The following is a 127353-nucleotide window of genomic DNA, read 5'->3' as shown; positions in this document are numbered from 1 at the left end:
CATATTAGCCCGGTTCTGTCAACCTTGCACTGGTTACCTATAAAGCATCGCATAAATTTTAAAATCTTGCTTATTACCTATAAAGCCTTGCATGGTTTAGCTCCTCACTACTTGAGAGAACTTCTTACGTATTACAGTCCATCACGTGCACTACGCTCTCAGGCGTCAGGTCAGTTGGTAATACCTAGAATTTCAAAATCAAGTGCAGGCGGCAGATCCTTTTCCTATCTAGCGCCTAAACTTTGGAACAGTCTTCCCTGCAATGTCCGGGAGGCGGACACACTCTGTCAGTTTAAATCTAGACTAAAGACGCATCTTTTTAATCTTGCATACACTAGATTATCATAATATATGTATTTCAAAGATCTAGGCTGCACTAGTTAGATCAACCGGAACCAGGGACACTTCCAATAACAACTGATGCATTTGTTGCATCAAAGAGTGCAGAACAGTACTCTACTCTCAGCCAGTCTTGTCTCATTGTTCCAAGGTTACAAGAGCGGAGCGGGCAGGGCGCAATCCATTCCTAGACCTGACAAATGCTGGACGAAGGAAGTGACGTCCCTACAAAACTTCAGCCACTATTAGATTATTAATGATAATTTTAAATCAAATTTTTTTTTTATTTTCGCCTTGTTGTGCAAGCACTGTTGAGCTTGTGCAGAGGCTGCAGTTTTTGCCAGAGGGGAACTGGAATCCCCTGGTTAGGCCTGGTTTCCCTCCGAGGTTTTTTTTCTCCTCCAATGGAGTTTTGGGTTCCTCGCCACCGTTTGCATACTGTTTTGCACTGTTTTGCCTGGCCGGGGGGGCTGCTAGAATTTGATAGTCTTATTTAATTAACTCTGCATATAGTAATTTATTGTGTGTCTGATATTTGACCTGTGTTTTGAATTCCATAACCTTTTATGTTTTACTTATAGTCATTTTTTTCTTGTACAGCTGCTTTGTAACAATGAAAATTGTAAAAAGCGCTATATAAATAAAGCTGACTTGACTTGACTTGACTAACAAACCCCCAAGTCAAGTCCCCTTCTAAATGCTTTCTGATGACAAGTTTGCAACTTTTTTCCTTGAGAAGATAAATAATTTCAGAATGGCAGTCAGCAAAGCACTCAGATCAGTCTGACTTTATTACAACAATCTAAGAAATTAGTAAAGTTTGATCAGAAAACTTTGGCATCTTAAGTCCTCAACATGTAACCCGGACACACTCCCCACACACTTTTTCAAAAAAGTGTTTAACTGTTTAGAAGCAGATCTTTTAAAAATAGTAAATACGTTATTTCTCTCAGGAACTTTCCCAGAGTCCCTAAAAACTGCATTTGTCAAGCCTTTACTAAAATAAGAGCAATCTAGGCAAAAACTTACTGTCTAACTACAGACCAACAAATCTTCCTTCATAGGCCAGATCATTGAAAAGGTTGTCTTCAATCAGCTGAACAAATTCCTAAACTCAAATGGCAATCTGGACAATTATCAGTCTGGTTTCCGTCAGCATCACAGCACAGAAAAAGTAAATGATATTCGATTAAATTCTGATTCAGGCAAGATATCCATACACACACTGCATCATTTGCACTACAGAACTGTGTACTGGTACTGCGATAACTCATCTACTGCACTGTAACTTTAATAACTGCATTGACTCATCTACTGCACTGTAATTGTAATAACTGCATCTATTAACTTTATGAGAAAATGCTTTGTCTTTGAGATTAAAACGCCTTATCAATTTGGGATTTTCATTAGTTGTCAGTTATAATCATCACAATTAAAATAAATAAACATTTGAAATATATCAGTCTGCGTGTAATGAATTCATATAATTTACAAGTTTCACTTTTTTAATGGAAATAGTGAAATGCATCAACTTTTTGATGATATTCTAATGATATGACCAGCACCTATGGTTTCCGTAAGCCTGCCATCTAGTGGTAGTTCTTATTTTTTGCACGGTTGCGCTTGAATCTGCAGTTCCCTATCAAAAGCTACTCTCGATGCTGCGTTTCAAACGCTATGGGAGAACGTCTTTGTTCGACCGGTTGTGAAGCACGTGTGTCAAACACGCCAAAAATTCTTTTGGCTTTAAATAACCTTGGCAGGTAATTTGATTAATTACACCATCACCTGCAGGTTATAAATACGCGCGGCGTGAACGCGTCTTCAGGTTATTTTGTCTTCAAGGACCGCATTGTATGCATGTGTGCGCGTGAAGTGCAAAACAAAAACAAAAGGTACCATGACGAACTGGACAGACATGAATTCTGTTTTGAGTGTTTGGGGGTTGATCATGCCACCATGGGACTGGAGGGACAGTGCGAACTCTGTGATGTGTTCGACATTCAGGTTCTCCGTGCTCGGCGTTCTTTCTTTAAGAGCGACCGAGCCGCCTCTCCCCCGAGCTGGGGTTTGCGGTTCAATCTAGCCGAGGCACGGGAGACGGAAGCCGTTTCTCCCGTGCACTCGCCGAGCCGCGACGTCCTCGCGTCCGCTTCTGAAGCGTGCCCCGGCACTTCTTCGGATCGGGCGGAGGACGAGGCATCTCTTGTTTCTGCGGGCTCGGAGAGTGCCGCCTCGGGGCGTTCCTCTCGCGACGCAAAAGCGTTAGATGAGCTGCTCGGGGCGGTGACGAATGCAGTCGACCGTCTAAAGCTCGACTGGCCGCAGGAACAAGAGAGTCCCAAACACTCAAAATTAGACGACAGATATCTGTCGGGTGGCCAAGGGGAGGAGCCCAAAAGTCGGCCTCTCCCATTTTTTGAGGATCTCCACGCCAAGATTTCTCGGTCATGGCAGAGACCTCATTCCTCCCGTGTTTTCGTGCCGTCAACGTCGATTTATTCGACTAGTGTCGGCGCGAAATCATGAGGGTACACGATGGTGCCCCCTGTGGAAGAGACACTGGCAAGTTATCTCTCCCCTGGGACATCGTCATCCTTGAAAAAGCCTTCTCTCCCTACCAAGCCTTGCAGGGTTACATCTGCGCTGGTGGGGAAGGCTTTTCAGGCAGCCGGTCAGGCTGGTGCTGCCCTGCACACCAAGGCGGTTCTGCAGGCATACCAGGCTGACCTGCTGCATGACGTGAGCACTGACGGGGTGATAGATGAAACAGCGTTCTCAGAACTACGCCGGGCCACAGATTTGTCTGTCCGTGCGACCAAGCAGACGGCCCGTGCCATCGGCCGTTCTATGGCTGCGTTGGTAACCACGGAGAGAGACCTGTGGTTGAACCTCACGGGCATCAGGGAACGGGACCGTGCGTTCCTCCTTGATGCCCCGATCTCGCCTTCTGGAATGTTTGGTGATGCGGTTAATACCGTAGTCACCAGGTTCCGGGAGTCAAGAAGCCACGAGGAGGCTTTCGTGAGGTATCTCCCCTGTCGTGCTCAAGCGTCTGGAGTGTCGGCCACCCATTCCGGACCAGTTCCCCAGTCCCGGCCAGGCACACAGTTTCGGGTGGGGCCGGTCTACCTGAGATCTTCAGGCATAGTGTGGCAAATCGCACCCCCCCTCAAAGAGGAAGGGGAGCGGCCCACCGTGCCCCTCAGGCCACCTCGGGGAGGCCGGACATGAGGCAGTCCATCTCCTCCTCTAAAAAGAAGAGATCCTGAGATGAGTGTGCCCGGGACTGTGGGGGTGTGCCCCCCCAGGGAGGGGTGCTCAAAATTCCAAGAGAAATTAGAGGCTCCTCTTCGGCACCCTCACAGGGCCGCTTTGCAATCTCCGCCGCCACCGGCGTTTCGGGGATTGGCGGTCTCAAAAAGGCTAAATGTTCGGTCGTCTCCTGCCATGATTCAGGACGCCGAACATCTGGCATCCCCCCAACTAGAGGAGGTGTCAACACTGATACCCCTTTTAGAGAAGCTGGCAGCGTGGAAACTACTGCCAGGTATCTCTCCATGGGTAGAAAGAACTATTGCCAAAGGCTACAGAATTCAATTTGCATATCGTCCTCCGCATTTCAACTCCACTTCCGTCCAACCGGAGCGAGCACATCTGTTGACACAAGAGTTACAAGCTCTGCTGTACAAAGGGGCCATAGAACGTGTTCCCCTATCAGACAGAATGTCAGGCTATTACAGCCGGTATTTTCTAGTTCCCAAGAAGGATGGGGGGTTGCGTCCAATTCTAGATCTTCGCGGAATGAACAGCTACCTAAAGACACACAAGTTCAAAATGTTGACAATCAAGATGATTGTGTCTCAAATTCAGTGTCACGACTGGTTCGTGACGATCGATCTCAGAGACGCATACTTTCATATAGAGATCTTGCCACAACACAGGAGATTCCTGAGGTTCGCTTTCGGGGGCGAAGCTTACCAGTATCGGGTTCTTCCATTCGGCCTAGCCTTGTCACCCCGCACATACACAAAGTGCATGGATGCAGTTCTGGCTCCTCTGCGACTCCAGGGCATCCGCATTTTGAATTCCATAGATGACTGGCTGATTTAATGCTCAGTCTCGGGAGCTAGCGCTTCGACATCGGGATGTCGTCCTAGTTCATCTCGAGACTCTCGGGTTAAGACTCAATGTCAAAAAGAGCGTTCTTTTCCCTACACAGAATACAACGTATCTGGGGGTTATATGGGACTCGATCGCAATGCAGGCACAACTGTCACCTGCACGTGTTGAATCCATTCAGAGCACCCTGAGGAGCATCAGGTTAGGCCAGAGAGTGACAAATCATCGCTTTCAAAGAGTTCTAGGTCTCATGGCGGCGGCTTCCACAGTAATACCTATGTGCCTCCTGCATATGAGACCGTTTCAGTTGTGGCTCAGAGCCAGGGGGTTTCATCCAAGGGCCAACCCCCAGAGGCAAATAAGGGTCACGCGCCAGGGGCTTCGCACCCTTTCTATGTGGTTCAGACCTCGGTTTCTGACTCTAGGTCCCACTCTCGGTCCGGGTTGTCATCGCAGGATGTTAACGACAGACGCTTCCCTCACAGGTTGTGGTGCGGTTTTAGATGGCCGTCCAGCCCAAGGGATCTGGAGAGGTCATCTTCTCGATTGGCACATCAATTGTCTCGAAATGATGGCTGTATTTCTGGCCCTGAAATACTTCCTCCGGCAGTAACGAGGCTACCATGTCCTAGTGCGGGTGGACAACACTTCAGTAGTCTCGTACATAAATCACCAGGGTGGGCTGCGGTCGCGCCACCTGAACAAATTGGCCCAGCAGATCCTGCCCTGGGCAGAGGGCAAATTCCTGTCCCTCAGAGCGATTCACATCCCGGGGCAAGATGGATGAGTGTGGGAGCAGACTTTCTGTCCAGACAAGCTGTGACGAACGGGGAATGGAAACTCCACTCCGAGATAGTGAGACAAATCTGGGAAAGATTTTACGAAGCAGAGGTGGACCTCTTTGCTACACAGGAGACAGCACAATGTCCCCCTTACTTCTCTCTGAGTCATCCAGCTCCCCTGGGTCTGGACGCTATGGCCCACACGTGGCCCAGACTGCGTCTTTACGCATATCCTCCGATAGCTCTGCTCCCGGGAGTCCTAGCGAAGGTCCGTCAACAGGGGTATCGCCTGTTATTGATAGCTCCCCGTTGGCCAACCAGAATTTGGTTTTCAGACCTAATATCCCTCCTCGACGACACGCCATGGGCGATCCCAGTCAGGAGAGATCTTTTGTCTCAGGCACAGGGGACGGTGTTTCATCCCCATCCCGAGCTGTGGAACCTCCATGTCTGGCCCCTGAAGCGTACCAGCTGAGAGTTTCAGGGCTTCCGCCTGATGTAATAGAGACTATTTTAAGTGCTAGGGCTCCCTCCACTAGAAGGAGCTATATCCCTTAGATGGAGCGTTTTTGAAAGATGGTGCATGGTACACCATGCAGACCCAATTCACTGCCAGATTGTTTCAGTGCTGGAGTTTCTGCAAGAGAAACTGTCCTCAGGGACAAGCCCCGGTACTCTCAGGGTTTATGTGGCCGCTATTTCGGCTTGCCATGCCCTGATTGGTGGGGTTTCTGTGGGAAAACACCCATTAGTCGCCCGCTTTATTCGTGGAGCGAGGCGGCTAATGCCTCCTTCTAGACGGACTGTTCCGTCATGGGACTTAGCAATAGTGCTCGAGGGTCTGGTTAGCGCCCCTTTTGAACCAATGGAGTCAGCACCTATCAGGCTTCTGACCTTTAAGATGGTTTTTCTAAGGGCAATCACCTCTCTTAAGAGAATTGGAGATTTGCAGGCGCTCTCGACCTCGCCGTCCTGCTTAATATTTGCCCCTGGGATGGTCAAAGCTATTCTGCATCCTCACCCGAGTTATCTGCCTAAAGTTACGTTCTCCACCGTGCATCCGGTTGTTCTTGAGGCCTTCTGTCCTCCGCCGTTCACGACGTCGGAGCAGGAACGATTACACCTACTGTGTCTAGTACGTGCTCTTCAGAATCACATCCACCGCACTAGCCAGTGGCGTAAATCAGAGCAGCTTTTCATATGTTATGGGAGCCGCAACAAAGGGGCGGCTGCCACCAGGCAAACAATGTCACATTGGGTAAGGGATGCTATTGCTCTGGCCAATGAGGCGCGCGGTCAAACTTCACCTCTGGGTATCAGAGCTCATTCAACAAGGGGTGTTTCATCTTCTATGGCCTTAGCAAGTGGTGTCCCCTTGCAGCAAGTGTGTGATGCGGCGGGCTGGTCCTCTCCGCACACATTTGTCAGATTTTATAGTCTGGATGTCCACGCTACTCCAGGCTCACAAGTCCTGGAGTCTACATCCCAGAGTCACGTCTGAGGCCTCCTCTTGGCTTGTGCACACATACCACACAACCTTGGGGGGTCCAGACACCTCCAGTGCGGCGGCGTTGGTATTCTCATTCCCATAGCGTTTGAAACGCAGCATCGAGAGTAGCTTTTGATAGGGAACGTCTCGGGTTACTTGGCTGTAACCCTGTTCCCTGAAAAAGCTGGAACGAGATGCTGCGCCTCAATGCCGCACTGTAGGAGTGCGGTTCCAATTTCAGACAAAATTGGAACCTGAAGACGCGTTCGCGCCACGCGTATTTATAACCTGCAGGTGATGGTGTAATTAATCAAATTACCTGCAGAGGTTATTTAAAGCCAAAATAATTTTTGGCGTGTTTGACACACGTGCTTCACAACCGGTCGAACAACGACGTTCTCCCATAGTGTTTCAAACGCTGCATCTTGTTCCCGCTTTTTCAGGGAACAGGGTTACAGCCAAGTAACCCGAGACGTTGCGTGTGTCATGACTCTGGGTCTGCTGTGTCCGTTTTCTGCCTGTGTGACTTTGTTTTGTTTCATGTCGAACACGTGGGGAATTGTTTGACAGTTTTTCGCGTGTGTTTGTCTGCGTCACTCGCCCTGCCCTCGTGTCTCCCTCACTGGTATTCCCTCACGTTTTTGATCACCCTGACACCTGTAGCGAGTTCGCCAGCGCGTTCCGCTCACGGGGCGCGCTGCGCAGCTGTTACTTATTGCGACTGTGATAGGTTTCCTCATTTATTCCCTCGTGTGCTTGTTCTTTGTCAGTCCGTTGTATGTTCACATAGTACTGCTGTAGTTGACTCCTTGTCTTGTCTTGTCATTCGTCTAGCATCTAGCATCTAGCATTTTTTTTCCTGTTCTAGATTTATTTTCTTGTTTTTTCCCCTGCTTGTTTAGTAATCCCCTAGTTCAGTCTCTTTTGGTTTCCTGTTATTTTTATTGTCCTCCTCTGCCCACTAGTTTCCCGCCGGCGCTCCAGTTTTCCCTGCATCTGTTCCTCCACCTGCCTCTGCCTCACGTCAGATCTGCCTCTAGAGCTGCATCCACAGCCGCCGTCTAGATCCCGGGTTCTCCGGGTGTGACATTCTCTCTACCTCTAGAGCTGCGTCCACAGCCGCCATCTAGATCCCGGGTCCTCCGGGTGTGACATCCTCTCAGGCTGCAGACGCTTGCGTTCTGGGGTCATCGGAAGTTTCTCCCTTTGGGGTTATTTTGTGGACTCTCCCTTCGGGGTTATTTTGTGGACTCTCCCTTCTGGGTTTTTTTGTGGAGTCTTAATAAACATCCTTACCACCGCACTTGGGTCTCTGTCTGTTCATCCATCATGACAGCGTGTGTGTGGATTGTCCAATGCAAAACCGCGTAAAGAAAGTCTCAAAATCCAAATGAACCGAACAGGATAAATGGACGCGCGTTGCCGGATACACAAATGCACAACTTCTCATTGGTATGCGCAAAATCAATATACATGAACACAAAATAAAACATTGCAATCACAAATCTGCCCATTTGTACAAATCGCTTCGTGTTTATTCAAATCTAAATTTCACAGAATCAAATCATAAGGCATTTGTTTGTGAATCGTAAAATACAAATGAAACGTGTATCACGTTCACGGATGACTGTGCGTGCATTTGTTAATCATTTTGAGTCGAAATTCATCCCATAGTCTCTCCTCAACCACCACCAGTGTGCATCCCTCTGGATGATGTGACGGCAGCCACAGCACAACTGTGCCAGTGTGTTCACCACACGCCAGATATACTGTATGTGCAGATTAAAGATATAAAGCCAATTCAGTGGAAAGGGGATTTTTATGAGGCCGTTATTGACAAAGGCCAGTGGAGGGGAATCTGCCTCAGACTTTTTCTCTTTTAAGTAATGTAATAGATAGCTCTCTTTCTCTCCTCCCCAGTCATGACCTACATACCCAAACTTACTCCAGCTTTAATAATCTTCCCAACCTCTCCTGATGAATGCTCTCATCTCACTATACATGAGTAAGATGACAACCAAACTGAAAACGTTAAATGTAAATTTGCTGCTCAGTTGTTTCTGTAAGCAAATGTCTTCCCGGTGACAGAAGAGACATCTTGTGGCTCAATTATATTAGTGCAGGGAATTGAAATTGCTTTTATTAAAGTTGCTTTTCACATGTTACACCAACAGATTTTGTTGTTAGATTATTAAGAAATCATCTGCATGTCAGAAGTTCGAAAGAAAATAATTATATAGCAGTGCAGGACTGTATCTAGACTCAAGAGTCTGTAAAATCAGTGATTTTGCACACAGACTGTTCGGGTACTTTAATAAGTACTGGAAATATCCTTACCTGAGCTCTTGATGTTGAGGATCAGTACCTTTGCCATCTCAAATATCGGTAATGTACTATTTGTTTTAACTGTTTGATACCACCTACTTACTACTTGCATTTTTTTCTCAGTTAAGTGTCTCAGGTGTGGAGTGTCTTGGTTATGTTATTATAGTTTTCTTGTTTTGAAATGTAGCATATTCTTAAAGGAATTGTTAATTTTCAACGTACATTTTCATGATAATTTACTCACCCCTGTTGTCATCCAAGATGTTTTTTTTTTCTTTAGTCGAAAAGAAGAAAAGTTTTTGATGAAAACATTGGGGGATTATTCTCCATATAGTGGACTTCAATGGACTCCAAACGGTTGAACGGACTGCCCAGCCTCAATTTACACCAAAGGCAGTTGACCGACATTTAGGAGATCAAAATTACAGTTTCAGTGCAGCTTCAAAGGGCTTTAAATGATACCAGACGATGAATAAGGTTATCTAGCAAAACGATGGGTCATTTTTTAAAAACTACAAATGTCTATTCTATAAACACAAATGCTGGCCTTGCTCTGTTCTGCAAAGTGCGCTCATGACTTCACGTAATATGTTATTAAGTTAAAAATGTTACGCTTGACGTTGGTAGAGCAGGCCCAAAAAATCCATCTCGTCTTCTCCTCCAAGTTCAAAATCGTCCGACATTTTTACCTTTACCTTGTAAACGCGTTTTTTAACTTAGTATTTGCTTGTCAACTTGTAAACACCGACTATGTACGCCTACGTCAAGTCAAGTCAGCTTTATTTATTTAAAAGGTTATGCAAGTCAAAACACAGGTCAAATATCAGAAACACTATAAATTCCTATATGCAGTGTTAATTAAATAAAACTATAGAATTATATGTCAAGCGTGACCTTTTCAACGTAATTACGTATAACGTGAAGTTGTGAGCGCGCTTTGCAGAACAGAGCAAGGCGAGCATTTGTGATAATAAAGCATATACATTTTTATTTTGTTTAGAAAATGACCGATCGTTTCACTAGATAAGACCCTTATTCATCTTCTGGTATCGTTTAAAGCCATTTAAAGCTGCACTAAAACTGTAATTTTGACCTTCAACCGTTTGGAGTCCATTGAAGTCCACTTAGAATAATCCTGGAATGTTTTCATCAAAAACCTTCATTTGCTTTCGACTAAAGAAAAAAATACATTAACATCTTGGATGACAACAGGGGTGAGGAAATTATCATGAAAATGTGTTTTGAAAGTGAACAATTCCTTTAACCATCAGCTATGCAGTGAATATGCAGTGTGCTTCAGTATATGCCTCGCAACACTCAAAGAAGGCAGAACTCTGTCTAGGAGGAGATGAGAGAAAAAAGCCATCATTAATGGATGAATGATGCAAAGGTATTTACAAATTTACCTGCATTTAGAAAAAATGTAAAATGAGTTTAGCTGTGAACCCTGGATGACATGAGTTCAATTAGAATGCATTTGGAGTTTGAGCGGTGAAGGGCTGGATGAATTTACTAAGGAAAAAAGTCACTCTCCCTTACCTTCTCTGGATCTGTTCCACATTGGTGGAACGATCTACCTGCTTCTACAAGATCAGCAGACTCTGTTGCCATCTTTAAAAAACGCCAGGAAACGCATCTCTTCCATCAACACGTCGTAGATTGATTTAACCTAATTCTTTTCCCTTTCTTCTTATTCTAAAAAAACAACAACTCACTATTCTTAGCTTTGTATACTGTGCTAGGCTTTAATTGACTAGTTTTTGATGGACTTATGTATTTTGTTGCCTATGTTGTTATAATTGCTTCCAATGTTTCCTCATCTGTAAATTGCTTTGGATAAAAGCATCTGCTAAATGACTAAATGTAAATGTAAATGAATTATCATTGCCAATACGTAGACTGGCTGCTCATATGGGTAATTCTACAGAAATGCTGTCCTATATTAAAAAACAGTTTTCAAATCTTACTTGTTTACTAAGATCCTTCTATCATTTAAGTAAGCTTAATGTATTAAACCATCATTTATTGGGTACTTTCAATTGGGAGATGGGTGTCCCAAACCCCAAAATTTCAACATATGAATCTTTCCATTGTTGTTGGAAATTTGACAAGCGTTGGACAAAGGAGCCACTAAAACTATGATAGAAATATATTCAAGTTGCACACAGATGAATGATATGGCCAAGTTTTACACTGGTTAGGTTTGTGTACAGTGGGGGAGGGAGGGACTTGATACGCGCACAACATTACAATGTTTTTAACAATAAAATAATAATAACAATAATAAATAATATTTAATAATAAATAATATTGTAACAATAATAACAATAATAAATAATTTAACAACAAATTTAACAATTCAGTGATATTAAATATAATGAAATGAAACACTGGAAAAGTGGAAAAACTGCACAACGGCAGGGGCAGCCAAAAACAAACACTGATTTTAACACAATCTAAAGAAAAGCACTAATTTTCTACATAAAGCCAAGTCTTAGCCAGTGTTTCTAGACAACTCATCTTTGTAAGTTAGTTATGTACAGTAAGACGTTCTCTCTTCGGCCACCAGATGTCCGCGTTGATCTGTAGAATACGTCTTTGATACAGGACTCTTGTGTTCATCAGCAGGGGGAGCACGAGCGGTCTGTGCTTATATTGTGGATCAAAATCGTTAAAGCAGTCAGCCGGTCACAATCGTGTAGACTTCAGGAGACACACAGATGCATGTTTACAGTGATCTGAGAGCGCACGAGGAGCAGGGATGGCAGGGGGACGCAGGGGACTGGTGGCCCCTCAGAACACTTTCCTGGAGAATATAGTTCGCCGCTCCAACGGTGAGAGAAAGCCTTTCATCATTGCTTTACTGGTGCATTATTCTGCAACATTATGAGAAATGTGCCTATTGTGTTATGCCTAGCCTGTCAATGTATGCACGTGTATGTATACGTTTCACACTGTGTAGGCCTATTTACTCAAGATGCAGAAAGTCCGAAACGTTCCTCTGCTTTAACTTAATATGTTTTCTTTTAATTTTTCAGTCTGGACGTTTTCTCATAGACAGACAGGTGATGTTTTGAACATCCATGATTCTTATCGTGCCGTTTATGTTGTTGTTTGCATTGACATCTGTAGTTTAGGATTAGATCCGTAGATGTGATGTATCTTATCCCATAGTTCATTTTGTTGGCGTCATTGTGTTTGTGTTCTGTGTTATCGAAGTTCTTTAAATCAAAGGAATTCATGGGATGCTTCAACACTCGAGCAAAACTTTTATTAATGCAGAAATGAATTCTGCGAAGACGATTTCCATATGGTTGAATAATAAAATAATGTTTTTCTCGCGAAATCCTAGATGTGTAGATCCCAAATGGGCCTTTTACTTAACATTTGACATTGAATCTTTTTCTAACTCTTAGGTCTTTTCCTTCATCGCAATTGAGATATGACATCTCTGATCTGTACATTTGTAAATTCTCAGTCAGCATAGAGATTTGCATACATGACATTGATTTCCCAAATAGTTTTTCCACGTCTTACTTGTTCAAGTTAACACACTTGCCATGTCTCTTTCCCTATACACTGAAAGGCAGAAAGTAATAGTTTTGTAAATATTTGATGAGACATTTATGATTGGTTAATGCATGATTTAAAGTGTCCTAGAATGTGCAGTAAGGACCGTGTGTCCACCAAATCGTTCCACGGGGTGTCAGAAGGCATCACGCATGTCTGTAGACTATTCCCTGTATACTTACAGGTCTGTAGCCAGCCAGTTGAAAGGGGAGGTTCTTTTTTTCAAAAAGTGGACCCTTTTGCATTTTTTTCCCTCCTTTTGTATTTAATTATGAGGTTCAAATACTTGACCTTTTGTGGACTCATTTGTGCTGGATTAGCTTGTCTGCTGGTATCTTAACAAACACGCTTTTTGATGCACCTAAAATATTTATTGCATTGTTGTCAAATTGCTTCCTCATGTAACACTTTTGTCAGTCCATACACAGTTCATAAGTTTAAAGACCACACTAACAACAGAATAGATTTAATGAACTTTACTGAAATATTAATAATACTTCTTCTCATCATCATTTCTTGACTCTCTGTCAATGCCTCTTTGATATGTTTTATTATTATAATCACGCTACGTTTATATGGCTATTATATTGTAGACCAGGGGTCCCCAAACTTTTTTTCTGCGAGGGCCACATAATTCTCCCTGTCTTTAATGGGGGGCCGGGTCGGTTTGTAACAGAAAATGACATGGGCCAGAGGTACTACTTGAATTATTGTGGAGATTTAATTTTGATTTGAAATGTATTTATTATGCCTCCTAATGGTATAATAGTTTATTAATAGTTTATAGTTTAGTGCTACTCAAATTCAAAACATTTTCTTATGCATATTAATAAACCTTTCTCTTTCCCAACCGCTTGGCCATTTTGTCGTCTCTTTTTTTCCGATGGTTCGCGCGTCAGTTTTATCGCAATGGTACATTATGAATTTAACAAATTATTAGGCTATGTGAGTAACTTAGAGAAATTTGGGTCTGAAAGCCAATATTCTGACGCTCGCTCACGGCCCTACTAGAGCAAGCTCCTGATTGGTTAACGCTGCGTGAATGTTCGGCAAAGTTCAGATTTTTCAACTCGCTCGAATCGTGCGAACGCTCAATTCGCGTCATTAGCGTGAATCGCGACGCAAGTAGGTCATCGCATCTTTGCATTGTCTTAACATGTTAATCACTCTCACTTAACGCTTCATTCGCGTTTGGTGTGAACACACTATAAAGCATTGTTCAGAGGGCCGGTCCAAATCTGTGGGCGGGCCACATTCATATATATATATATAACCCCTCCCCCGCATCATTCAGAGGCGATGGTTGCTTTGAAAAGTGTAGTGCGAGAACTCTCTCTGTCTGCGCACACACACACGCGTCCTGCAATAATAATCATATTATTTTGAAACAGCAACCCAGAAATTTGTCACAAGCATTGATTAAAACAATGATGACAATAATCGCATGAAAAAAACAACTTAAATTCTTGACCTTTGGCAGTGAGGGGGGTTCGTTCGAACCACCCGAACCCCCCCTGCCTACGGGCTTGACTTAGTGTCCATGAGATACAGTCAAAGAAAAGATGGAGCGATCAGAATTAACAACTAAAGAATAACCATCCAACCTCGTAAATTCGCTGACAAAAAATTACCTGACCCAACAGTTTTTGTGTGATAAAGTACGATCTGATGGATGGAATAGTTCTTCTCAAAGGCAAGGGCATTGCGTGAGCTGTTTATTATTAATTGTATCAGAGATAACAGAGATTGATTTTGTTGTTACGGGACCTGTATACCTTTGCCGATACATCATTCGATCAATCACAATATCCAGTATCTAACAGATGTCTCATTATTTCCTGGCAGACACCAATTTCGTTTTGGGTAATGCCCAGATTGTGGATTGGCCTATTGTCTACAGCAATGATGGATTCTGCAAGCTGTCTGGTTACCATCGTGCTGAAGTCATGCAGAAGAGCAGCACTTGCAGGTTCTTTCCTCATTTACCGTCTTATGACTGAACAAAACATTGAGGCATTTACATTAGATTCAATCTGAAACCTAATGGAGACTCACAGCTTGTGATTGTTTCACAACATCTGAAATGTTCCTGAAAACGTGGCGATTTTTGGGACATTTATTTAAGAAAGGTCTGCTTTTCTCTCTTGCTGGTGTTGCCCGCATGGATAGATTATTAAAGAGAATAGAGATTCTGTCTCTGTGTTTAAGATGTTGACGTTTATAAATGCATCTCCTTCTCGTTCTTCTAGCTTCATGTATGGAGAACTTACTGACAAAGAAGCCTGCGAGAAAGTCCATCAGACCTTTGAGAACTATGAGATAAACTCTTTTGAAATACTCATGTACAAGAAGAACCGTAAGTTGGCTGTTTGAAATGAAAACAAGAGCCTATGTTTAGCATGTTTACTTTGAAATGTTGTTGTTGCAGGGATGCCAGTGTGGTTCTTCGTCAAAATTGCTCCAATCCGAAATGAACAGGACAAGGTTGTGCTGTTTCTGTGTACCTTCAGTGACATCACAGCGTTCAAGCAGCCTATTGAAGATGATTCATCTAAAGGTCTGACATGACACACTATCAACCTAGATACAGGTTCAGTTTATGTTGCAGATTTCATCTCGGGTGTTATCACCCGACTTAAAACAAGTTACTTATAGTATGAAAGGTTTGACTACATTGTGAATACTGCAGTCTAACTCTTTAACACAGCATACAATAAGAACACAAATGTTCACTAAAGCCTTGTTTAATCAAGCAAATGAATTAGGTGGTGGTTATTGTGTGGTGGGCAGTGATACACACAATTCTGCATCAAGCCCTTACATTTTCCATTATATTTAACCATACTCTATAATGATTCATATGTTTTTTCTTTATCTGTTATATTTCTTAAGGCTGGGGTAAGTTTGCTCGCCTGACACGAGCATTGACAAGCAGCCGTGGCGTTTTACAGCAACTTGCTCCAGCTGTCCACAAGGGCGAGAATGTCCACAAGCATTCCCGTCTGGCTGAGGTAAGTGTGTGTGTGTGTGTGTGTGTGCGTGTGTGTGTGTGTGTGTGTGTGCGTGTGTGTGTGTGTGTGTGTTCAAGCAGCTTCATCCGACGAACACCACTTACATTTATCCCTAAGCACCTTTGGCCATGATTGTGTGCCTCAATCCCAGAATCCCCTCTGCTGTGCTAAGATAAATTTCTTACTGTTCGTGCATCACTCTCCATGTGAACATCACCTTAGGCTTATGAAATCTGAAGCTGTGTGAAATCCTATTGTAAGATTTCCATGACAGCTTCCAAACCTCTGTGAGCACACCCTGAGAAACATTCTGAGATCACATTACTCAACACGCATAGCATAGCAGTCATACACTAACTTAATGAGATGCCTAATTCTTATGAATTTGTACAATCTAATTAGTATGTTTTAAAAAAAAAAAGCATTTTAGGTAGTGAGAAAATAAGAAATGTCTGACCCTATCTGCGAGTCTTAAAATGAATGTGTGCGTGTTCTGCTTTTATTGTCATTACTCTTGCTCAGACATTCATGATTTGATGTGTTTTACCCATCAGGTATTGCAGCTGGGCTCTGACTTTCTCCCGCAGTATAAACAAGAGGCTCCTAAAACACCTCCCCACATTATTCTGCACTACTGTACCTTCAAAACCACCTGGGACTGGGTGATCCTCATCCTCACCTTCTACACGGCCATCATGGTGCCCTACAACGTGTCCTTCAAGACCAAGCAGAACAACGTCACCTGGCTGGTGGTGGACAGCATTGTGGATGTCATCTTTCTGGTGGATATTGTGCTGAATTTCCACACCACTTTTGTGGGACCTGCTGGAGAGGTCATCTCAGACCCAAAGCTCATCCGCATGAACTATGTGAAGACATGGTTCGTCATAGACCTCCTGTCCTGTCTTCCTTATGACGTCATCAACGCCTTTGAGAATGTCGACGAGGTGAGTTTACTCCTGAGCCCTCATCCTGAGGAAAATGTTATAAAAAGACACATTCTCGTTTACAACCGGCTGTTGGGCTGTCTGAATGACCAGTATCTAGTACACAGCAGAATTGCTTTACAGCTGAATGGAGCTCAGTGTTAGATCCATACAAAAAATTTAAAGCTATTTTGACTTGACAAGTCATCTTTACCCGTTTTTCATTTCATTTCATGGGAGTATACGCATAAGATGAAAGGATCTCATTTGTAATATGTCTTCTATTGTATTTTAAGGGGTCCTATTTTTCCTAATAAATCTTTATTATGTTTATGTTGTGCTAAACAAAAGGTGCTCATGTTTTCGATTTTGAAAGAATGCTTTATATATAAAATTTTAATATATAACAGTATTTCACCTGTGTTTTACACCGTCATCTCGATTCTCAGAAAACAGGCTGTTGAGTTTCTGGTTGAAGTCCCTCCTTCCAAAACGCTCTGACTGGTGAAGCTGAGCCATTTTTTTGTGATTGGTTTACCACTTAGAGTGTGTGTTGAAATGTCCCGCCCATTACCCTGTCTGTTCATTGTAGTCTTTAAAAAGTCATTTCTGTTAAAGAAAATATCTTCTTTTTCTGTGCACTTTGCGACTTTGTAGATGTTGTTTATGCTCAAACAGCCTAGTACTACCCACTAACTAAATTAAAAGCAGTGAAATTCCATCAGACCTTCCCTTTAATGTATATTTTGGATATCAGCCAAAAGAATGTTGTGATAAATAATTAGCTTATGTGAAGTGTAGCCGATCCAGACGAATCATACGATCTGTAAATGTAAAGGGCTGTAAAGCCCCTGTGCTGTTTGAGAAATGGCCGTGTCAGTCTAGATCTTTCTGCTGAAATTGCATTATCGTCTAACGGTCACTCTTTATGGCTTTGCAGCACTGAAACAGCGTTTTGGTGATTGATTTTATCCCAGTATGTCAGGTATTTCCCTCTGGACCATGAATGAAAGTGAAAGATATCGCTTCATCATTCTTTATAGAAAGGAAGCATTCCCTGAACACACACCTTTGTGCTTTTCACTCTACAACAAATATTAAGTCCTTCTGTCATTGTTTTATAATTCCATGTACATTGAAACCCCTCAGATATCATCATCTCAGATGGATAATACGTCCCGCAGCCATCATTACCAGCGTTGTGTTTCAAACTCGCTCAAGCATTCAGCTTTATTAACAGATTGTGGTGCACCGCAGGGTTCAAGCGACTGTTTTGTCATCGATGAGTGTAGCAAGCATGGGTTTTATAATGAAAACCTTTTTTAAGTCATCTGTGAATGCAACAGACAGATTTCTGTGCGCCTGGGGCGTGCAAGGTTAATGGGCACATACTGTATGTGCAGTGTCTTACTGTATGTAAGCCTACAGGACATCTGAATCTGTGAGCCAAAAGCAGCAGCTACTACATTTCTTATCACACTCAATGTCATATAAAGGTCATGCTCATTACAGGCACAGTTGTGCTGTCCAGCCAAGTGACAGAAACCCGCTGCGTCATGTCATGTGTGTTCCCCTGCACAGACACCGCAGTCCAAATAAGCCAATATAGCATAATAATATGTGTTTGAGTGGAACAAGCTGCATATTGTCTTAATGCTGGAATAAGAGTCTGTCAAATCCCCAGTGATCTCAGGCTACTTAAAGGGAAAGTTCACCCAAAAATTCGAATTATTTTATCATTTACTCAGCATCATGTAATTTCATAATATTTTGAAGAATGTTGATAACCAAACAACACTGAAGCCCATTGCCTTCCATTGTGATGAGACATTTCTCAAAATATCTTATTTTGTGTTAAACAGAGGAAGGAGCCACATACAGGTTTATAAATAAATGATAACTTAGGTTTTATTTTTATGTGAAATATCCCTTTAAGACTTAAATGTTGAGTAAATGGTGACCAAGACATAAAGGGTGAAGGTCAGAAACAATGGCAGATAGTGACAGTCCATTTTAATTTCATGTTGACTTTCCCACTGAATCTTCACAAGACCTGTAAGATGGTGTCCTTGGTTTTGGCAAAGACGTTAATACTTCAGTAGGAGGTGAAAATTCAAAGCCATATTTTTTCTGGGGCTGTCAGGTTGCTGTGCCGTAGCCTGCAGTGAAGCAGAATATTATAATGCTCATAGTCAACACCCTTTCCCTGCTACTGTACCCACAGAACAAAGCCCGGCCAGTGGTTCTGTTGTAAGGCCAAATTTGTTGTGTTGTTTAATAACCATCCACCCACTTGCTACTGACATTTGTAAGCCCAGCTGTTGACAAGTCGCATGTTATTATATTATTACTTTACAAAAATATAATCAAATGTCCTAATATCCTGAGAATCCCGAGAAAGTACATTTTGTGAGTGTGAGTTAGACATACAGTATACTGCTTTATGCAACATATCAAAACCATGTTTTTGCTTTTGTAATCGTTTCATTTTGACATTTGCTCAAGGGCGACGGAAGCACAAAAATATGGGTTGGCTTCAGTGTTTAGTGAGAAAAACGTGTGACTCGTGGTTTTAACGCTACTATTGATTTTCACATCACATATCAGACCATACAGGCATTTATTTTCATACAAATTAAGAAAATATTCGAAAATGTCTTACAGGTGTTTAATAATATGGTATGGTAAGTTTAGGAGTAGTAGGGAGGTCTTTATGGGCCCAATTAGTTGGCATCCTTATTATCATTTCAATACATTTGATCATTTGCAATCTATTATTAATGTATAATGTACAAAAATATTTTGTTTACCTTTCTGTGTCAAAGAGGAATGGAGTTTAATCAGGGTGGCCATGTACAAGAAATATTTCCAGCCCGATGACCCTTCAAAACATGTCCAAAAGAAATGAAAACTAGGTGTCAAATCAAACTTTACAACTTTGGTTTTGTTGTCCTTATGTTGAATGTCAGCTCTATGCAGACGATACAGTAATAAGCCAAGGTGGCTGCACTTTAAATGAACAAATGGAAAGGATCTATATGGCACCATGTGATCACCACCTACATAAATTAAATGTCAAGAAAACTTATTTCGTTGTTTTTCTAACAGAAAACTAAAATAAAAATGTGGGTTCTTAATGAAGAAATAGAGGAGGTAAATAAATTCAAATTTGACATAAAAAATAATGAATTTAAATTGTTTTAAACTTATTAAACATTTCATTACAGCAGAGGCAGCTCCTAATGATTCTTTACCATATTTCATATTGTATCACAGTTTGGTCCCAAGCTAGTGCGTATATGTATAATGCATTAAAAAAGTAGTTTTAATACCTTGTAATTCACCTTATAATGTATTGTGAATTATTGTACAACTTACTACAGTTTATACATTATAACACTTATCAATTCATTGTTACACTTAATATTTTTATTTTGGTTATAATTTAACAACATATTACATTATGAACAATTATAATGCATGGTCATATTATTTAATAATCCTTAATAATGCATCATATATAAAGGCTTGAAGTACCCGAAAGTCTTTGAAAATTGAAATTGAAATGGGCTCTAAAAAGCCAAATCAACGTCATCACTGTCCTATTTTAAAGAAAAGACATATGCTGTCATGGTTCTGCCTCATCGTGTCATTTCTTTCTTGGTCTTGTGGCAGGATCATGCCAGAGCCTCGTGTTCTGTGTGGAAAGGGACATGTTATTGTTGGTTCTAACGTAGCATTAGCTCTCCCCGGTCTTGTCTGTCCCCGCCCCTCTCGTTTCCTCATTTAGCTTTTCTTCAGTGTTTCATTCCCGAACCTGTCCCTTGTTAATTATCCTTTGTTAGTTCCCATATTTAATGCCCTTGTGTCTGCTGTCCTGTGGTCCTTAATTTTTGCTCTAGTTTGGCCTTGCCTTTTTCAAATTGATATAGTCTTTTACTAGTCATTTATGTCATCAGGATTGGAAGTATTCATAGAATTCTAGGGCTTGCGTTTGCTTTGGTATATTTTTGTTTTGGATTGATTTGTTAAATTAGATTATATATCAGACAGTTAATTAGTTGTATTTGATTCTCTTTTAGAAAAGCCTTTCTAGGCACTTGAGATGCAAATGAACGCTTGCTATAATCTCTATCTGCAATACATTTTTTTTTGTCATTGACTGGACTGGAATGTCTATTGTATTGCACCTATTCAAATAAACTTATAAATAAGTTTCTATTGCCATAGCTACTTATCTAAATGGTTTCCTAGGTATTGTATTTTTTGTTCTGTTGAACTCAAAAGATGTTTTGAGAGATCTAGCAAAGCAAACCACCTTTATACTACCATATTGGTAGACTATGGTAGTCAATGATGCCCCAGAATTTTCAGTTGCTAACATTCTCCCAAATATCTTTGTGTTTAACTGAACAAAGAAATGTATACAGGCTTGGAACAACTAGAGGGTGATTCATGACAGAGTTACAATTTTTGTCCATCTAAAAAAGATCCCATGTGCTCGAGGGCACACAGAAATGAAAAAAAAAACGTGGAAAAACGTACTCGGTTACTTACGTAACCTCGGTTCCCTGAGATACGGGAACGAGTACTGCGTAGCAGGACGCTATGGGGAAAACTCCTTTTCTCCGATGACTGAAGCAATTCAATAGCGCAGGGAAAACTGCACGGTGATTGGTTGGAAAAAAGTAAAACTTTAAACCGAAAAACTTTAAACAGAATGGGCGGGGCTTATGGCTATATAAGCAGACGCATCGCCGTAGAGTCCTCAGGTTACTTCGACTGAAGCGACGACAATGCAGCTCGTAGCACGGCAAGGAACGCAGTACTCGTTCCCGTATCTCAGGGAACCGAGGTTACGTTAGTAACCGAGTACGTTCCCTATCGATACTTCACTCGTACTGCGTAGCAGGACGCTATGGGGAACCAGTATAATCACGCCGTGCTACAGATGGAACGAAAACACAGATAGTCTCGGAGCCTTGGCTCGGAGATGGGGTAGAACAGGGAATCCCTGAGAAGGCGGAGAAGGCCAAGCTAGTAGGTGACCTAGTCCGGTTAATCGTCCCAATTATTAGGCGCTGGTGTGGCTATAGAGCCAGGGCTCAGCGGCCTAATCCAAAGCAGAAAGGACCCGGGCCTGAAGGGCCGGGACGTCCAGACTGTAGAATCTTGTAAAAGTGGACGGCGAAGCCCAGCAAGCCGCCGCACAGATATCCTCTATAGAGACACTGCTAGACCATTCCCAGGAAGAGGCAATGCCTCTAGTAGAATGGGCTCTAACTCTCGTGGGACATTGAAGGCCCAAGGAAGAGTACGCCAGCGATATAGCCTTGACTATCCATTTTGATAGTCTATGTTTCGAGACCGAAGACCCTCTGGTGCAGTCACCGAAGCACACAAAGAGCTGTTCCGACCGTCTGAATGGGGCGGCGCGCTCAATGTAGATTTTTAGGTTAAGCTCTGGGTCCCGCTCGGAGGAGGGGAGAGCAGAGAGCGTAATAACCTGCGCTCTGAACGGAGTAGAGAGCACCTTAGGTACATAGCCATGCCTTGGTTTGAGGACGACCCTGGTGTCGTTAGGCCCAAATTCAAGACAGGATGGGCTCACAGAGAGAGCCTGTAGGTCGCCCACACGCTTCACCGATGCTAAAGCGAGAAGCAGAGCGGTCTTGAGCGTTAAGGAACGGAGGTCCACAGATAGCAGAGGCTCAAAGGGAGGGCTCTTTAGGACCGTGGGCAGATCCCAAGTGGGAACTGAAAGAGGGCGAGGGGGGTGTAGCCGCCTGGAGCCCTTCAAGAAACGAACGATGAGGTCGTTTTGCCCACTCCTTTTCCTTCGATGTGGGTATGTGAGGCTGAATAGCTGCCACATAGACTTTGAGCGTGGAAGGGGCACGGCCGTTATCCAACAACTCTTGCAAGAATGACAGTATCAGCGATATGTCATAGGACACCGGGTCAGCGCCGCGTGGTGTACACCAGGAGGCGAAGACAGACCATTTGAGGGCATAGAGACGTCTAGTGGACGGGGCTCTAGCCTGGGATATGGTGTTCAGGACGCTCTCGGGGAGGTCCGTAGGCTCCCGTCGAGAGGCCAAAAGTGTAGAGCCCACAGCTCTGGCTGGGGGTGCCATATCGTGTTCCCTGCCTGAGAGAGAAGGTCCCACCTCAGGGGAATGGGCCACGGGGCTGCTACTAGCAGCTGAGAGAGATCTGCGACCCAAGGCTGGTTTGTCCACAGAGGGGCTACCAATAGCACTCGGTGCGCTTGATCCCTGATTCTCCTGATCGTCTGCTGTAAGAGCGCGATAAGGGAAAAGCATAGAGGAGCCGGTTGGGCCAAGTGTGGGCCAAGGCGTCCCTGACCTTCGAAAAGTACGTTGGGCAATGAGTATTGTCTTCTGAGGCGAAAAGGTCGACTTCTGCCTTGCCGAAGATTTGCCAGATTCGCTGAACCGACATGGGGTGGAGCGTCCATTCGTCCTAAGGAATGTTGCTCCGGGATAGCATATCTGCCCCCCGGTTCAGTCTGCCTGGAACGTGAGTTGCCCTCAGTGAGCGCAGATTGGACTGGGCCCATTCCAAGAGGCGTAATACCAGGGAAAAAAGGCGTCTTGAGGAGAGGCCTCCCTGGTGATTTATGTAAGATACCACCGTCATGCTGTCTGATCGGACTAAGACGTGGCGATCCTTTAGCACCGGCAGGAAGTAGCGAAGAGCCAACCATACTGCCTGCATTTCCAGGTAGTTGATGTGGAGGCTTCTTTCCTGGTTCGACCAGAGGCCGAAGGCAGGTTCGCCGTCGCACAGAGCCCCCCAACCCGTGTTGGAGGCATCTGTCGTGACCACTTTCCGGCTGGACGTGGAGCCCAGGGGGACCCTGCTCTAGCCAAAGGGGATCTTTCCACGAGGCTAGGGTGGTTACGCAGGCTTGGTTCACCAAAACACGTAGACGTCCAAGACGCCAAGCGTGTGGAGGAACTCTGGACTTCAGCCAGTTCTGGAGGGGGCGCATCCGGAGGATGCCCAGACTCAGCACCTGAGATGCAGAGGCCATAAGGCCCAGCATTTTCTGAAAAACCCTGAGGGGGCGTGAAACCCCGGGTGTGAATGAGGCCGCAAGCCGTCGAATAGCCAGAACTCGTTCTGGCGACATTCTGGCGATCATGCATTTTGAGTCGAAGGCTGCCCCCAGGAACGATATAAGTTGGCTGGGGGACAGTGCACCCTTGGCAAGATTGATCCTGAGTCCCAGGCATTCTATATGGCTGAGGAGGAGGGATCTGTGGGACCGTAGCTCGTCCTCCGACTGGGCTAGAACAAGCCAGTCGTCGAGGTAGTTCACAATGCGGATTCCCTTCTGTCTGAGAGGGGAAAGAGACGCATCCATGCACTTTGTGAAAGTGCGCGGAGCTAGAGAGAGTCCAAATGGAAGGACCATGTACTGATATGCAACCCCCTCGTAGGCGAATCTCAAGAATCGTCTGTGACGGGGGGCTATCTGAATGTGGAAGTATGCGTCTTCCAGGTCCAGAGAGAAGAACCAGTCCTCTGGGCGTATTTGCGAGAGGATCTGCTTCATCGTGATCATTCTGAAGCGCCGTTTCATAAGGGCGCGATTCAGATGTCTGAGATCGAGGATGGGGCAGAGACTGCCGTCCTTCTTCGGTACGAGGAAGTATCGGCTGTAGAAGCCTGACTCGATTTGGTATGGAGAAACCATTTCTATGGCTCCTTTGTCCAGTAAGTTCCTCAACTCCGTGTGCAGAACGTGTGAATTTGAGTTCTGTACTCGGGTGGGGATGACCCCGCGGAAGTGCGGAGGTCGACAAACAAACTGGAGTGAATACCCTTGTGATATAATATCCAGAACCCAATCTGACACACCGGGGATGGCTCGCCAGGCCTTGGCCCGGGTGGCAAGGGGTTGGGTGCAATGGGGAGGTACGCCGCCTTTTGGGGGCTTGGCTCCCAAGGACAATGGAAGAGGAAGATTTTTTTGACAATGTATGTGTTTTATTAAACATTTTGAATGCGAGGGTCGAGGTGGTTTAGAGGGATGAGATGCCTTTGCCCTCCATCCGATGGCGGTGGGCGGACACAGATGTGCGGCCTCGGACTCATCGAGGGGGGGCAGTTTCTCATACCCTTTTTCCACGGAGGTGAGAGCGGAGGAGGAAGAAGGTCTAAGACGGCGGCGTGCAGGAAGACCCCACACGAGTGACAGGGACAACGCAGCATTTGTAGCGCAGTGAAAACTGCACGAAAACACCGCAGAAATATGCTCTTTAGAAATTTCTCTTTTAGCGTCGCCGGATAGCGGCAGGGAAAAGACCGTGCTGAGAAGCGAAACCGCTCGCTAGCGAAGCCGCCAACAGAATCCGCCAGAAGCGAAGCCGCTGAAGCGAGGCCGCTGAGCAGGAGGTCGAATCCGCTGCAGGTGCTCTCTCGACGGCGAAGCAGTCAGTCTCGGGAAGCGAAGATCAAGTCGTCGCTGAAGGAGAAGAGATCTGAGGACTCTACGGCGATGCGTCTGCTTATATAGCCATAAGCCCCGCCCTTTCTGGCGGGTGCCATCGCCATTGGTCCGGCAGCTCCGCTACGATTGGTTTAAAGTTTTACTATTTTCAAACCAATCACTGTGCAGTTTTCACTGCACTATTGAATTGCTTCAGTCATCTGAGAAAAGGAGTTTTTGCCCATAGCGTCCTGCTACGCAGTACGAGTGAAGTATCGATAGGGAACTTAATTTATCTTTATTAAATCTTAATTTATATGGACTCCCAATGAGTCCAGGGAAAACAATTTAATGAAGCAACAGCATGTAAATCAAGGCTCTAGCAAAAATGTGTTTCATTTATTAAGCATACCTCAAGTGGAATGGATTTGGCTGATGCCGCTTTGCGCTGAATGAGAGACGCTAAAAGTAAGATCACTGAAAATATCATTGGTCGTAGAAAGTAAGTGGGTCATGTCCCACCCACATACATTGGTTCCGACACATGCATTTGCTCATATAGTAATCATATTTATATGCACAGTGTGTAATACAGCATGACAGATTTGATTGAAGATCTTTTTTGTGCTATTCTTAGAGATTAGTCTTAAAGGCCTAGTTTACGGCACTGGTCTGATAAATGCTTGAATGATTTTCTAACCCGTTCTCGTTTACTTCTTGTAGGGTATTAGCAGCCTCTTTAGTTCCCTGAAGGTCGTCCGTCTGTTGCGACTAGGACGTGTGGCCCGTAAACTGGACCACTACATAGAATATGGGGCAGCAGTGCTGGTCTTGCTAGTTTGTGTCTTCGGACTGGCCGCCCACTGGCTGGCCTGCATTTGGTACAGTATCGGAGACTATGAGGTCATAGACGAAGAAGTCAACATGGTCCGTACGGATAGCTGGCTGTATATTCTGGGAGAAGCCGTCGGTTCGCCGTATCGCTTCAACGCCAGCGGCACGGGAAAGTGGGAGGGGGGACCCGGCAAAGACTCAGTCTACATCACGTCACTGTACTTCACCATGACCAGTCTGACCAGTATTGGCTTTGGGAACATCGCGCCCACCACTGATGGAGAGAAGATCTTCGCTGTGGCCATGATGATGATTGGCTGTGAGTAAAAATTATTTCATTTCTGCTGAAGCTATAGCTGTACGACAACATGATTCTGTTGCGTAAGACATGGCTACATAACACATAATCCAAAAATGATTGACAGATCAATTACAGTAAATCTCAGTCTTCTCTATGAACATCAGTCAGTAAGTCATCTTCATGCTGTCACTTACCGTACATTATAGAGAAACCCTGTTGAATTGTAAAGGTGTTTTTTTGCAAAGATGAAGAACAAATTGTTAGTGCGATCTAGATTAAATTAAGGCACAATTTTCTGTGGTCTGGAAAATGTGAAGATGCACAGACAGCAAAAGTGAATGGGCAATACATTCTGATGAGTTAAAAAGCAGACGGGGAGTTGACCCATGACTAAAGCGGCATCATTTATTTGTATTTTTGAAGTACATACACTCACCTAAATGATTATTAGAAACACAATACTAATACTGTGTTTGGCCCCCTTTCGCCTTCAGAACTGCCTTAATTCTACATGGCATTGATTCAACAAGGTGCTGAAACATTTAGAAATGTTGGCCCATATTGATAGGATAGCATCTTGCAGTCGATGGAGATTTGTGGGATGCACATCCAGGGCACGAAGCTCCCGTTCTACCACATCCCAAAGATGCTCTATTGGGTTGAGATCTGGTGACTGTGGGGGCCATTTTAGTAGGGATGCTTCCATCCGATATTTGTATTGGGTATCGGCATCGATACCCGATCTGACATAAAATTTGTGCTAGACGATGTAAAAGTTCATGGAGACACCGGCTCTTAAACTCTCTCGTGGCTGTGCTTTGCGCCACGTGTGACATCATACGCTAGCAACGTGCTCTGTACGTAGTGCACGTGAACAAGTGACCATATAGCAGCGAACAGCATGGAGCGAGCCAAAATATCTGTCATTTGGAGTTATTTTACAACAGCTACGCCAACAAGTTCCAAGTAAATGTTCCGAGGGGTGATGATAAAGCTTCTAAATACAATACTACTAATTTAATCAAGCATTTACAGAGATGTCATCCTCAAAAGCACGCAGAGTTCAATAAGCTAAAGAAACTAAAACGAGACGGTACGAAGCAGCTAACCTTGGCGGAGACAACGTAAAGAATTCAGAAATGTCCATCTGGTAGTGTGAAAGCAGTGAAAATCACTGAAAGCATACTGAATTTCATTGTTATGGATGGGCAACAGCTATCCGTTGTTGCGAATAATGGCTTCAGACTCCTCATAAACCACTTGGAGCGCGGTACGACACGTTGAAGCGTAAATATTTATCTGAGACGGCTCTACCTGAACTGTACCGAAAAGTCTGCAAACACATATCCGAAAAAATGTAAGATTTATAGTGAATTATGCAACAGATATCTGGAGCTGCGACGTGTCCCCTGTGTCGCTTTTAAGTTTAACCGAACACTGGTTGGATGCCATATTAAATGCAACAAACATGTGCAGTTTTACCAAGCTAGGGAAGCTAGTGTTTATTTATCTGTTTCTGTGTTGGATGTTACATTTTATTTTCACTAAACTTTAGTTAAGTGGACATTGCTTTAGTGACAAAAGCATTAAAAAGATCTGATTCATGTTATTTTGAATATCTAAAGCAGTAAAGCTATTACTTTATTGTTTATTGCGAATTGATTTCTAAATTATTTTTGCACTTTCTTAAAAATTATTAAGAGATTTTGTTTCCATTTATTTATACCCATTTATCAAGCTAGTGAAGCTGTTGTTTTATTCAGATGCTTAATTTGCACTTTGTCCAAAGATAGTGAACACTTTTGTTTTATTTTTCATTTGTTTTGCTGGTTTAATAAACTATTTACTAAATTTGTGAATCATTAGACCCGTTAACGTTAGACCCGAGTCCGACCCGACCCATCGTATATTTTTTTTAAACCCGACTAGACCTATATGTAAACATTATCAATGAAAATGAAATTGATATGGCAATGGAAACGTTGATCCTCTTGTTTTGCTCTGGCAAATTGCGCAAACTCAGGCTAAATAGCCTACGCAAAACAGTATAAAGACACAGCTTAATCCAGTTTCCTGATTTATCCCCTGCACCAATCTTTTTTTCTCGCAAGAGGAGAGTTGGTAACTACACGCACACACACACGAGCGACGCGCTGTTATTGTACAGGATAGTTCGGGTCTTCCTCGGGTCAATTCAGCAAAAAACATTTTTACTTCATATTACCCGAGACCCGAACAACCTAATAATATACCCGACCCGAGTCCGAAGCTCCCGTGAATCTTTAAGACCCGAACTCGCTCGGGTCTCGGGCCGGACCTCGGGTTTTCGGATCTAAGTGGACCCGTGAAGACCTCTACCTCTGACCTTTAGCTGATGCCTTGATGATACAAGGCATTTTCGCCCACAGGCCCGCCGCATACTGAATGTTTTTCCCTTTTCACACCATTCTTTGTAAACCCTAGAAATGGTTGTGCGTGAAAATCCCAGTAACTGAGCAGATTGTGAAATACTACCAAAAACCATGCCACGCTCAAAATTGCTTAAATCACCTTTCTTTCCCATTCTGACATTCAGTTTGGAGTTCAGGAGATTGTCTTGACCAGGACCACACCCCTAAATGCATTGAAGCAACTGCATCACCATGTGATTGGTTGATTAGATAATTGCATTAATGAGAAATTGAACAGGTGTTCCTAATAATCCTTTAGGTGAACGTATGTTAGACGTGGTTATTTTTCATATCTTTTAAATAACTGTTTTCCTTTAGGCTTAACCTGTACAGAACCTAAACTATTTGCATTATTTTCAACAACCAGTGTAACTTAAATTTGGTTTATATTTGTATTGCATATTTTTTCTCTTAAAGAGAAACAAAATGCATTCTCATCTTCTTTATCGGAGTCACATAGGCAACAGGCAAAGTAGGGAAGCTCACACATCCTTGACCCTGCTACTTTTCCAGTTCCTCCTGGGGATTCTAAGGGGTTGATATGTGAGATATCTCGCTGTGTCCTGGGTCTGCCACAGGCTTTCTTGCCAGTTAAATATTACCAGTTCATTACCTCTGTGTGGCATCTTACCACCTCAACTGTGTCCTCTGAGTGACCCCCCAGATTTCTTAACTTCACACCCTGTCAGGGCCAGATAAAAAAAATCCTTTCACCTGATTGCATCTGCAATTCTGTTCATTCGATCACTACCCACAGCTCATGACCATACAGTAGATGAGGGTCAGAATGTAGATTAACTAGTAAATTGGCAACCCTAGGCTTTAGTTTTCTTTTTACTGCATTACTGCTGCCACTGCACCAACTCAACCTGCCCTCACTCAGGAACAATATCATATCATACTTAAACTCCTCCATATGGTGAGGCAACTCGCTCCCTAGCTGAAGTTACCCTTTCTAAAATGGTGGCTGGTGTCTGAGACACGCTCACCCGGTAAATCTGCTTTCCTCTCAATGTGCGTTTTCTGGACCTGTGTGGGTGTGTGCGCGTGGAGGGGGTCTATTCTGAGTCGTGAGTGATGTGCTTGGCTGCCTGAGGGTGACGGTGATATGAAGTGTCATCAGAGGGGGGGGTTCTGACACTAAAGCTTTTATACATCAGGCACTGATTCAGTCTGACACTACTGTCACATACACATTGGACGTGTGCTTCTATTGTGTTCTTATGTACAACTTTATTCTGTTTTTGCCTTAAAGCGATACTTTATACAAAAAATGAAAATTCTCACATTTATTCACTCTTATGTCTTTTCAAACGTGAAGAGCACTTCCTGCATTGTGACTTCATTTGTATTAGTAGTCACATTTCCCCTCAAATAAAAACAATCAGTTCTACATGTAATACTGTGATTCCCAGTAAAGTAAATATGTGATGATATTACAAAACAGGCTTCATTCTTTTTTGCATTTTTCTTGAGTGTATTTGTGTGATAAGGGATTGTTGGCTTCTGTAAGTCAGGGGTGTCCAAAGTCAGGCCCGCGGGCCAATCACGGCTCTGGGATTAATTTTAAACTTTTATTTAAGGCGCCTGCAACACAATTCATGCAAGTTTTACAATGTCAACAGAAGGTTGCAGCACTAGATTTTAGGGCCAAATAGTGAGAGCCCAAGTGAGTGACAGTCGACCCGTTAGGATGCCACAATGGCTACGTCAAAAAAAGTTGATAAGGAGTGCCGTTGATTTAATGAGCGCTGGAAAGCTGAGTATTCTTTTACAGAGAGTCGTAATAATTGCTTTTGCCTAATATGCAATGAGACCGTATCGGTTATGAAATAAAATAACGTGAGGAGGCACTACGAGACAAAGCATGAAAAGGGTCATGCGATGAAAGAACTGTCGGACCCTAAGTGAATGAAATTGACATTAACAAACACCTGAATGCATTAAATATCAACCTTCACGGAAAAAAGACGCAGTGGTGAGTCAACTGTATTCTCACATCAAGGCGTTTGCAAATAAACTTTTCAAAAGACACCTGTCACAGAGTGAAATCAACTCTTCACATTTCCCTGCACTCAAAGAAGTAATGGACTGTTTCCCAGAAGAAACAAGTGGGCAAATTGGGAAGTATGCAGAGGTGATCTAAGCCCTCTTTGCTGAGTTTAACTGGCGTTTAAAAGATTTTACCATAAAGGAGAAAGATATGCATCTCTTCGCGTCTCCTTTTTCCGTGGATCCCGATGATGCTCCGCATGAACTGCAACTAGAGCTCATTGACTTGACAAGTTGCGCTTCTGTCATGCGCAACTCTCGCAAATAAACTATTATCGGCAACTAAACAAAGAGAAATTCGCCAAACTGCAAACACTTGCCAAGAGAATGTTGAGCCTTTTTAGGTCCATGTACATTTGTGAACAGACTTTCTCTGCTATGAACCAGTTTGAGGTCCAGAATAACTGATGCCCATCTGCCAGACGTTTTGTGGGTTGCGACAACTGCTGTCTAGCCAGATCTCACAAATGTGCTGCAGTGCAGTTTTTTGGTTCAGTTTATGAGGTGATGTTTGTTACAGTGTTACCTGTTTACTGAATACTAAAAATGTCTTATTTTCTAATGTCACTGAGCTGGAGCTATACATTTTCATCTGTATATTTCATCCATATTTTACATTAATGCAGTTTACATAATTGTTTAAAACAGTTGATATTTTGTTGAGTTTGGAGGTAATTGTTACAATCTACAATAATTTATTCATTTTTTACTTGTGACAATTCGTTGAGATATAACTTTCTATACGTTCTATCCATATTTTTATACTAAATCAGTTTGTTATTGATTAAATCCTGATGTTTATAGGCTTATCATCCCTCGATTGGGGTGTTGAATTAGCAAATGAGTGTTAAAATGTGACCTAAAATGTAAACCTTTTACTGCTACAGTGTCACACTTCGTTTGAGCTATACTTTTCATCCATACATTTTCGTCCATATTTTGTAAAATTTATTTTACGCTAGAACCGGTTACACTAAGTTAGAATACTCTCACGGTTGTTATTAAGAGTTTTATAGCATGTATTTGGTGGTGTTTCTTCGCCAATAATAATTTTTTATATATTGTTGATTAGGTCTAACTGCCATACTTGTCAAATTTTTAGCCTTCATTTATTAGAAAATCCAGAGTGCTTTTACATTCATTGCAAAATGTTTACTTACACAGACTCTTAACATATAGCCTAAAGAAGTATGCCTATAATGTCATGATTCTGCCGCATCATGTCATGTTTCTCTTGGTTAAGTGGCAGGATCATGACAGAATCTCATGTTTTGTGTGGAGAGAAGCAATTATTGTTCTTATGGCCTTCCATACTCTCTCTCCTGTCTCGTCTTTGTTCCCATCCTCTCGTTACCCTCGTTATTGATTAATGCCCTTCACCTGTTTCCCTCTTGATTTGCGCCCTTATTTAATGCCCTTGTGTCTTCTGTCTTGTGCTGGTTCATTGTGGTTGTGTGGTGAGTCCATGTGTCTTGTCAAGTCTAGTTCAGTGTATTTGTAGTTCTTGTTTTGAGTTTATGTTAAGTCTTTGTGTAGTTAGTCTTAGTCATGTTATTGTATCCATGTTTTGTGCTGTTACCCCCTCGTGGGTCTTTGTTTTATTATTTATTAAATTATCTGTTAACCCCTTACCCGCTGTCTGCGCTTGGGTCCTCTCTCTGTGTCTCACCACGAGAATCATGACATATAATATTCGTTAATGCCGCCAACCACAGAACTAAACAGACCATAATGTTATTGCTCTTTCGTGGCTCAGGAGATTTGATGTAGTTCTTTATTGTGTCATTTGAGGATCAGCTTAGTCTTTACTCAGGAGTGTGATTACTCAGGAGCAATAAAAAGAGAATCAAATGAGTGTCATTGTTGAAACACATAAAGAGTACGGAGGTGTAAAATAAATGAAGGCAAACTGTGGAGGTAATATAATCTGGATTTGATTTTGGATGAGAAATGTTTGAGATCATATTGAGATCTTCAATAATAGAGAATTTTGATTTGCAGACTTACAAATCTGGGCTCACTTAGAGGCTTTGAGAACCCTTGAAACTATAAGCACATAAGCAAAGTTTTCCTTTTTTGTTATTCATTAATTCTCATTGATGTCTAGGACTAAAAACTGAGATTTTAAAGAGATCTTAATTTTATTTTTATTTCTTGTGTGTTAGCACTTCACTGGTCCTTACTTGTAGGTGTTTGTTTTGTTGATGTTGACATCAGCTTTTACTGTTACTAGACATTCTGCTTGAGTTTGATGCTTTATAAACCTATACTGCAACTTTACCCTGATTTATACTTCTAATCTTCATTATAAAATCACAGCAGCATGAGGCATTCGTTCTGTTTGTGTGTTGTCTGACTGTGGAGAGAGGGAAAGAGCTCCTCATTCTTCTGTTTGTCTTTGGGTTTTCTTCATCTCTTGTTTCTTGTGAGACCCGTTTGAAGCTTGATACACTTCATTGAGAACAGAGCATTAAAGTGATCATTCTTTCACGAGCGTCTTCTGAGTGGACCTGGGACACTCTTTGCGTTCTTTAGTCATCAAGCATGCGACAGATTGAGTTTTTATGGTTTACGCTGTGTCCTGTGCTGTAGCTCAACATTCCTGCAAAATTGTCAGGTTTATTTATATAGCGTTTTTTACAATTTCCATTGTTACAAAGCAGCTGTACAAGAAAACATTGACTATAAGTAAAACATAAAAGGTTATGGAAGTCAAAACACAGGTCAAATATCAGACACACAATAAATTCCTATATGCAGTGTTAATTAAATAAGACTATCAAATTCTAGCAGCCCCCCCGGCCAGGCAAACGGTGGTGAGGAACCCAAAACTCCATTGGAGAAGAAAAAACCTCAGAGGGAAACCAGGCCTAACCAGGGGCTTGCAGTTCCCCTCTGGCAAAAACTGCAGCCTCTGCACAAGCTTGACAGTGCTTGCACAACAAGGCAAAATAAAAAAGTTAGATTTAAAATTATCATTACAAAACTTCAGCCACTATTAGATTATTAGAGTCGCAACGTCCTTCGTCCAGCATTTGTCAGGTCTGGGAATGGATTGCGCCCTGCCCGCTCCGGTAACCTTGGACTGCATCCTGCCCGCTCTGGTAACCTTGGAACAATGAGACAAGACTGGCTGAGAGTAGAGTACTGTTCTGCACTCTTTGATGCAACAAAGGCATCAGTTGTTATTGGAAGTGTCCCTGGTTCCGGTTGATCTAACTAGTGCAGCCAAGATCTTTGAAATATATATATTATGATAGTGTAGTGTATGCAAGATTAAAAAGATGCGTCTTTAGTCTAGATTTAAACTGACAGTGTGTCTGCCTCCCGGACAGTGCAGGGAAGACTAAGTCAAGTCTAGTCAGCTTTATTTATATAGCGCTTTTTAAAATTTTCATTGTTACAAAGCAGCTGTACAAGAAAACATTGACTATAAATAAAACATAAAAGGTTATGGAAGTCAAAACACAGGTCAAATATCAGACACACAATAAATTTCTATATGCAGAGTTAATTAAATAAGACTATCAAATTCTAGCAGCCCCCCCGGCCAGGCAAACAGTGCAAAACAGTATGCAAACGGTGGCGAGGAACCCAAAACTCCATTGGAGGAGAAAAAAACCTCAGAGGGAAACCAGGCCTAACCAGGGGATTCCAGTTCCCCTCTGGCATAAACTGCAGCCTCTGCACAAGCTCGACAGTGCTTGCACAACAAGGCAAAATAAAAAACAAAGTTAGATTTAAAATTATCATTAATAATCTAATAGCGACTGAAGTTTTGTAGAGTCGCCACGTCCTTCGTCCAGCATTTGTCAGGTCTGGGAATGGATTGCGCCCTGCCCGCTCCGGTAACCTTGGACTGCATCCTGCCCGCTCTGGTAACCTTGGAACAATGAGACAAGACTGGCTGAGAGTAGAGTACTGTTCTGCACTCTTTGATGCAACAAATGCATCAGTTGTTATTGGAAGTGTCCCTGGTTCCGGTTGATCTAACTAGTGCAGCCTAGATCTTTGAAATATATATATTATGATAGTCTAGTGTATGCAAGATTAAAAAGATGCGTCTTTAGTCTAGATTTAAACTGACAGTGTGTCTGCCTCCCGGACATTGCAGGGAAGACTGTTCCAAAGTTTAGGCGCTAGATAGGAAAAGGATCTGCCGCCTGCACTTGATTTTGAAATTCTAGGTATTACCAACGATTTATTTTTGGTTAATTTAGCCACTTTATCAACTAAAACCTAGGGTTATGCTGGTTTTCTTATATAAGTGATGAAAGGTAGGCGGATCTAGACGTTTTTAGGGCTTTCCTGTATTTTTTTTAATACTATCCTTCCAGGCAGTACGAAATACCTCTAATTGAGTTTTCTTAAAGTTTTTTTCGATTTCATTTTTCGATAATGAAAATGATCCGAAATGTCTTCGCTCTGCTGAAGGATTTTTACGTCGCCCACGTTTATACCGTAAAACAATATTAAAGGTCCTGACAAATGTTGACTAATGCCCATGGAGTTAAGAGTGTCTTTAAAAGCCATTCCTAAAGCATCTGTATCATTATCTACATGAATGTTAAAGTCAACAACAACAAGGACTCTGTCTGCAGCCAGTACTAGTTCTGATAAGAACCCACCAAATTCTTTAATAAAATCTGTGTGGTGCCCTGAAGGCCTATATACAATAGACAGAATACATTTTAAAGATGTTTTGTCCTTAGTATTAGGTATTGATGCATCAAGTACCATGACTTCAAAAGAATTGTATTTAGGATTAGACTTCTGAGAAATGCTAAAAGAGTTACGGTAAAGTGCAGCAACACCTCCCTGTCAGACAGAGCATGTCTATTTTATGATCTGTTATCATATCATTAACAAAAAGTGCTTTATTAGAGAGAGATCTAATATTTAGCAATCCGAGTCATAACAGTTGATATTCCATACTGAGAAGCAAATGCACTTTTTTTCATTTCAATTGAGTTGTCAGTCAAGTGAAATTTTAACTTGTGACAAGTTTGGATCACTAGGATTTTACTTTTGACTAAACCCTTTTTGAACATAGAAACACATGAGGTCTTATGTACTGTATCTCATAAATATTACAGCAGAGTGGCAGTATTCATATGTTAAACAAACATTTATCAGAGACAACAGGCATGTGCACAGCTTCTGCATGAGAGGGAGAGAGAGACTGTGGAGACACTGGATTATACAGTTTAATGACAGCGCTGCTCTTGAGGACATTAAATAAGAATCTGAGTGAGCATGACCCTTATATGTGTAAAAAAAGAGCACCCTTCAGCCATCCGCTGTACAACTGTAATGTTTAAACGATCTTTTAAAAGTCAGTCACGAAAGATTTCCATATGTTTCTCAGAAAGTCCACCAATGCAATCCACAAAACAAACTCTCTGTATCTTCCAGTTTCACTTTTACAGGGCTGAGAAAGTTACTTTTCAAATGTATTCCATTAAAGATTACAAAATACATACTTTAAAAATTAATCTATAACATATTTCGTTAGATTGCACAAATTTTGTAACTTAATCTAAATACTTTAGAATACTTTGGAATAATAATAAGGTTCGTAACACAAAGGGATCACCAAACGGAGGACTTAAACAACATCAGTTTTACATCATTAGACATTTATAGTGCAATGTTCTAAGAAAGAAGTCAGAACTGTGAGACAAAAAGTTGCAATTACCAAAAAATTCCTTAAACAAGAAACTCACAAACATCTTGCACAAAACATGAGAACAGTCGTTGATCAGACGATAAATATTCAAGGGTTTTAGGTGGCAGTTTGTCTTGTGGAGTATACGTTAAATTCTATTTTGTGAAATATCTTATTCAGGACTGTACTAAATGAAATCAACATGTAATTTCTATGAATTCAGATCCTTCTTTTGATAAATTTATTCCAATTTTGCATATTCAGCAAGGGGTATGAAACTTATTAGCAGAACTGTAGTTTAGGATGCTTTTGCAGATTCAGGAATCGCTGATTGCTCTTTATATGACTTGCCTGTTACAGTTTATATTAATGTTTAAATGAAACAAAGGACTTTAACATTTCAAGTAATCGAAAAAATATTGTCACATGAAACTGTAATTTGATTTCACCTATATAAAAGCAACTGTAATGAAATACAATTACTCAAATTTTGTATTTGAAATCAAACAAGTTACATGCACTGTAAACGTTAAACCTTTGACCAAGTATAAATATTGGCTCATTCAACTTTTAAAGTTTTACCACAGTAACTCATAATGTTAGTCTGTGATGTGCATGGCCCTACGTGCCCGTATGTACTCCCCGCAATGTCTGGGCGCACTCCTGATGAGATGGCACATGGTCTCCTGTGAAATCTCCTCTCAGACCTGGATCAGAGCATCAGTGAGCTCCTGGGCAGTCTATGGTGCTACTTAATGGCTTTGGATAGATGAGATCCCAGAGGTTCTCAACTGGTTTTTGGTCTGGGAAACGTGAGGGGCCAGTCATTGTCATTAATGCCTTCATCATGCAGAAACCGCCTAGAGACCTTATGGCCACATTAGGTTGGGTATTATCATGCACCAGGAGGGCTCTGCACTGCACCAGCATAAGATCTGACAATAGAGTTGAGGATTTCATCCCAATTCTTCATAGCACGTGGAGGTCCCTCTGAGAATGGTCCTCCCCAGACCAGCCTTGTTGTTGCCTCTCCAGTGTACCTGTTGTCACTTTTATTTGCACCAAAATAAGTGAAAATGGTTCACAATCACATATGCTTCCTTACCGGGTTGATTGATAGTCCTGAGGGTTAACTGACTTGGTGTTGCGCTGTGATGATCAGGTGTTCCCTTCATTTTTTTGAGCAGTGTACATTTGTTGAGGCAATGAAAACAAAGATCCATTGGGATCAAGTGATTGGTGACAGTTATCATTGTGCTGGTATTAAAATAATTGCTCAGGAGTGTGTTAATAATGTGTGTGATCCCACGTGTGAGATTTAAACAGTGGTACAAAAACCCTACGTGAACTAATAGAAAACACAAAAAGAAAATTGCTGATGTGAGGGATACATTTGTTTTTTAAGTTGGTCCAAAGTTTCACTCTTTTCAGTGTGTTTTTCGTTACTTCCCAACCCTGCACTTTTAACACACAATAAGTCAGACAGATTACAGAAGATATTGTGCTGTAGTGTACAGAAGTGAACATTTTGGAATTTCCTTTTTTAAAGCCGGTGGTGGTTTCACCATGACTGCTGACTTTCATTTCCACAGGCTGAAAATGAAGAACAAAACTGTATTGAGACATGAACTGTCTGAGTCCTTTTTTACAGAAATAGATGTCCTTTGCCCTACAGGTCCTTAAATTACAAGCTATATAGGCTGCTGTAAACTGAATTATTTTTGTCCTCTATCCTGCTTGAAGTTTATCAGTTGCTAGAAATCATTCAAATGTGATTTTTGTTTAGAAAATATTTGCTTGGAAGTTTAAAAATCAAAGTTTGACATTTTCAATTGAACATTAGTTTCTATTCACTGTAATAATTATCAACAACAGTACATTAAAAGAGCAAACAAGCAGGCTGTAACACATAGAAACCAGGCAGAAAGAGGATCCAAGTGCAGTAGAGGATTTAATAAACACAAAACAAAGTACATTAAAATAAAAGAAAGAAACAACGTGAAAAAGTAATCCAAACATAAATGAACCAAAGCACAGACACAAAGACTGACAAATGACAAGTGAAACAAAAGGGCTTATAAAGCAGCGGCAATGCAGCGGCAAGAGTGGTCTTCAATGAACCGAAGAGAGCACATGTCACTCTTCTCTTCATTAAGTTACACTTGATCCCTGTAGTCGCTCGCATCAAATTGAAGACTCTGCACCTGGCCTACAAGACCACAACTGGTTTGGAACCCCCTTATCTTCACTCGCAAATGCAGATGTATGTAGCCGCCAGATCCCTACTCTCTGCAAATGAACAACTCTTTTCTACTCTTAAAAAAAAGAAAATAATTGCTCTGTATACTGTGGTGGACTATATGAGACGGCACTTATGCTTTTTGTTGTCCTTATGCTGTTCCAATTTTTTCTATTGTTTACCTCATCTGTAAGTCGCTATGGATAAAAGCGTCTTCTAAATGTGAATGTATATAGACAGAACACTGGGAGCAAATCAATATGGAACCAGAGAAAAAAATATATAACGGACTACACAGGAAACTTAAAATGAGTCCACATCAGACGGCAAAACACAGACCGGATGATGACAAAGCCATTGTCCACTTTAACCATATAGATGAGACTACAGGTGTCATGTTCAATGCTAGAATAAACGTTCTCTGTTAGGTACACTGTTACGGGGAAAACCCGTTATTGTACGGTATATTTCTGTTTTACCATTCAACAGAAAAATATTTTTCATTTTCTTTTTTAAATACGGTCAACAATTGTACAGTTACAGAACAAGACAACACATAAGAAAAGTGGGAAAAACAATTGTATATATATCCTTATATCCAATCATTTTACAGGAAAAAATATTTTACGGTATATTTCTGTTTTTACAGTTTGCAGAAAATTTGCATTTAATATATATATATATATATTTTTTTTTTTTTTAATTTAAATATATTATAAATCACTTTACAGACCTGTATTATCTGTAACGCAAGCAAAACTGAGATTGATCAGTATGACTTTGGGTAGAGAGGAAAGCCTCAGATGGTGATGGGCTGAATAAAAAGTGCTGACTGGAAAGCAATAGCCTGAGATGTAAGTGATCCAGCAGAGGCCAGCCGTAATTCAGTCGTTTCACAGGAGGAGCGTGAGGAGAGTTCTCAGAAATTGCTTTTATTCAGAATTACTAATGTCATGGCCAGTGAAATTGTAGTAGCGGACAGAGGTATAAACTAATGAGCATTTCTTGAAATCATTTCTTACTCACCTACACTGATATAACTTCTCTCAGGATCTCACGGTATGAGCCACATGTTAGTCCCGACCCACAGTTTGAGAAGCCCTGCAGGTCAGGTCATCTAAATTTAGTTTGGTTGATAGGTGTAGGACTGCTGTGAGCATCTTCAACTGCATTACACACACACACACACACACATATGAAGCTTTAACCTCTCTGGAGTTGAGCATTTTAGCTTCATTACAGCAATCAATAATATGACCTACATGACACACTAATGAACCTGTAGAAGACATCAGCAGCTTCGGGCCGTATAGCGGGATGGGGGTTTGGGATTTGAGCTTCTTGTTGTAAGGTCAGAGGTTCACAGGGTTGCAGAGCAAGCAGGCGTCTGGTTTCTCACATGACAAAATGTGGTGTGTGTCCTTGAGGCAGACGTGTTTGATGTCTACAAAGCCAGTATTTACACCTTAATGGATCTGATATTCTCACAATAACAACTTTATTAAATCTGATTTCACTTGCTGACCTAAACAAAACTGATACCTCATTGTTATTTATAAGCCAACACCCCGAAAAATGCTGGTCAGGTTCAACATATGGATGGATCAGATATAGATATTTCTCTAGAAATCTTCTTTTGCTGTTGAACTGTATGCAAAGTGTGACATTTCTGTGCATATGACACTACATTACACCTTTTCCCCTTTCCTGTAGCTCAGGGCATAGAGCATGGCACTAGCAATGCCAAGGTCGTGGGTTCGATCCCAGGGGATTGCACATACTTAGAAACAAATGTATAGTATACTGCAATTTAAGTTGCTTTGGAAAAAAGCGTCTTCCAAATGTATAAATTTAAATGTAACCTTTTCCAAATGATAAATCTCAGAAGGGATTTTTTTGTTTTTCCCACAATTGGAGACAGACGTCATAATGTTCATCTGAGCAGTAGCCATAAGGCATAAATGAGATATGACTGCAATCTCCAATGGAATTCATTCTGTCAGTGCATATTATTTTCAGTTTGAATTGGAATACAGGACTGAAATCAAAAGTGTGTTTTTTTATTCTTTTAGCTCTCCTTTACGCTACCATTTTTGGTAATGTGACCACCATCTTCCAGCAAATGTACGCCAATACCAACCGCTACCACGAGATGTTGAATAGCGTGAGGGACTTTCTGAAGCTCTACCAGGTTCCCAAGGGCCTCAGCGAGAGAGTGATGGACTATATCGTCTCCACTTGGTCCATGTCCAGAGGCATTGATACAGATAAGGTACCTGACAGATTCACATAAGCCACAGGTTCCAGTCTTAACCCAGTGAGTTCATCATCATCAGTTATTTTAGCTTATTAATATGCCATAATAATGTCCTTCACATGATTAATTTACGTGAGGTTTTCCACATAATCTTAAAAGTATTTCGATTGTTTTTCTAATTATTTTCTTCTGCAGGTGTTGCAGATTTGTCCCAAGGACATGCGAGCGGACATCTGCGTCCATCTCAACAGGAAGGTGTTCAAGGAACATCCAGCTTTCCGACTGGCCAGCGACGGGTGTTTGCGAGCTCTTGCTATGGAGTTTCAGACCATCCATAGCGCTCCGGGCGACCTGATCTATCACGCAGGTGAAAGTGTGGACAGCCTCTGCTTTGTGGTGTCAGGCTCCTTAGAGGTCATTCAAGACGATGAAGTTGTTGCCATTTTGGGTAAGTGTACAGTAGTTACTTTCTTGAGTTGATTTCCCAAAAAATAGGTCACACTTCAGTATAGGGGGCAATTCTCGCTATTAACAAATAACTACGACTTTTCCCCAAAAGATCTTAATTTGTTGCTCATTAATAGTTAGTAAGGTAGTTGTTAGGTTTGGGTATGAGGTAGGATTAGGGATGTAGAGTATGGTCATGCAGAATAAGTACTAATAAACAGCCAACATGCCAATAATAGGCGTGCTAATAAAAACTACTTAATAGTGAGAATTGTCCCCTATACTGAAGGTTTACCAAGAATTGCTTGTATACTGTATGTAAAAAAGTACACTCTAAACTCTCTACATTTAAAGCAAATTGTGATATTTCTGCACCTTTGCCCTGTTAATCTTTTAAAAACCTTTTTTGTTTTTATGTATATGCTGTTGTAACATTGTGCATAAGATGTTAGTCTCATTTATATGCATGAGCTGATTTAGCACTCTTAGCTTGAACAGATTAATTATTAAGTGCAGATTGAGTTTAAGTCATTTATGGAAAAGGCTGTAAGGAATACTGATGAAATGTCTCCACTCTCTTTCTCTCAGGGAAGGGTGATGTGTTTGGGGACGTGTTCTGGAAGGAGGTGAATTTAGCTCAGGCCTGTGCCAACGTTCGTGCACTGACCTACTGTGATCTTCATATCATCAAACGTGACGCCTTACAAAAGGTTCTGGAGTTCTACACGGCCTTCGCCGGACACTTCTCTAGAAACCTGGTGCTCACCTACAACCTGAGGAAACGGGTGGGTAACATACTATCAGGCTGTTTTACATGAACACAAAAACTTGTCACTATAATACCGTGTTTATAAGGTGAGAGGTGTTCACTTTCCTGTTTTGAACTACCAAATGAGAGATGTCCCTTATTCACAATGAGTAGAAGAACCTAACATTATGCATAACCTAAGTTAACATTTATCTGGCACTTTTATCCAGAGCAACACAGTGCATCAAAGATTTCATCATCACTATGTGTGCTCTTTGAGAATCGAATCAGCCTTTGCACTGCTAACACAGTTCACTACCAATTGAGCTACAGGAACAGTACTGTTCAACCCACTTACCCACTGCAAAGCATAACGTTAAACCTAACCTTAAAATCTGATTGGCTGTCTAGAATGTGGGATTCAACAATATCTAAATCATCTACATTGCATCCGTGGAGGCGGGGCTGGTGCCGAACAGGACTCATTTAAATTCATGTCTCATCTCACGCTGTAAGCACTTTTTACAGCGCAGCGATTTTGAAGCCATCTGAGGTCTTAAGATCTATGAGTTCAACAATCTTCTCACAAACACACACACCATAGAGTCCATTACTCGTAGAGTAAATTTAGGTCTCAGAACACAGAATGCTACGGTATGACTATGGTTTGACACCCTCAGGCAATAGATTATAATCTGTTAATATGTGCGCTAACACGTGTCATCTATCTGCCAGTATATACACCTAGAGGTTTAACAATATCCACCTTTTTCTTGTCTCACATTTACATTTAGTCATTTAGCAGATGCTTTTATCCAAAGCGACTATGAAGAATTCAGGGAGCAATAAGTGATATGTCATAAAAGACCAATAGTACGATAGGTGCTAATACAAAGTCTCCATGGAGGGCGCCATTACCACGAGTGACTTCCTGTTTGATGCTTCTCACTTTCGTTTTGTATTTGTTACTATGTTAGAGGACATTTCTGTTGATGGTTAAAAGTAAAGTTTCTCAAATAATTTTTTGCGGTTAAAAGCTGTCACAACAGCCACAGAAAGCTCAGAAAACCTAACAAATGTGTAAAATACTAATAAGTAAATAAAATGTAAAGACAGCTCAGTCTAAGCTCTGACTATGACTTTCGTTATTTACTTCATTGTTATTTAAGTACATCACTATTAACACAAGAAGCATACATCCAGGGCTAAGTGACTTAATTTCATGATATAATAAATTATTATAAAGTTTAATATTACAGTTGCGCTGTATTCAAACATAACATATGTATTTACATTGGATGACAGAGGAAAAACACACTATTTAAACGTATGTTGTATGTAATGTATGTATTTAAGTGTATGTTTGGCCAAGTCAGCATTGTAGCTCTATAAATAAAGGCACGTCAACAACACAGATGTCAGTATCTGTCACGACCGGGGGGGTGACAGAGAGATGAAGTACCCAATTGCAGGCAGCGGAAGGTGGTGGGGAAAATTAAGACTTTATTTACAAAACACAAAACAAACACCCACGATGGGGAAAAACACTGACAAGACTAAAATGTGAAACAACGTCAAAAACACAAGAAGATAACCAGACCAGGCAGGGAACACTCGGAACAGGGCAGTTACACGAAAGACAGGCAGTAAGAAAACTCACAAGAGATAGCACGACAGACAAGGTAGTATGCACAATGAACGGGCACAGGACAATAGACATTAAATAGGGAGACTAACAAAGGAGATAACAATGGGCAGGTGTGGGTAACGAGACGAATTGGAAAGAGGGAATGGATAGACTAGGAACAAGAGGGGCGGGGCCAAAGACAAGACCGGAGAGAACGCATATTATGTCCAAGACAATAAAAATAATAAACATGGTAGGGGGTGGTGGTACAACAAAGTTCATGGGGGGAAGTTCAAAAGTCTTGGGGCTAGTTGGGGAAGTCTGACTGACGACTGGCATGCCCGCAGAACCGGACAGGGTGCCAAACTGGAGGCCAGGCTGGGTGCCCACCGAGTCACCGGCTGGAATGTCGGCTGGCTCATCGACTGGTCGACAGGACTGGACGCCTGTGGCTGGGCAGGACTGGATGTCGGCTGGTATGCTGACTGCTTGACAGGACTGGGCGCCTGCAGCTCGACTTGACTGGGTACTGACTGTAAAGCCGGCTAGACAGGACTGGGTACCGGCCTGGCTACTGGCTGGACATGGCTGGAACGGGCAGAGGACAATAGACATGAGGGCATTTCTATCAAAAATCAAGATAAGAGAGGGCAGAACCATGACAACAGCAGTTATCGCCTCATGACATACCAGAAATAGTCACATTGAAGCATCCAGATTTCTCCAATATTGGTGTTATTTCATAAAAGATCTAGCGTGATGTGATCAGGTATATTTATATCTAGTGTGGGTATCAAAACCTTCCCCTTAGATTATGACTCCCCTGTTAAGAACACTGGATTTAGCAACCTCCACTCTAGAAAAGGTAGGAAAAGGATCTGCCGCCTGCACTTGATTCTAGGTATTACCAACTGACCTGACGCCTGAGAGCGTAGTGCTCGTGAAGGACTGTAAAACAAGACAAGTTCACTCAAGTAGCGAGGAGCTAAACCATGTAGGGCTTTATAGGCAATAAGCAAGATTTTAAAGTTTATGCAATGCTTTATAGGTAACCAGTGCAAGGTTGACAGAACCGGGCTAATATGCTCATACTTTTTTGTACGTGTAAGAACTCGAGCTGTCACATTTTGGACCAGTTGGAGTTTTTGTAATAGGGCTGCAGGGCAACCACCTAATACAGTAATCTAGTCTTGATGTCATAAAGGCATGTATAAGCTTCTCTGCATCTGACGGTGACAGCATATGACGTAGTTTAGATATATTTTTAAGATGGAAAAACGCAATTTTACAGGTGAGTACTACCGAATAAAACGCCAAGATTCTTTGCTGATGACGAGGGATTTATGGAACATCCGTCAATAGTTAAGCAGTATTCTTGGTTGCCGGTTTTCGGTCCAATAAGTAACACTTCTGTTTTGTTCGAGTTCAGTAATAAGAAATTGTTACTCATCCATTTTTTATATCGACTATGCATTCCACTATTCAATGAAATTGCTGTGTATTATGAGGCTTCGAAGAAATATAAAGTTGCGTACCTTTTAAATTTGCAGCATGGAATTATTTCGATAAAAGTGTTTTCCTCATAGTTTTCAGGCATTTCTTCTTGTTTGATAAAAACGATAATTAGTACAATTGAGAATTTATGTGCATCATCGTATTTAGAATGAATGCTTATCTTGGCCTTTCCAGACAGTGTTTTGCATTCATTATCCCAAAATGTGAATGTAAAAATAGGTGGTTTGAAACATAACTTATGTTACTGAACATAAGCTTGATTATGATTTGGAAATTTACATTTAACATTTATGCATTTGGCAGATGCTTCTATCCAAATCGACTTACATTGACATCTGAGTAATGTATGAGCAATCCCCTGGAATCGAAACCCATGACCTTGGCTACAGGAAGGCAATCTGATATTTGAATTTTAAAGATATTGTTCGTAACATTGTTAATACTATCGTATCATGAATCCATTACCAGGTATTATATCAGATTGTGAGCTTCATGTGCTGTTACACCGCAACATATTGATCAATCATACACATACACATTTTGTTTTGTTGATATTAAAAGGTCATTTATGACTGAAAATAACATTACTTGTTGTTGATCAAATGATTCATGGAAGCTTGAAGGAGCATTGGTTAGTTAACCTGGTGTAATCTGACACTATAGGTGTGATTATATAAAATGCCACACGTGTGTGATCGTCAGGGACGTGCACAGGGGGGTTGCTCAGGTTGCCCGGGCAACTGCCCATATGCCCTTCTCGACTCACGTTGCCCTCCCGAGGTGGAAAATAAATAAATAAATCATACAATGGATGCAGAATTTCACATACGTCTCGATAAAAAAACGCGAAAAGCCTCATTCACCTCCGTATTCGGGCAACGAAAGTCCGAAGGGGAAGGGCAAACTCTGTTTACATGGCTGCAGCGCTGCACGTGACCGGCACCTGAGCTGAGCGTGCATGAGCGGCCCTAGAAGGAGATTGTCGCGGTTATCGGGTGATACGACTCAACGCCATACGTCTGGATTTCGGCCGGACAGTCCGGATTTTAAGCCCCCTTGTCATGCGTCCGTGGCAGCCTCAAACCGGACACTCATTTGTCCTTCTTTTGTGCTGAATCATTTATTGGGACGCCGCAGCATAGCGTCTGACGCCGTAAGATCTCCGGTCAAACAAATGATTGGCTGAATGAGGTATCAAAAAAATGTCTGATATATCATTGGTTAAAAACATAAACAAGCCTCCACGACGTGGAAGTGGAGTCCACATGCTGGCTTCGTCACATCATAACGGTAATGTACTGAAACGTCAGACCTCATTTATTCCGGAATGGACAGAAGAGCACAACTTTATATAAAAAGGCAGTACAGACACTTTTCATGGATTTCGCTGTCAAGTTGACGTTAGTAGTCAATGGACATGCGACATGCCAGCACAGAAAAACAAAAGTAACCGACGATCTGCAGGTACATCTTCCCTTAAGCTTAGGTCAAATATTCATGCCAGACAATTTTTGAAAAAACAGAGTAGACTGTTTCAGAATAACTGTATCATGAGACCATCGATATGATGCACAAAATTGTATTGTAGTTGCGAGTACACCAGAGTCCTATGCAATTATTCTTGCCTCACTTAATGCTGCAAAGTGTCCTCCTTTTTGGTGTTATGGATATGGCCACTATTACGTTGTCAGAAAAGGTGATTTTGTGATGTATATCAAACGAACGATCATCATCATCAAGTTTTATGAAATTAATTCAAAACTTCATAAATCCAGGCTGAGTTTGCCACGTTAAGCCTAAATAATAAGACAGATAGCTTGCAGACAAGCAGCCTGCTACTATTTTTTTGGTAGGTAGGCATTAGGCAAACTAAGCTGCATGTCTGCTGATAGTTAGTTTCTCACATTTCGTTTTAGCAAGAAGAATGAATGATGGAAGCAATGCATCACATTAATTATTTTACTCTAAATGGTTAAATGCCTAAATCCTTTCACTATTTTGGATAATGTTTGAAGCCAAGATGCCCACTGAAAAGAGGCGGATTCAGGAGAGATATTTCAGGGAGTTATGTTTTTCTGTGTTATTATTAGTACTAGTTAAGGTGATTGAGTGCTGTATTTCAGTGTTTTACTTCTTTATATATATATTTTAATAAAGACCCTGTTATTCTCAGTCCTTCATATAGCCTGCGAGGTTTTTTTGGGGGGTGGGTGGATTTGCCCTTTTTTCAGGTCAGAGCAACTGCCCCTCAAAATTCCTGTGCACGTCCCTGGTGATCGTCATCTGAGTAAAAGCTTTGTTTGATCATGTAAAGATTGTTTGTATAAGCAGCTCTGTGTCTCTGGGTGTATTATCAGTCTAATCAGATCCAGCTATTTAACTAATGCTGAAATCTAAAGTGTCCGGGCCGGCAGAGGGAACGATTACATCGCTAGGATCACAGCCGAGCATTTCATGTCACAGCGGTCAGAAAATGGCCATGAAGAGTCAAGAGCTCAATTACAGCAACACAAAGTCACTCTGACCTCTGAAGAGCAAGATGAAAATAGAAACCTGATACAGAATTATCTACATCATCAACTCTGTCTCTCTTTCTCTCTCTCTCAAGGAGCGCAGCGTCAGGCTACAGTCGAGCCCCCAGTGCATTGCAAGCGTTGTCAAACACTGTGAGAATTACTAATGACCTGTTTTTATAGAAATAGACTGAGTTACATGTGCCTCCAATTGAAACAAAACACAGGCTTTTGCCCATCAATAAACTTTTCTCAGCTATTTCTCGGTCCAGATATATGGTTACATTGTTCATTTACATGTACTGACTGTAACCGTACAAAGGAGGTTGCATTCAGGAAGTTACTCTTCAACAACACTGTAGCAACAGTCTGCACTTTTAGACAAGGATTTTTAGGCCAGTATCTAAAGTGTAGCTTTCTTAAAACAATAGCTTTATGTGAGGATCAGACTGATGAAGTTTTATTCTGCTGCAGCTCTCTAATGTCATTCTGTATTCAGAGCGGTACACACTCTTAAGACTAGGGGCCCTGTCATACACCCAGCGCAGTGTGGCAGTGTAGCGAATCCGACATGGCGAAGGAAGGGGAGATGAGACTCTGATTGGTTAACTGCACATTTAGCCCAAAACACACCCATGACTCATTAAGGGGATAGGGACAACCCTATTTAAAAGAAATATCCACAAAAGCACCAAATCATCGGAATAGTGTCCAGCATATCAACAACTTGATACTTGAAAATGAATCATGATGATCTACAATGTTAATTTAGGGATGTGAGGACTTTTCAATGTTAAAAGAAAAACAGATACCTCCCTGGATAAAGGCAAAGATGTGTGATCGCAAGCCAACTAAGAGTTGGCATATGTAGTTCATCAAACATGAAGTACCATTCAAACCCATAAAACCTGACCACTGACTCATGACAACCCACTCTGGATGATCAATGCAGTCGAGCGGTGAGCAGTTTGAATGCTGAAAGGAAACAATAGACTGCTGAGAGTTTATATTATGTATCTCTAACAGTGAGAATAATTTGATGAAAATAGTTCTCAGCATTTATTCATCCTCATGCCATTTCAAACCTTTATGAGTTTCTTTCGTCAGCAGAACACAAATGAAACTATTTCGAAAAAACGTCAGTAATCAAACAGCATTGAACCCCATTGACTTCCTCTTTATGAACACAAAACAACCGAGACATTTCTCAAAACATATTTTTGATGTTCCATACAAAAGGGTCACAAACAGTTTTCTGTAGAATTGTGTGTAATTCTGGTTGTACAGTGTTTCTATAGTTTTATAGGACAGGCGCGGAAGGGAGTTTAGCTTCCTGACAGCCTGGTTGATGAAACTCTCCATTAGTCTGCTGGTCCTGGCCTGGAGACTTTGCAGTCTCCTCCCTGATGGTAGCAGCATGAAGAAGCTGTGTGTCGGGTGGGTGGGATCACCTGCTATGCAGGGGGCTTTGCGGTGAGACAGGTTCCATAAATGTCCTGTAGGGGGGAGAGAGACACCTTCTCAGATGATCTCAATATGCGTTGGAGAGTCTTGCGGAAGGAAGCGTTACAGGCGCCATACCACACAGTGATGCAGCCATTCAGTAGGCTCTTGATGGCGCCTCTGTAGTTCAGTGTAATGTTACTGGATGTGTTACTGCCCACCCGTACTGCCTGGGGTCAGTTGCACAGCGAAGTGTTTAGTCCCAGCTGGACTAAAAGTGATCTTTAGTTTACTGTACATTTTGGTGTGTTTGCTGTCATCCGTACATACAGAACATTTACTACCGTGCACAGTACACATTTCAATAGTATGTTAGTAATCTCTGCTAAAGAATAATATTCACATCATTATTTTATTGGCAAACAAACGTTTAATAATAAAAAACGTTCTGCGGAAAAAACAAAAGGTGTGAAATGTAAATCAAAGCTGCTGAATGATTTTTAGGAATTCATCTTTCAGACATGTGGGTCTAAGTAACCTCTACCTGAAATTGGATGGCAGTTTTAAAATCCATTGACCGAATTGATCATTACAAGTAGTCTTCTTCACCAGAGTGAATAAATGAAGATATCGAGGTGTGTGGACAGTCAGATATGTCAAAGGGTTGTTTTACATCACACATTATCTTCAAAACTGTCAAATCACTATACTGGATCAGCTTCTTTAAATGTCTTAAAGCTCACCCAAAAATGACTATTGGCATAGTTTACTGTTTCTTCTTATGATTTCCTTTCATTCTCAACACAAAATACTTTTTAGACAGTATATGCAGACAAGGGCTGTCAAGCTCTTAAAACACAACATAAATCTGACTTGTACTCTTTATTCCAGTCCTTTAAACACATATGAGATCTTTAGTCTGGCATTATTATAATAAAATTATTGTATCTTTTTTTGTTCTTTTGGAATTTAGGAAAGTACTTAGTAATTCATGATAGAATTTTGCACTGTACATGTATATGCTGTTGGTTTGTTGTTTATTTACCCACAATTCCTGTCATTCTGGTAAACAAAATGAGATTAAGGTATCACACAAATATCACACTTCTGTATTCCAAAAGAAAGCATAAATACAATTATACAATGACATGTGGCGTTCGTGTTCAAATGTTCTTTTCTGTTTGAATCATATAGATTGTCTTCCGTAAAATAAGCGATGTCAAACGGGAGGAGGAGGAGATCCTGCGGAGGAAGAACGAAGCTCCTCTGAATCTTCCCCCGGACCATCCTGTGCGACGTCTCTTTCAACGATTCCGTCAACAGAGAGAAGCCCGGCTAGCCGCAGAGCGAGCAAGTCAAGGAGAACAGGACGTCGAAAGAGGCCCGATTCGTGTACAGCAAACTGCGATAAGCGAGATCAGTTCACCAACTAGCATTGTCACAGTTACTGAGGGTACAACTACACCAGCCACCTCATCATTATCAAAAACATCATGCAGAGCCAAATTTCAAACTCCTATGGCCCCTAATGGAAACTGTAGCGGGAGTAAGCCAGCCAAACCAGCCATCAATAAAGGCTGGGGTCGATTTAAAGAAGCCACAGTCAAGTCCGATCTCTCTTGGTCCCCTGTGTCCAAAGCAGAGTCCATGGAGACACTCACAGATAGGACTAAATCACGAGATGAACTGTCCCTCAAAAAGATTAACTCTTGTGACAGTGGAATCACCAAGAGTGACCTGAGACTCGACAGCATGGGTGACAGTACCGCTCGAACCCCTCAGGATCGAAGCCCCATGCAACATGATGGGGACCAAGCCTTCTGCCCAATTCAACAGCACAGTCTTCAAGCCTGCTTCACAGAACTCAAGCAGGAACTGCGAGGGGATATTCACTCTCTGAGCAGCCGAATGTCAGTGCTTGAAAACCAGCTTGGCGATATACTCAGACTTCTCACAGCAAATAAGACCTCAGAGTCTTCCCATTTGTATGCCATATCAAGACATGAGTCACCAGACTCAGAAAAAGATGACAACACGTTCTCTTAATGATGTTTGTTGTGTCATGTTGATGGTGTACTGCAGGGAACAGTGTTAGGTCCTGTTACAGTTAAAGGTGAACTGACCTCAACCAATATCAACCCATGTTACTTCACTGGCAAGAATTTATTGATGTTCATGATGAACTTAAATAATGCTAGGTTTTTTTTATATATCACTGTGATGAGATCCACTGTGAACGTCTTGTATGGCTCCATTTTTGTATGGCTATCAAGTGAACATATACAGTATTTGTTTCTGTGAAATGTACAACTGTCACCAGTCTTCTCCTTGTTTTCACTATCAAAACATTTATCACCTTTTAATCTCAAAACTAATGATGTGTTAAATTGAGACCTATTCTTTTTGCGATAGGTAGCAATTGTCAGGTAAATTGTACCACCTAAATATAGGTACTGAGGACACAAACATTTACTGCAGAGTTTCTCAGTTTTAGTCCTCGCACCTCCCTTCAATTTGAATGTTTCAGATATCTCCCTATATAAAACACTTGATTCAACACAGAATTAGTGGATCATAAATACGCTTGTATGTGTTGATGCAGCACCACAAAATATTTTCCAAATTATTTTGGTACTTGTTTTTTACAGTGTTATAAATGTAGCCAGTTTAAATGTACTCAAATAATGTTGGTGGTATACAATAGAAGATGTGTATTCTTACATATGTATGAGCATGTTCTTCTCCTAAGATGGAACCAATATAACCTTTGTTCAAGTAGCAAATTACGACGTATATTTTTGTTGAAAGCGCCCTCTATGTGGTGTAAAAGAAAACATCAGTTTCATGTTGTTTCATGAAATGACGTTTGACTATGGCTACCAATCAAAATGCACATTTGGTGCTTGGCCCCAATTATAAAATTGTTAATGTTGTGAATCGAAGTAAAACAGGGCAACCGTTTTGAACGTTGAATTGTGCCTGCTGTCAATAGAGGGGCTCATTTAAGACCCATGGGTCGTGTTTGAAGAAAAGTGACAAGCCATATTGTCATACTGGAAGATATGTTATGCATAACCTGAAATCATCTGTCATTTTCATTATTTGTGTCATGTACTGAACTTAACAGGTACCTCTACAATACCTTATAAAACCAACCTATTGTGGCATATAAGCAATACAGATGACCTTTGATTTACAAAGTTATTTAACAGGCCATAACAGGTCAATAATTGAAATGTGAACAAATGGAGCATGAAATAAGGTTTTCTAGTGTTAAACTAGCATGTTTTTATTAACTGTACGTTTTTTAAAATTGTACAGTATTTGCTTTTATCGTCATGTTTTCATTGTTGTAAGTCAAAGTGGTATTGCATTCCTTCATTTCTTCAACATTTTGCAAGATTTGCACTGAATATCTACATTGGTCTTTCTGATAATACTGTCAGAATGAATCCACATGTACACTGTAGAATTGTAAAAGACACACTGGATTCCAACATAGTGATTATACTTAAAAATGTCGATACAAACTAACTAAAGGCTTGGAATCAAAGTGGCCTTTTATTTACATTACAGCTCTTAACAAATGCAGGAGATTTTTCAAATGCTGAAAGATTGAAGGATAACGATTATAAATGAATGAAAAATAATGCATATTTATGTTTGAAAATCTGTAAAGAGAGACTAGAACAGCAACTTTGGAAATTACGTGTTTGAGAAGTCCATGCATGGCTGGTAATTTAATTTTCCACTTGACTATGCATATCTGTATACCGTCTTATCATGTGTTCAAGAGCAATGATCTAGCATTTTTTTATAGATATTGTTAAAAGTTGAGGAATACTTGTTATCCAACTAATAAAATAAATGCTTTTAGTGTATACGCAGCTGAGAGTACAGCAAACACTTACATCTTGAATTAGTGGAACAAAAATATTCTTGTTCATGTACAAAATGTCTCTCACAAGTAATGAGCCTAAATACTTTTTTTGTCATTTTTATTTTTTCATGTTCTGTCTTCTGCTGATATTTATGTTGATGTCAGTTAAAAGGAGTCACATAAAAGCACAAATTAATTATATTTAAACATTTTATACTTTGCAATCACATGAACATTGTTTTCAATAAACTGATTTATCAAGTGCTTAATACACAGAAGTCACAAGATGTGTGTGCATAAATGACATGTTCGATACATTATGATATTAATGTTGAAATCTTATGGTGAGTTATTGAAGGATTTGTTTAAAGGTTGTTTGTGTTAGCAGGTTAGTTTGGATATCATTGTTCTGACTCACTGAAACGAAAGAGGACTGTTTTCTTTGATGACTTTGTAATCTGCTCAGAGCCACAGATCCCGTCTGATCCCCCGAGTGTTCTCAAACACATATATGTGATTAAACACCTGCGCCATGCATCTCAGCATCTCTAAACAAGCTCTTACGGCTTCTGCCACTCAATTGCTTAACACAGATTAACATGAAGCCCAATCAATATTCACGCACACTTGATGTGAAATCTTAGAACAGATTAATGTCAACAGATATTTAAGACTTAGACATGTATTCAGCCGTTTGTCTTTTCGTGAGTACGTTACTGTTTTCCAGAACGTGACATTAAGAAGAAGAAGTTACATAATCAAATACAAATACACAACCCTAAAAATGAAATGACTTTCCAATATCACCACAATGACTTGCAATGAAATTGGAAACTGAATCGTTCCTGTTTTTTGAGCATCAAAGGCAACCCATAATAGGAATGTTTTAAATGATTTTCACTTCTGTGTTTTATTTCTTCATATACCACTCTGGTGTAGCTGTAACAGGGACACATGGTTAATGCAAGAATGGAGAAGGAACGATCAAAAGCAGAAGTTAAAATATCAGTAATATTAATTTGTGGAAACATGTCAACTTTTTCACATTCTGGGGTGTTTTGCAAAAAAAATTTTTTAACATTGTTAAACATTGCTGAAGAAGACACTTGAGAGTACTACAGTCATGTTGAGAGCTAATAAAGATATTTTTTGTACGCGTGTTTGTTTGATGTACATGCATGGTGCATACACCATGTATGCAACAGAAATAAAAAATAGTAGTCATTAAATATTAAGGATAAAAAAGTCTTTATGGTCATTTTGATTCATTTATGTCATTATTCATTATGAATAATTTTACATATGACAAACATAAGTTGCATTGAATAAAAATGTTGCATTGAATGACAGTTATTCTAAATTTGATAAGTGATGTTTGATTCAGTATTGTGAATCTTTCTTTATTGTCTTGTGGTGTGATGCGGTGAGGACTGGGTGTCTTTCACAGTCTTCCCTCTTTAAAGGTGGGAATCCCTCAGTGATTTCTCCTGATATTCTCTCAGCGTGACTCCTGCAGTCTCCTCCTCTCGTCTGTTGATCTGCAATGCAGTGTCAGGCATTCCCGGCACATGGGCATCCTCTGCAGTCTTTCCTCGCTCTTGCTCATATAAAAACAGCCCTGTACTGCCCCTCGCAGGACATAAAACACCATCATGGATGTCACATTTCCGTTTTAGTTTGTATAAATATGCTAAAGCCTAGATATAGGGTCACACATTTGTATCATTTGATTTAATTTCTGTTATGAACATTAAACACAACTGACTGTCACTGTAATCCTCATAATCACATTTACTTAATAATGTGAATATATTGATGTTTGGCTTAATCGTAGAATCTTTTTTGTCTGTATTTATTTGTTTTCAGGATGTACATTTTGGTTGGGGTGGATAGGTGATCCTTTCTGTGATTGTAAGATGCAATTTGACAGTTTAAAGAATTGATTCCAATGATATTTCACTACCTTTTAAAAATCTGGTCATATGGTAAAATAAACATTTCTTATAAAACGTCCTTTAATGCACTTTGACATTGTAAATGGGATGTACTCGCCCGGCCTGAAGTTAACCTCCGTCTGTGTTTGGTTATAATATAACAATTATTTTTTATCTTTAATTTATATCAATATTCATTTATATCAACATTTTATCAACAGTTATTCATTATTTGCAGAGGTCTATCGAAAGGTAAGTTGGTGACACATAACATTTGTTTACATAACGTCACTACATAAAATCTCAAATTATACTTTTTCAAATGTCGAAGTTTAGATCCCATGGGTCAGGATTGCATGGGACAAACAGTTTATACTGCATAACAGCATTACACAGCACTCGAGTCCTGCACTCAACACAGTTCAGGGCTGGGGGGGTTCTGCAGTTTGGCTGACCTTTCACTGCACTCTCACTGTGTTTTATATCAGTTATATACTGGATGTCATAGTAACAATGGCAGCGAGCGCTCTGATTGGTGGAGAGGCCAGGATCATCCGTTGCTGCTCACTGACAGAAGTGCTGAGTGGACCCTCCTGTTAAAGCCCCCCCCCCCCCCCCCCCACGCAATACCCTATTGAGCTGATGCACTTCCCATTGTCCCACACATTTGTTTTTTTTCCGTCCTGGTTGAACTTTCTAGTGTGACAGTAATAAGTGCATTAGCATCATATATGTGGCCGAGGAGGGCGTAGGGGGCATAGCCTAACAAATGTGTGGAGTCAATTGGTAAGAAACACTTTCTGTTTTATTATTTTACAAAAGATTTACAAGAAAGTAATTCTAAGATGCTCATTTTGAAACAATTCTGTATTTATTGTCATTACATTGAGCAGTATTATAGTCTATTATAGTCTTTTCTACATTAGAAATATTGTTCAAGACTACTTTGAGTTTGATGTTTTTGCTTGGATGCTGGTCTGGTAACATATCTAAAGTATAGATTTGACATCATTATTCCTGTTAGTCTGCTATTGGCTGGTGAATATTTTGCTAAAAGAAGTCTGGTACTTTTTGCTATAGTTAAAAATGTCATCCGATCTCTGGTGTAGATATTCTGAAAGTGATTCAAAGCAGATGAAAAAGTCAGACTAGAAATAGCTTTGTGTGTGTGTGATATTATAAAATAACATCAGTAAAATCAACAACATCAGGCATGTTAAAAAAGTGGCATGTCACATGTTAATGTGTGTACTGTATAACATTTGTAAAGTCTATTCAATCGAAGCGGCTGCTTAACGTTGAAGAAATAATCTTCATATAATCTCAAAAAAAATAAACAGACTGTGTCACTTTATCTCTGGCGCTGTGGAGAGCCAGCATCTGTTTTATGCACCTTGATGATACACAAGGAGCGCTGGCATTACGTTAAAACTCAATATCCTCAAGATGAATATCATTTAAGCTTATTAATGGCAGAAATGGACAGAAAAAAGAGAGAAAACAAACAATGTTGCTTTGGCCACATTAACATGGAGCCCCGCTTGAGTACACAACAATGCTTTCAGTCCAGCTGGAGCAGCTCTAAACGTTACTAGATCTCTCTCTGTTTGCTCACGCTCATCCAGCAAAAGTTGAAACAATTGAAGTTTTATATTTTCCATTGAGCTCAACAAGGCAGGCCCGAGAGATGTGTGTGAAAGCTCAGGACGGTTCGTCTGTGAGAACACTGCCGCTCTTCAGGAAAATAAAGTGTTTGAGATTCTGAGATCTTCTCAGAATGTTCTGTGGAAACATTGCACTTGAATGAATCTGAAAGAAAATAGTCACTGTACAAGTAAATATAATTCTCATGTGTGTGCCTGGTGATGTGTGAATCTCTAGCATGTGACTTGATGAAGTCTGTGATGTTTAGTTAAAAATGCACATTTGAATCATAATGAGTTCATTTTATTATACATACAGACGAAACAATGAAATAATGGTGAAATGATCTTCTTTAGCTGGACATCACCTCAGCTCAGACTTTACAGCAACCATTCTGTAAAATAAATGTCTGTGTAATGTTGACTGGGTGAGATAACAATGATTTTAAATGTCATATTTGATCATTACCCAGCCCTATCTATTTGACAAGCGTTGTACCCAGGTAGCAAACAAACGTTGGCCCAACGTTGGCCCAACGTTTGTTGTTGTGTTGGGCCAACGTTGGGTGCTGACGTTGGCCCAACGTAATTTTGTCCGTTGGGCCAACGTTGGGCCAACCATGTTATTGGACGGCCAGCAGACCTTCTGCCAACCTAAAAAATACCTTGCCAACCTTCTGCCAACTTAAAAACCACTAAAACAACATTGGGCCAACGTTGGGCCAACGGACAAAATTACGTTGGGCCAACGTCAGCACCCAACGTTGGCCCAACACACCATTTTAAGATTGTGATATGGCCTATTCATTGTTGAATTGCATTACAAAAAAAAGAACAACAGACAAAGTGAATTGGTTATAAAAATGAAATTTATTGGTAACGAAAAAAACAGCAGAAAAAATGCAAAGCAAAGTCAAACAAAGTCAAAGAAATCAACAAGGAACCAAAGTGACAGAAAAGGCGGCAAAGAAAATGCGGAAGAAGGCCAAAAAAACTTTGCAGATTTGAAGCTATTTGATGATGAAGTCAGAGCGGAGGAGGAGAAGCAGCAGCATATACTCCTGTAAAAACAACAAACATACAAACAACTTTTTAGAAGATTTAAGATGTGTCGTTCTATTTTAATTACACAACCCAAAGGTTTTTTGCAAGAAATTCACCATATTGGGGTAGCAAATGTTTTATACATCTTAATGCAGTATAAAGATGAAGTGCACCTCTGTTTATAATATTTTAGTCATATCGAATTACTAACAACAAAATGAACATTACATCTGTGAAGAAGGCCTAATGTCAACATCTGTCAAGAAAATAAAGACAAATAAAAGATATGCTCTACATTAGCTCAGTTGCGTCACAAACTCAGTCAAACCGCCAGATTACACTAACAGTCAACATTAAAGTTTATAATATTTTAGTCATATCGAATTACTAACAACAAAATGAACATTACATCTGTCAAGAATGCCTAATGTCAACATCTGTCAAGAAAATAAAGACAAATAAAAGATATGGTCTACATTAGCTCAGTTGCGCTCAGTCAAACCGCCAGATTACACTAACAGTCAACATTAAAGTTTATAATATTTTAGTCATATCGAATTACTAACAACAAAATGAACATTACTGTGAACTTAACCAGGAATTAATGAAAACTTACCTCAGAATTTACAACAGAAACGGAAACTCGTCTGAGGTAAACATCTGACTCTGAACTCGGAGAACGGAGGCGCGCACGCGCCCACAAATACGTGTGTGTGGCTTCATGCGGCACTGACAGGATGATGACGTCAATGTATCGCGAGAGCGATTCGAAATTAGATCTCTACGCGTAAGTTCTCGACTCGCTCTCGCGATACGTTGACGTCATCATGAAGTCGAACATGACTAATAATACATAACAAAAGACAACATGTTAAAAACAATAAAGATGGTAGAACTTGTTTAACATTAAATTGTATTAAAATAAACAGAAATATTGTGCTTTTAAAGCATAGCTTTTTAGATCTTCATCCGGGGGTGTGTTCAATTATTTCTACATAAATGCACATTTTGTTCTAAATGGACAGACCTTTATAAAAATTATAAAAATGGTTTTATTATAGTAAAAGTGTAGCTACTATGGTTTTTTATTTAACAACAACAATAAACATCAAAAGAAAATTATCTGCTAAGATAATAACAACCAATGGTTATTTTAATAATTTAATAATTATACTTATTTTAATAATTATATATATATATATATTTGGTTCCTTGTTGATTTCTTTGACTTTGTTTGACTTTGCTTTGCATTTTTTCTGCTGTTTTTTTGTTACCAATAAATTTCATTTTTATAACCAATTCAGTTTGTCTGTTGTTCTTTTTTAATGCAATTCAACAATGAATAGGCCATATCACAATCTTAAAATGGTGTGTTAGGCCAACGTTGGGTGCTGACGTTGGCCCAACGTTGGCCCAATGTTGTTTTAGTGGTTTTTAAGTTGGCAGAAGGTTGGCAAGGTATTTTTTAGGTTGGCAGAAGGTCTGCTGGCCGTCCAATAACATGGTTGGCCCAACGTTGGCCCAACGGACAAAATTACGTTGGGCCAACGTCAGCACCCAACGTTGGCCCAACACAACAACAAACGTTGGGCCAACGTTGGGCCAACGTCTGTTTGCTACCTGGGTATGTATATAATTTGAGGGAAGTGGTGGGAAATTGCAGCTGACCATACCAACGTTGGCCCAACGTTGTATTTCTGTCAGATAGGTTGGGCCAACGTAACCAACCAATATTGACGTTGGCCCAACGTCTGTTTGCTACCTGGGTAGGGAACGTTGTGTGAGCCTTGTGTAAACAAAACATTTTTATGCAGAGCACGCAAACATCCTGGTCATTGAGAGAACAGTTTGCCACTATGTGACTTTTCTCAACAAATTTCTGTCGTTGGGTCTGTTGTGAAATGGAACAACATAAATGAAACATTGTCAAATTTTGTTCTCATCTGTTTTGTACAGTCTTGTCTGGGTCTCACAGTAAACTTCTCTAATATAGGAAACATTGTTCTCCATGTATTAAAATGACATCAACAGAATTTGCAGTGGTAAAGTCAATAATTGGTTTGTTTCCATAATAAAAGAGTTAGCTCATCTATGTGTTATAAGCACATTTGGGTTGGACAAAAATGTATCAAATATGAAATGAAAATGAACCACCATGGACCACATTTTTACTAAAGATACACCATAGAGTGTTTTTGCTTTTTGCAAAAATTGTAGTTTACAACCGTTTGTAGTAAAACACTCATGTTTTAATGTGTTCCAGGTTTCCCAAAGGGACGCTACTGAGAAGCTGGCTGACCAAGTCCCGACCGAGACTTCTGCTGCTTATTGCCGGCTTGAAAAGACCTCAGGTGACACTCATGCGCAGGAAAAGGATGAAACGCACAAAAGTAGCAAAGGCCACGTAAGCGGTAAATATGGTTGTTGTTGCGAGTCACAGTGATTTCATCGATCATACTTTCATGTTACAGTAAAAACTCAATGAGAACAGAGGGTGAAAAAAGTGGTCCATATCCCAAACCGTTGTTTATTTTTTGTAGTAATTGTGTATTAACCATATTTGGCTTTGGTGGATTTATAGGCATTTGTATAAGCACAGTTTTATGACAGTTATCTCATTACTATTCATCACATTTTTAAGTTAAATCAAATAAGCATTATGAGTCATCTGAACTTAAATTATATCGAACTAATACTTGATGAAAAAGAAAATGTAGTCATATTTTGCTTAAATAAAAATAAAAAGTTTTTTAATACAAGTCTATTTTTTTAAACCAGTTCAAAACTTTTTTAATTCAATTGACTCATAAAGCTAATTTGTTTTAACTTAAAAATTGAAGGCTGCTGAAATTTGTCATTTAATTTAAGCAGTGTGCTATAGTGACTGTAGCAAAGCTGTGATACAAACTGTATGAAGTTACTTTGGCTATAGATGGTGTCATCGGATGCACGCACCTGGCCCGAAGTGAACTTTGTGTTTGGTTATAATATAACAATTAATTTTATATTTCATTTATATTAACATATTAATGTATATTAATTGTATTAAGTTAAATTAAAAAACCTTTACAGAGGTCTACCGGGAGTAAAGTTTGGGTCACAGACTGTTTGTTTATGTTGTTGCAGTTCTATAGTAACCGGAGGTTTTAATTGTAGGATTTTGTTAATAGCCCGGGTGGCACAACAGCTCTATTAAACTATTAAAGTAAAATTCAATCTTTATTCTCTTAAAATCTTCCATGTCTCATGAAACAGCAGGTTTGTGTGTGTGGACAACATATCTACTGCAGAATTAAAACATATTTTATGTGTGAGACAGGTATGACCCCCCTGATGGAAATGTTGTGAAGTAAGTGGCTCATATTGCTGAAATGCATATTAAGAATGAGTTATTAAAAACACCACATGCTTTGTGGATTTGAATCATCGGAAGTTAGAATCGACGCTTGCTGGTTTGAAACATGTGATAAGAGCATGGATAAATGTTTTGGCAATGTTAAAAATACATCTGATGCCTTATAGACTGAGAATATTACAGAAAGAGCTCACTGGTGTATGTTTTTTGAGAGTTGCTAGGAAAGACACATGGAATGAGTCTTATTTCTACTTAATCAAATACATTTTGAGATTAAAGTGACACCAATACTGGATGAAAACGCCTTAGTATTTAGAACAGGCAGATTTGACACACAGTATTATACTCAGGTAGGTGTGGACTTTCTGAAGGCTGTTGATAGAGAGGACACTTCTTTCAGGGTGAGGAGCTTTGTTCACTTTTTGGTCAAATGAATAGAAGACAGTCCACATGACCAGATAGTATTTCGGCTGCACTTAGTCACGTGCAATGCATGGGAGCAGTGGCGGAGCTAGAGTTTTATATATGGGGTGGCCAGGGGGTGACCAACGCTACTTCAGGGGGTCCACAGGCCATGACAGAAAATGTGTGTGTACATAAAAATCACAACAGGAAATATATAGAAAACAAACAAAGAACACCCAATATCACTAAAACACTTAATAGCTTCAGGTTAAACAGTAAAGAGTCTAATGTATCACTTTGTGAGCGTGGAGCACTGCTTTTTCCTCTTGTCTTGGATTTGGAGAGCGGTTTTGTTCACCTTGTTGTCATTTTTTTTCAAAGCCACTGTTAATTTTCAAACCTGATGTAAACAATGTATGTTGGGAACTGTTCCTATCTGTTAATGGAGCCTAACGTTAACTTACACAATGAAAAGTTGTATAGGAATCTTAAAGCCAAGGCTAACAAGTGAAACTTATTTAAAACACGATGCTTCCTTCTTGTATATGTTTAAAGTTTGTATGAAGTACACCTGTTTAGAATGTTAAAAGAAATAGAGGCTCTCTCCCAACACTGTTTATATTTATCTAACGTTAGAAAACGCTGGGAAAACTTTACATTTACGCAACATTTGAAAGTGTAGGTAGATAAAACTATAATGGTATGTTATTATAGTGGCTGGCTGGGTCGGACTTGAAATGGTTTTATTAGTAAGCAAGCGGTTACTTTTTAATATTCCATTTGTTTAGCAAATTGCAATCCATCGCACAAGTTTTTTCCGTTCTCAACTAGACTTGCTTGAATTACGTTTGAGGTGACTCCCGTGCGAGCATGGGTCCCGAACAACAAAATCAAAGTGTTGTACAATGAGAGGTGAAATCAGATGTCAATCAACATAAGTAGCTAATCAAATTTTGGGGTGACACCCAGGGTGGCCAATTGGATGTCAGGGGTGTTCAGTGCCACCTTGGACCCCTCTCTGGCTCCGCAGAGGAGCTCACCCTTTACGCCCTGATGAAGGCCTGTGTGCCGAAACTTTATTCCACATTTAATCGGAAACCCCTTGATATCACAAATGTTGTAAATATATTTTTAGATTTTTAAGATCCTACTTTGGTTTATGGAGTCTCCAACAACAATTTTACATACATACACGGTGTAAAAAACACTTTTATTTTCTAATAATAACCATGTATTTTTAACTTACTTCATATCTGATCCTCAAATGATTCGTCTAATCCCCTCATTTCTGTCAACCAACTCTAATCTGATTGGTCAGATGATCTAGTCTGCTGTGATTGGTCTGCCGCGTGCATAACAGGGAGTGACGAAAATCTGACCCGGAACTGAAATTACAACGACAGAAGACTCGATCGCGTGATTTAGAGACAACTCATTTTCAACCAAGCCAATAACTTTGTTATTCGTTCTCTTTTAGCTTTACTTGGCAGACTGCGTACATTCACACTCAGCAACATTACACACTCCATGTAATAGTAATAGTTACTCTTTAAAAGAAAACCTTACATTTTTTGCAGATCCTGCAGTCGCATGCCACATTTCACATGAGTGTCTAAGTGAGAGAGAAAAAACACCAACTGCTGAGATGGACACATATCCAGAAACAGAGAAATCATGTTCTCCATCTCTACCAAACCTACGAACTGAAGTCCAACACAAAACCAGAAGACTTTCTGAATTCATTGTGAAAATGAGGGATCTTCCAAAAAGATCCAGACCCCCCGACTAACATCTGGACCCTCGCACTGAATCGCATTTCTTCAGCTCTCTCTCAACACTTTGCTACAGTACACTGTGTGTGACAGGACATTATTGCTATTTCTTTTTTTCATTGCTTTTGGTTGCTTTCTTCTGTGTTATCTGCTCAGGATTTCAGGGATTTTTGATTCCAAATGATGTGTGAGTGGAATGAAAAGAAAAAAAGAAAGAATATGTATAAACGTCAAAACTATACCAGTGGCTTTTTTATTAGCCTGCTTGATGAGTAATCTCAAAACAAAACTGTAAATGATAGTATATAATTTGTTGCATTATGATATTTTAAATCATTGCGCTTTTGTGAAAAATATAGGTTTTTTGATGTTCTTGACAGCTGACAAAACCTCCGGACACAAGCACAATGCATCACACAATATAAGCTTGCACATCAGATTTTTCTCTTTGTCTCGTGTTCATATATTGTCTTACATCTTTAGCTTCTATGTCAAATCAGACACAGATCTGTTTGAAGGATCACATATATTTATTTTATGATTTTTTTGAATAAACAAGGTAACGTTTATATTATTTGTCTTTTGTAATAGATAAAAAAACTACTTTATATATAATCAAAAATCAAAACATGTGTAAACAATTTACACTTTTCCATATTATTTCCAGATAATAATTCCCCTTCCTCATAATATACAGACATCTTTTAAATCAAATAACAGCTGGTTTTAACATTTACATAGTAAATTAATTGATATAATTTAACTAAAATTAACCACTTCGTATAAAGTGTGGGACAGTCCATGTCTTTGCATCACAGAAAGAATGATGAATTATGTGAATATAACTAATTTATCTTTAAATACTTCATGAAAATGTCATAAATGCAAAGTACATGGCCTTCATCACAAACCTTCAGTCATTGTGATTGCAGTGCTGGTAGAAATCAGCTTGAAACAACTCACTAAATTGTGTCTAAGCAGAAAGTCAATGACCTATAGATTCTAGTATTATTCAACATGACCGAGTTCCTTTTAAGCATTAAATATAAAAAATACTAAACTGTCGCATAGAAAGAAAACATGAGCCAGGTTTGACAATCTCACACATCTGACTGTTTCCTTCTCCCTGTTCAAGAGAAAGCTGGTGGTTGTTTTGTTATTTTGCAGTAAATTTCTGTTGAATGGCTTTATATCTGTTGAGTTCTTGTTCAGAAACAGATGGCGCAAGGCCTGTGAGAGCCTGTCTGAAGTCTTGAGAACATAAAGTGAGAGCACTGCTCTCTGAATCCACACCTGCATGAGAGAGACAGAGAGGGAAAGAGAGAGAGTTGTTTATTTGTAAATATGCAATCGTGTGGCAATCGTCAAACAAATAAATAAACAAGCTAATAAAACGAATCATTTTACATATCCAGCCCTACTTCAAATTAATTTTGAGAAATCACTTTTGTTGCTTTTTACTTTGATGAAGTGTAGCTGACCTTCATTGATCCGTGAGATCTTCCTCTTGATGGCGAACATCATGGCGTCCGAGCAGAGGGCATAGAGATCGGCTCCGGTCAACTGTGACGGACAGCAATCCACCACATCTGACAGACACACAGTGGGATCCACTTTAAACCTGCAATCACATCAGAGTTATGTCCAGTGAAACAGCAGCCCACAGCCAAACACGTTTTACTTCGGGAAAAACAGACATACTTGCGTAATATGGCTTTGAGAACCTGTAGCTGTGACTCCTTGTCTTCATTAATTCCGACATACACTAACTTATCAAATCTGTGAAGCAAAAAGTTACGAATACAGATATTTTATCGAGGAACTCAACATGAAAACCCACAGATTCGCCAGTATCTGAAGATGAGGTCACCTTCCAGGCCTGAGCAATGATTGGTCCAGAAGATCAGGACGATTAGTGGCTCCGATCACAAACACGTCTCCAGATGAATGAAGACCATCGAGCTCTGCTAACAGCTGTGACACCACCCTAATAATACACACAAACAAATGTTATCAAAACACCTCATCCCCAGACCAGTACTAAGGAAATATTTCAGTTACTAGTTAACCGAGTTGTTTCTCTGTACTAATAATGTTTGACTTTTTTGTTTCAGCCATTCTGCTTTTTAAACTTTTCTGAACCTCTCTCTATTAATGATAATCTTAAATCACATTTTTTTTTTGCCTTGTTGTGCAAGCACTGTCGAGCTTGTGCAGAGGCTGCAGCTTTTGCCAGAGGGGAACTGGAATCCCCTGGTTGGCTTCCTCGCCACCGTTTGTAACAATGAAAATAGTAAAAAGCACTATATAAATAAAGTTGACTTGACTTGATGGATAGATTTACATATACGCATTTGGCAGACACTTTTATCCAAAGCGACTTACATAGCATTATCCTATACATTTATACACATCTATCTGCAATCCCCTGGGATCAAACCCACAACATTGCGTTGTTAACGCAATGCTCTTACCACTGAGCTACAGGAAAGCTCAGAGCTTTACACTTGCACATAAAGGCAAGTATTGTGAAGCATTAACATGTTATACGTTGACTGACCGGTCCATGACTCCTCCAGAATCTCCAGTGTGTCCTCTGTTAGGAGCTAAAGAGTCCAGCTCATCAAAGAAGACGATACAGGGAGAAGCACTTCTGGCCTTACAGAACACTGAGATTGACAGACACAAGAGATGAGAAAAACATCTATGTGAAGAGAAAACCATTTCACTCGACAAATCCCTTGAACACAAAGGCATTGAATGTAGTCACACTTACCCTCTCGAATGTTCAATTCACTCTGACCCACATACATGTTGATGAGTTCAGGTCCTTTCACACTGAAAACACACACGCACATTACTGACCGGGGGCCAGATTCACAAAACAATCTTAAGAAGAAAATTATTCTAAAACTGCCATGTTTTTGCTTAAATTCTTATGTATGAAATTTTTTTGAAATGTTACGTTGTCCCGAAAAAAACTTCTTAAACAAGAAATGACATTTTTTCTCTAGATTTTTTTCTTAGAAAATTATAAAGAAATATCAAAATTATCAAAACTAAAGCTGTCGTAAATATCATCTTAAAATGAAGACAACCTCACGGTAGTCATAAATCTCAAAAGGTTAAATGTTTTGACTTAAACGGTTAATTTTGACGGGTACCTGAGGAAGGTCATTGAACACTCGGTGGCTACAGCTTTAGCCAGCAGAGTTTTTCCAGTGCCGGGTGGGCCGTAAAGCAGCAGACCTGAGCGCCGCAGACCCAGCGACAGCAGCTCTGGATGATCCAGAGGAAGCTGAATTGTGTCTAGAATTTCCTTCTTAACCTGCTGCAGTCCACCAACATCTTGCCATCTGACCGATGGGATCTGAGACAAAGAACGCACATGTCAAGTCAAGTCAGCTTTATTTATATAGCGCTTTTTACAATTTTCATTGTTACAAAGCAGCTGTACAAGTAAACATTGACTATAAGCAAAACATAAAAGGTTATGGAAGTCAAAACACAGGTCAAATATCAGACACACAATACATTCCTAAATGCAGTGTTAATTAAATAATACTATCAAATTCTAGCAGCCCCCCCGGCCAGACAAACCCGAGGAACCCAAAACTCCATTGGAGGAGAAAAAAAACTTCAGAGGGAAACCAGGCCTAACCAGGGGATTCCAGTTCCCCTCTGGCAAAAACTGCTGCCTCTGCACAAGCTCGACAGTGTAATTGTCAGTGACATGTAATTCATTGCTGCCGAAAGTGGAACCCAGATAAAGAACAGGAAAAAAAGGAAATGTATATTTTTTACCATGTTCATAAGGTTGGTTTAAAATCACATGCATTTTTTCAAAATACGAAAGTAAAGAGGTGAATCATGATTTGTTCGTGAAAACATATGTTCGCAGATTTCATGCGGAAATGTGTGTGCGAGCATGTTCAGTGAATAAGACTCGATGAACGCGTGCCGTTGAAGTCAAGTATGCAACTGACTAAATAAAATACATTTTCACAAAGATATGTAAAGGAAGCATGTCATTGTACTTTTGGAGCTCCTATGGCCTGTGAATGTGCGTCCTGTAGAGCTTCCAGAGCCGTGCTGAAATCATCGGACAGGACCTTCACCCCAGACACACACAGGTTCTCTTCATCCTGTTCACTCGCCCCGTCTGGAAAACTACATCCACAAACATCACACCAGCCTATGAGTCACACCAGAGAACCAGAGTGTCAAATCATTCCCACAGTGAGACTTACAATGTCTGAAGAAGTCTTCTGTGAGCGGCTTTCCCTGCGCCAGTCAGAAGTGTGCAGATATCTCCTAAAACAAAGCCCTTAAGAAACAAGACAAACATTAACTTTCTGCAGTGCTCAATATGTCTGTGAAGATGCGGCGGATAATCTGTCTCACAGCTGTCTGTTTGGCAATCCTGGCAAGATTGACGTCTTTTCCCAGCGGCAGGTCTTCGCTGAGGCTGGACAGCATCATCCTCCGCTGGTCCTCTGTAAGACTGTCGACGGTCACCTGATGTACGAATGCTGTCATCACATCAGACGAGAGGTCTCGTGAGCTGCTCACAGAGCCCACCACAACCACACTGCAGAGAAATACATGTGTTCATGCTTTCATAAGATAACTTTTACTGTGCTTTCAACTATTTCAAATAAACCAAATCGAATCATTTGACAAAATCACATCAAAATTGGTTTGTTGGAAGCCCACCTGGCAGGAAGAGCTGTTATGATCTGACACAGGCTTGAAATGATCCTGGAGTCGGTCTCAGTGCCGTCCCGTGGCTGACCCAACAACTCCAGGTGTTTTAGCAACAGAACACACGGGTGATGAAGCTCCGCCCTCTCAAACACTGACTTCATCTTGACCTCACACGCAGCCGCCGTGTCTGCGCAGGCGGTCACGCAGTCCACCTGCAGCCATTTCAAATTCCTCAATATCAGGGCTCTGTTCTGAAACCTAAACACTGCGTATCTAGACATCATTTAACACTACGCTGTTAATTTATAAATAAAGCAATCCCAGAATCCCCCGGACTTTGATAAATTCGCAAAAAACTGCAGATTTAGAAACCATGCATATTGAAAACTTGCCTACATAGTAAGGGTAGTATAGTAATATGTAATCACAAACCTTTATTCCTTCAAATACTAAAAGTATTCCAAATAATTTAGTGTGTACATCTTTAATGCTGAGAGATTCATTCAGAATTCTACTGGTCGATCAGACGGATACCTGGATGAGATGAAGATGTAGTCTCCTGCTCGCCGCTCTGACCACTGTGGATTTACCGCAGCCATTCGGACCCATCAGAAGAATAGAACAGCCTCTCTTTAATGCAAAAGAGCTGCAACAGCAACATTTTTAAAGGCATCAAATAGACGTGTGTATGTAATATTTTTATAACAGCAATAATGTTCGTCTATTCCAGACCTTTCACTGAAGTGGGGCTGAATGATGGCAAACAGTTTCTCCACAGTGCAGGAGACACCAGGAGGACAGAGACTTGTCCAGAAAGACACACCCTTCTGCAGAACCGAGCAGGGGCACAGGCTGTGGGCGGGGCTTCCCTGTGGACAACCAATCATGTGTGTGTGTTTGAATATTATCATGATTTGATATCATAGCGAATGTTGCAGTCGCTCACCATGAACAGTGAGGTGTGATATGAATCAGCCAGATATGAGGAAACCTCATAATCGTCTTCAGAAAAGCCTGACACCTGCTTCACCTTGAAATACAGCACAGGCCACCTATAAAAAACACCAAAGACAACATACATCTCGTTTCTTTCTGTTCAAGCTAAAATCTTCCAAGAACCCAGTGAGGATAAAAATACCTGAAAATCCCTTCAGAGGTGTCCTCTACAAGATCTGGATGTCCTTGCGACGGGATTCCCAAAATCTGACCCTGCTGAACAAGTCTAAAAACAAACACAACATTTAGAAACAGCAGAACACAGAATAGGTAGAACTACAATATGTTTAGTGAGTGAACCTTGCTGTACTGAAGTGTTTGTAAAGGAGGTTGTCAAAGACTCCATGACAATTGTGTTCTGGTGAGATAATCTCTTCAATGTGCAGCTCTTTAGCATACGGCGGAGCTGCAGATCGACATGCGCTCGCAGATATCTGTGAGGCTGCAGGTGACGACACCTTATTCCACCTCTGTTACAAAAGTAAGTTTACACAAAATCACAAATCTCACTGAATACTACACAGCATTGATATTTTCTCATCGCTTAAACAGTGTCATCTGTATTTTTATTCATAGTGATATTTTTATATTCTTTTCAGCCATTGCCAAATTGTTTGGAAAGCCCACATCGGTCAACCACTGCCATAAACACAAAACGTTTCTTATATTTCACCTTAATTTTGATGGTTGTGTTCCCAACAGGCACCGGCATCCCACCTGACAAGTTGAACCACTGAAGAGGTGAAATGAATCCAATATTATCATTCACATCCAGGTCTGAGTGTCTAACAGTGTCAAAGGCCTCCATTTTAACCAGATGAACACATGTTTTTCTCTTCAAGGAATTTCCACATTCCTCCAGATCAGGACCCTGAGTCGCAGGACTCTTCAAATATGACTTCACTTTGTCTGACGGGAGAGACGCAACCACCCACTCCCCATTAAACAAACCCAGCTTCAATAGCAAGCTCTTGTTCACAAAAATGACACTATCGACATCCAAGGGGTCCATCTGATGCAGCCGGCACAGAATCCCTCCTGGTTTATACAGACGGGAGACATCCAGCACCCGGATATCCAGTCGACACTCCAGAGCCTGTATAACAGTGCTAAAGTCAGAGCTGACCATTACTTTAGAGCTCAACAGAGAGCTGCTGGAAGTCAAACTGTTGGCGTACTGGGCGAAATCAGACACAAACAGAGATGAGGACGAGAGTTTGCCGGGCACGTCCACACCAGCGCTACTGGGCAGATCTCTGCAGTCTGACACCAGCACACAAGTGTCCATTGTGATGATGCCTTGACTGACAGGCGTGCACTCCAGCACCATCACATCTGACAGGTACTGCTGCACCTGCGCTGCGTCGTCACCCAGTGAAGGGTGGTAAGGGATGAGTAAGACGTCCCCCTGTCTAGCCAGCAGGGTGTGTGTATGACAGGACGTCAGGACCAGCAGACCACTGCTGAACTTCTCTGATGAAGCCCACCTGAAGCTCTGTTTGGTCCTAGCGCCGATCACAATCCGCTTCAGAGGGAGCAGATGCTGCGGACGGACAGATCCATGTGAATGCCTTTTCAGATCGTAGTGTCTGAGGAAACATCTGCTCACGTACACAGTCAAGCACGTGTGTGTGTTTACGTTCGTCTCGTCCTCTGCGGTCACGTGCGCGCACACTATAATGCGTCGCTTAGAGGATGACTGGTCGTCCATCAGTGATAATAACAACGCGTGTGTGGGTCCATTGCAGTCCGGAAAATGTTGAGTGAAGTGGGATTTGTTGACGAGGACGTGCAGCGGGTGAATGTGTGATGGAAACTCCTCCAGACATTGCAGCTTCATGGGGGCCGCCATGTTGAATATGCGCGCATGCGCAATGAAAAACTAGACAACGCGTATACAGACATTCTTTTCTTTTTGCATTAACTGTATCAAATGAACAAACAAAATAGTCTCACAGCCTTTTTTCAAAATAAAAATCAATTGAGGATCTTCGGTTGAGCATACCAGTAATGAACAATTAGAAATACAAATTGAGGAAAATAAATAATACAATAAAAAACAGAAGAAAGAAAAGAAAAACTATAACAGAGAGAGGCTTAACATATAACTTAACTTATATTTACTCAAAAAGTGAAATCAAAGTAAGGGTTTTGTATTGTTAAGCCATTTTAATGTTTGAACCATCTATTTGAAAATATATATTTGTGTCCATCAAATATATTCATATTTCATACGTGAATGTATTATTCATTTATTTTGTCTTTCGTCCTTACGAAAATTAACTGTGTTGTAACTTGTATGTTGTATGGTTGTATTATTTCTGTAACCACAGTTTAACTTCAACTTTTGTATTCCAGATCCAACAATTCAGAATCGTTGGCCTTTCAGAATGTTGAGTGCTGCTGTATTCAAGGACACTTTTATCCAAAACGATTTAAGGCTTAAAGGGATACTCCATCCAAAATGAAAATTCTGTCATGAATTACTCAACCTTAGTTGTTCCAGAAATGTATACATTTCTTTGTTCGGTTGAACACAAAGAGAGTATTTTGCAATAGTGTTAACAACCAACAGTTCTGAAGCACCATTAACTCCCATAGAAGGAAAAATGTAAATGGTAGTCAAACGTGCCCTAGAAGTGTTTGTTTTCCTCCCTTCGTCAAAATATAGTTTATTAGTACTTGTAAAGTTTGTTAAGAGAGCATACTGTAGAAAACTGTTGCTGTCATATCTCAGAACAGTGCCGGATTTGTAACAACAAGCTATATTGTTCTTGGTCTTCATTTAAAAAGGAAAGCATGAATAATTTAGCATTGATAAAGCCTGATATTATTGGAACTTTGTAAAACTGATCAAAGACAACTCTGTAAAAGTCTACAAAAGATGCTCTTTTAATATCAAAGACCTTCCTCTGTGCCCAAAGTTTTATTGATGCGCTGACCGAGACCTTGTTGGACAGCGAAAATAAATAAATCTCTTGGTGAACACGCACATACACACAGGAGAGAGACACTATCATGAGGTTCTCCATTGTGTTTGAGGGCTCTTGTAAGACCTTGCACATTTCTCCTCATCAGAGGGTGGCAAACATCAAAAACATGATTCAGGTATTCAATTAATTTTTTCCTCACAATATTTTTTTAATATAGATATTTAAATAAATTATTTTAGTTTGCTCACAGTATACGGGCGCAGGTCCAGTCACATTTACATTTACAGTTATTCATTTGGCAGACGCTTTTATCCAAAGCGACTTACAAGTAGTTTTTTTTTTCAGTGGCACATTACTGCAGAGCAATCAGGGGTAAGGTGCCTTGCTCAAGGGCACTTCAGTCATGACCTGCTGGCATTGAGATTCGAACCGGCAAACTTCTGATAACAAGCCCAACGCTCTAACCACCAGGCCACAGCTTCTACATGCAGGTGAGGAACGCTGGCGCCGCCCTGCAGGACAGCTGGTGTGTGGCAGATTTAGGCACTACCACAGAGAGGTATTCACTGTCAGCTGTAGGTATGTCAGTCATTTAAGTGTTTAAGTGTTTTCAGAAGGCCTGTGTTACAGTTTTAATATCTGGCACAAAGTGAACTAATGTTCACAATAAGAAGATTAAATGAGTTTATAATAATAGGTAAAAGTAATATATTATTTGACTGCCTGAAATACAGGAATATAGTCTCAAGGTCTGATCCTGCTTTTGATTTACAAACTGTTTAGAAAACACTGTAGCACAAACTGTACACAACATACTGCTTGGCTGATCTTAAATCTCATTGATTCTTTACCCTGGAAATTAAAAGTCTTATAGAGTTATTGCTTGATTAAGCTTAGATCTCCCACAATGTTACAGTTTTTCTCGATTGTTTACAAACAAATATTGGTACTTGAGACACAATGACCACAACATGTAACTCATTCACCAACCCCCTGAACCAATTCTGCTAAACTACAAGCACAATTCCTGCTTTACACTCACATTGCAGATCTAAAACACACTTTTTTCAAAACACTACACACAATTCTCTGCATTTGGCACAATTTTCGGGCAGAAAAATCTCTTGTTTTCACAAGGAACACACTGCCATTCAAATATGAACACTGACTCATCACATGGGCAAACACCTGTCACAAATGTGTAAACCCCTTCTCCAAGCTATGGAAGATGCATGTCGAGATATAGCAGCTGATGCTTTTCATGGCTGGACTGAAAAACATTGCTTGTGATGTGGATGAGGTGCTGTGTCCAGACCCAAACCGAAGAGAAGATGCAGCATCGTTTTTTTACTGTAACTGTATACAGTAAATTCTTCTGTTGTTCACCACTGTATGTGCAACTTTGCGTTGGTTGGGATGTACACTGTACATTGTTTTTGTTGGAAAAATAAAATATATTTGTTATTGTGTATTTGTGTGTTCTGACTATAAAAAATATTTTATATATATATATATATATATATACAAAAAATATTTTACTACACACTTATATATGTACTGTCTGTAGTAAGTGTAACACTGAACCAAATAAAGAGCAAAGTCATTATGATGAACGGAGAAGTGTTTTCCATTCATTATAGTGTTTTATATAGAGCACATCAGTGTTCAACTGGTTCTTATAAATGTTTATACATATGATGGTTTGTGTGTGTCATTTGAAAACAAAATACCATTTTGAGAAGAAAGAACATTGTTTTGAATCTAAAGTTTCATTTTGCAGGAGAATTGAGGGGTTTTGCCCATTGTGTTTGTGTTTTTTGATTTGTGTGTAGAGTTCTGAGAATATGAGGCATGCTTTCAGAAAATGTGTGTAAACAATTGAGAAAAACTGTATTGTGTATGTTGGGGTTGCTGTATGGGGATCATTTAATTGTTTTACAAGTGTTTACAATTCAAAACCCAATAAAAATATTTGAATAATAATAATAAATGTCAAGCCCTTGGGATCTTCAGATGTGACAGATCCCAACTCAGTTACATATAGCATTCACTATATTTGATGAGTTTGGTTCCAAAATGAGATAAATCTAATTGAAAACTGTTTTTGAATTAGAACCAATTGAATAATTTACTCTTCACTATCGATACAGGTCTATAAAAACCTGTTATCCCGAGGGCAGCACTTAAGCTGCATACACAGCGCCTGCGATTCTTTTGCTGTGTGCCACGAGTCTTTTGTTTTGAGGTAGTTAGAAGGCTTTGGTTGCTCTAGTGACATTTATAAACAAACACTGCAGCTCCACTGATTTGCTTCTATTGCTAGTCGTGGGGTAGTCACCCCAGAAAAGCATGGAGGGGACCTGAGCATATTAGTGTCAGAATCAAACATCATTAGTGCTGGTGTGAAAAGTCAACTACAGTAGGTGGCCAACAATTATTACAAGAGTCAATACATAGTCAGTGCAAGTAAAACCCAAAGGCATTAAGTCATGCTAATTTAAACATTTTATTCTTTTCTGTTTTTCATTTTGCTGACAATTTCTGAGATTTCAAAGAAGTTATATCTCACATCCATGTTACGCTGTTTGTTGTCAGAGTCGGTAAACTTATGAAAACCCTCTTTATGCTCTCCAAGTGTATTGTACTACATTACGTAGTGTCTCATAAACAGATTTTTTCTCACCACACAACACACGTTTACACAAACCAAAGTTGTGTATTGATTTCTCGCTGATCAAAGCGTCTCCAACACTGATGAAACCCACAGCTCCATTATGTGGGCTCCTGTTCTTTTCAATGTTACAGTGTATCTCTGAGGAAGGTCAAGTAAAGCTTGTATCAGTTTGTTCTGACCCAGTACTTCACCGCTCAGCCCTTACAAAGGACGTCATGAGCTCAGTTTGACCTAGTGTCTCTCATCTTAAAATTCACCCAACCTTCGAAGCAACTCTCCGCAATCCTCAAAAGCAAATCATATATAAAATAACCATACACAAAGAAGTGACGGTGAGGTTTTTTATACACACATCAATTCTGTAATTATCAAACAGATCACACATGCATTACAAAAATTTGACCTGTGTAGAAATAAAATACAGTTATATGTATGTATATAGGTATAACTGGATTTTAGCTGGGCTAATAAAATAAAGAAAACCTTGTGTTGGCCCCAAAATAATCGGGTTTGAGTGTTTCATAATTAAAAATCCCCTCTGCTCTCAGAAAGTACTCATGTTCTTAATTTATGAAGATTTTGTGGGAAATATTTCTCCTGTCAGATGAACGTTTGACCGTCACATGGTGTTAGTGACCAGACTTTTATTCAAGGTAATCATCGCAACCCAGTTAAAACCTTCAATGGTCAGATCAGTATCGCTGAAACTTGCTGTATTGTAGTGCTTAAAATGTATGAAGAAAAAAAATCTAAAACCTATTTTTAAAAAGTTCATAGCTCTTGATAAATACTAAACTGCAAACTAATTAAATGCACCAGATGTCAAGAGCTGGTATTTTACAGTATACAAAACAAGAATACTGTAGCAGTACATAAAAAAACATACACGATATAAAACGTTTGTCTACAAATGCAAACTGTAGCATCATAAGCTTGCTTGACACAATAACTAAAATGGAATAAATGTGAATACAAACATCTAAAACAAAACTGAAATATTTCAGTGCTGGATATAAAGTTATAATGTCATTTGTTTTATATGTACACAGCTGCTATTTGATTTGGTACTGAATCATGTATAAAATCATCTCCGTAGGGTGAATCTCATATAAACGTGTCGTCACATTTTGGCCTAAAATTTAAATAAAAAACGAAATCAACTCATTTTCAGCTCAAATCGTACAACTGCAACTACTACTGATTCAATTACAGTAATTTGTACTGTAAATGAACTGTAATACACGTTTAAATCAACAAAATACCATATGTTCAATCTCAAATCTTATCACATTCTGGTAATGAGGTTTTTTACCAGAATTTATAGGGTGGATATGTGCTAAATTGTGATTATAATGTCATGATGAAAACTATCATATAATATATATATATATATATATATATATATATATATATATATATATATATATATAATATGTCATATAATTTCTTATGTCTGTTTTTTCCCCGTTCCTGACAGGTTTCATGAGATTCACACTGTAAATGCTCGACAGTCTGGCTTACTGAAGAGTCTTTTTCAGCATGATCAGAGAGATTGTTTGGTTGCCGCTTGACCTGTGACAAAATCAGAATCAATCTATCCTACATCAGTTACAGAAAACCACACAAGTCTTGCACCACTGTGGCTTTCATTGAAGCGTGATTATTTGATCGCAGGCTAAACACTTTGGTAAGTTTTGTTCTATGACTCAGCATCACAAACTGATGCTTACAAAAGTGACACTAATGGAAGAAGCGGATTGTTTAGATCATTTTCTAGATATGTTTAAAGTCTCTTTGATTGCGAGTCTAGAGCCAGGTCAGAAATGGCTCGCTCTTGTTCAGGACCGACTCCACATCATTCAGGATGGGCATGAGGTCGGCACCTTCCAAGGTGCCCAGGTCCACATTGGTGCCGGGCATAGAGTCCAGAAAGTCTGGGAAACGGCTCTGCTGGGGAACATTCATACTGACCGGCACCATGTTGTCACCTGTGGAGAGAAGACAACAGGTTCAAAAATCAAACCTTGACGGCACACGCGGATATGTTAGTGGTGTGGTGACGTCATACTCTCTGCTGTACCTGTGTCCATGTCCTCCATGTTAAGAAAATCCTCAGGGGTGGTGGGGATGCTGTAACAGCCAAGGCCGAGGCCGCTGTCCGTGCTCTGCTCTCGCGAGTGGTACGGCCCACTGTGAACACGAACACACGTGTGTTTAGCTTCACACTTAGTAAAGCAGAATCTGAATGCATGGAGTGTGCTGGTAATGAGGATACTTGCCTGTTGAGGAAGGGATCAGAGCTGTTGGTGGGCATGTTGCCCTGCGTCATGGCCGGAGAACTGATGGAAGGTGCCACAGGTGCCATATTTTCAGAGTCCATGGGCAGCTGTCGGAGCGCCACCTCCTGGAGAAATAAAGACAAACACTGTAACCTGACCACATTCACAAGAGAGCTCAAATTGTCATAACAAAATAAATATCACTTTAATGCATGTTCCTGGTCTTATTGTTAGTTCGTTTCAGTTTTATTAAAAGTTATTGCTTTGTTTTTGTTACTTTAAAGGGGAGGGCCCAGATAATTCATGCAGTGATAAAATCGAAACAAAAAGTTAATTTCTTCTATTATTACATGTTTCATTTTTGTCTTATTTCAATTTCATATTCAAGCAATATGACAATCTGTGGTTTTTAAAACCCCCATTATAACCTCTGAGAATTGGTAACTTTCAACACAGATATTTTGGCAGTCTGAATCAGGGATCAGGTCTGAATATAGATCAGTGTCTCTTGGCACATGTTTCAGGGTGGAGTGTGTTCACAAAAACAGCTGCAAGAATTCACTGTGGAAAACATTCAGTACCAGAAACTGAGTCAACGCTTTTATAATGGGTGTTTTTTTCAGCCATGGCCTCTACAAACACTTGCAAGCGACATGGTTTCTCTTAGCACATAAAACACAAGTTACTCGAGTCAGAGGAGAGTCCGAAATTTTCCATATAAACACACTGTGTGAGGTCCGTCTGCTTTAGTAAACTGTCCTGCTTGTGTTTTTCTGAAACTGAAGGTACAGAAGGACGATGACCCCCGAGCTTTGATAAATGGCATAAACACACACTTCAACATCACTAGGGGGCGTCACTGTTTAATATACTACCAAAGAGTCACTTCATTTTACTCGTGGCAGGACTTGAGGCAACAAGAAACATTCTTCCTTTGCTGTTCATGTTAACGGCTAACTCCCCTCAAATTGGCGAGTGTTTGGTTTGGTACTGGCATAAAGTGGGTATGAGGAATTATCTGTTTGGATGAAAAACTTTGTGGACCTGAATGAGTTTACACTGGGAGACACACATATCACTTATATGTTTTTCTCCAAATGTTGCCCAATCCGGCCCCATTGTAAGCAGAGAGGGTGGAAATAACACCATAACATGACCAACACATTAAGTTTTCTAAACAACAACAGTCTTGTTAGGTTAAGCTGATGCTACAAATCCAGATGTGCTCCCATTAAATGTCAGCACTTTACTTGAATCTTTGTTATCTCTAATGAGGGGGCAATATGGAGCCTCTTAAAGTGATTTACGCAAGGTTCTATTTTGGGGCCAATCTTATTTTCAGCATACATGCGCACATTAGGTTCTGTTTGCCACCATCCTTAAAAGTTTTATGAAACCCTGGTTTCAGCATAAAAATTCAATCGCAAGTTGGGGGCATAACGACCTGTTTGGGAAGTTATTCTGCAAGTATTTTAGCCATTCTGATTGGTAACTCACCTGTCGCATGAGCTCCTCCTGTCTCCTCTGAATTCGCTCTCGTTCAATCTGGATGCGCTGCAGTCTCATCTTCTGCTGGTGCTGCTGGGCGCTCATGTTCATCATGGCAGACTGTGAGCTCTGCTGCTGTTGTGGCGGCTGCTGGGGCTGCTGCAGGTGTTGCTGATGTGCCTGCTGGTTCAGCACTGCGAGAAAATACACAAAGAACATGCTTTACATGAAGGGAGAAAAAATGGCAAAGCTTTCTTGATCTTGCAAGCAGCATAGTGTCATCTCTGCGAGACCAATTTGTATTTCAGGAAACCATTAAAACACATATATATTTTTAACTTGACGTGACAACAAACAAACATTCATTCAGGAGCATCATGCTAAGAGTCTTTATTCCCTGCCACTTCAGCGTTTCTCACCCCTATAATTCAAAGTTCAGTATTCTTTGCTTTGGAAAAGTAATAGTAAATCTCTGCCCAACCATTCACACTATTCAGATCATGCGTGTGTGTATCCAAACAAAGCAACATACTGAAATATGTCCCTTGTGTGAATCATAGTTCCAGCGTAAATGCATTGCAAATTGCTAAAAAGAAAAACCTAACTAACACTTCACCAGTTTCCCTGTTAGTCATTCTTCAAATGATTCTCAACTTTTTCAAATGAACCACAGGACTAAAACACACACTCCACCAGACGTGTGTATTTACTGCATTAAACTCTAGCCTACAACTGAAACTTCACTGCAGCGCTCTGCTTTCTTTAAGATTTGCAAACATTTCTTCACATCAGAAAGATCTTCAAAGATAAGTTTTATGGATGAGAAGGAGGATTTGGCAAGCGTGAGATGAAGAGAAACAAACACTGCCTTTTATGGTGAGATGAAGGGACCTAAAGTTGTCCTTTACTATCATCAGTATTAACCTTAGTCCAACACACACTGCCCAATATCACAAGGATATTACACTGCAGTAAAGAAAACACAAAGACAATCCCATTTTTAGGACCAGTGTGATCTCTGAATTGTGATGTTAATTCATAACATATTTTCATCCCAACTTCATGTAAGGAAAAACATCTCATTCTGATCACAATGTCCAGATGTGTTTGTTATTCACAATGGGGATTCACATTAGATTTGCATTATAGTACAAAGTCAGTATAAAGGCAGATCAACAAATACTACAATTATTTATATATCAAATCAATCTTCAGACAGATATTTTATAAGAGTTGGGAGGACATGTGCATCTCCAAACCATTTGTGGCTTATTTTCTGAAAACTGTAAACAACACTGACTCAACCAATCTGTTCTCAAACCGTTTTTGTTCACATTACAGACTATCTTCACAAGGATACATTACAATATGGGCATTTGGACATCATTTTGTGTAGATATGTCTGTTTAGGAGTAAGATGACGTGAAAGAGAACTCCGAACAGTTGTGTGCTGTCTGAGATTTGGAATACATTAGGTGCGTCCCAAAACGCACACTTATGAACTATTCTACGCCACTTTGTAGTCTAAATAGTCCGAGTAGTACGTTCACATTGAAAGCTCTCAAAAAAGAATATATACATATATATATGCACTTGAATATATATTTGTCAGTTTTGCCCTTGTGTGACCAGGAGGAAAATGGCAGCAGTCTAGATCTGGATTTAAAACATAAAAGTTATAGAAAGAATTCTGAAAGAGGGTTGACCCTCTGCTGGAAAAAAAGATGAACTTCTGTCCAGAACCTCTTAGGAAAAGTTAAATTATTAAATATAAATCGATTCTGGGTTAAAACAATCGATTTTAAAATCGTTTTAAACAGAATTGCGATAGTTCGGTTTATAGATTTTTCTCCCACCCCTAGTAACTAGCTAAAGGCTTTGTGTCCTCCAGAGGTATCATCCTCTAAAGGATGCGGAGGATTCTCAACTTTTTAAAAAAGTTTTTAGTTTTAAAATGAGTTCTCAGAATTCTTGTGAAAGTAGGACGCATTAGCAGGCTGCATACTGAGTGTCCTACCTGCTTTTATGAAACGAGACAGCTTTGATAACGTAGCAGGCTTCAAATGAGACCTCCGGAGTATGCAGCCTTCCGAAACGAGACACAGCCATTGACAAAACATTCTAGCATCGGGTTAAAACACGCAAACATCATGCTAAAACATGTTCGAATAATTGTAATGTTGTGGCTTGAGTTTTGCAAAGGCCTCACGTGTTCTAGTTAAAAATACTATTTTCTTGCATACAATCTTATTGTTTTGTTACGATCAGGTGTCCTGAGATTCACCTGTTGACTGGTCACGTTACCACACCTCAGAGTTCAAATGAAAAGTGTGCTGCGCTCTCGGTTACATTGTGTTTAGACATCTGCAGTACATCACCAGATGTGAACCACCAAAGCTTTACAGCCCCCCTGATATCTGACTGTCACAACAACCATCATGATAGGAAACACATGTGAGCTGAACAACGAAAGAGCACGCAAGTCACGATAACAGGGTGGAGCATTCATGACGTGCACGCGAAAGAGGGAGTGTTGCTAAAGGCTCACCAACAATAAGCTTCTTGTGTCATTGATTTCCATGAAACGCCATCATCTGTCCACCGGGGTCAGCAGAAAACACAAGAGGACAGGAACAGGCATTAACCTGTGCATCCTGTGTCCAATAACACTTCATAACAGCACTTATATCTCCCTACTAGTCTTGTTTTTAAACTCAAGTCATATTTCATCTTGAGATGCCTCCACATCACAATTATAAATATATTCATGTGAATTACTGCTCTTTCTATGATGTAAATATTCCCTTTAAAAACTCACACCGTTGAGCTTCTAATCATAAACAAGACATGCTGAAGAGACACGTGTTTAAATGGAAAAATACACGTCATATTGTTGGTTAATTCACTTGTATTTTGAGTGGGAGTGAAACTGCTCAGTAGGGAAGGGAATTCGACTCCTTTTCGAATTTTTATTCCGTGATTGACTCACATCGGTTCAATTGTCTTTGAGACTGGCACAAAGCAACGAAAAACATAAAAAAAAGAATCATGTTTATGGTCATACCTCCAATCTCTGATTGTTATTGTTAAATGCCCCACACCGAAAGGCAATGACTAACATTAAGAAATCTTACTGAACCTTAATACAAAACTTAATTTGTGTGACTGCAAAATCGACGCAAAATAAAAATTATTAATGTCTTAGCTTTACCAAAAGTCTATGTGGTTAGACCTGGGCCGTCATGTCTTTGCACTTGGAAAACCACATCAGTTTAGGACCAGAAAGGGGTAACTGGCAGCACAAAAAAACTCTGTGATGGTGTGCTCGCTGCACAAATGCATGTGTATTTGCTTGTGACTTTGGAGATACCATTTGGTTTGCCAGTCAAAAGTTCCCAAACTTGTGAAGTTACATTTATTTTATATTCGTAAAGCGACTTACAAATGAGGTAAACAATGGAAGCAATTGGAACAAAATAATGACAACAAAAAGCAAAAGTGTAATAAAACTGCTCTCATATAGCCCACCACAGTATACAGAGCTAAGTTTATGAATTTTTTGATAGAAAGAGTAGAAAGAGTCAGAACTGATTGGTCAGGTGCTTCCATCACGTAACAGCAGTTTGAAGTTATAGCTGCACTCAGTGACATTATGCCAGTACTATTTTCCCTGCTCATAACATTCCTCTGTTGTCTGGGTCTAATTTTGTCTTATTTTGTGATCAATTTCAAACAGTTTCAACGAATGAAATTTCCTAAATCACAAATAATAAGCTCTCTCTATTTTTCATAAACATGTACTCCGTCACGTTTGATCAAAGTCAGTGAGTGCAGCTGTGACACGTCAGAGGAGATCTGGCCCTCCCAGGTGATTCTGTTTCTCCCGAGGTTTCTTTTCATCCATTTATTTATCAATAGAGTTTGAGTTCCTCGACACAGGCTTGCTCACCGGGAGACTGCCTTTATTAGATATTATTTACTAGCTTTACTGCTTGTTCTATAAACACCATGCGCTGTGTTTATACTTTTTCTGTGTTTTTCTGTTTGTTTTATGTTCTCCTTAAGCTGCTTTGGAACAATGCACATTGTGAAAAGCGTCATTTAAATAAAATGTAATTCACATTCTGACACCAGGCTCCTCCCACACACACTAACAATAAAAAAAAATAAAAACTTTCACACAGACGCACGTGTACTCTAATCGTTACATATTTTGTGAAAGTCTGTGAAAGACTTTCCTGACATAAAACTAATAAAATGAATGAAACTGTCTGTCTGTTGGTTGCACGTTTGACAAAATTTACCATAACATGCAGTGCAAAGTATACAAAACCTTCAGCCCTAATTTACGCCATTAGTGATATGTATTACCGACGTACCTTCTTAAATTAGCACAGCTCACTTTGTGTACCTGTTTGATAAATCAGATTTTTACTGTAAAAACCAAAAAAGTTGGTGTGGGAGAAGCTAGAGCAACATGTCGCATGCTTCACTCGACCAATCATTGCAATGCTCAGATTTTGCCAGAAAGGTACACAATTAGAATCAGATGAGCTTTTGTTGTTAGTCATTGACACAATAGAATTTATTTTGTAGCGCTTCATGTTTTAATGATTTAATTTTAAAGATCTTCAAGTTGATGATCATCATATGGAGATTATTTTAGATTAGGAGAACACATGTTGTCTGAGATCACACAGGTGAACTATGGGATTGGGGTGTGTTACTGTGGGGTGGGACGGGACGGGGCGGGTCTGATTCTTGCCTCCATACAGCTATACAAAAGCCATTACTCACCCTGCATGCGGGGGTCCAGCCACGAGGTGTTTTGGCTTTTGTGGTCAATGAAGTAAGTTTCTCCCTGAGGGGTGACGGCCATCTCCAAACCCTCGGGCAATTCTCCTGTTTATCAACAGTACAACAGCTCGAGATCAGCCAGCAGCCAGAACAGGGATCTGGACTCATGATCTGAGAAGTGTGCTTCATCTAGTGCACTACATGTTATTAAGGTTTAACACACAACAGCTGATGTACTTCTTGGTTTGAATGAGAGGACAAAACTAGTCCTTGATGTCAACATTAAATCTAAAAGAAATTTGAAATGAATCTTTAAAAGAGGTTCCTGGCCGTACGTGATGCTTTGGCACACATGACTTAAAGGATAGTTCACTTACAAATTTGCCCCATTCACTTTTTTGCCCCCATAGAAATGTGTATTCCCACTATGGAAAGTCAATGGGGGACCATTTGAAGTGAGCTACTACTTTAAAGTCATAGTTTACCCCAAAAACTAAATTCTGTCAAAAATCTGAATTATATTTTTATTCCGCAGAATTCAAAAGAAAATAATTTGGTTTTGTGTCCAAACAATAGAAGTAAATGGGGTTCAGTGCTGTGCGGTTACCAACACTGTTCAAAATATCTTCGAAAGAAAGTCATGAAGGTTTTGAAATGAGGGTGAGAAAATTATGACAGAATGTTAATATTTTTGGGTGAAAAATCACTTTAAAAAGACAAAACATTCTTTGTAATCGTTGAACAAAAAAAAAACAGTGGCATCTACAAAACGTTTCAATTACCCATAATCCTTCAATGTTAAAGGAGCCCATCATGATGTACGCAACAGGCTCAGTCTGAAGTCAGTCTGAAAATACAAACACTTTCTCAAGTTCCTAAAGGGAGGACTACTGCATAGGCCACAGGAAGAGCCACAAAGCATTGTGGGATTGGTTGAGAGATAACCAAGGAAGCGTCATACGAGTGGACAAACACTGTTGGATTACATCTAGGGCTGAACGGTTTTTAAAAATAATGTAATTGCGCATTTTTGACCAATATTGCACCTTATATTCTGTATTATTTAATAAATAAAATCAATAAATCATGGTAACCAAGGCAATATTAGACAGATTAACCATAAACTATAATCCAGTCTTAAAACAAAACTGTGCATTATCAAATTGCTGAGTGTGGTAAAGCCAGAGTCACTGTTATAAATATATGATACACACTTAGAAACGCTGTCTGTTAACTTACTAGACAATCTCTAAATAAATAAGTACAAATATAAACTATTAATATACGTATTATCTTATATATTGTCTTGTATTATTGCGTAAATGGTGCATGACGTAAGTAGTATTGCACCTTGAGATAGCATTAATGTTCGCACACACACAACACTGTGCAGCATCATCCACATAGATCAGCTAAAATAGTCCCACACAACTGACGTGCTGGTGCTCTTTCACACTTAAGTTTCCACAGTCCCACGTTCTGTCAAGCTTGAGGCCATTGTAAGACAGGTCAGTGTAAAAATGCTTTACTTTAAATGCAGTAACGCGCTTAAATAGACAGACGCAGCCTTATTTAATTAACACTGCATATAGGAATTTATAGTGTGTCTGATATTTGACCTGTGTTTTGACTTCCATAACCTTTTATGTTTTGCTTATAGTCAATATGGTTTCTTGTACTGCTGCTTTGTAACAATGAAAATTGTAAAAAGCGCTATATAAATAAACCTGACTTGACTTGACTTAAAATACTAACCTCAATGATGTTTTATACATCACATCTGAAATTAAATACATACATTTATGTAAAATAACCTTGATTTTCAAAATAGTGTGCGTGACCTCAAACATCATAAACTTAGATGTTTTACATAATTAAAATGATGATAATCATATAAAAAATAGATGATACAAATGTGTAACTTTATGTGTTGCTGACTACACATTTTGTCAGGTTCAGTCGGTTGGAAATAAAGCTGTATTTTTGGACCGTTTAGATTCATGTGAATGAATGAAACACACTTTCTACTTTATACACTGTTGTGAACAAACCGTTGATCTGTTAAACTGCTATTAAACAAAGTGCTACATTAATACTTGTCTTACAGTAAGACGTTTACTGTATATTTGACAAATACTGTACAATATGAATGACAATAACATAAAATATAAAGATGTCATAACATTTTGTCACAATGCAAGACGATCGAGAAATGTCCGTTTCTTAATCATTCTATTGTGATTCTTGGGTGAAATATGATCGAGGAATTGCGTGAAGGTTTTCGTCAAGTGAAATGATAAAATGGTGCCGCTCAGGCGTCTACTGTATGCAGATGATCTCTTTTCTTTTTAAACAGATTTCTTTCCCTTCCCCCTTTCGCTGGAATCTGCTTCTCCACTGCCAACAAGGCACAGGTACACATTTTTTCCATTTCATTACAAATCAGAATTTGGGAAGGGCAAAGCAAGCAGGCAAATGCATTTGAACCACAAGTGATTTAGGGTACAGAAAGAGGCTGTGATGGGACAGTATTCAGAGGAAACAACATCTCGCACATGAAAGTCAACTTATGCCAAGCTTTTAAAGCTCCCACCCCTCAGTATACAGACAGAAGTCAAAACATGATTTTTGGTTGAGGACAAAAGTGTTTAAGGGTTTGCTTAAGTGTATAAAATGGTTATTAGCGTAGACATATACACATAGATGCCACTTTAGCAGCCGTTTCTATACGCCTCTATACATCCAAGAAAAAAAACAATGCCCTGCATATAAAGAAATCGAATGGTTTTAATGGGAATTGTACTGGATTCAAATGAACTACTGGTATGTGGTTGATTCTATTGATGGGATTATCTGGCAGACGGGTACCAACAAAACAACAGATGAAGGCGTTGGCTAACATAACATTACATATCTGTAATATTAGGTTAGTAAAGATAGAAACACAAAGCAGAAAAATTCTCTCATTTCTTCAGGAATTTTTTATATCTTTTTCTTTACAGCTCATCATGTTTACTATGATTGAGGACAGCAAATGAAACGTTGACTGTAACGAGGTGCCGTATATATGGCACCAACATATTTATGGTTTGTTGCAAGGTATTTTGTCAATGTGTTCTCCGTGTTTCTTCACACTGTTAAATCTACAGATATACATTTTTCCTGAAAATGGGGGTCAACTGATAAATCAATCTCATACTTTTTTTACTAAAAGTAACCACATCCTTGCATACCGGCACACATCCACTTTATCTACGGATGACTATGAACCTCCATTAATTGTGGCGGGGAGAAATGACCCTGATTCCACGTCACAGTTGTGAAATTTGTGAATGTCATGTGACATTGAGCGGCGAGGTTAGATGATGTCAAATGTGTGTGTTTTCATGAGTAATGTCGACTCACCGAGGTTGGGTTGAGACAGAGCCATGGAGTGCTGCTGGATGTTGCCGTTATTGGAGGTCTGGTTGTGGACACTCATCTGATTCACTGATGATGTCCTGCTCTTCCGGGGGTCATGCCATGTGGTGATCTTCTCAATGTGACTGCAGGAGAAACACAACATATGTTCACTTCAAAACATATATTTATGTTGTTCTGTTCATCAGATATATGAAGATGCACTTGAAGATAATCTTCAATTTAATTGATACCCACTGCATGTTTTGCTTGTTCAGAAAAACCCTTCAAAAGTGTTTCAAAGCATTGCATGCACTAGAAATATATGTATCTTTTTGTTTAACTTTTAGACGTCACTTGAGTGCTCAACTCCATTAATAAGAGTGAAATATTTAACAAATGTGTGTATAAGAGGAGCTTAAAATGATTCTGCCTGTATTATTCGGCTTCACTCACACCAGTAAAGGTGGCGTACAGCAGGCTATACGTGGTCAGGTCCTGAAGTGGATTTGTATTTAGATTGAATTGTGATTTAAGATTTTAGTTCGATTTTACAAGAAGGTGTTTATGAAACCAACATCACTCAATACAAGCTCAGATAACACTGCTGGATTTAATCTTCCTATTAACGTGGATCAAACGTATGATATTGAGATGAAGTTAAATGTGTGTGAGGCATTAATACTTAAAATTGTTCTTCTAACATTTACTTTCTGCAATGACTTGAGATCACTTACTCTCCATTACGCATGGGTCAGAGTTTGCGTGCAGGTGCGCAAATTGTCCATCAAGTTTGTCCCATTTTTTGGTAGCCAGTGGCATACACATCTTTCAGGGCATGTTTTGTGCAAAGGCCCCCTGGCCTTTTTATTTGTCAACCATAGCTGGACTTAACAGAGGGATGTGAATCAAGTAACATCCTACAGCCGTATTGAACCGCTCCTCTGATAAAACTGCAACTACGTGAAATTCTGGCTTCTCTGCATTTTTTCATGCAAGGCCACAAGCGTCAGTCAGACGGCTACTGAATGACTCCAATCTCAGTGATACCATAAACCAGTTTAGCGGTGAGCTTTAGTGTACAGATTGAGATTTTTCTTAACCTAAGCACCTGGAAGAACAAGTTCAGGTGTGTTTGATTAGAGTTCAAACTGAACTTAGCAGGAAGGGAGATCTACAGCAGCAGGTCTGGTCGGGTATCGCTGTCTTTAATGTATCCGTAAAAAAGGTAAAATTCCTTTTGGGAAGAAAAAACACTCAGATAGAAATCCCTGACTGCAGTTTTGTGGAGATTTGGAGTTATGGGTGAATCTCATGAAAACTGCGTTTCAAATATGTTAAATATTATTATTTTAAGCAAAAAAACAAGACCTTACAAGTTCAAAGGCAATCATTTAAAAACTTTTATACAAAAGTGTCCAACAAAAAATCTCATTACCTTAACACTTTGAAATGTTAATGCCATAGCTTGTTTTGAAAATAAAAAAAGAAGCAATGATACCCAGGCAAGTTTTCGTTTATCATATATAATTGGACAATAAAGAATCATGTTACATTTAAAATCAATACTGGCATTAAGGTGCAATGCTTTTGTGAGAATGACCCGCATGTCTATACTGAAAAGCACTGTTTACACCAGGCAAAACATTTCTTGACGGTCAGAAAGATATCAAACAGAAAGATCCCACATCTGACATGATAAATAACACCTTTAACGGTGCGTTTCCACTGAGCGAGCGTTTTCAATTCATTCCGATGAGTCCGACATATGTTTAAGTTTGCAAATGGTGGATCCATTTCAGTGGCATGCTAGCGCAAATTTACTGACACACCTAAAAGCGAAGGCGTTTCAGATATTTTTCTGATATTATGACATGAAATATATGACTTCCGAGCTCAATCCGTTCCAGTCAACCAGGCATCACATTCTCATGTTTACCACGTGATGTTATACTATGAGACGGCAAGATAACGTTGTATGGTAGCTATTAAATCGTAGGCATTTGTTCATAAGCAGTGTCTGGATATTTTAAGACTCATGTTCATACATATTATGTGTTGTAAAAATTGTTTTAAGTTTGTTTAAGACACGTCTCGCTGGGGTCAAGGGTTGATCGATCTGCCCTGAGATCAGAGGTCAGATGACCAACTGCGTTTGCAGTTCCAACGTTCACTTCCGGGAATGAGGTCAGCAAAATTGCAATCAGAGTTGTCTCGAAGTCCTGCTAGAAAATTCGGTAAGGCTAGTCTAAGCAGTTTATGCAACCAGACCCAGGAAATCATATTGAGCATATAGACAGTTTTAACGGCAACATCATACACAAACATTACTGTGGCCCAAACTTAACTTCCGGTAGTCTTCAGCGAAGAAACAATAACAATAGAGTCCCTGTAGAGTAGATTATTTTAGATAACAAACAAAATAAAATAAATTTTAAAGCCTAACAAGCATTATTTTTAAGAAATGTTACTTGGCTAAACATAAATGCAGGGCTGGTGAGTAACAAAATACATGTAACTTAGTTATGCAGTTCAAACACAAAATTTGAGTAATTGTATTTCATTACAGTTACTTTTAAATAGGTGGTAATAAATGACAGTTACAGGTGAAAATTATAAGGGCAAATGCATCCTAAACTACAGTTCTGGTCATACGTTTCATACCCCTTGCTGAATATGCTAATTAGAATAATTTGGTAACACTTTAATAAGGTGCTATAAGTTAACATTATTAAATGCATTTGCTAGCGTTAGCTAACATTTGCCAATTTAGTTTTTTCAGCATTTATTTATCCTTGTTAATGTTAGGTCACGTCAATACAGTTATTCATGTTAGTTCATGGTGCATTAACTAACGTTAACAGTGACGTTTAATTTTAATAATGTATTAGTAAATCAACAAGAATTAATTTTAATAAATGTCATTTCATGTTAACTAATACATAAACTAATACACAATAATTTTACCTAAAAAGAAGGATCTGGGTTCATAGAAATTACATGTCGATTTCATTTAGTACAGTCCTGAAAAGCTATTACACATAATATAAATGTATCTATCTATATCTGTCTATAAGACAAACTGACTGAATTTATACAAACTGCCACCTACATTTGCATAATGTAACCTTGAATCTTTATCGTTTTCATGTTTTGTGCTAGTTGTTTGAGAGTTTCTTGTTTAAGTAATTTTTTAAGTAATTTCAACTTTTGGTCTCACAGTTCTGACTTTTTCCTCACAATTTTGAGGTTATAAATCACAGTTCTGACTTCTTTTTTGGTCTATACCCAGGTAGCAAACAAACGTTGGCCCAACGTTGGCCCAACGTTTGTTGTTGTGTTGGGCCAACGTTGGGTGCTGACGTTGGCCCAACGTAATTTTGTCCGTTGGGCCAACGTTGGGCCAACCATGTTATTGGACGACCAGCAGACCTTCTGCCAACCTAAAAAATACCTTGCCAACCTTCTGCAAACTTAAAAACCACTAAAACAACATTGGGCCAACGTTGGGCCAACGTCAGCACCCAACGTTGGCCCAACACACCATTTTAAGATTGTGATATGGCCTATTCATTGTTGAATTGCATTAAAAAAGAACAACAGACAAACTGAATTGGTTATAAAAATGAAATTTATTGGTAACAAAAAAACAGCAGAAAAAATGCAAAGTAAAACAAAGTCAAAGAAATCAACAAGGAACCAAAGTGACAGAAAAGGCGGCAAAGAAAATGCGGAAGAAGGCCAAAAAAACTTTGCAGATTTGAAGCTATTTGATGATGAAGACGGAGCGGAGGAGGAGAAGCAGCAGCATATACTCCTGTAAAAACAACAAACATACAAACAACTTTTTAGAAGATTTAAGATGTGTAGTTCTATTTTAATTACACAACCCAAAGGTTTTTTGCAAGAAATTCACCATATTGGGGTAGCAAATGTTTTATACATCTTAATGCAGTGTAAAGATGAAGTGCACCTCTGTTTATAATATTTTAGTCATATCGAATTACCAACAACAAAATGAACATTACTGTGAACATTAAAGTTTATATTTTAGTCATATCGAATTACTAACAACAAAATGAACATTACATCTGTCAAGAAGGCCTAATGTCAACATCTGTCAAGAAAATAAAGACAAATAAAAGATATGAACTACATTAGCTCAGTTGCGTCACAAGCTCAGTCAAACCGCCAGATTACACTAACAGTCAACATTAAAGTTTATAATATTTTAGTCATATCGAATTACTAACAACAAAATGAACATTACTGTGAACTTAACCAGGAATTAATGAAAACTTACCTCAGAATTTACAACAGAAACGGAAACTCGTCTGAGGTAAACATCTGACTCTGAACTCACGAGGACGGAGGCGCGCACGCGCCCACAAATACGTGTGTGTGGCTTCATGCGGCACTGACAGGATGATGACGTCAATGTATCGCGAGAGCGATTCGAAATTAGATCTCTACGCGTAAGTTCTCGACTCGCTCTCGCGATACGTTGACGTCATCATGAAGTCGAACATGACTAATAACGCATAACAAAAGACAACATGTTAAAAACAATAAAGATGGTAGAACTTGTTTAACATTAAATTGTATTAAAATAAACAGAAATATTGTGCTTTTAAAGCATAGCTTTTTAGATCTTCATCCGGGGGTGTGTTCAATTATTTCTACATAAATGCACATTTTGTTCTAAATGGACAGACTTTATAAAAATTATAAAAATGGTTTTATTATAGTAAAAGTGTAGCTACTATGGTTTTTTATTTAACAACAACAATAAACATCAAAAGAAAATTATCTGCTAAGATAATAACAACCAATGGTTATTTTAATAATTTAATAATTGTACTTATTTTAATAATTATATATATATATATATATATATATATATATATATATATATTTGGTTCCTTGTTGATTTCTTTGACTTTGTTTTACTTTGCTTTGCATTTTTTCTGCTGTTTCTTTTTTTTGCTTGTTCTTTTTTAATGCAATTCAACAATGAATAGGCCATATAACAATCTTAAAATGGTGTGTTGGGCCAACGTTGGGTGCTGACGTTGGCCCAACGTTGGCCCAATGTTGTTTTAGTGGTTTTTAAGTTGGCAGAAGGTTGGCAAGGTATTTTTTAGGTTGGCAGAAGGTCTGCTGGCCGTCCAATAACATGGTTGGCCCAACGTTGGCCCAACGGAAAAAATTACGTTGGGCCAACGTCAGCACCCAACGTTGGCCCAACACAACAACAAACGTTGGGCCAACGTTGGGCCAACGTCTGTTTGCTACCTGGGTATATATATAATTTGAGGGAAGTGGTGGGCAATTGCAGCTGACCATACCAACGTTGGCCCAACGTTGTATTTCTGTCAGATAGGTTGGGCCAACGTAACCAACCAATATTGACGTTGGCCCAACGTCTGTTTGCTACCTGGGTATGGTCTATATGGGTTTACATCTCATGATGTAAAATGGTAAAACAAATAAGACGAAGAAAGCAAGTCCTCTGTTTGGTGATCCTTATTAGTTTTCCAAAGTAAGTTCGATTCATATTACTTTTAAAAGCATGCATTTCGTAATAGTTACTTTCCCAGCCCTGCTTAAATGTGACATCAAGTTACACTACCAGACCGTTCAAGAAATTGTTGTGATATAAGCACAACAACCTGAACCCATCTTCAGTCTACTCATCACCTTAACTCTAACCGCTTTTGTAGTTTGCGTAGTACGCCAGATTGATAAACAAACACAGACCGGAAGTTAACTTCAGCCTAGGTGCGTAACCGTTGCAACACACATAGGTCCAGACTAAATTGTATTGATCAGTTCCCGATGGCGTTCCGAGGTCCCCCTTAGTCCGCGTTCTGGGTCGCGTCCTAAAAGTGTGTGGTCCCTTAGAAACATCCTCATGATAATCCTCCCCTTACAGCACCCATGGTATGAGAGTGTTTTATCATTCAATAACTTCTTCCACACAAGTTTGCTGTGATAAACCAGCTTAACTACTTTTATTTTGGTCCTAATCACTGTTTTATTTGCCAAACACAAAATGCTTATACGGTACATTTGAACACTACGACATGTGAAATGTAACATTCCTTTTCTGAATCTGTCCGCACTTAGTTACATTACATATCAGGATGATTTTCAGATGTTTAAAAAGTGAAATCTATGTCCCTCATCTCTAGTCAGATGACAGCGACTAAAACTCAAAGTGAGAGTTCATGATCATGCATCTGTTAACTTGCTTTTATGGGAAGAGTTTGTAACACGTGAATACCCAAATCACCTTTGTTATTTCTCCTAGACATCAATGAGATTAAATGGAGAGCAAATGGAAAGTCTCATCTGTGTCCTGAGAAAAAGTCTCACAAATGTCTCCATTAAAGTTTCAGATACTATTATAGATCTCTCAGGATACACTGCTGAAACCCGGGTCAGACAGAAAAGATCAACCTTCAAGGTGTGGCAGCTGTCCTGCACCTGTGAGGCCCAGAAATCATGAGGCGCGGATGCAAAAAGTGCACTGGGTCAGCAGTTTAGTGAACAACACTCTACAGCTAAAATTAGCCAACCCGCTTGAGATCTGTCACATGTTTCATAGACATTTACAAGAACATTTTCCAAGTTAACTTTTGTTTTTCATGTTGACCCTTCATGTTGAATTCATTCATGCTTAAGCTGACCAAACACAATGTGTCACTGCTTCAAGTCTTAAGAGCTGTTATATCTTCTGCAATCCTTTTAGGTTGTGATAAATATCCAGAGAAAGAAAGTGAAGGAATAGCCTAAACAGGCATACACAAGAAAATTGTACGTTGAAATCATTTATTGCACGTGTTTGCCTCTGAATATTATACTACACTAGTGTTTGCGTACAAGCCACATGCCGTTTACACCGGAAACACACACACACACACACATCCCAAAAAACAATAGGATGTTGGTGGACTAAAAACAACTCCCTCCACACACACACAATGTTAGAGATGGACACAACACCTCTTAACTGAGCTTCATCCTCTTCCTGTTGGTGTGCTGCCTGTGGAAACATACACACACACAAACACATACACAGTGAGTGTATCAGTGCCTTTAGCCATAAACTGATGACTCACTGATTTCACTGATTGATTTTCACGCCGTACAATAACAGACAGTGATCAAGAGATCTGCAATGGGTTTAAACACTCTAAGAGCTTTAGGGAACACTGTGTCTTCATCATATGTTTCAGACTCATCTGGAAAAACACTCAGGCTCAGACCGAAGATCTGTATTGAGTTTCTCATCAGAGCATGCATGTGAAGGTCGTCTCCAGCATCCAGCATGAAAACTTCAGGAATGTGAGTCTGTCTGTAGCCATGGCGATGTCAACACACAATCCACACACACACATACACTCCCTGCGAGGAATCTATAAACATGTACCAGCCTTCAACTTGAACAAGTACCTTAATTATAGCATCCACATTGATAAAATGATTATTCATCATTTATAATAACATAAAATATTTCAAGTACTACTAAGTGTATATGATAATGCTCTTATATCAACATTTGGCCGGAGGCAAGAGGCCGTATGCCAGGTACAGGAGACTAAGAGAGAGGAGCCCGTTGGAAAGGTCCCCGCCGGGTATTTCCGACGACGCCTGGAACAAGTCGATGCGGCTCCGGGCTCTGTAGCTATGTCCTCCGGATGGTTGTAACTTTGACTGGCCCCAGCTCGGCAATCGCATGTCCGGGAGACATTTACGTTTGGCAGACGCTTTTATCCAATGCGACTTACATTGCATTATCCTATACATTTGACATAGGTATCTGCAATCCCCTCCAACCCACAACCTTGCATTGTAAACGCAATGCACTTAACACTGAGCTACAGGAAAGCTATTACAACAGTGCTTACGGGGGTCTACACCCGGACTTTCCAACAAGACCACCCCTGCCTTCCCAACGCCTTCTAACAAACCTCCGCTTCTAATTCCAAACCGTCACTTCTATTAAATTTCCGCTGTGCTACATCAGTCCATTTATTAATGTGAAATAATAAGGCAGGGTGTGCGAATGAAAGTAACATTAGCCCTATTCAGACAGTGATTGTTTCTCATAGGGACGTAAGATATAATTTTATTTTTCTTCCACCACCCGCAAACAAATTCCTGGCAGAATTACCTGTTGTTTTGGTCGTGGGGTAATTTAATAATTCTTACATCCATATAACAGGTGTTAAATCCAAATAGGTTTTGTAAATTGGTTCTGACCACTTTAAAGTACCACAGAGCGTTGCTCTTTAAGAGGTTCAGAGATTATATTCTCTGATGCATTTAAAATACTGTAAATGGCAGAATCAAAAGCACAAAATGACTCACATAACGTCATTTCACACGCGCACCTGAAGTGCTTCTGCGAATGGAGAGAAACAGTTCAGAGACGGCAGAGAGTACATTTTTTTGGCTTTCTTTCTTTTACAAAAAAAGCACAATGTTTTGTGGTTATCATGAATCTACGTAAATAAATGTAAACCCTTTACACCTTCGAATGATATCATACATGTCTGTATGATGAGCAGATGATACCGAGTTTTATAAATTCCTTCTGTTAACGTGATGGCGTAAATGCAAGTTAACATAAGTTCTATCTAACTTGACCGATCAGGATCACTGCTTCAATACACAAAGAGGGCGATGATAAGAACAGAGAGAAGACAAGAAAAAACATGAAAACTTTCTTTATTGGCATTTTAAAGGGGTCTAATGACACGGCTTAAACAAATATTATCGTTTGTTTTAGATGTAACATCAGGTTCCAAAGCAATTGTACTGACAGGTATGCCCACCTTAATTGCGTATACATTTTGGCGGTTTTAGTCAAATCATACCACGAACTGACGTAAATGTGTGGGGGTGTGGTTACACAAGGAGTTTCAGGCAGGTCTGTGTGAGCATTCGCTTTTAGATAGAATTCATCTTTTGTGTCAACACTTACATTTTTGCAATTTTACGTGTCGAATACATGCATGGACAACTAATAACACACCAAAGACAAAGAAAGAATACGTAAATATACATAATATGTGCAAATTGTCATGTGACCGAGCATGTGAGAATTGCATTTTCCGGGTCCGCGGGATTACAAACTCACACCTACACCGTGAATGAAGTTTAAGTTTGTCCGAATGCATGAGTTTTATCACCAAGGAGCCACGCAGATTTATTTTTACAGACGTCCTTATGAGAAACAATTACCATCCGAATACGGCTATAGACTGTAAAATGGTCCGAGCTGACGCATTGGAATGGAGGCGGGGACAAATTAGCATATTCATGAATCAACAGTTACATTCAGGTAAAATATTTAACTATATAATAATTTGTAAATAATATACAATATTTCAATATTATTAAGTTTGAAGTTAATTATAAATTGACTTTGTGTTTAATATGCAAGGTGAAAAGGGTACAACCAAAACCACAAGTGAGTTACATTTGTGCATTTAAAAAGAAATGTATTTCCATATTTCCATACAAAAATAAAGAGAAAAATAAGCAATGCCGTTTAGAACAAAGAAAATAGAAACGAAGTATGTTTTGTCGTTGTGATATGATTTTCATAACAAATTCAGCCTTGCTTTAGAGAGCCATTTCAAAAAGTTTCTCAAACTGCTGTCTGACAGGTGATTTGATTTCTTCACACTGACTGACAGCAGCTCAGTGTCTCTCAAACTCGCTCCACCCAGCTGTGTTCAATGACAACACCAACAAAAGACACAGATCCACTTTCCCAATGTCTCTGAGCTCTAGTTCCCGGGGAATTCCTGCACATCCAGCACAAAGCAGTCGTGACGGAGAGGCTGTCCAAAAGACGGATGGCCAGAGGTGGGGGGGAGGGAGGGATTGTTGAGGGACACCAGCTGGATGTGCTGGAATCAGAAGTATTGAGCTAAATGTGAAATGTGAGGGAGGGGCGGCACAGGAAGTGGAATGTGCTTCTAATTATAGTCATCAGATAACTCGCACAATAAAACCTGAAAAATTTGCTGTGGAAACAGGGCAAGCTGGGGCTTGTGGGGCTGTCTATCTGTCTGTGTTCTCTGTCTGTCTGTCGGTCTATCGAAACATCAGAATTTCTGTCACAAAAGAACAAGTGTTAGTTAGCAGTATGTTTTTAGTTATTTTGGCCTAAATCAAAACAAACCAACTTCAGTTTGATTGATAGTAACTGGAACGCACGACAAAAAAGCATTATTTATCTTATTTAGATTTTTTTCGGGATTGGCCAATGCATCGGTTTTCAGATTTATATATATTTTGACTGATAAGAGTATGTATACACAATAAAAAATTAAAAAGTTTTCCTTTGCGTTTTTGAAGTTTTAAGTACACACAATAGTGTTATCAAAACGATCTGAATTTACACAGATCTGGGAAAACGAAAAAAACATTATGCATGCCGGGCCAGTGGATGGCGCTGTTCACTATAAGGAACACTACGTGTTTACGTACATCCGCATACACTGTTTTAATCTAAAAAGAGCTTTTAATACACTTTGTCGTCATGTATATGTGTTTAAAGTAGTGTGCATATAAATACTATGTCTCCGCTGGTTGTAGTGGTGCAGTAAATCTACTTTTTGCTGGAGAAATGACGATGAGGCCGGCATTATTGTTTGGGGAATACTTGCATGACATATTTAACATGATATCATGTGTGTTCTTTTAGTTCTGTATGTCTAGCATTTACGGTTATTACATTTGTCTTGTATCAGCCATATTGCTTTCTCAAAAACACCCACTAAAAACTCATATCAGTCGACCACTAGAAATTACCTTTGAAATTTGCCTTAAAACTACTGAAATACTGAATAAACACTTCTCTGTTGCTAGTGTGATATGTTGAATGGCCAAGTTTGTGTATAGTGTGGAGACTCTAAAAATACTTTTTCAGCCAATGGAAAGTTGAAGCAGTCCAAAGCATGAGATCTTGTTCAGCTGTTGTAAAAGGACTTTAGGTGGGTTACTGCTCTGGACAACTGGACCGTGAGTGTAGGACAGCTGACATTTGGTGGGCTAACTTTAGACCTGGCAGAGATTTTATGCGGCGCATTTCTCCAGTAACCCACAGCCAACAGATCCACATACAAAACACTGACTGGGGATGATTTGATTTTATACACATCGTGCATGTTGCTCAACAAGCAGGCCTACATTATTGTTCCTGCGTGAATGATGATGTGGGCGAAAGGACACAAAATGAATACAGAGATTTGGAGAGCAAGCACAGCCGTGATTCATGACCACTGCCTTTCCTGTCAGAGACAAAGCAAAGCATTATGGGAAGTTTGTGACTCTCAACAGCACAATAAAAACGTTTATGTCAATGTTTCAGTATATAACAGCATAAAAAACTACAGAACAACACGTTGCCAAGTCACTTAATAAGAAACGCATCAGGACACATTATGTGTAGCGTATAATACATCAGTGCTGGAGCACAGCCCAGTACTGTATGTTAAACACCTCCAGACTGAAGACTAACAAAAAATATTCTGTAAGAAATCAAGCAGCATCACAAAGTTGCGTTGTTGGAACTACAGGTCTAGAGCTGTGGTTAGAAGCATCGTTCCTAGTGAATATGACAAATAGACTTACATGCATCAAGCTTTTGATGTAAGCAAGCAACATGCAATGCATTCCATAGCCATCATTCTAAATATATACAGATTAAATTTTACATCTGTAAGTTTGTCAAGATAATAGAAGCGCTGTTTTTTTAAGAGGTTTACTACTATTCGTTGTGGTGAGGGCACTGCTTTATGTGATCCGCAGATGAATACGATAGACATTAAACGTGATGATGACACAACTTTATCATCTACTCCCAACTAAGGCGTCATGTTTTCTAAGTGTGAAAAAAAGGTATGTCTATAAGCGAACGGACTCCTAACAAACGCATCACGTTGTCTATATGCGAAAGTAGGCCTACACATTACAAACTAGTCGCATATTTACATACTGCTTTCTAAAAGTGAAATTACATATTGAATACCTGTCGCATGTTTACAAACCATGCACACTGCTTTCTATAAGTGAAGGTAGTCAAGAAAAGTAACGTTACACAGGACCATCCCGCCGCGTGTATAAAAGCCATACACATTGCTTTCCACGAGTGAACGGACAAACGTGGCACGGTGTCATTTTATCTACTTTTAAGTTGCATCAGGTCCCTGATGTCTTACTTAAAAAATAGCGGTACCTGTCTTTATCTGCTACTTTGCCTTGTTCAATCTGGAGGATTTCCATGAAAACAAAATGGGTGAACACGTTCAGATAAAGTAGCGGTAATTTAGAATAGCTATCTACGTCAGTAAGGGAGAGAAATCTGAACAGCTCCTATTCTCACAGACTTGAAGAGATAGGCTCACATAAACAAAGTTACTGAGTTGTCATTTTTCAAATTTTCTGAGTTGGCAGATGCTCAAGAGACCCGATTATAGCACTAAAAAATGGTAAATGGCCCCTTTAACATAGTTGTGCAGTGATCCAAAATTTTAGGGTTCTAAAAACACTGTAGTATCTAGGTGCCTTACTATAGTTAATGAGTAAATGCTTAAGTATACTGAAGTATTTTTCATGTGAGCAAAAATAGTACTATTGTACCGTAAAAAAATAGGAACACAGAAAAATGAAACGGAAAAAAATGAATTTGGAAAAAATGTTTACGGATTTCATAGGGTTGTAAGAGTCCTGTATTCATACAGTAATGCTGGCTGTGATTTTCTTCTATGAATGTACAGTGAGTCTGCTCAATATATCAGTAAAGGTAACAGCCCACGTGGCTGCCGGGACTTGAGTTGAGCTGGAAAACAGTCTGAGCGAGGGCTGCTGGCCCAAACGCTCATAGTCTTTTCCTATCCAAGATAAAGAGCACAACGTCTGCTGTCTGTTCAATGACCCCAGCAGCACAGACCAGATGAAGAAATGCCAGTGAGGACCAGATCCACACACAACACTACAGCACTCTGGAAAAATAATGTCCAATGCATTGCTCGTTTCCGTCAGCCAGTCTGGGATAAACTAAAATGCTGTCATCATTTATTCACCCTCATATGGTTGTAAATCTGTATTGATTATTTCTTCAGTGGAACACAAAAGAAGATATTTGAACAAAATTCTTAAGCACAGACGGAAATTGTGCATGCGCTGTGTGACAGAATATAGCCAAAGTCTCTGTTCTTTAAGGTGTGTGGTGATTTTATCAGGAGATGTGTCTTGGTTATAAAACAGAACTGACAACAGAAACAGGAAATATGTAAATGATAACCGCTTTATTGGGCAATACGATGTACAGTATTAAAATCCAGAATGTTCAGAGAGTGTGATGATGTCACAGATATGTTAATTAGCGTGTGTTATCATCCAGTGCCACAGTTCCACAAAATCAAAGCTGAAACACTGAAGACCCTGTTTTTACACTGAAATACTGCACCCAAAAGCGCCTGGGTGGTTTAGTGAATTCACCAAGAGTCCATGTGCACACCTCACATAGTCTCAATGAAGAAGAGTCAACATACTGTATGCCAGCTGCTGCGAGATGCCCCATCCAATGAGAAGAACACAAAGAACAAAAGAGTTTTTCACAGGAAAGCTCATGACGGCACACAGACGTCTCACAGAAAGTGAAAATATAAAGAATGGACAGAAATTAGCCTAATGTCCACAGGACAAAGCAGTCATTGTGAATAATCCCACAGGAGACATGGGAATAAGCCCTGGCTCAAAACAGACAAACCCCCACCAACCTTCATTACCATTCGCTTCTCTCTTCACTATTAACGCTTCGTGTACTTGACTTTGATGAAAAACATTCAACTTTCTTGTTTCAATTGTTCTCTGCTCAAAAGCACACACGGAATGTTTATTGGACTTGCAACCAGGTCTCAAAGATATGACGGCACTATAACCTGCCAAACGTTGACACTGCAGGAGTTCTCAGAATATCAAACCTTTGACCCATGGGCATGACATCGGAGGCGTTTATCCTCTGAAAAAGCGGGATCTAAATCAGTGATCTGAATCAACTGTGATGAGTCATTCATTTAACTGCAGGCTATTATGTTGTAAACCGAAACTCTGTGGCATTGCATTGGTAGCCCTGTCAACTATAGATGAAAAGGTACAAAAATTACATAATTACACATAATGTGTGCATAAATGTTACAAGAAACGAATGTAAAGCATTGTCCCTGCCAGAGAATCTCACCGGGGTTGATCGAGTTTAGCTCATCGGATTGAATAATTCTGTGAATAATCTGTACTAAGCAAATACTAAGCAAATTACACAAAAAAACTAAGATATTATTATCACTCCAAATGTGCAAACTTTTGAACGGAAACTGGAAAAGTTTTGTCAAACCTTGACTGTTGCCGCACAGGTTTCTTAGAGCCTGTAGGGGTAATCTGTTCAGACATCGCACGCCTCCTATAAACATTCACTGCGCAGCTATGCTGCTTTACCTGTTTTCCTCACAACACCTGCATGTCACCTGCTTGTCCACGGTCACAATGTGTCAAAGACAGATTACATCGACACAAAGACTACAGTATGGTGTGTCGTCGGATCTCTGGTGATGCTGGTTTTACACTTGAGCCAAACCGGATTTCTGGAATTTACGTTTGGCAGACCGTCATTTCCAGTGTGACTCGTGCGAGACGCAGAATTTAAACAAACAAACCAAATGAACATCACATAGACAGAAGCTATAGTGTGCTAAGTTTAGAAACTTTGACGGTTGTGTGTTAAATGATCTGTCAAAAACTCAAAGAGAATGTACCCTGGGAACTCTTTCCACCTCTATTTATAATAATGCAGATTTCTGGGCTGACCCATAAAGGCGTTTGCTCTTCTGGAATGTGTATTCTTTGGAAGAGTCACTCGAAGCAAATTCGATTCTTTTCTCATCTTTGGTGTTTGGAACGTGGTGAGTGGAATGCAGGGGCATTTATAGCGTTTCAAAGAGCAGACGCATGCCAGACCCTCGAGGAGGAGCCATTTTGACTCTGTGAGTGCATTGAGGAACACCAGACAATAAGCATCACATCATGCTCAAATTGTCTTTGGTGAAGCTTCTTTGGATGGGGCAATGCATCACACAAGATGAGGTGACGCTGCTGTGAATGGGGGGCTGCTGCAGGGCTCCTGATCCACTCCAAAACAAATGTGACCACACGCATTCCCCCTACGCTGCCGAATGAAACGCCCATTGTGCAGGAGAGCTGAAAACAATACATCCACATAACTGAGAGAGAGAGAGAGAGAGAGAGAGAGAGACAAATGTCAGAGAGGGGAGGAGTCTGTCACATGCTCTGGCAACAAGTCTGGAGGAGGGTGTCGCTGATCTAAGCCCCGCCCCTAGTGAAAACGCCCACGATACAGAGAGAGAGCTCAGGACGTATTCTGGCATGTTAAACTAAAATAAATCCAAACTCGCCACAAGCCAACAGCAAACCTCACCCCATAGACTCCTGCTTTAGGTGCACTTGTTTTTATTTGTTAGGTCAAAATCCCTGCTTCTGGAAAATGAACATAATTTTCATTTTTGGGTGAATTATACTTTAAGGACGCATTCTAGCTTTGTTAGATAAGATTTTAAAAAACTGTGATCCTTGCTAGACTTGAAGTATGCATTTAAGTTCACAACATATTCAAGCACAGATTGATGGTTGGGACAGCAGGTGTCACGTGAAATACTGTAAACTATGTTTTCTTGAGTTTTGTTTTTACTTGCCCCAAGCGTCCCTCCTGACATTATTCTGACAAACAAAAGGAAATGAGCAGCTTCATATCCTCAAGACAAAGCCATCGCTTTCAACTGCTTATTGGAAAACACAGAGCATACATACCCAAAACATCCATCCAAACCATTTCATTCACAACAAAAAACACCTACAACCCCCATCAGACCTCATATCATTACTAAAACGACCTGAAAAAGTATTTTACGTCTAGCGAGATTTTTACACTGTCGTAAGAACTCACAACTACAGTCCTCATGTGTCACGAGTGGTTGCTAAGGTAAACCTATGCGGTTGCCAAGGTGTTTGATAAGCTCACAGGAGTTGACCCCAAGTCTCTGTAGATATGACTCGGTTCCCATAAACCTCCTGCAGCAGCACGTATGTAACATCGTGCAGAAGTGGAATATTTCACCCAATCAAAAGCATTATAAGAGATCCGAGCATTTCACTTTCTAAGGTCTCTTGATACTGCCAGAGATATACGGGCCATGTGCAGAGAAATCTACTATCCTCCCCTGCATGTCTTCAGATGGAGATGTCTGTTGATGCTCAGTAACAGTATGTTCAAGAAACACAACAGGGCTGGAAACAGAGCATGTTAACGTCGTTTGTTGCCAGACATTCATATAATAAATCACAGTTATGATAAACTGTTAAAAGGTGTTGGTTTTCTACCCAAACACTCATTGTCAACAAAGTATTGTCTGCTGTGTCAGCAGTATAAATCATGATTTTGGGACGCAGCTTCTCGGTGAACTGAACACATGGTAGGCTGACTAGACAATCCTTAAAAAAGTTTTTATATATACAGTATATCCCTATTTCAGCTATCAGGCTTACTGACATTACTGAAATATTCTCCATGTCTCAATAAAAAAATATTTTGGATTCATTGTGGACAGTGTTGCCAAATTGGACGGTCCCCGCCCAATTGTGCTTCATTTAAACGGGTTAGACCGGAAAACAATGCATTGGGCAGATGGATAACATTTGGGTTGCTTATGAAATAAGAAACATGCCCAAGCAGCTTGCTGTTTCTTTGCTTTTATTTAGTCAAGTTATTTCAAAACATTCAGAAATAATGTGTAGTGCAGTCATAAAAACATGATTCCTAAACACAGCCCTTATTGGTTCAGTTTAACACATCAGGTCTGGGATAGGGAAACTTGTCAATCAATCTACCGTTGAGATGTGATGACTTGTGAGTGACGGGTTTTTGGCGCGATAAAGGACTGTACTTTGTATATTGAATGCCAAAATGGCCCAAATATATGTTGCATGGTAATGGGACTATGGGAGGAAGACCATAACTGATTTCAGTGCACAGTTGAATGATTTAATAAAAATCTAACTGAATATGGGATTATACGACTTCTGTTCATCATCAGCACACCTTTAAACTGTACAGACGGTGCTCTGCCATACCCGTCCTTGACATCTGCTGGCAAAATTTTGCATTATATGTTCTGTAATATATCCCATATTCCCAAAAGACATACTGTAGTTCTGTCAGATATTAAGGCAACTTAAAAAGGTAAGCGCATTATTGTTGTTCTTTCGTATTAGTATATATCAATGAATTGAACATGCCGTGGTGTGCATTAAGTTCATGAACAAGTGTAAAATGCATACTCATGTTGCTTTCCACTTCATTAAAGTAGGCACAAAGTGGTTTAAGGGTTAAAGTCATTGGTTCATTTCATCATTGTCACCTTGAAGTGATTTCTGGACATATTAGTCATATTTTCTAACTCTCCTTAATGCATTTGCTATGTTTGATCTGTTTTCCTGGTTTTCCTCTTATTTGGTCATATTGTCAAACTTAGTTTTAATGAGATAAAATGCTCATTATCATTGTTGAATGACATTGCGATACATTTCTATCACGTTATTTTGGCAGTTTAAATTTGGGCTGGTTTTTGTTAGAGTGGGCGGGTTTTAGTAAGCCTTTGGGCTAGAATTAGTCCACCCAATCTGGCAACACGGTTTGTGGATCAGTGTGCCATATATCTGGTTTCCATGACAATTGCTTTACACACTTGCCGCTGTTCTGTGCATACGAAAGGAATGCTGAAATATGACACAACGCCCCATCCCCTCCCCGTCCCAGTCGGGAGGCTTTAAAAATCTGCTTGTGTGTGGATACGTATGAGTCCTCTAAAAACCATCAGCTGCGGTGGTGTGCGTGCATGTGTGCGTGTGTAGTGTTATTGTAGATGTCAATGAGCTTACTGAGCATTTCATAACACTGGCCTTTGTCTGAAAACACTACTATTCTCTCAGTGTTTCAATGGAGCACCATGTGCTTGACTTACAAATGACAACATTTTTGCATAGAGCACAGTATGTTAAACTGTTTTATTCAGTCAAATCTCACCTTTTTTATCCTGCACCAGGAAGCTTAAAAAGTAAGCACACCTCTCCTCGCAAGCTGCAGGATTTGAGGAAACATTCATGTCCAAAGCATAAACAGTGCTAGCATGCTTCAGGTTTTATTTATGTATTATGGGTTTCGATTTCTCTGAATAAGTCTTTTATTGCAGTATGAGGTCCATGTGTTTAAAAAAGTCAAAGGGGCCGGTCGGGTTTATAAAACTCTATTTATTTCAGCCAAATTCTACAAAGGCAGCGGTGCTCAACACAGCTCACATGGCATTCCCTTTAACTTTAATTGCTTTTATACAGTTTACATCTACCAGTCACGCAAGGCCCTGAAGTGTTTCAGCTACAAAGACACTTTTGTCTTTTGATGGCAGCTATCGGCGTAAGAGAAAGAGCCGACCAGATGCAGTTCAGCCAATCGGGGTCGGACGAGCAGATCTTCATGCTTTTCTAATTCACGTACTGGATGGGACTTCACCGTCTCTCCACAGAGCAGATCAAAAACTGGCATCCGTCTGGACGAACACATGTGTTTTGTCTGCAGCAGCACAGATAGGAGCGGTCCTGGGATTCCATTAAAGAGCGCTGCGGCCCGACAGCCATTGTTTTCACACCCACCCCTGCTGAGCTACAAACATTGTCCTGACATTCCTGCAGTGCCAGCCCATGGAAAAAAATCACTCCTTTAGTCAATGTTTCCCGCAAATCTTTAGAATCCAGCCATTACGGTTTAGCAAATACAAAAGCAGAACGCGAGCTGAGATTTTAAGTGTTTGAACTCTATGATATGGCACATCTGGAGTCTGTTTAATAAACCTCCGGTCAGTGCAACGCAAGCTTTTAGTTTACAGCATGACTCGGATAAAGCGAAACGTTTTTAAACACACTGTTATACATGACACAATTACAACAGCACTGGACTTATAGCGTCAACGTCATAACTGCCCGTCCGATCGACGTAAAATCAAACCAATCTGTCTGTTGCTCTGTGTTATTTATGTGTGAATCTTAGGACATCTGTCCTCTTCACACTTACTCAAAATCAAAAGATGTGGAAAGTAAAATATGGCTCGTTTTTAGCCCAGTGGTACTGCTTGCATTTTGGCATTATTTTTATGACAATAATCCAAATTTCATTACCCAAATTCGCATTATTTATCCAAAAAGAACAAATGTTTTAGTAAAATGGATTTGTCCGTATAAACATATGTAGTCCAGGCCAAGAGAGCTTGTCTTGCGCAAAAGTCTCACACAAACCCAAGAAAATGTTTGGGGGAGTTTGTGGAAGATGTGGGCCACAGCTGGCAGCTATAAAAACCTCAACTGTACACAGCTTATCTTTAACTTAATGGAGAAAAGACAGATCGAATGAAAGTATGAAGGAAATCAAAAGAAGAATCAGGGAGCTGGTTTGTTCGGATCAAAGCTGCTATAAGCATATTTGTCGGTAAAATAAAAACACAACAGTACCAGCCGGGAGTAATACACCCGGTTAACCATTACACACGCGGTTGGTATGGATATATGGCAGGGAATGGCTGACCCGTCCCTTTAAACGGACAATGAATTCATTAGAAGAGAAAGGTGTGTCCTATGTAGTGCAGAACTCCCCTCCACTAAGCCCCACCCCCTTTAGGTTACTTTTGCTACTGCTTTCTAGCTTTTCTAGTGCCGTTTCAAACACAGAGATTCAATTAAAAGAGTTCGATTCAAATGTGGCCTGAGTGGCACACATCAAACTTTAAATCTTACAGGTTCTTGTGTGTCTCGTGACAAAGCCCAAATATGAGAGCTAGTCATGAGACACGATAGATATGGTATTAAAACATAATATTTTACAAGACCATACTAACTCAATTTTGTCATTTGGGTGACTTGAATGATTAAATCATGAGAGAATTTTCATATTCGGGTGAACTATTCCTGCAAATTGTAGAATTGGAACAAAGATCCTGAGAACGATAGTTGCTTGAGTAGAAAGAGGAGGGTTTGTATGACGCTAAAAGAGAAATACATGGACCCTAATAGTGGGGGTGGACGAACAGACCCCCGCACACAACATGTATCACTGATCACCAAACTCACATCCTGAGCATTAACATTGTGTTTTCTTCACAGCAGAAATAATACTACAGATAAAGAGTGTGCGGTGGGTGAACATTAGCTCTTTCATTCTTTTGACTTTTTAATTGTAGGGCGGTGTGGAGCTCACGTCTTATGCTTTGTTGGTGGCGGAGGAGTTTCCTTAACGTCTGCAAGCTCTGGCACGTTTTCTCATGAGTTTCCAGGTAAAAGATGAATATTAACTACAGAGAAAGATTTGCTGCGAGCGATCGAATTTAACCCAACATCAGGGTATTCACTGGGAAACATCCTTCATTTGTTAGTTGAGTTATTGAAGTAAACCAGATTATTAAAAATCATGAATAAATCTACTTTGCTGAAATCAAGTGAGGTAACTCATGATACTCCTGAGAGCTGATACTGTCCAATTTAGAGGTTTTGTTTGGTAAAGAAGAATATTATTTTGATGATGTTTTTAATTTATGTATTTAATTAACAGTTCTGATGACAAGTAGTTGTCAATATATAATAGAAAAAGTGAACTCACCTATAAACCAAACTTGCTATTAATATGAATTTATTAATCGTCCATATTTATATCATGTAATCGTAATTCTCAAGGAGATAACTGCAACGTTTTATACTAATATAAAGTTACAAGTGTGCAATAATTTGATTCATTTTAATAATTTGAGTACTTTGTTGAACTAAAGGGATACTTCACCCAAACATGAAAATTCTGTCATCATTTACTCACCTTCGAGTTGTTCCAAATCTGTGTAAATGTCTTTGTTCTGATGAACACAGAGAAAGATATTTGGAAGAATGCTTCTAACCAACAGATCTAGCTTGATCCGTTCACTCACATTGTAGGACAAATGATGTTATATATATTTTTTTGTTCTGTTGAACACAAACGAAGACATTTTGAAGAATGTAGGACAGCAAACAGTTCTGGGGCACTTTTGACAACCATTGTATTTTTTCCTACTATAGCAGTCAATGGGGGGCAAAATCTGTCCGGTAATAAGAATTCCTCCAAATATCTTTCTATATTTATAAAGATTTGTAACAACTCAAAGGCAAGCAAATGATGACAGAATTGTCTTTATATCTTAAACACTTGATTTCCTATGTAAAAAAACACATCCCAAAGCAAACCAGTTTAAGGGATATTTCAGCTAATTTCATCATTTGTTCGCCGTCATAAAGAACTTGTATGACCTTCTTCTGCACAACATTAAAGACACTCAACCTAAATGACTCATACTGTTCTCAAAATATCTTCTTTTGTGTTCCACTGAAGAAAGAGTCACATATAGGTTTGCAACCACGTGAGGAGGAATAATGGATTGTTTTTTTTGGGTAAACAATCCCTTTAAAAATGACAAAAACGGTTTAGGTATTACAAGGGGTAGAGACTTTGGTTTCAACATGTAAATAAGAATATGATTCACATTTAAGTGTTACTTGTGTGAATGCAGTCAGATCCCGGTGGGAGCGAGCGAGTTAATCTCAGTCAGCAACACTCCTGTTGAAATCCCACCGAGCCGATCACAACCCCGCTGACTGATCAACACGACTGAATCAGATAAGAGCCGTGCCCCCCCCCCCTTGCCCCCCAGGGCCACAGAAAACAGTTGTCTCAGTCCTGAAGTCAAAACACACATTTAGATTGAGACACACAGTGAGTGGAGATATGTTAAACACACTCTTATCAGGGTGAGACAGAGCCTTGATCGCAGCTTTGTTGTGTGAAGCGTGTGTTACACATGACTTTCTGATCCACACTCAGATGTGCTCTGCTCTGTGCGTGCGTGCGTAAGGCGTTTCAATCTGTTCACACGACAAAATGAAAACGTCACTGCCAGTGTGAAAGAGCACTGATTTGGATTAAAACCGGTTTAATACACCACACATCGCTGCAGCTTGCAGCTATAAAGTACGGTTGATGGTTTTAAATCAGGATCAAGCAAATGTAAATGGTAGAGATTAAGAAATAAAGTGAGAAGTGAGTTTGTGGCTCTTACTTGAGAAAGTACTTCTGTCCGTTGGGAGTGAACGCCATCTCCCAGCCCGGCGGCAGCGGCCGATCCTCCACCACATCCATCGACTGGTGGCGGATATGGACGTGCTGACGCCCGGGCGTCGCGGCACTCATCGCGCTCAGCGCGCCCGCGGACAGCTGCAGGGACGCCGGGGACGAGTGCGAGCGGACGTGCTGCACCTGGAGCCGCGGCGGGTGACCGCTGGAGTCCGTGCTGGACTGCCGGGAGTGGGAGCCTGAGTCCGGCTCTTTGAAGAAGGACTCGGGCAGATGTTTGTTCCTCCAGGAGCTCGGCTGCGGGCTCATGACGGAGTTGAAAAGTGCCTCCAGGTCCGTGTCCAGGTCTTTGGCGACGTGGATCACCTGCTGGCCCGGTAACGGCTGGAGAGGGTTGCTGCTCATTTCCACGCGAGGCGAACAAATCTGAGCGCTCAAAAACAATCGACGGAAAAAGTCCTGAAAAGTGTTGGAAGTTTGTTGGGGTCGGGCCTGTTTTCTTCTCCTTTGGTTAAGTGGTTTCGGCCTATAGGAAAAGTTTTGAAAAGTCTTTATAAAGTTGTCATAAAGATGAAAAGGTGGATGTCATAATGCCTAGCATATATATTTTTCGAGATATCCCCTTTGCGTTCTCTCGCTGAGTTTCTGTCCCGATAGAAACTTTGTCAACTCTCTTTCGCTCACCCCCCCCCTTCAGCTCCTGTGTCACCTCATGAATATTCAATGAATCCGACACTCATGAATATTAAACACAGTTTCATACAGCCAAACAGTAACATTCGTTTGCAAGGCCATGTTACTAGGAGGTTTAAAGCTGAAGTATGGAAGGGAGAGAATGAACAAGATTAAAGTTGTTTTTATTAGACGTAAAACATAGACAGTTATTGGTTGGTTGGACTTAATATACTCTTATCCAATATTCTCCAATAAAGTGAATTCCCTCAGTATCTATTAAATAAAAATTAGATACATTTATTGTGTTAAATAATAATAATTAATAAATGTATCGGGGTTAAAGGGATAGTTCACCCAAAAATGAAACTTCTGTCATCATTTACTCAACTTTGAGTTGTTCCAAATCTGTGTCATTTCTTTGTTTTGGATGAATTCTTATACTGTTTAGTTTCAAGCATTCGTCCAAACATATTTCTCTGTGTTTAACCAGACAAAGTACTGTATACAGGTTTTAAACAAACTGGAGAGTGAGTAATTGACAGAACTTTTAGTTTTTTTAACACGTGATGTTCTCTCACCGCAAACATCAGATTAGTACAGCTTGTTTATATTTGATATTGTTGGGCTATATTGGATACAACCAGTTTAAAGATATGGGTCAACCGACCGTTACACATCCAATCCACCCAAAATTAATTTGATAATCAGTCACACCTACTTTAAGTGTTTCTTCGCATCTACATTCATCTGTATTATAACAAGTCATTGTATATGTGAACACTGAAAGGATTAAAATATTTCCTGCAGTAAAGCAGTTGTACAAGATTTTGTAATAAAAATGAAAGGCAGTGTGCTGCTGCTGCTCTACACTGTATGTACAGTACATGTGTCTGAAGATCAACATGGCAGCATGACATGAGCTGAGAAACCCACCTGTTCACACTGAAGGCACACAACTGAATGTCTTGTCCCTCACGAAAAGTTCAACAAATGTTTGTACACACCACAATAAATGACAATATTTCATTTTTGACTAAGGATTTTACATTTTAAATGAAGTTTCAGTTCATATTTAGTTCACCTTCCTATAGTGTCTCTAAGCTAATTGTGATTCCGCTACATAATTAAGTTAATAAATTAATAATTTCTTAAATATTATGTTTGGTAAACATTTGGGGGCGGTTGCAACTTAGCCTAGTTTTGAATGAAACGGGCACTAAGTTGAAACTATGCACTACTGAATATTTTTGAGTTGCACCATTCAATTTAGTTGAAGCGCAATGTTAGATACAAACTAAATATTTACGGAAGCCTCCCATCAGGAGTAACTGTAGGAATAAAATTGCAGACGCACTGAATTAACTGAATAAGCTTTTGTTTCACTCGACATTCTTTAATTATTTACACATGCCAATATAATGCTGACATTTACAGTCACTTAAAATAAAGAACATTATGTGATATTACATTTTTGAGGATTCTAAGCAGAACCTTCCTAGCGTGCCTCCGTGTGTGTATATCTGCCTGTGTTGTGCACGCCAAATAAAATTAAAATCATTAAAATGAAATCACCCATGTAATTTATGATTGTGTTAATTAGGCTGTATTGTTTTTGAAATTTACAACATTTCAACACAACTTTTTCTCACAAATTTAAAGGCTGCTATCCACCTTTTTTGAAATTACGAATTATGCCTTTCATACATAGCAAAACCACCAGTGTTAAATACGGTCAAATTAACACTCACAGTGTATATATAATGAACACTTGCTGTGTATGCGCGTAAGGCTAATACTCCAGACTTTCGGTTCACCACTTGATCCCATTATAGTTAGGCATTACCAAGTTAGCTTGAAAGCTTTTAAACGAACGTTAACAGTCTTTGCCATAACCATCAACAGTTTCTAAAGTGGAGGTTATTAAATCCAGTGTTCTTAACAGGGGAGTCACAATCTAACGGGTACATTTTGTTATTTAAATAAACCTGATCACATCACGTGATATTATGCGACTACGCATTAGGCCTAATTTACGGAGAGCTCAAACTACTAGTTCTACCTATTCACACATACTCTATACTTGGGTGGATTTGGTGCGTATTTTTTCACGTGCCCATGTTAATAGATTAGATCATTCACACAGCTTGCGGATCTGGGTAGGGTTGCACCAGCCATTCGTTAGTTCTTTCTTAAATGTTAACGTCAAGTTCACACTAGAAGCTTAGTAACCACTAGCTAGTTTGTAACTGACTCTGTACGCTATTCGGTTGAACCGTTGGCCTTAAGGCAGAACGTAGCTAGTAGTTCGTAAGATACATAATCACATAATAACGGTATATAAATGTCTTTTAATAACATATATGACATTCTATTTTCAAATGATTAAAAAACCATTTGCCCTTTTCGTGACGTTTGAACGTCGTTTCTTACTTTAAAACTGAAACTAAACGGCTTTTCCTCGCCGAAGATCTGCATTCGGTAAAAATGAGCTAATAAAATATTTCAAATTCACATTTTATGTCCAGTTCTTTTCTCATGCGGCAAGTAGCCGTGTAATAAGCTTCGCATCGGGTCCTGATCACACTGTCGGGGCTTATTTCTGCGATAACAACAGGCTGCCTGTACATTATCCCTTACATTTCTATCAACCACTCGCACTAAACATAAAACAGAGAATCATAATGATGAAAATAGCGTTTCATAAACCTTTCTTAAAACGTAAGTTTCGGAAATACCCATTGTTGACTGAATCCCACAGAAGTCGCGGACCGATAGCGCGCTAAAACGTAGTATGTGGAAGCACAAAGGCGCATGATGGCTCTGTACTGCATAAGTGTTCCTCCTACGCACCGCATACGCACTTCACACAGTGTATGTGTGAATCCGGCGTTAAGACCAAACGTACAACCTACTAACATACAGATTTAGTTACAAACTAGCTAGTAGTTACTAAGTTACAGACCCTAGTATGGACTTTACGTTCACATTTAAGAAAGAACTTACAAATGGCTGGTGCAACCCTACTGTTTCCCACAATTAAAAGCAAGAATCAGCAATATAAGTGAGAGCAGCATGTGATGAACAGAACACAACAGCAGTATTGAAACTTACATTCAGCTGCAGTGTTGAATTTACACTAAAAACCGCCCAGTAATGCCATGCAGAGTTCAAATAGATGACTTTGCTAACTTGTAGATTAAACCTTAGCGATAAATCATTATTCATTATCCAGAAAGTACATATACACAGAAATGTGCCTCACGATCACATTAATACAGAAAATGACATCAAAGACCTATCCAAATCATTTATTTATAAATGCATAAATGTGGAGCTGAAAATTTAAAAATCTTGTTCATGGTAACAGTTAAAGACAACAAAATACAACCCGGCATAGCACAAAAGCACATGTGTGTGAAATAGATGTTATGGCAGTTTCAATGGATGGCTCTATTAGATTCTGCATATTTCCTGCCCTTTGTGTGTTTATCTATTCAATATTTTGGCTAATTTGTATTATTTTCATTTTCATTCATTAACACACCAGACCACCTTTAACTATGTAATGTTAAAGACATTCACAACAGAATAATATATCTGCTGAACAATCAGTCATAATGTATGCTCCAAAAATGCATACATAAAAGACATATAGTTCTAAGGGCATGTAAAGAATTGTACAAATAAAACCATGCCATCTGCATAAATTCTCCAAATGAAACAGCTCCAATCATCCTTTAGCTCATGATAAATCAAATCATTTGATGTAGAGCTGTGCGAGTAAATATGACAGCAAATGTCATAAATCACATAACAAAATGTGAATGTTGAGTGATGAGAAGGTTTATCTTCTTTGCTGATGTTATTTGATGTTGCGCAGGATGCGACGGCAGTGGTTGCTCTTCAGTTCAGCGAGCGCTCGCTCCATCTCCTGTATGAGATGCTGCAGGGTGGCAGGATCCGTCTGCAGTACATGTGCCCGGCACGTGCCACCGTCCTCCAAGTGAAGCTTCAGGGTGACAGTGGGCTTCACCTGATGCCGTAGAGCCCTGCTGGCCAACTGCAAACACAACTGCTCTGAATCACTGCTCCACAGATGGATTCAAAAGTTATAGTTTCAGAAATTCCACTGACAAGACTGTGCAGACATGTCTCTCATCATTTCTCTAATGTCTGTTATTTCCCTGAAAACAACCAATCAAAACGAATAACACAGGGAGGGTCATGCTGGTACTGCAAATCCTTTACATAGGTGCAGTTAAATACACACAAATTAAATATAAATATGCCTGATTAATAACATAAATGAGATTATATTTACAAACAATGAAACCGAACTGCATCTTTGTTTGAAAGTTATTTCTTGCCATAAAACTGAAAGAAAGTGTGTTTTTCCTCACAAAGTCTCCATTTGTTACAAGTAATCCCCCTGTCGGGGTTTATTCTGAGATAACAACCGGCCAGCTGTACATTATTCCATGTATGATATCTACACTACACACAAAAACTAGCCTATCACTTTGAGGAGGACTTCACTGCACCTCTATCATTTAAAAAAGAAATATTACCACACACTGAATTGTATTTATATTGTAATTTTCGCAGCTGTGTCTAGCATTATTAGTCATACCTGAACATCCAGCCGCCACTCCAGGTTGTGGTAATGAGGGAGGTTTGGACTGAGATTACTGAGGATCTGTCGAATCTCTTTTCTGTTCTCCAGATAGAGCTGGAGGAGAAGTTTATTGAGCTCTTCACTGAATCCCAGCACCAGCACAGAGTCCTGAAAATCCACCTCAGAGATCTGCAGAGATCAAGAAATGAACCCTTACTCTACACATACTACCGTACACTTTTCAACACCTACAACTTCTGGAGTTGCATGGATTACTTGTATGCTTGCTGTATGTGTTTTCCACATTGAACACTTAGTACTCTTCCCTTGCATTATATGCACAAACAGAATCTTTCTAAAAATCTTCATGTGTTTAGCTTAAGAACAGCTCACATCTGGAGCATCAGAGTTTTAGTTTTTTGAGACACTGCAGTATGAGCTCTACATTTTTGGTGATATATTCTCGGGCATAATTTATACTCAGAATTTCTTCAAGAACAATAGTCGCAGGAGAACATACACAGTGGACGTGGAAAATTGAGGGTGAGGTGCCTTGTTCCAATATACCTTGAAAAGTTTTAATATTGACAGTAAAAGAGATTCAATAATTAGAAAACATTCCGACTCTCTCACAGGGGGATTGATTTTTAACAGTAACTTATAAACGTTTAAAGACGAGAGCAACAGTAACTGAGGATGGTTACTCATAGTTCACCTGCAGGAAAGTTTTACCAGGATTGTTTTCTGCATTAATTATTAATGAAATCTGTTCTGTTTGTTGCTAAAGGAAGATTTATAAGTTGTCCATTTACTTTTTCCAGTCTGCACGGTAAATTATTCCTCTATAACAAAAAACTTTGTACAAAACAGTTTATTATGTTATTATAAAGCACAAATCTGGTTTCACTGATTAGTATGTAAATTCACAAATCAGCGATAAGTGCCAAATCATACGTGACAGTCAGTTTCTCTCTCTTTATTCAAAAGATGAAGCTACATTTTCACATTGTAAATGGCAGACATTGAAACATTTAACGCAAAAAGCTGTGTATTCTTATTGTGGCTCTTCAATGCAAACATCACCGTGTCTAAGGTTGAACATGAATTCAAGATATCAAACTATGAGTTCAAGGTCAAGGGTTGGGCAACAGTTATTCCTTTAGTACGTTTTTCCAATGTCGATATTTGATGTCATTTCAATAAACGGAAAAGTTATCCAAGTTATAATTTTAGTAAACTTATAAAACCTTGATACCAAGTGTAAATGTACACTACATGAACATAGTAGATAGCATAATTGTGTCTCCTTTATGACGTGTATGTGCTTTAAGAAGCATTCTGTTTGAAAGATTAATAATTTTTCAGTACACCGCAGCTCATTTACGTATTTTTTTATCCAAAGCTTTTATGACCGATTGGTCAGGTGATTCGTAAGAATCAATGCAATTACGCTTGAAACATGCACTGTGTTAAAGCCATCATGCTATAAGCACAGCATGCATGCATTCATTCGAGCTGGAAAGAGTATGTGTGAATCAGCGCTTTGCAGCTGTAAATAACAACTTCTGACCATGAATGGAGAATCTCTGCTCACAGGTTTAGAAATAATGTCTGATCATTGGTGCAGTAGTTACAGCATGAGCTCTTTCAGATGTTATGATTACTGTTTGTTCATCTACACACCATCAGTTTTGAGCTCTCAGTGAGGAGATACATCAACCCTTCCACACCATGCTGTATAGTCTCTGAGGATACATTCAGCTTTCCTACAACATTATACAACACATATGACCAAATCAATAAACATCAGCTCATAAACATCAACAAACAAACATACGAAGAAGTGTACTCACGTGCAGCCCCCTCGTATATCTTTGAGTTTGAACCCTTTTTTAGAAACTCCACAGCGATTCTGCAAAACTCCCAAACAACTAACAACCATACAATGACACAGCGTATCATCCGTGATGTTTTTCAATTGTGAATGGATGTAACAAAAAAAGCATTACAGTCGATATTCCCTCACAGTCACAGCAGAAAACAATGGTCATACATTAATAACAGCATAAGCAGATAAGTCAGCAAGAATTCACATGCAAATGGTACTGAATATTGTCAAATAAACAGGAACACAAATATGATGATGTGATTTGCAGCTGTCACTCACCCGCAGGATCGACGTCAGATAAAAAACACAAATGATCTTTGTGATCGTCTGATAAAACTAACAACATCTCCACACACTGTGTCTTACAGCTTCACACTGAAACAAGGCTTTCATTAGAGAAAAATGCTTGAAAATTGAAAGAACAGTCACATGATCGAGAGGTGTGCAGTAAAATAATGTCCCACTGAACAAACGACTCAACTACAATAGTTCCGCTTGAAAAGAATCGGTTGTTTAGTCGCAGTACAATATTTGTATAAGATATAATGTATGAAATAATTTGAGTAATTGTATAAAAATGTATGAACGTAAATAGCCCCATGGTTATCTTACGTCAATAGTGTATTTAAAAAAAGCACAATTTGAATAGATTCATTTAATTTCAAGGACAAGGAAATAATATGATTGGACTTGATCTTTTTACATAACTTTGTAAAACAAAATAAATCTAAATACAATACAATTGTATACAATTGAATACAATATAGTTAATTGTGTGTATTTTTTGTGTTGATATGAATTTGAAGTGAACAATAATACAGAAGCTGTACAGTACAGCGTGTTGTTGTAAAACATGGGTTATTTGTTTTGTATTTAATATGTTTTGTTGGGTGGGTTTCAGAAGAGCTGCATCTGGCAAGCGTCTGTGCTGCAGCAAGCTGCTGGAGCCACGACTTTTCTGTGATGGGCTGTGAGAGAAATAAAAAGGTTTTTGATTTCTATATGTTTTTTTATTGCACATATTGATGTGAAATCACAATGTGAGGGGAAGAAATACAGCAGTGTTGTTTTTTAGTGAACTGTATATAACTATGTTATAACCTAGAAATGTTCAAGCAGCAAATGACATTCGTCTAAATTTGGAGTGCACGGCAGTTGAAATGTTTTCAGAGGTGTGTTGGATGCTGTAGGAGATGTAGCGTCTGGTGAGGGGCAGTAGAACTTTACCCACGCTCCCATGACTTTTTTCAGCCGGCAGGATTTCCTCCGGGCTCTTCCTCCCACATGCCCTGCTCCTGGTGACGTTTTGCGCTCGTAATGATGTTTCAGAGTGTGGGGAGGATGCAGCTGTGGCAGCTTTACTGATGCATTCTGGGAAGGTGAAGCAGCGGGATGATGTGAGAGACAGGAAGAACCCACCAAAGGTGATGTCATCTCAAAGCCACAGGGCGATCTTTTGACCTCTACACATCCTCTCAAAGCTCTAAGAGGTCTTCTTCATGGGAGCGCCATATATCTGCACCGCGTCACCTATTCTGCTTCCAAACGGACTATGTTGTCGCATATCCACAACTTGATCTGAAGATAGTTGTTCATTGGTAGGAATCACCTGGAGAAGTTAAGAAAAGTTTTTTGCGCTCCAGCTCCTCAGGGTTGAGGAGACTTCAGAGAGTCCGGATGCTCGGTCTTATAGCACTATGTGCAGTACGGCTGGACTGTATGACTTTCTTTCTTCCGCAGAACACAAAAGAAGATATTTTGAAGAATGTTATTATCTGGACTCCATTCACTTGCATTGGTTTTGTGTCCTTACAATAGAAGTGAATGGGGTCCAGTGCCATTCGATTACCAACTTCCTTCAAAATATCTTAATTTGTCTTCTGCAAAAGAAAGAAAGTCATAAAGGTTTGAAATTACAAGAGGGTGAATAAATGATGACAGAAATGTCATTTTGGGGTGAACTAGGCTACGCTCTTAGGAGTCCGGTCAGTTGATAATACCTAGAATTCCTAAATCAAGTGCAGGTGGTAGATCCTTCCCTATCTAGCACCTAAAATTTGAAACAGTCTTCCACGCACTGTCCGGGAGAAAGACACACTCTGTCAGTTTAAATCTAGCCTTACAGTTTTTTTCGATTGCTAAACGCCAGTGAGCACAACTGCAGCTGCATGTACAAAACTCTAACTACAGTCTGCACTACCAACAGTCACCTGAGCTAAACTGTTCACATCACCTGCAGAACTCATTACAAGCAACACAACTCTTAACACACGGCTCAAACCGGCTCAGTGCAGCCAAACACAATGCACAACCCTCACTGAGATAACACACACTGTCACTCACAACACACTGAGAGGAAAAACACCAATACAGAAAATACTAACTTTTCATCTTTACAGTTTCAACAATATCAGTGACTTTATACAAAGTCATATTTCTCCTCTTCCTCCTGTTGGGGTCGGCCTTTGGGTCCTGTTGTAAAAATATATTTTACAGTCAAACTTACTGTAATATATATTTGTGTAAATATTCTATAATTGCAATACAAAATAAATTCCTGTAATGTTTTCATTTACTTTAAGGATGTAACTCTCACCTGTTTGATGGAAAATTGGCATTACAGATGCCACTGTGGAACTTTGCAGATTGTGTTGCACCCTCAACCCAGTCTGACGACACTGACAGGGACACCGAGCTTCAGAGACATGAGAGACATCCGTGTGGACACACTACAAAAGCTCAAAACAATCACTGCTCCCGAGAGGGAAAATGTTTCTTAAGCCATTGCACTTAACACACGAAAAACGTCCTTCAGCTCTTCCTGTGGAGAGGACAGAAAAAATAGTCAACCAAGATTTTCAGACCAAGAACAGATTTGCCATCCAGTGGTGACACTTCCTAACTACAACAGCTTACAAACTTGGAAAAAATATGAGACATATTTCATTTTTACTTTACTATTTTTGCAGCCGTATTACCAAAAAGGTAGAATACAAATGAAAATCCTGGATAACTGAATTATTTTCTAGCATTCAATATTTACAGTTTTTCTCAATTGTTTACACACATTTTCTGAAAGCATGCCTCATATTCTCAGAACTCTACACACAAATCAAAAAACACAATGGGCAAAACCCCTCAATTCTCCTGCAAAATGAAACTTCACATTCAAAACAATGTTCTTTCTTCTCAAAATGGTATTTTGTTTTCAAATGACACACACAAACCATCATATGAATAGACATTTATAAGAACCAGTTGAACACTGATGTGCTCTATATAAAACACTATGATGAATGGAAAACACTTCTCCATTCATCATAATGACTTTACTCTTTATTTGGTTCAGTGTTACACTTACTACAGACAGTACATATATAAGTGTGTAGTAAAATATTTTTTGTATATATATATATAAAATAGTTTTTATAGTCAGAACACACAAACACACAATAACAAATATATTTTATTTTTCCAACAAAAACAATGTACAGTGTACATCCCAACCAACGCAAAGTTGCACATACAGTGGTGAACAACAGAAGAATTTACTGTATACAGTTACAGTAAAAAAACGATGCTGCATCTTCTCTTCGGTTTGGGTCTGGCCACAGCACCTCTTCCACATCTCAAGCAATGTTTTTCAGTCCAGCCATGAAAAGCATCAGCTGCTATATCTCGACATGCATCTTCCATAGCTTGGAGAAGGGGTTTACACATTTGTGACAGGTGTTTGCCCATGTGATGAGTCAGTGTTCATATTTGAATGGCAATGTGTTCCTTGTGAAAACAAGAGATTTTTCTGCCTGAAAATTGTGCCAAATGCAGAGAATTGTGTGTAGTGTTTTGAAAAAAGTGTGTTTTAGATCTGCAATGTGAGTGTAAAGCAGGAATTGTGCTTGTAGTTTAGCAGAATTGGTTCAGGGGGTTGGTGAATGAGTTACATGTTGTGGTCATTGTGTCTCAAGTACCAATATTTGTGTGTAAACAATCGAGAAAAACTGTAATAAGTGACAATAACCCCCTAAAAAAACAATAGAAATAAAATGCAAATAAAATAAATAAATATAGATACAAAATAGATAAACTAACACGTTACAGAGTTACAGAGCCTGTGAATCAATTATGTCCCAGTGTTTCCAGCAGGGAATTGTAATATTACAGTTTTTCTCAAATGCTAAAACACATTTCACAAACGTTTTCTTCATGTTCCCCAATGTCTAAACACAACACCCTTTTCTAAAGCTACATAAACACAACCACACCTTCTCACTTCAAAACTCAAACTTTCACACCAAAAGAGCAGCTCGAAGCTTTCAAAAATGTAAACACTATACACATCATTACACACAACAGCAAAAAAATTAAATGTCTTCTCATCGTGGAGATGGAAGGTTTATGACAGACAACCATACACTAGATAGAACCTCCTAAGGGCAATGGAGCTGGCCTGTGTTGACATCCCAGTGGAGGCCCTCCATGGATGGATTCGCCATTCCAGGGCGTTTTTCCCGCACCTCTATAGGATTCAGGAAAGCGGAGTATGGTGGCAGACAGACGTTTACAGTTTTTCTCAATTGTTTACACACATTTTCTGAAAGCATGCCTCATACTCTCAGAACTCTACACACAAATCAAAAAACACAAACACAATGGGCAAAACCCCTCAATTCTCCTGCAAAATGAAACTTCACATTCAAAACAATGTTCTTTCTTCTCAAAATGGTATTTTGATTTCAAATGACACACACAAACCATCATGTGAATAGACATTTATAAGAACCAGTTGAACACTGATGTGCTCTTTATAAAACACTATGATGAATGGAAAACACTTCTCCATTCATCATAATGACTTTGCTCTTTATATGGTTCAGTGTTACACTTACTACAGACAGTACATAAGTGTGTTGTAAAATATTTTTTGTATATATATATATATAAAATAGTTTTTATAGTCAGAACACACAAATACACGATAACAAATATATTTTATTTTTGTGGATGTACACAATGTGCAGTGTGCATCCCAACCAACGCAAAGTTGCACATACAGTGGTCTACATACAAAACAAAAGAAGAATTTACTGTATACAGTTACAGTAAAAAAACGATGCTGCATCTTCTCTTGGGTTTGGGTCTGGCCACAGCACCTCATCCACATCACAAGCAATGTTTTTCAGTCCAGCCATGAAAAGCATCAGCTGCTATATCTCCACATGCGTCTTCCATAGCTTGGAGAAGGGGTTTACACATTTGTGACAGGTGTTTACACATGTGATGAGTCAGTGTTCATATTTGAATGGCAGTGTGTTCCTTGTGAAAACAAGAGATTTTTCTGCCCGAAAATTGTGCCAAATGCAGTGAATTGTGTGTAGTGTTTTGAAAAAAGCTTCTTTTAGAACTGCAATGTGAGTGTAAAGCAGGAATTGTGCTTGAAGTTTAGCAGAATTGGTTCAGGGGGTTGGTGAATGAGTTACATGTTGTGGTCATTGTGTCTCAAGTACCAATATTTGTGTGTAAACAATCGAGAAAAACTGTAATAGGTGGTTACTGCACAAACCACTCTCTGATTTGGTTTGTTCTGTGGAAGCTTACATTGTCCCAAATGATCACATAAATGTGATGGGCGGTCCAGGAGGATGAATTTTAGCTCCTCTAGGAAGGTGAGGAGACGTTGGATGTTGTAAGACCCAAAGGACAGAATGCCGGTGGACAAGCCCCTCCAAACCCATGGCCGCACAAGGAATGATATTACCCCCCCACCCACCCCCCGTTGGCCAGGAACCTCAGGTGATGGCTCTTTGGCCAATGATGTTGGCCAGGAACCTCAGATGATGGCTCTTTGGCCAATGATGTTACGGCCTCTTTGCCTTCGTTTCTGCAGGTTGAAGCCAGCCTCATCCAGGAAGAGGTACTCATGAGGTCTGGCCATCGCGTCCAACTGTAATATCCTCTGTGAAAATGTGAAAGTGCACAGGTGTTCAGAACAACAGTCAATCAGGTAGCACAGTATTGTCCAGAAGCAATGTAGGCCACTGAGTAACACAGTATGTCCACTAACTGTACTGTGAACATGGATGTATACTTACTTGCACATACTCGTAACGTAGGTCTTTGTGTCGCGCAGAGTTGCGCTCAAAGGGAACCCTATAGACCGGTTTCATCCGCATCTTTTGGCGCCGGAAAACTCGGTCTATTGTGGCCAAGCTGACATCAATGCTCTCAGTTGACATTATCGGCAGTGACTTTGTCTCTGATCTCCCGGAGTCTGATGAGGTTGTTCTCACGAACCATATCCAAAATGAGGGTTTCTTGTGCCGCTGTAAATATGGCAACCCTCCCACCTTGATGTGGCATTCTTTCAACTCTAAAGAAAGAAACATGTGTTGTCAATTGACATGTTTTACAAATACAGTAACAACTTATTTGAAACAAATAGACTACTTTCACAGGCTTGTAACTTGTATTGTCACAAAGAAAGCAATAGAGTACAATACCTGTTGTGTTGTCTGAATGCCCTGATAATGGTGGCCACGGTGAACCTACTCAGGTTTGGACGGACACTTAGTCCTGCTTCAGCCATTGTCATGCCATGGACAATGACATGGTCAATGACTGTTGCTCGCATCTTGTCTGTAGTGATGGTGTGAGGTTGTCTTGCTCTCCCTCCTGGACCTTCTCCTCTCCCTTGTTGGCCTCCTCCTCTTCCTCCTGGACCTTCTCCTCTCCCTTGTTGGCCTCCTCCTCTTTTTCCATAGCCAGCTCTTCTCCCTCCTCTGACTCGAATCTTCAGCAAACTGTGCACTCTGAACTTGCTTTTATACATGTGGTCACAGCATTGGCAACAAGTGTCTTAAATTTTGAGTCGATGTGTATAATGAATGGTGCCAGGTGTGTTCATTGTGTTCAAATATTGCTGACTGTGGCAAGCATTTTGCATCACATTAGCTTTCATCTGAGAATATGAGCAGAGTTATTTTGCAACTTGTGTTTTAACAAGGAAAAATGTGTTAAGATTTATGAGAATGGAGGATTGTGTTTTGTGAATTGTGTCTTCATGTGAAATGTGTTTATGATATTGGAAAATTATGGCTATATTTAGTAAATGTGTTTAGACAACTGGACATTTGGTTTAGAGGATTGGCTTTTGAGTTTTAGCATTTGAGAAAAACTGTAAAATATGGAAGTCAAAACACAGGTCAAATATCAGACACACAATAAATTCCTATATGCAGTTGTAGTGGGATTGCCCCTTTAAGAGTAGTTTGCGTGGCCCCTTTAAAAATAGTAGCGCATTAAGTGGGTGGGTACGTCAGGTAATCACATAGCTATATAGATGCAGGTGAGAGTTTGTTGTTCATGGCATTGTACTGATGTGACCTGTTTGCGCAGGTCGTATATCTCCTTCACTCCTTGGAAAGGTAGGATCTGTTAAACTGGTGGCTCATAGACGGAGGGAAATATAAATCTCCGTGGGAATTTGACTTAATTCACATGTTTGGTGTAATTTTAGATTTGTCAGGTGCGACCAGACATTATTAGTGAGCATGTGCGAGTGAGTGTCTTGCACGTGAAAGGTAATATTATTTTCCCTTACCATGTTTTCGTGATTATAAATCTGAGAGGAGTGGGGAGGGAGAAGCAAACGAAAATGTCTATTTGTTTTTCAGAAGTGGCCAGCTGCTGTTTTGCTGTGGCTTAAATGGCGTTTCCAGTTTGGGACGCGGGATTTTCGTTATTGCATTGAACGCTTGTAATTGCATTGAGTGCTTGCGATTGCCTTGAACGTCTTCAAGTGCTTGTACATCTCATGTTGGACGCGTTCTAAACCCGTGGCCGCTGGTTCTGGCGTCATCAGGTTCGGTCATTTCACTGGCGGAATTTCCTTGATTTGCGTCTATTCATTGTCTGTGTATGTCTGTTTAAACGGGTGTGCAATAGAGTTGAATTGAAATTATTGTTATTATTATTTGGTTTGTTTATTTCGTTACTCGGGTTGGTTGTACCATTTCTTTGTCTTGCTTTATATTGACACTGCTCCATTACGGAGCTGATTAATTGTCGTTTATTTGTTTTGTTTTTTTGTGACCTTGGTTTATTTTGTGGGTGTTGAATGGGTTTAAAACCATTATTGTATTTCCGGGTTTGGTTGGTTTGACGTGTTTGATTTGTATTTATTTTGAGTGGTGAAATATTCATGCAAAGACATAAGACCAAAGAAAGAAACCAACTTGTGTAGCTACTTTATTCTTTTTTTTTTAAGTGTTTTTTTCTGTTAGTACATTTTCTTTTGTCATATCCCTCCAGTGTATGGGTGGCCGGCACATGGGAACTGCCTCAACGAAGCCCATTGGGCTGATTCATTCACATTTGATTAAATTATTCTACTATTGATGTTGAGTCCCAGGTGTTTTAGCAACCATTTGATAAATAAATTGATAGTCTGTGGTTTTGTCTCTGCTCGTCCTTCATTTAGTTGAAAGTCTGTTATTGGAGAGGCTCGAGAATTTGGGGTCTTGAGCACGGGCCTTACCAGTGCAAGCTAATGACCATCGATCGGTCACACAGTGTTAATTAAATAAGACTATCAAATTCTAGCAGCCCCCCGGCCAGGCAAACAGTGCAAAACAGTATGCAAACGGTGGGGAGGAACCCAAAACTCCATTGGAGGAGAAAAAACCTCAGAGGGAAACCAGGCCTAACCAGGGGATTCCAGTTCCCCTCTGGCAAAAACTGCTGCCTCTGCACAAGCTTGACAGTGCTTGCACAACAAGGCAAATAAAGTTAGATTTAAAATTATCATTAATAATCTAATAGCGACTGAAGTTTTGTAGGGTCGCCACGTCCTTCGTCCAGCATTTGTCAGGTCTGGGAATGGATTGTGCCCTGCCCGCTCCGGTAACCTTGGACTGCATCTTGCCCTCTCTAGTAACCTTGGAACAATGAGACAAGACTGGCTGAGAGTAGAGTACTGTTCTGCACTCTTTGATGCAACAAATGCATCAGTTGTTATTGGAAGTGTCCCTGGTTCCGGTTGATCTAACTAGTGCAGCCTAGATCTTTGAAATATATATATTATGATAGACTACACTATGTAAGATTAAAAAGATGCGTCTTTAGTCTAGATTTAAACTGACAGAGTGTGTCTGCCTCCCGGACAGTGCAGGGAAGACTGTTCCAAAGTTTAGGCGCTAGATAGGAATAGGATAGAGGCAAGCCGGAGCCTGACGGCATCGGGAACAAGTCGGGACAACATCTGGGTATATCCTGGATAGATGAAGCCTGTGGAGCACCCATGTCTGATACAAATCAAAGTTGAATGTACCCTGCCAGCAAGAGATATAGACAGTGTTGACCAATGGGTAAGGTCACGTTTGGCCCTTTCCAGGGCTGGTTTAAAGTTATGCTTGAATAAGTCCCTGTATTTGCTGGCTACTGTAACGCCAAGATAAGTTGAAGTGTGGCGAGTTTCTTCTAGTTAAAATGCCTCAAAAGATATCTTTCGAGCCTGGTCGTTATTAGGGAAGAGCAAACTCTTAGTATGGTTGATTTTGTAACCTGAAATCTCTCCAAAGCTAGAGATAATTTGTAATGCCTTAGGAATCGACTTGCAAGGATCAGACAGGTACAGTACCAGGTCGTCCGCATTTAGAGACGGTTTGTGATTTTGACCCCCACTGGCAACAAGTGCTACTGCTAGTGGTTCAATGCGAGTCAAACAAAAGAGGGCTCAGTGGACAGCCCTGTCTTGTCCCCCTACCTATAGGAAAATAGTTGGAGATTATTTTATTAGTACGGACAAGGCCTGCGGGGTAGCAGCTGCCACCAACTAATAAAACCAGTCTGATCTGGATGTATCACTGTATGCATAACAGACAATCTACTAGCCAGAACCTTGGTCAAGATTTTGTAATCGCAGCAGAGTAGACTCACAGGCCGAAATGACTTACATTTCAGAGGGTCCCTTTCTTTCTTGAGAGACTGAAATAGTGGCCTGGGTCATTGTAGGGGGGAGAGTCTTACACTCCAATGCCTTGGTATATAATGTCGTGATTCACAGTGGAAGAACCCAAGTGCAGGCAACGGGGATGAAGGGGTTAACAAAAAGACTTTAATAAAGAAGAACATAAACACCCTCGATGGGGAAAACACTAACTAAACAAGATACCAAAACAGAAAACAACAACTTCCCACATGGGGGGCATAAAATTACCAAACACTACACTCACTAGACAACTTAATATAAACATACAGCGGACCAGAACCTGAACAAAGGAACTCTTACATACAGGGCAGGAAACATGTACAACAATCGAGCACAAGACAATAGACAAGAGGGCATTAATAGGGAGACTAACAAAGGAGATAACGATGGGCAGGTGTGGGTAATGAGACACAGGAGGAAAGCAATACTAGGAACGAGAGGGGCGGGGCCAAATGACGAGACTGGAGAGAACGCATATTATGTCCTGATTGACAATAATATGTTTCTCTCCACATAAAACACGTGGGCCCCTAGACCAGAAAATCAAGACAAGAGATGGCAGAATCATGACATATACGTTTTTAAAAGAGGGCTTAGTTTAAATGAGAATTAAAAAAAATTTAAATAGGGAAGCCATCCGGCCCTGGAGGTTTACTGCTCTTTATCTTTTTAATTGCCTGATCAATTTTAGCTGCCTAAATATTACTGTCAAGATCTGCCCTGTCTTGTCGGCCTACAGTTGGAACCTCAAGACCATCAAAAAACTGAGCTAACTTAGTACTATCGCAATTTTCAGTGGTATAGAGGTCTTCATAAAATTTCCTGAATTGTTTATTTATGCTTTTTTGATCTGTGGTTATGCCTTATGGAGTGTTAATCTCTGCTATAAATCCAGCCTCTGCGGATTGCCTTAGCTGATGGTTTAGTAGTTTACTGGGCTATGGTCAGAGATAACGATACTCTCAAATGCACTATACCTAAGCAGGGGGAGGAGTTTCTTGTCCAGCAAAAAATTGTCTATCCTGGAATACAAATTATGCGCTGGAGAAAATAAGAGAGCTGTCTGGAAGCCAGGTTTCTTTTTCTCCATGCATCAATCACCCCATACACTTGGAGAAAATCGTTAAGTCTCTGCTGTTAAGTCTTTACTAAGTGTTCTCGGTGCAGCTCTAGAATCGTATTTGTCTGTACAAATTGCACTTCCCTCTGGATGAGAATGTCACATCTAGTATCTGAACTGACCTGACAGCAGCCTGCCTAGAAACAACCTGATCATAGAGATCTGTCACTGATGAAAAGACTTTGTTTAGACATTGTGCAATTACAACCAATAATACAAAACTTGAAAACAACAAAAAATACAAAAACACAAAATCAAACACATCATTCACAAAACCCCATTCCTGGTCTCTCCCCAAACCGGGCACGACAGTTCAAAAACAAAATACGGTCTTATCACCGTCTCCCGTAG

General features: G+C 39.9%; 4 protein-coding genes and 1 long non-coding RNA gene across 6 annotated transcripts; 2 read left to right on the top strand and 3 right to left on the bottom strand.

Moving 5' to 3' along the window:
- Positions 1-11807: 11807 nt before the first annotated feature.
- Positions 11808-53109, top strand: kcnh1b (potassium voltage-gated channel, subfamily H (eag-related), member 1b). Its single transcript, XM_079470856.1, has 11 exons — positions 11808-11891; positions 14473-14596; positions 14877-14983; positions 15056-15184; positions 15520-15638; positions 16193-16585; positions 25749-26178; positions 40642-40841; positions 41022-41274; positions 41862-42058; positions 50314-53109. Exons 1-11 carry the CDS (start codon positions 11819-11821, stop codon positions 51163-51165), a joined length of 2877 nt encoding a protein of 958 aa, XP_079326982.1. The 5' UTR covers positions 11808-11818; the 3' UTR covers positions 51166-53109.
- A 2457-nt stretch (positions 53110-55566) lies between these two features.
- Positions 55567-64341, top strand: LOC306903098. The gene is made up of 3 exons (XR_013787511.1): positions 55567-55719; positions 59884-60031; positions 62958-64341. It is a non-coding gene; the product is annotated as an uncharacterized lncRNA (long non-coding RNA).
- pex6 (peroxisomal biogenesis factor 6) lies at positions 63378-70725 on the bottom strand. The gene is made up of 17 exons (XM_079472049.1): positions 69529-70725; positions 69156-69325; positions 68998-69081; positions 68806-68911; positions 68592-68728; positions 68394-68505; positions 67869-68071; positions 67557-67743; positions 67403-67479; positions 67190-67322; positions 66317-66522; positions 65929-65990; positions 65713-65821; positions 65023-65139; positions 64854-64931; positions 64634-64773; positions 63378-64445 (listed from the first exon to the last, which is right to left on the bottom strand). Exons 1-17 carry the CDS (start codon positions 70705-70707, stop codon positions 64309-64311), a joined length of 3237 nt encoding a protein of 1078 aa, XP_079328175.1. The 5' UTR covers positions 70708-70725; the 3' UTR covers positions 63378-64308.
- A 5368-nt stretch (positions 70726-76093) lies between these two features.
- Positions 76094-109409, bottom strand: wwtr1 (WW domain containing transcription regulator 1). Of its 2 annotated transcripts, none has more exons than XM_079471958.1 (6): positions 108703-109409; positions 86432-86571; positions 78239-78423; positions 76742-76866; positions 76543-76652; positions 76094-76450 (listed from the first exon to the last, which is right to left on the bottom strand). In XM_079471958.1, exons 1-6 carry the CDS (start codon positions 109119-109121, stop codon positions 76269-76271), a joined length of 1161 nt encoding a protein of 386 aa, XP_079328084.1. In that variant the 5' UTR covers positions 109122-109409; the 3' UTR covers positions 76094-76268. The 2 variants fall into 2 exon arrangements, with proteins under 2 accessions (XP_079328084.1, XP_079328085.1); XM_079471959.1 differs by having other exon boundaries at positions 76121-76450; positions 76742-76863; positions 108703-109260.
- A 1362-nt stretch (positions 109410-110771) lies between these two features.
- commd2 (COMM domain containing 2) lies at positions 110772-116398 on the bottom strand. Its single transcript, XM_079471188.1, has 5 exons — positions 116174-116398; positions 115860-115937; positions 115690-115772; positions 114022-114195; positions 110772-113451 (listed from the first exon to the last, which is right to left on the bottom strand). The coding sequence occupies exons 1-5, from the start codon at positions 116238-116240 to the stop codon at positions 113254-113256; spliced, it is 600 nt and encodes a 199-aa protein (XP_079327314.1). The 5' UTR covers positions 116241-116398; the 3' UTR covers positions 110772-113253.
- Positions 116399-127353: the final 10955 nt, after the last annotated feature.

The sequence above is a fragment of the Barbatula barbatula genome (genome assembly GCF_947034865.1).
Source record: "Barbatula barbatula genome assembly, chromosome: 13".
NCBI lineage: Eukaryota > Metazoa > Chordata > Actinopteri > Cypriniformes > Nemacheilidae > Barbatula > Barbatula barbatula.
This window is presented reverse-complemented; position numbering and strand designations above follow the sequence as displayed.

Bases quoted from the DNA above. Each gene is read 5' to 3' on its own strand.
- kcnh1b (XM_079470856.1), top strand. From the start codon at position 11,819: ATGGCAGGGGGACGCAGGGGACTGGTGGCCCCTCAGAACACTTTCCTG. The intron at 15,639-16,192 runs GTAAGTGTGTGT...TTTACCCATCAG, and splicing joins AGCATTCCCGTCTGGCTGAG to GTATTGCAGCTGGGCTCTGA. The intron at 26,179-40,641 runs GTGAGTAAAAAT...TTATTCTTTTAG, and splicing joins GGCCATGATGATGATTGGCT to CTCTCCTTTACGCTACCATT.
- pex6 (XM_079472049.1), bottom strand. From the start codon at position 70,707: ATGGCGGCCCCCATGAAGCTGCAATGTCTGGAGGAGTTTCCATCACAC. The intron at 69,326-69,528 runs GTGAAATATAAG...CTTTTGTAACAG, and splicing joins ACACAACCATCAAAATTAAG to AGGTGGAATAAGGTGTCGTC. The intron at 64,446-64,633 runs GTCAGCTACACT...TCTCTCATGCAG, and splicing joins GATCTCACGGATCAATGAAG to GTGTGGATTCAGAGAGCAGT.
- wwtr1 (XM_079471958.1), bottom strand. From the start codon at position 109,121: ATGAGCAGCAACCCTCTCCAGCCGTTACCGGGCCAGCAGGTGATCCAC. The intron at 76,653-76,741 runs GCAAGTATCCTC...TCGTGTTCACAG, and splicing joins TCTGATCCCTTCCTCAACAG to TGGGCCGTACCACTCGCGAG. The intron at 76,451-76,542 runs GTACAGCAGAGA...TTCTCTCCACAG, and splicing joins CATGGAGGACATGGACACAG to GTGACAACATGGTGCCGGTC.
- commd2 (XM_079471188.1), bottom strand. From the start codon at position 116,240: ATGTTGTTAGTTTTATCAGACGATCACAAAGATCATTTGTGTTTTTTA. The intron at 115,938-116,173 runs GTGAGTGACAGC...TATGGTTGTTAG, and splicing joins ATCTGACGTCGATCCTGCGG to TTGTTTGGGAGTTTTGCAGA. The intron at 113,452-114,021 runs GTATGACTAATA...TTGTGTTTGCAG, and splicing joins AGTGGCGGCTGGATGTTCAG to TTGGCCAGCAGGGCTCTACG.